The 144,179-nt window shown below is 38.6% G+C and overlaps 4 protein-coding genes across 4 annotated transcripts; 2 read left to right on the plus strand and 2 right to left on the minus strand.

The window, feature by feature from the left end:
* The first annotated feature begins 3,029 nt into the window (after nucleotides 1-3,029).
* Nucleotides 3,030-5,789, plus strand: LOC105441526 (calponin homology domain-containing protein DDB_G0272472-like). The gene is made up of 3 exons (XM_011672679.1): nucleotides 3,030-4,674; nucleotides 5,097-5,160; nucleotides 5,642-5,789. The coding sequence occupies exons 1-3, from the start codon at nucleotides 3,030-3,032 to the stop codon at nucleotides 5,787-5,789; spliced, it is 1,857 nt and encodes a 618-aa protein (XP_011670981.1).
* A 21,612-nt stretch (nucleotides 5,790-27,401) lies between these two features.
* LOC115929363 lies at nucleotides 27,402-30,143 on the minus strand. Its single transcript, XM_030998229.1, has 2 exons — nucleotides 29,678-30,143; nucleotides 27,402-29,021 (listed from the first exon to the last, which is right to left on the minus strand). The coding sequence occupies exons 1-2, from the start codon at nucleotides 29,861-29,863 to the stop codon at nucleotides 28,473-28,475; spliced, it is 735 nt and encodes a 244-aa protein (XP_030854089.1). The 5' UTR covers nucleotides 29,864-30,143; the 3' UTR covers nucleotides 27,402-28,472.
* Nucleotides 30,144-30,200: 57 nt separating this feature from the next.
* Nucleotides 30,201-37,329, minus strand: LOC105443013. Its single transcript, XM_030997297.1, has 3 exons — nucleotides 37,075-37,329; nucleotides 30,428-30,814; nucleotides 30,201-30,212 (listed from the first exon to the last, which is right to left on the minus strand). The coding sequence occupies exons 1-3, from the start codon at nucleotides 37,219-37,221 to the stop codon at nucleotides 30,201-30,203; spliced, it is 546 nt and encodes a 181-aa protein (XP_030853157.1). The 5' UTR covers nucleotides 37,222-37,329.
* Nucleotides 37,330-55,541: 18,212 nt separating this feature from the next.
* Nucleotides 55,542-106,360, plus strand: LOC105446374 (protein lava lamp-like). Its single transcript, XM_030997298.1, has 12 exons — nucleotides 55,542-56,532; nucleotides 56,896-56,959; nucleotides 57,429-57,718; nucleotides 58,162-58,626; nucleotides 77,819-78,823; nucleotides 79,256-79,319; nucleotides 79,812-80,101; nucleotides 80,702-81,193; nucleotides 102,800-104,212; nucleotides 104,651-104,714; nucleotides 105,044-105,333; nucleotides 105,750-106,360. Exons 1-12 carry the CDS (start codon nucleotides 55,542-55,544, stop codon nucleotides 106,358-106,360), a joined length of 6,039 nt encoding a protein of 2,012 aa, XP_030853158.1.
* The last annotated feature ends 37,819 nt before the right edge of the window (nucleotides 106,361-144,179 follow it).

The following is a 144,179-nucleotide window of genomic DNA, read 5'->3' on the forward strand; positions in this document are numbered from 1 at the left end:
AATAATGTTACTGGCCAGAATTCTATAACGCATGAATCATTATGTAGGTTGTTTAACTATGTTTACGTATCTGGTGTTGTGTGTTATTAGCACTGTTATCAAATGTGTAGGTATCTAACAATAATGACCCCTGCTACACAATAATGTTCCATCAGTAATGAATGGAACATGAAAGAAAACAACTATTACTCAATTTATATCAGAATCAAATTTATACAAGCAATTTCTTTTTGTTAATCATTATTCACATATTTAAAAAAACAGGGTAGCTCATTCACAATCGTGTTCAACCATAAAGCCCTGTACATAAACAGAGAGAAAGAAAGAAATTAAGGATATACATAAAAAACATGGCCTATCCACATATACACAAAGAAGTCAAATTTAAGAAAGTTGGGACATATATACAATAAATGAAGTATCTAGTATCAAGTGTCAAGTTTATTTGTCTTCCAGAAAACACATGTGACAAAATATAATAGAGTATAATCATATTACAGTACAATGTAGAATAAAGAAAGACGAGGAGACCTTGGTTGAAGCACAGCTTTTTAAGTTAAGGCCCCCTCATATGGTGTGACAAAGATAACTGATTCATGAACACAACAACAAATATGGAATATATACTATTCACAAAATACTCTTAGAAAACAACTACCCAATGATGCATCGACCACAGCATGGATGACCACAACAAGTAAACCCGAATATGCGCACACCCCCATCACACCGGGAGAGCTAACTCACCGAATTCACAAAGGAGGTTTGTCAACAAACCTAGGTTTATGTACGTTATATAATACGTTTGGACGCGTTTTTTTTACAAGCCAGGGGGTTAACCTAAGTTAACTCTAAGTTGGACTTAAATATTATGGAAAGCCATTTCTAGCCTTAAAATGAAATATATTCAAAAGCAAAAAATCAAGTAATTTAGACTTTTGATAAATTCAACATCAAGAACATGAAATCTCCTTGATAATATAAAATATGAACGATTTTAATTAACATTTCATGCCTTTTAAAATAACCTTTACAAAATATTTTCATAGATGCTAACGGCTTTTCCATAATGTCAAACTTAGAGATAAGTTCAACTTAGGATCTTTGTGAAACACCCCCTGGTTTCTAAAAACGCGTCGAAACGCGTCATATGACGCACGAAAACCTAGGTTCGTCGACAAACCTCCTTTGTGAATTCGGGACACCGTGTGTGTTAAAATATATGTCATATGAGCACGAACAACCCATCCAGTGGAGGGCGATCTAATATGGACAAACCCAAGCTGACACCAAATCGAGACATCAATGAGTTAATGCTCTCTGAGTGCAGAGGTTAAGAAGGAATATATAGTATATGTACAGATGGGAAATAAGAAGAAAAAGAAGAGGGATCAAGGGGATTATGTCAAAGTCAAGAAATAACGAAAAATAGATCGAGAGTAGAGTTAAATAATTATGCTACAGTACATGATTTGACTTTGAAATCAAGTATTTATCTAAGTTTTCTATATTATCCATATTAATTACACACCATCAATTCTGATCACGTTGATATCGTGGACTCTTACAACCCCCTTTTTCGTTCATTTTGTAAATTATATACTTTTTCCTTTCTTCGTAAATTGCATGTTAATACTTTCCTCTGCTTGTGTAGGCCTCTGTTAATATGTATGATAGGCCGATGTAATAACACTATTTCCCCATTAACTTGATTATCATACTGTCCATTGAAATGCTTGAACAAGATTTTTTTTTCTATTAGATTTAATATGCATGCACATATCATCTCATATCCTCGTTTGGTAACCAATCGAATAATCACGGTAATTTTACAAGATTTGGGGTTTTGAGACCATTCTGTTAATTCATTTGAAACAGGCATGGTGTGTACTATGTACCATTCCCCCAACATCTACCCGCTCCCGTGTTGACATGGTTGACCTTAATCATCTGAACATGGATCTACGTGAGACATACGGCCATGGTCTGACGACCCACAGTCAACAATTTAAACATAAATAATATATCTGAAACGACTTTGACATTATATTTGGATGAAACATAAATTAAGCATAAAATAGAAATATACCTTCCACTTAGTATCTGCTTGTATACTATATCATGCAATTTGGTGCTTAATATCCATTTTCCTTGTACTGGATACAGGTTTCTAACTTTGAGCCGAGGCATGGGGGTGATTAAAGTTAAATATAATTATGGTAATGCTTACACCAATACCGATATTATTTGAATCGAGTCCAACTTGGTCTTGATTTCATTCATTTATTTATCAATTAATTTTCACTAACTACCGATCTTTAAATTTCCCAATCATGTTTCAACCTTTTTTTATCATAAACAACATCATCAGTCTATCATAACATGATTGTCCCGACAAATTTTCCTACCACAACTATATTACATTTCAGTTACATCATCATAGTTTTAAATGTATTTCTATCTCATTACTCACTTCATTTACTTCTTATACCGGCTCCTCCTCAGTCTCCTTCCTTTATCCCCCTTATTTCTCTCTCCTCCTCCCTACGTTTCTCACTCGATTTTGCCCATTTTTTTAAAATTTAAATATGGCAGGAAATGATATGCCACTGAGAATACTGATAAAAATGATGATGATGATTCACAGCATTTGTATGGCGCCATTTATCTGTTTCAAAAACATTCAAAGGCGCGAGCTCCTCCAATAAAGTTAGCATTTAAATCTCTGAAGAAAGATGTGAGTTTTGAGTGAAGCATATCAGATTTTTAAATTTTCTCCATTCGTTTGTGTCACACCCCCCCCCCCTCGAAGAAAAAAAATATTATGTGACGTAGGTGTGGTACGTAGATGTCATAACAATATCGTGAGATTGGACGTTATGTCGAGTTTAACCCGTTGAATATGTTTCGATTGGATAGGCCGCGTCCCTCTATGTGCTATATTTCCTCGCAGAGACATCCCCGAAGTGAGGAATAAATTAAAGCATCTCGGGATCACTGGTATGCACGAAATACCTTACTATAATTACATGCCCTCAGATAAGGATCAGTTGCAGTGGCTTGACCTCCTACGTGGATGCCTTAACGAAGGTAAAAGAACGTTCGCAACGATATGCACGAATCTAGGATGTACATGTAGGATGCTCTATGAGAAAGCCAAGAAAGACGCAAAAGAGGCGAAAGAAGCAAATCAGAAGATCGTCACAGAGGTCGAAGAGCGAAAACAGGAATTAAAGAAAAGAAGAGAGGAAGACAGAGCAAGTTCTGAAAAAGAGAAGCACTTATTAGCAGCAGATGTGACGAAGAAACTTGAGTCTAAGCAACAGCATGTAGACACTTTGATGGCAACCGTACGGGAGAAAGAACGAAATGAGACGACTCTGACACAACAAGTTGAGGAGCTAAAGAAAGTAGGAGAAGAAAACAGAGCAAGAGCTGAAAAGGAGAAGCGCTCATTGGCAGCAGATGTGACGAAGAAACTTGAGTCTAAGCAACAGCATGTAGACACTTTGATGGCAACCGTACGGGAGAAAGAACGAAATGAGACGACTCTGACACAACAAGTTGAGGAGCTAAAGAAAGTAGGAGAAGAAAACAGAGCAAGAGCTGAAAAGGAGAAGCGCTCATTGGCAGCAGATGTGACGAAGAAACTTGAGTCTAAGCAACAGCATGTAGACACTTTGATGGCAACCGTACGGGAGAAAGAACGAAATGAGACGACTCTGACACAACAAGTTGAGGAGCTAAAGAAAGTAGGAGAAGAAAACAGAGCAAGAGCTAAAAAGGAGAAGCGCTCATTGGCAGCAGATGTGACGAAAAAACTTGAGTCTAAGCAACAGCATGTAGACACTTTGATGGCAACCGTAAGTGAGAAAGAGCGAAATGAGACGACTCAAACACAACACGTTGAGAAGCTAAAGCAAGTAGAAGAAGAAAACAGAGCAAGAGCTGAAAAGGAGAAGCGCTCATTGGCAGAAGATATGACGAAGAAACGTGAGTCTAAGCAACAGCATGTAGACACTTTGATGGCAACCGTAAGGGTGAAAGAGCGAAATGAGACGACTCTAACACAACAAGTTGAGAAGCTAAAGCAAGTAGAAGAAGAAAACAGAGCAAGAGCTGAAAAGGAGAAGCGCTCGTTGGCAGAAGATATGACGAATAAACTTGAGTCTAGGCAACAGCATGTAGACACTTTGATGGCAACCGTAAGTGAGAAAGAGCGAAATGAGACGACTCTAACACAACACGTTGAGAAGCTAAAGCAAGTAGAAGAAGAAAACAGAGCAAGAGCTGAAAAGGAGAAGCGCTCATTGGCAGAAGATATGACGAAGAAACTTGAGTCTAAGCAACAGCATGTAGACGCTTTGACGGAAACCGTAAGGGAGAAAGAGCGAAATGAGACGACTCTGACACAACAAGTTGAAGAGCTAAGGACAGGAAGAGACAGAGACAGAGGTCGATTTGAGAAGGACAAACGGTCAATAGAATTAAGCTGGAAGAAGGAGCATGACTATAAGGAACAGCTTTTGGAGCAACTTGAGCGTGAGACCTGGAAGCTGAGAACTAAAATTCAACTTGAAAGTGAGATACGATCAGCAGAGCAGAAGAAGAAAGCAGAGACACATCAATGGAGTTTCATTCCTTGGGTGACTTCTGGAAAACAAGCTCAGGGTGGTAAGACTTTATTTTTATTTCCCTTTCAACTCCTTTTTTTTTATTAACTCATATTCCATTTTTTGCCACTTTTTGAAATATTTGTAATGTAAAGCTTATCAAGATTATATAGTCTTTAGTATAGCTCCCTATTCCATTTTTGCTACTTTGAAAATGCTCAGAATATCGAGCTTATCACAGTCTATAATAGTACTAAACCTAAATGTTTATGTTTCTCGTTTGTTTTTGTTGTCACTATGCCAAAAGTAACGTCATTCGATTACATTATGCAATGAAACTAGAGTTATGTATTGCTTGTGCATTATTAACACTTTAGAATTAAAACAAAACACATAGAGATACAGTGAACGATAAAGATCATTTGAACTATTTTTCTTATTTATTGTTTACTTATTCAAACTGACTTCATTCCGTCATGACAGGCCCATCATCACCTGAGGATAATTCAACTGGAGGACTTGGAACGAGTGATTCAATACAAGCAGGGTGAGATGAATTTAATCACTCTTTACATGACAAAGAACGCATTATTTATCTCATAGTGATAAAGCTACCATGGAAAGTACTTTTGGTTGTAAAATGAGAGGTGCTAGACTGTCAATAACGGTTCTAAAAGTATGACAGGACATGTTTTATGAATCCAAAATGATGTTTAGAAATAATAATGACCACCTGTGATTATGTAGAAGCAGAAGTGAATAAAAGATAACAAATTCATTAACAAAATAATGAAAATCTTAGCTGCATTCCAGTTCATGGTGATTAAAGTTAAAAGTTAAATCCTTCAATGATATTATCTGAATAATTTGAGAATGTTCAGTATGGTCTCATCACCGGAAAAAGTATTTATTCCGGTATTTTTCTTTACCTTAGTAACAATTTTAATTACTTTTTAAGTTCATACGTCATACCTACGTTCTGTGACCGGCCACGTTTGTCTGTTTTGTATTACTGTCTACCATTCTAGAGAGGAGCCCCCAGATGATGAGTTTGCAGGCATATTACAGCAGATAGCTGACGATCTTTACGATGAAGCCAAGATCGACAGTCTTGGTGGTCAGCTGGGAATCCTACAGGGTGATATACAGAGAGCGCTCATGACCAATATGAGGTGATATACAGAGAGCGCTCATGACCAATATGAGGTTCAACAATGTTACCAGTGATGGAACTCGCCGTATGCTGAAACAATGGAGAAGAGGTGTGTCCAGGAAAGATGAACGGATTGTGTTAACGAAGGCACTAAAAGCTGCCAGGTTGGTCGACCTTGCAGATCTGTATCTCAGCGAAGGTAACGTATATTTTCATTAAGAACAATTGTAGTTTCGTAATAAAGATCCCATCCAAAACTTCAGCAACATGCTGTCATGTGTGGTATACAATACGGTCCATGTGTTCAAAGTCAGATTGATATTGTCTAAAAACAAGTTAATTTCCCACATTTACACTGTTGATATAAATACTAAGGTGACGTATTGCAGAGAACATAAAGAAAAGAGAACTTAGGTACTAATTTCAGTTAGAATTTTCCTCGTTATAGCTGTGCACACGAAAAAGCCAAACAGATGCTAACTAATTACGTCAAGTTCTCTTTCAGTACTTGGTAAACATGAATTGTTACATTACATTGTAAAGTGATTATAATTATGTTTATAAACAGAATATTGATGTACATGAAGTACAATGAAGTTTAATAAATACAATACAAAAATACATGAAAATAAAAGAAATTTGAAATGCGATATGTCTTCTGATGTCATGCATGTTGAGTTTTAAACAATCATGATGATTCCGATTCGATATAAATTGAGAAGAAAAACAAAACAATTTTTTTTTTCTTTCTTGCTACCGGTCAGGTGTAGCAGAAAAACAGATGGATTTGGAGTATGCCAACGAAGACGTCAATGATCAGCAGTTCTCTAATAGAGATGAGACCTCTCTAGAACAGGACAGGACCAAAGGACATACTGACATCCAGGTACTTCAGGAAGCTACAACAAGCAATGACCACACTCCTATAGATGGGCATACAGGAGACATGGCTTCCCAAACCCAGGAGGACTTGACAGATCGAATTAGGAGTCAACATCTTGACCAATCACCGGAACTCAGTACAGAGGACTTGGATGAATCTGAAGTGACTTCTGAAGAAGTTCATTCAGGTGATGATATGAACAACGTAAGTAGCTTTCAACCTACTGAACAATCGCCCAGCCATGAAATGCAAGTCCTACCTGAAGACATGTCTGAGATAGCCCCTTTGCTATCTTATAATGGGAAACCCAACGAGGAATCCACCACCTTGGGTAAAAAACATTTTGGCGGAATCATAAGTAACGAAGAAGATCTGATTTCTCAACTCGTTCTTATTGATACATCCCCTGAGAAAATATTGCTCATTTTCCTCGTAAAGATAATAATGGATGTTTCCCAAAAAGCATTCAGTTTATAAGGAATCACCAGAGAACTTTCATCAAGTCAAGTTTAGTTACAATATTTTAGCTAGCGACGTTTACGATCCACTCCGGGACCCTTCATCAGGATGACTGGTCTTTAGCACCAAATGATTGTTGACCCATGAACACGGTGACGTGGCCGAGGAGCGTCGGTATGGTCGGCCTGATGAAGCGGACGTCCAATGTCGTAAGCGAAAAAAATAATCTAGTTGACTTTTTTTTTTAATATATATTATCTAATGCCTGGATGGTTGAAAAGAGTAATATACATAACCTTTATGATCATTAAGTAAACCATATTGCATCCAAACACTGCATATATAATTTCAACAATGTGAATTGTTGAAATATCACAAGTATAGAATGCAGAGCGTGATGTTTTTTTAATGTAGATATGATTTTTCTTTTCGGCAAGATAACTGGATATAGCAATTAAATCAATTCTAGTTTAGTAGTTATACAAGAGTCTGTTATTAAAACCGGAGCAATTTTAATTTATTCTTGTATTTTAATCTGTCAAAAAATATTAGGTTTGATCAATCTTATAATATTAATCTTTTAAATTTCATTGTATATTTTAAAGGAAATCTGTATATGAATCAGAAGATTCGAACCATTTCCATTAAAAAAGCTGCAACGCTCGTTGTTATTTATGTATCTACGGCAATTTTCAATATATAAGTAAATAGACGAATACATGAAACAATAACGAGGTCAATGAATGAATAATGAATATAAAAAAATAAATAACTTAAATAAAGAGTATAAACATTGATTGTATAATACACAACACTCTGTACATAAGCAAATCTATCACAGTTTCTTTACGGTTTTGTTTGTCTCTGTTTTTAAATATTTTTCCACGTACGTGTATATCTAGACGTACTGAACGTATATGTATATTAAGGCTGGTTTGTTATCATTCGGGCCATTTACCATTTGTCCAACCTTGTCTATGCATATTTAACCGGTTTCTGTTCTTGTATTCGGTCTCATACAATCTTGGTCTCTGATGCGCCTGGTATGCTTATCATTTTCCTGATGTCTTTAATAGAAATATTATTGATTTGTTCTACATTTGTCCGTGGCCATATACACAATTTATTGTCCGCTATGTATAAAATAGTTTTTGTCTAATGTAACGACCATGTGGTACGTAATAAATACGTTAATCTGAATTTTGTAGTCGATGGCATTTAAACTACGTGGGAATTTGACGACTAGACCACATGGACAGTCTTTTATGGAACGGAATATAGGCCAATAGATGTTTCAAAATAAGGATATGGAAGATTAGACGGAGACAAATAGGGAATAGACGACCTATCTACTAAATGAAACGCCTAAAATCGACTTAATGAGAGTTTTCAGTTGCGATAAAGGTGAAAATAATTTGGTAGCTTCCTTTAATATTTTGTTTCCGAAAATTCGTTATTCTGAAAACGTGAAGCGACGCGAAGACCAGATGGAACAGCGAGAATAGTATATCACAAAGAAAAAAAATGCATATTTCAATTTAAAATTGGAATTTAAATTGGAAATATGACATGATATAGCTACAGAACTTGGACCAAAATGCCATGCCACATGTGCTTGCGTGTTCGTGTGTGTAAGTGATTCCATATACCCATGTGGGTTGAGTATGTAACATTCAGCAAGCCTGATTGAGTCGATTTTCTCTCATGCTGGTGATGCTGTAAAACTAAAGTATACAAACGCTGTTTATAATCATGAATCACAATCAGCTCTCGATTCTTTTCTTCAGACAGTCGCTTGACCAGATCTCAAATATATCTGTACTTGTTTCTAATGTTTTGAATGCATGTAAAACTAAAAGAAAAGAAAAAACGGAAAAGAAAAGAGAGAGCAAAAAAAGTTGTTATATCATGAATTTATTTTAAGAACATCGCAAACCATGTATGACGTGATGGAAGCATACGAGGTACCCTACCAAAGTGACATTGCATTGCTGTATATTATATGCTACATGTTTCCTATGATACGTTAGGTGTTGAAGCTAATAATGTTCTTTGTAATGTTTGTGATTATAATTCTGATTTTATCCATGTTATATTTTCATATGTCATATTTCATTTTATGTCGTTTTTCATAGTACCGTTATGGATATTCCGACCTTATACGTATTTCATCTGATCTACATGTATTAGTTTTCAGTTCCTAAAATTATATTTTCAAAATATTTAGGTTAAACAAAAAATTACATAGATTACAGTAAGCCAATACGGTAGAACATTATAACCAGATGGCTTATTACTATAATATTAACAGAAACTCATTTGGCTGTACATAGATGTGGTCACACACAGGGAATGCAAATATTAACTCTGAAAGGAACTTCCGTAAATTCTTGATATGTTAATAACAAAAACACTGAATAGATGTATTACATGTATTACTTTGCACTTGTTGCTTGCACCTATCGTTCGTACTCTGTATATACAGAAATGCGCTTAGCATTGAACGTAAAATAAATAGACGTAAATAAACAATAATCGCATGAACAGTATACAGGCCTATCTGCGTGCAAAATATCATAAGGGTTTAGCTGGCATCCCAAATCGAGCAACTCTTGATTTCTATGTATCCTCGAATCGCAAATGTATGTTTTGCTGTATAGCGCTTGGCAAATTTAGTTGAACCTAGAAATGAATTTTTATATTTTAAGTCATATACAATTGTCATCATGTATATCACAATGGCGGGGAAACTTTATGTAGATGATACTCTAAAAATTAGGTAAGAAATAAAGTGACAAGACTTTTTTCTTCTTGCGAATAATTATGTAAGCTACTTATACCATTTCTTTGTCTTTCTCAACAAATTACTTATGTGTGTTTCTCTACCAGATCGTTCATCAGCTTAATATAATTTTACTTGCAAGAGAATCAAATAGTTTGCAACAAAATGTTTAATAAATTATTGGAATAAACGTCTGGCATTGATATCTCTCTCATGTGTAAAGTGTTTTCGAAAGTTAATCAAGGTGCGGGGAGGGTATAATTATTATACAGTCAAAATGTAACACATTGTCATCAACGGGTACAGGCAAGTATTTAACATCAGAGGGACGGGAGATAAATTTCACCCTCGCCTTGAACATTGGTTAGTGTAGATTATGCAGGTTAGAAGGGGGAGAGGGGATTACACTTCCATGATGATACATAAACAGAGAGGAGCATTTGCGAGAGAGAGTTTTTGTGTGTATTGAAGAGAGAAGTATTTACAAAGAGGGAGAGGGAACTGGAGAGAGAAATGTAGAGAGAGATCTAAAGAGGGGGGGGGGGGGGGGGGAGAGAGTACGGAAGAAAGAACTAAAGAGGGGAGAGAAAGGGAAAGATATTTAGGGAACATGAATGCGGTCCCTCCGTTCCCGGAGTAGGTGAGGGGGCAGTGCTTTAATAATCATAAACAGTGGCCAAGCTACGTGGGAGCACAGGGCACGTGCCCAGAAATGGTGATTAGTGCATGGTCAAAATGAAGAGAAGTAAACGGAGAATAAGAACGGGAGAAGGAAAATCGGTAACGTGAACTGGTGAAATACGATGATACAACCCTTTCCACAGGCGCTATTTACTGTATAATTCCTGTACTGAGTGGAAGGGAACGGGATATTAGAGAAAGAGAGGATAAGGAGGGGGCAGACAGCGACACAAAGAGAAGGGGGCATGGTAATAAAGAGAGAGAAAAAAAGAAACAATAAGGTAAAGACCAGTTTTGGAAACGCCTCCTTCTCACAAAAATGAAATGGAAGCTCGTATTACCAATCATGTGAAAGAATATGTTTTGACTAATACGTGATCATACACATTTTGCCGGGAAACCGCCTACTTATTATTTGGTATATTATTATATATATCTGGACTGGATAGATATAGGGTAGTCCCATATACATGTTTCTGTGGACAGTGCTTGTAACTTTACCAAGACTGGGCCAAATTTCTTATCATTTTGATGATTCCAGAACCTTGCAGTACACACCAATACTTATATGCTAGATGGAGGAGCATTATTTTACTGTTTTACACCTGTCCCCCTCCCCCTATATGATACAAGTGCCCCCCCTCCCAATGCATGGACCCACCATACCCCAGTGTTTACGAATGTGCCGACCCATTGAATACACTGGTAAAAGAACTTACCCCTTTGGGCTCATCCTCACCAACACATACATTATGACATTTTATTCGCTCTACGTTCTGCACCTCAACGTGCCGACATGTAGAATCTTCGGAAAAAACGATCGCAATTATTTTCGAAAAGTCAACACATCAACTCAAGGTCAATTTTAGTACTCTATTGTATGCCCGATCGAAATCATGTCCTGATTACGTAATACCTTATTGTTATGTTCACACATTTCAATAGGTGACGCACAAGGCTAATTTAAATTGCTTGAAGTTGATTCTCCGAAAATAGTTGCTACCGTGCTTGAATTATATGTATATTTTATTTGTTTAACTGTAAACGTGCCGACATAGAATCCTCAGAAAGCACGCTCGTAACTATTTTTGAAAAGTCAACAAATTAAGTCAAGGGCAATTTCGGTACTCTATTGTATGCCCGCTAGAAATCATGTTCTGATTACGTAATACCTCATTGTTATATTCATACATTTCAAAAGGTGACGCACAAAGCTAAATTTAAATAGCTTTAGGTTGATTTTCCGAAAATGATTCTAGGACACCTACCCCCTTGACATCCACACTGGACATCCGAGGGGGTAGTTTTTCGAGGGGTAGTTGTCTGGAGGTAGTTGTTCGAGTTGTAGTTGTCTGGGGGTAGTTGTCGTAGGGGGTAGTTTTCCGGGGGTAGTTGTCCTAGGGGGTAGTTTACTGGGGGTAGTTGTCCGGGTGTAGTTGTCCCAGAAGGTAGTCATCCTAGAGGGTGGTTGCCCTAGGGGGTAGTTGTCCAAGGGGGTAGTTGACTGGGGGTGGTTTTACGGGGTTGGATGTTCAGGGGGGTAGGTGTCCGGATACGTCCGAAAAAAGTAGCTATCGTGTTGGATTTTTTCCAGTCTATTTCAACAGTTGGTGGCGAAGAAAATGATGATGATGACGAATAGTAAAACTGCGACAGCGACGACGATGATGGTTATCATGACAACACTAGTAATAATACACTGTAATTGAAATTATGACGTTGATGATGAAATTGATGATAATAATATTGACAATAATAATCTAAATTTGGATTTAAATGAGGATGATGACGAAGATGATGACAACATTGATGTTGATAATAAGAAAATGATGATGACGAGGATGGGGATGTAGGAGGAGCAGGAGTAGGATTTAATCATACTTCAAAAGAGAAATAAACACAACATTGAAATCACTGCGCGTCTCTCCTAGCATTCGACATGATTTGCAACATTTAAAATCCAAACGAATACAAATCAATTCAGCTTTTAGGCGGACTTTTCAGCCAGGCGGGCCCACGATCTTAGACGACGCCTAGAGCATCCGATGGTATCGGCATACCCGTCCATTAAGGCGTAGGTAGCATAACAGCTACTGACAACATAGGATCGCTGAAATCTGCAGCTGTTTTCTACAAAACGGAGAGGAAAAGTCAAGATTCGGAAGAGGAAAATGTTTGATAAGGGTACAAAACAAAACAGGTGATCAGGAAATACAAATATATCGAGAATTATAATGAGGGGAGGACGAGAGTTGTGGAAAGAGAGAGGGGGCAGAGAGGTAGAGAAGGGGGTACGATGGATTAAAAGAAAGAGAGAGGGAAGATGAGAGAGGGGAAGGGAGAAAGAGAGAGACAAAGAGAGAGGGAGGGAGAGATGGAGGCAGGGAGGTAGGAAGGGAGGGAGGGAGAGAGAGAGAGAGAGAGAGAGAGAGAGGAATACGGGGAAATGAGGTAGAGAAAAACAGATGGAGAGAGGGGAATGGAGGAAGGGAGGGAGAGAGGGAGAGAGGGAGGGTGGGACAGTGCTCGTTGGGATGAGAGAGAGAGAGAGAGAGAGAGAGCGAAAGAGAGACAGAGAAGGTAGATGATGAAGACAGTGGAAATGGGAGCTAGAGGGGTAACTGAGGGATAGATAAATAGGAGAAGAGCATAGCATATCAAGTTCACCTGTACCTTGAAATGCACTATATCTAATATCTTTGAAATGAAAGTTAACTGTGCAAATCAGTTGCGAAATAGTTGCTTTAAAGTATCAGAATGTTTTTATAGGCAGTTTTAGACTGTAAGAAATTATAAGGAAAACATTAAAACATTTGGTGGTCTCATGTCGGATGTGGATATCCTTTAACAATGAAACAGGAGAAGCTGTTGCCGCAACACGCCATCTGAAACGTTCCGTCCTTCCTGTCATGGACCTTCTACATCTTCTACATCTTCTTATTGAGCTATTCAGATAGAAGGCTGTTAGCTTGTCACGCAACAACTGAACTATATCCGTCCCCACACCGCGAGTTAACCAAGCGGGCGTTCCTCCGCAGTTTATCGAGGTAATCCCAGGTGAGAGTGGGAGTCGTCCTTCTGGCTCAAGAAAGAGGGGGAGAAGGAGGGAGGATGAAGAGGAGTGAGAGTGAGAGAGCGAGAGAGATAGAGATAGAGATAGAGAGAGCGAGAGAGAGAGAGAGAGAGAGAGAGAGAGAAGAGAGAGATAGTGTGTGTGTGTGTGTTTGTGTGTGTGTGTGTGTGTATATATATATATATATATATATATATATATATATATATATATATATATATATATATATATATATGTATATAGGCATGGTACAAGGGTCTATCAAATTCAGTCAGGGGTAAAAAGAGATAGGTGTGAAAGCTTTAAGATTAGAAGAAAAGTTAACATGGAACATACATGGAACATACATGGAACATAGACCCTTACTCCTCCTCTCTTTCGCCCTCTCTCTCTCTTTCTCTTTCTCTCTATCTCCTTATCAATTTGTTGTCCAATATCTCTCTATCTCTTACTCTCTTCCGCCTTCCTTTCCTAATCACCTCCTCTCATCATTTCCCTTTCTTTCTCTCTCCTCATTCAGCTTCTTAAATAAAAAATAACTCACTGTCTACGAACAGCTAGGCTAGATAAAATCGGGGTGAATATGTTACCATATTATTTCTCTAACATGGATTGTGCACAGGGTGAGGGCAGAATACAAAGTATATCATTGCTTCCCTGTAGTAAATCACTCATTTGCTGGTGTGTCGCGATCTATACCATTAAGCCATGTTTCCCCGCTTAAACGCCCCACGTGTTCTTCCTATATACTTGATTATTTGTAAAGAACATTGATGAGGCTGGGTGATCCTAGGTAGATGTTAACATGTCAATCACTGTCTTGTTGTCACGTAGAGCTAAATCTGTTAAACCCCTTTGTTTCCAAAAGAACGCTACCTGTTCTCTCCTTTCTTACCGCCCATCCCTTTCTCTTTCTCTCTCTCCCTCCCTCTCTCTCTCTCTCTCTCTCTCTATCACCCCCTCCCCCCCCCCCCCCCTCTCTCTCTCTCTCCTTTCTCTCTCTCCCTACTCTGACTGATAGACTGATAGAGAACGAGAATGTGAAGAATAGATTTAAAAAAGCGGGAAAGCGAGAGAAAGAGAGAGGGGTGGGCAGATGGAAGAGGGTTGGAGGAGAGAGAAGAGGAGAGTGAAGATAGAAAACGAACAAGGGAGAAGGGGCAGAGAGAGAGAGAAAGAGAGGGGAGAGATAGAGGTGGAGGTAGGAGTGACAAGTAACACACTTTCTTTTACAATACTCAACGATATTTTTAGAACACCCTAGCAATCAACGGCTCCAATCAACAATGTAGAATTACTTCTTCCCCTTGAAGCCTTCGGTTATGACCATCACACTCACCCGTTGCCGTAACTTCGTACGAACCATAATTCATCCAGAAAAGTGATCATCCTACAAAATAAAGAATAAATCCGTAATAGACCGCCGGGTGAACCCTCAAAAGTGCCTTAGTTTTTGTTTTTTGTGACCCATCCTCGGCATCTACTTGAAAATGACCTCTAATGTGTAGAAAAATATACTGAAGATGATGGTGCAACTCGTCAGTGGAAAAAATTGCACACAAATTAATAATGTCCAGATTAATTTTTAATAAATATGACAAACGCCCTCTTGGGTCCAGTCTGAGACAGCTGTGTATTATGCTATGGGGAAATGACTTGTATTGATATCGTGCAAAGCTGCAGTGCACTCAAAATATTCTCCTTTCCCTCTTTCCTCATTCCTTCCCTTTCTCTCTCTTTCCTAATCCCCCTCTTTCTCTTCTTATCCCCTCTCATTCCCCCACCCATTTTTCCTCATTCTCCCTCTCTCTCTTCGTCTCTTTCTTCCTCTTTCCTCACCCCCCTCTCTCTCTCTCTCTCTCTCTTCATCCCATTCCCTCCCTTTCTCTTGTTTCCTTAACCACTCTCTCTTTCCCATTCCCTCTCCCCCCTCACTCTTTCCCACCTCTCTATCTCTTTCTATGTCACACCCTACAATATATATTTCAGGGAATGGCATATATTTAAATAAAATAAATCACAATTTAAAACAAAGTTTGTAAGGCATGTTTGACCAATTATAATCTGGTTTCACATTAAATATATGACATATTACTATCTCATATTCTCAAAATACATGGTCAATAAAATTGTAAGCCTGCTTGACTACATGGATACTGCTCTTTAGGTTGATATAGAGAAATGATTCATCATCAGTTATACAGCACATTGTCAATTCACATTAAAATATTTTCAATAAAAAACATTCTTTCAAGCGATCACATGTATGTATGTTTTAGCAAAAATACACATAAAATATACATTATAGATATTTTTTTTTTTATATATTCATGGATGGCAGGGTCGCAGCCTCTGCTATTCTTCTTCAGTCTAATATATATATATATATATGACTCTCTTATACGTCCATGTCTAGAATATTGTTGTATTGCATGGGACCCCTATAGAGTTTCACATATAAATATTATTGAACGTGTCCAAAAACGATATTTAAGAATGATGTTTAGAGACTGGGAAACAAGTTACCATAAACTATTAGAAAAATCAAGTTTTGCAAAATTAGAAGAAAGACGCAAGTACCACAGATTAGTCATGTTTTATAAAATAATAAATAATATGGTAAATGTTGGTCCGATTGAAAAAATTATACGTGCTCACAGAATTGGGCGTAATGATCATAATATGAAAATGTACGTACCATTTGCAAAAACAGATTATTTCAAAAACTCTTTTTTATATAAGAACTGCCAATGAGTGGAACATGCTCCCAAGTAATGTTATTAATAGTCCATCTCTTTCAACTTTCAAAATATCATTAAAAAGTTGCTTACATATTTAACTTTTTAAACTCCGCAATAACAATTTGTTTTTACATTTTTATACAATTACATCCAAATTCGCGCAATATCAACTATATTTTAATTTTTACCTTAGATCATGCTGCAAATTTTTTTATATAGCATTTTGATCCCTGAAATACCCAATCATTTGTATATTCAATAATGCTGTTTTGCAATCAATAATATTTTATGTATTTATTTTCGCTCTAAACTACATTGTGTATATAATTATTTGATGTATTATCGTGTTTGATATCATTTTTTTGTTGTAACTATGTTATGCAATAATAATATTTGTGAACTTTGCTTTTTATCAGGGATGCAGACTTGTACGGGTTTTTCAAACCCTTTTCTGCATCCCTAGACATGCTTGTCTGAATAAATACAATACAATACAATATATATCTAAATCATGTTCTTTAACATTTCCAGCGGGTAATTTTATACATTTGTCCAAATACTATTTGATAAAAGTTATCTGCTTTATCGAATCTGGCGGAAATTGGCATAAAAGAGCATCACAAGAAAGGTCTTTACATTGAATTTCCTAAAAAAGCTTTACATTTTTACAAGTAATGTGACATACAATGAGTTAAATATTGTTCCTTCTTTGCCTTGATCTCATCTATGCTCACTTGTTTGTTGTCATGTTGCAGAAGTGCCTGTAGCTGCCCACATGGTATCCTGGTTGGACATACCTTTATTGAAAATAAATAAAAGCAAGGATCATTTAATATCATGTATTAAAAAAGAATAGGTCTATAGTTCTACGAGACAGACATACTGAAGTATTCATCACTACAAAACCTACAGTATGAGTCGAATCTAGCATATAACTATCATCGAAATACAAATCAAAAAAAATATCTGTGCTGACTGGTTAATGTCTCCAACTGGAAGTGAACAGACTGGACATCAGTGACACTAACAGTGGAAATTATTCAGAACTGCTTATTAGAAAACGTAAGGAGGTGTCTCATATTTTTATGAAGTGTTTTTTTGTGTGTAGAGCATGGAGGGCATACGGTACTGTAATACATTTTTCATCATGAATAAAAAGATCACCAGGGCAAGGGCAAGGCTCATTCTCCATCACAAGTGGCGTATTAATTTAAATGTGTCAAATATTGACGGGGACTGTGGGCCTCACCATGCAGAATTTTTCAAACATGCAAAAAAAGAAAGAAAAAAACCACTTTGATTGTGGAAATTTAGGGGGACAGTGGTCCTCCCCCCCCCCCCCCCCCCCCCCCGAAAAAACCCACCAGTACGCTATTCTCAGACGATACCGTAATCAATATGTGGACAATAAATAACCACATTAATTATGAAGAACCGATCTGTACTAATGTAGTATAGAATCAAGCCTGACCAGTATCCAATTCACATGATCAACCACTTTGATCAAGTCAGCTAGGCCTGAATTTCGAGAGGCTGAGCATAGCATTTTTTTAGAAAGTAGAAATTACCCGGTAGATATTCTAATCTAGACTTTTTCTTGGTTCTAGTTGTAACGTTTAGGGCCGAGAAATAGACATATCACATCTAGACAAAGATCCCGGGTTCGACTCCCACCCAGGCGGATGACCGAGGCCTGTGTTGTGTTAACGTGCCCCTTCCCTTGTTAGACGCAGGTTATGTCAAGTGGAAAACACTCCGTCCCTCCGATAGGACGTTAAATGGAGGCACGTTAAGAACCCATTACCCATTGCACTATTTGTATAGGCCTAAGACTGTAGGCCTAGCTAGGCCTAGGGGGAAACCCCGGTGTAGACTAATATTAATAAGTGCAAGAATCTTCACTTCAGTATTATTTGAAGGAGGCAGATTATCTCGAAGAAGAAGAAGAAGAAGAAGGAGAAGAAGAAGAAGAAGGAGAAGGAGAAGAAGAAGAAGAAGAATAGGATCAGAGTTATTCTGAACATGCTGAAATAGTTAATACAATCATTTCTTCGGAATGACATAGATCGATCTAGGCCTAGAATCTACCTCTTGTTTGTTGAACTTGTTGCAGTTCGAACACCTCCCTGGTACACTCCTCCGCCCGAGGCGCCGGGCGAGTACTGCTCTGTCTGCAGCTAGAACGAGTCGAAGTCGAAGTTGACCGCAATCGCAGCAATTTTGTTTTCTAGTTCAAACCCAAATCTGACGTCCTTCCAAAGATCTGCACACTCCTTGAATTTTCTGTAACTCTTCCCACTGAAAGATATCACCTTACTGTGAGTCGAAATTGTATGCATACAGCAAAAACCTGTGTTTTCCTCTGAAATATTCAGTTGTTGACGACAGATTACTACACCTGAAGCTCAAAATAGCGCGCGCCAGTGGTACGTGCACAACACTGCCTGTGATTGGCTAAAAAGCTTGAAGCGCTGTAACCTTTACTTGATACATGCACAGTGATTGGACAACCTCCGTGAAGAAAAAAAATGATTTTAGGCACCTTTTTTTCCATGAGTGAGCTTATATGCATTGTTTTCGATTGACGAGTTGTGACTATAATATCAAAATATATTCTTTAATAATATCCACTATTAAGAAAATAGATGCCGAGCCGAGGTCACGAAACTGACGAATTTTGGGGCTCACCCGGCGGTCTACAAGGAGGATGAAAACTATTGATCGAACACTAATCATTAGATCTATCTTGTTTATCGGAGACATTAGAAGCTGACAAAAAAAGAATCAGAGATGGAGGTAGTAGATAACCTGACTAGTTTATAAACATGAAAAGGGTCACACTCTTGCTTTGAATATGATGCAAGTATACTCTTTTACTGTTGGTGTTGTTGTTGTTATTGTTGTTTTGTTTTAGCTTTTGAAAATAATACATCCATGTATATAATGAGGAGACAGACCTGAGTACATCGTTGCTGCTTACATGATGATGGAATAGGTTTCACGAACATTATTGTATCGTATTCTTTATTCAGTGAATTTGGCGATTTAAAAACAAAACATAATCCTTACTGGCTGATGGGCAAGCTGACGCAATATGCCCGGTGCTTACGATCGAGTCGTTATTTCGATTGCGTTATTAATACCTGCGTTAATCAAATCTATGATTGCATTAAACATGCCCTTAAAACTCATTTGTTCAAACCAGCTTTTCAGTAGATTTAGTTTTATTTTCACATTGTCGTTGTTCATTTTTGTGTGTATTTTTTTTGTGTACTTATATCTTTTCTTCTCCATGCGCCTCGAACACATTATTCATGTGGAGTTGGCGCATTACAAATACTCTGTATTATTATTATTATTTATAAAGCTGAAGACGGGTGCATGCGCTTTGTGTTTTGCACTGTTCATTCTGCATTCACTTTTAGTACGATGACAGTCTCACACGTCACGTCAAAGACTACGCCACTCGCTGACGCAGTTTTACGCCAGAACATGACGCTGATTAAACAAAAAGTGTGTCTTTAAAAATCAGTGCAACAGCCTGGATTAACAATGTTTAGAGGATTATGTTAATGTTTTTTCCCGCCTGCGTAGTGGAGTTTAAAGCTAAAGACCAGTTATGGTCATGCGATTGCATTGCGAAAGAAACGTTGTGAAATCGATCAGAAAAGGTTGATCATCTAGCATAGATGTACTGCAAGGTTCTGGAATCATCAAAATGATAAGAAATTTGGCCAAGTCTTCATAAAGTTAGAATCACTGTACACAGAAAGATGTATATGGGACTACACACACGTGCGCGACACGTGCATTTGTATCTCTCAACAGGCATGAGATACACTAATTTACCAAATATATCAATTAGTAGGCGGTTTCCCGTCAACATTTTTATCATCAAGTATTATTCAAAACATTTTCTTTCACATGATTGGTAATAAGAGCTTCCATTCCATTTTTTGAAATTGGGGCGTTTCCAAACTAAAGTTAACATTACACTGCCTTCAATGGCCAAGAATTTGTCTGGTTTTGTAGTTGTTTTGGCTTTGTGGCTGAGGTCCTATCGCACGTATTTTCGATGTGACTGAGGTATTAGCAGTTTTATGACTGATGTGAGCACTCGGAAAATCGTGATCGCTGTGATGAGATTTTCCCGTCATGACATGAATGGTCCTTTCGTCATAACGAAACATTTATGGTGACTGTTCTCACGGATTTTTTCTTCACATTTTCCCCATGATATCCTGGTTTGTCCACACCCCTAACCTCGATAAAAGGAAAAATGGGAAAGGAGAATTCAAAGATCGAATCACATAAAATGTGATATTGTTTCCGCCTGAACATGTGGTAACCAAGTATTCATGAGATGTAATGTTAACTTTTCATAATATTACGCGGATAACAGCATATGCCTATAATTGTTTTTGGTTGTATTTTTTGGCGTTCCGTCAAATTTTACCATTTACGCCTGCATGGTCTGGTTCTTTAATAGTTGAATCAATCAAGGTAGTCGTGTCGAAAGAGTACCTAGCTTGGAATCTCTCTGTGTCTGTTCTTCGCTGGTCGACTGCTGGTCGTCCGGCCAACCTTGGAGAATCTGGTCGGTTCTTATATTTTATCTCTTTAATATTCCCTACACTTGCTGCAAGCCGCCGAAGGTGGCGTTATCCACGAACGCGTTTGCCCAGCTTTGATAATCTACGGGGTTTGTTCTTATATTTTCCTACACTTGCTGCTTGCCGCCGAAGATGGCGTTATCAACGAACATGTATACACCCAGCTTAATCTTGCTGGTTCCGTCGGCAAGTGTTTTTTGTACTGAATTCTCTTTCCAATCCTCTCAGTTTTCAACTCTTGCCAATTAAATACAAATTAGATTTTACAAGTCAATTAATCAAGAAGACTAAAATTAGAGTACATGTATATTTTGTACCACAAACAGTTCGAAGGTCGGAAAGAATACAAAGTCAATAACTATAGAAGTTAATATAAATTAACCGGTGTAAAAGCTTAAGGGCCGACTGAGATTATTTGTTATAGTTGTGGGAGGGGGGGGGGGCGAGCTTAACTACACTCTAAAAACTGAAATGTTAAATCACCATTTTAAAGCTATAGATGCTCTTTCAAAATGGTAGACACTTTGAACATGCTGGATCCAACATTATAAAGGCTGAATCTAGCATGTTCAAAGTATCAATCTGACACTTTGAAAGAGTGGTCACCCCTCGACCCTTTCAAATCGAGATTTAACAGTTTTTAGAGTGTATGTGAGTCCGGCAAGTATTTTTTCTTCTTCATGAAACATCTATCTAACTCCGAACTGTTTTTTTAAACTAAAGCTAATCCTCTCTCTGCCCCAACGCCTGCTAAGAACTTTGACAAAAAACTCCGTTTTAAACTGTTCCGCAAACTATCCGGGTATGCCTGAAAAGTGAAAAATTATTTTCCGTATTTGAAAGTCATCTAGCCACTCCAAATTGCCTACAAGCTTCTAATAGTAACGACCATGGCCAATCACACTTTCAGTGCGCGAAACTGACTGAAGTACAGTACAGAGTCAAACATTGGGCTCAAAGTCAGAAATCGACCCTCATTGCATTGAGCTGTCTGTGGGTGGTAAAATGCAAACCTCGGCCTCAAAGTTAGAACTTGACCCTCATGGCACTGAGCTGTCTGTAGGGTGGTAGAAAGCGAATATCTGGCCTCACAGTCAGAACTTGACCCTCATGGCACTGAGCTGTATGTAGGGTGGTAGAAAGCGAACCTCTGGCCTCAAAGTCAAAACTTGACCCTCATGGCACTGAGCTGTATGTAGGGTGGTAGAAAGCGAACCTCTGGCATCAAAGTCAGAACTTGACCCTCATGGCACTGAGTTGTCTGAAGGGTGGTAGAAAGCGAACCTCTGGCCTCAAAGTCAGAATTGACCCTCATTGCACTGAGCTGTCTGTAGGGTGGTAGAAAGCGAACCTCTGGCCTCAAAGTCAGCGCGGTACTCTCAACGGAGGATTAGAAAAAGTTACAACTTTGACTTCGTGCAGATGTCAAATTTAGGCGAGAAGTACACTGTTAGAACGGTGTTTAAAATATCACTGTTTAAAAGAATGTTGTTTAAAAAAAAGTAAACAACGTTGTTCAAAATCGAAAAATCAGTGCTCGATTGACTTAAACAGCTATGTATTAAAAGACAAAAATATTTAATTAAACAGAGTTGTTTAAAAAGTCCCAGGGGCGTCGTTGATATTTTCTCGATACGCGATTGCTATTTGCGCACACACATGCGATATGCACAAAGTACGTACATAATACATGCATGCAAGCATGCAGTGCTAGTGTGTGCAGTGCAAGTGCTAGTGCAGTGCAGTGCAGACGAAAATGGCGGAACAAGGGCAAGGCGATGACTTGGTTCTTCTCGGCTTCGCCGATGGGGTTTAGGTGAAGTTATAGAGACAAATAATAATGTTGTCTGTCACTGCCATGAATATGATGAACAAATGTTGAAGTAAATTGGCAACAAGCTCTGCATGTTGCAGTGTATAAATCGTTGTGATTATTGCAGGAGTGGTTCCAGTAGGTCATTTCACAAATCCAAACAACCAGATAATAACCATTAAAACAGTTCTGTTTAAAATTTAAGCAACTCCTTTTAAACAACCCAGTTGTGCAGTAATACTGAATAAACAACAGTTGCTTAGTAATTTAAACATTATTGTTTAAAATTTAAACAACTTGCTTTAAACAACCGAGTTGTGCAATTTTATTACTAAACAACTGTTGTTTAAAAGGTTTCCTAATTTTTAAACAACTAAGTGTTCAAAATGTAAACAACCTTAATTTGTTTAATTTTTAAACAACGTTGAGCGATTCACCGGTTAACTCGGGGTTGTTTAAAATTTTAAACAACTTGTTTAATTTTTTTCTAACAGTGTACTACGACCAATTCAAATGGTATATATATCGATACCTGAATGCGAAACTAATCAACAATTTGGTGATACATGAATTATACAGACCCCCCCCCCTATTCTCTCTCTCTCTCTCTCTCTCTCTCGCTTATTCTTTAGCCTATCAACTTGAAAGTATTATATTTGAGTGGTTGCTTGTCACACGGACGCTTTAACATATTAAACAATGGATGTGGGGGGGGGGGGGGGGCTTGGAAAGGACAGCTCAGTGATCACGAGTCAAATCAATGCAAATACATGGAACCGTAATAGGGAGAAAAAAAGAAAGGCTGTATCAGTACGTATCGTAAACTCATGAAGAATATTACTATAATATTTACATGGCCTTCAGTACACATGTAGCAATACTTAAAGCAACACTGCAAATACAAAGTGCATGGCCTATTGACCCTATATTAACTAACAAGATGGCTCGCTCCAATTAATACAAATACAACTGCATTACTATTTATAATGTAATCTAGTTTTATAGATTAATAACTAATTGATGTCCTTTGGAACCAGTTATCACTGGAGTTTATAAAAGCCACGTCTTGAACGGTAAACATTTGATTTGCGAGAATAAACTGATTGAATTAACTTCATTAGATTGTACTTATTCATACGTAGGCAGGTATTCATTCAAAATGGCTTCTCCAAACGCGGATTTAGAGACGAGGATCGCTACATTAAGACATGAAATCTTGTCGTATAAACCAGGCAAGGCTGTATCTTTCGATGATGAACGAGTGGTGTTTCCTGATAAGCTTGTCGTATATATTATCGATCTGTACACGTATGCGACCGACACAGTCCCTGCTCTGAAACGCGCTCTTCATGGAGACGTCAAGCCGAGCAAGCATGCTGATAAACGACAAACATCTACCAAGGATCAGGAGGAACATCTGACCGATTCTATATCTGTCATCACGAAAGCATGCTATAGTGGTTTGTATATTGAAAGAAAATCAAATGTTGATTTATTGGTGTTTGTTTGTTGGAAAGAAAATATAATGAAACTAATAAGCCTCGAAAATAAAAATGTAACTACGGTATTTTTTTTTCCTTATCCTATAATTATAAAGTCGGAGGTATGTTTCTCGAAAAATTATGAATCTTATGATCAAATGCTGTCTTTGGTATTAATAAATCAACGCAATGCTCGTTGTACCTCATTAAAATAGCATTGTGTAGAAATTCAAAACATTCTACATATGCCGGATAAAACAATAATTTATCTTTTTTCCTATTTCGTTCTTCCTTCATTTGCTTTCTGAACATGCGCCTAAAATAAGGGAAATCAGACGCAGCTACCGTGTTTGTAAATTGATTAAAATTACATTCACTTTGGTAGATTACACTAACTTATCACAATCATATGTTATCTAAAAATATAATAAATATACTCAGTCGCTTTAAATGTTAAACTTTGTTTGCTAAATTACAGTTGTCTTTAGCCATGTAATTGTTTGGACATTGAAGGTATAAACCAGGACATACGCCTGAGTAACCCGTGAGCCATCAACTAAAATCTATCATCTGAAAGGGAGAATTGTGTTAACACTTGCGTTCTCTTATAAAGTCATTGGTTTAACAGTAAAAAATGGAACTCTTAGAACTCTTATTACATGGCACAAATCAAACAAAACGATATAGTTTTTCATGTATATATATATATATATATATATATATATATATATATATATATATATATTACGTATTTGTACAATGTGTGACCAAAACAAATGTCCATGTATTCTTTTGAATTTGGATGAATAAAAAGAATTGATTTGACATTGAATTGAAACACCTGGAGCGCAGTATATGATTTTTGTTTTATAAAGAATAAAATAAAAACAAACGTATATGTGTAAGCCGATGATCAATTTAACATGTGAGCTACATGAAACAACTATTAGTTTATAGATAATGTGTATGTTTCACTGTGACCATATACCTGACCTGCCTGATGTAATTAGTTTGGAGACTACCAGGAGGGTATTATGCATGGGCATACACGTGTGCATGTAAATTGTGGAAACAGGTTTTGGAACATTGTCACTCGTAAGATAACCACATTGGGATCGTATCAGGACAATTACCCCCTGGGCAATCACCCCCCGGAAAATTACCCCCCGGAAAACTACCCCCCAAGGACAATTACCCCCTGGAAAATTACCCCCCGGAGAATTACCCCCCGAGGAGAATTACCCCCCATGGACAATTACCCCCCGGAAAATTACCCCCCGGAGAATTACCCCCCGAGGACAATTACCCCCAAGGACAATTACCCCCCGGAAATTTACCCCCCGGAAAACTACCCCCCGAGGAAAACTACCCCCGAGGACAATTACCCCCCGAGGACAACTACCCCCCGGAAAACTACCCCCCGAGGACAACTACCCCCCAGGACAATTACCCCCGAGGACAACTACCCCCCGGAAAACTACCCCCCGAGGACAACTACCCCCCGGAAAACTACCCCCCGAGGACAACTACCCCCCGAGGACAATTACCCCCCCCCCCCCCCCTCGAAACACCATTACCTCCGAGGACAATCACACCCAGGGAATTTGCAACACTGTGACGTATAATGCGAGCTCCGCTTCAAATTGCTATTTAGAGAAAATGTCATGAACTTTCATTTTCTTAGTTATTTATGACGGCATAGATTTGTTTCGTACAGGGGTTGTGTATAAACATATTTGCAATAATTATATTTAATTATATTTTGGGTGAATGTATGTGGAAAATTTGTTAAGGAAGAATACAGATTTTTTTTTAAAGTTTTCTAGCACAGGGCAAATAGGCGGGGAGCTCACAAGACACGTCACGGAGTTGCATATTTGTGTTTGCACCTTCAACAAATCATAATTTTCTAATTTTTAATTTGTGAAACTTTTTCAAACTCTAGGCCATATGAAAGATAGAAACATCCACTACCTCCATCTCAGAAAAGGTTAAAGCAGGCATTTTTACTTTATTTTCCCCCTGAAACGTGGTCATGGTAATTCTATGAACCGTATGAAATTGAAAAGCTTTTGTTCTTAACGAGTTTAACAGAGATTAAAAATCGAAGGGACGCTTAAGCATTAGTGACGATGTTCGCTTCTCGCCAGCTTTGTTTGACGTTATTCAGTGTGGCCTCCAAGTCTCCTAAAACTTTGACTTTTCATGAATTCTGGAAGCAAAGGAATATGTCTACTTAGACTGTGCTTAAAATTTATTTTTTGTTTAGCTGTTTATGGTTCTCTAGTGTACGAGTTATTGTGGTGAAAATCCTATTCTTGTTTTGTCTTCATTCTTTATATAAAAGAAAAGGTATTGAACTTAAAATGTTGCGGAGGTAAATTGACATACAAGATGCAATATTTTAACTATTTACATTCTCTATCACAAGTGAATAACTTTAATAGCATTTCAAACAGTGTTTCAATTTTCAGTTTTATTTTCACTTCCAACAGAACTATCAATATAAACAATTATGACAAGAAATCAATTACATAAATCATTTTGAAAATAATTAATTAAATTACAAAAGAATGTATACATGTGCTGTAAGTGATGTTTCGTTTGTTTAAAAGTAAAAAACTGTGAAAATGGAGGGATCTACTGAGAAGCGGGATTTGTAGAATGTGGATCCCTCAAAAGACGGTAGTAATAAACATATGGAATAAATACATATACATTTGGAGACAAAACAGATTAATCTGAAATTGTGAAATGAGAACTTATGAATTATAAATTCATAATTTAAAAATGTATAACAACATGCTTTTCCTACGTCTGGGTGAACATGATCCAACAGAGACATAGGACGAAGACTGACATTATATGAAAGGTCACAAACGCAAGCTGTGGGGGGGGGGGGAGTAAAACACGAGTTGACTACGCGAAGATTTAATATGTTTTATAAGATTGTAAAAGAAACGAGTTCGCTTTTCGCTTAAAAGAATGGAGTGATGGGGCAAGTTTAGTACAAATACGTGAAAAGTTCCAAAATTTGAGACCGGCATAGATAAATGTATTTAGAAGAGGTAAATGAAAGTCACCACAATGTAATTTTTTTGTAGGGGGGTGGGGGGAGGAACACATCATGAATAAAATTGAGAGCATGTCATTACTGTTAGTTTACAAAAACTGGCCTAACTGGAAGAGATAGAGGTCATTAATTATTAACATGCTATTTTCAAAGAATATAGGATTTGTAAGGGAACGCGACTGAGAGTTGCGATTAATACGAAGAGCTTTTTCTGCAACGATAAAACTTCTGTCCAGCAAATTTTGGCGCGTATTGCCCAAAACCATATTTGAAGAGGATAAACATGATAAATATTAATGATACATTAACACAAATAAAACACCTTCCTGCTGTCTTGAAGGAAGCCAAAGGAGGAGACTTATCAAAGTCATGTACTAAAAACAGAGTTCTGACATCCCAAAGTAAAACTCAGAGGCAAAGATCATCACAATCATGCTTATCATATAAACATGAAACAGTAAAAAAAGAGAATTAAAAAAAAACTAGAAACTTTTATCCTGAAAACAATCAAATGCATAAAAAAGAAGATATCAAATGATATCATTCTGTATTCAACAATGTATATACGTAACACATCTCTTAATGTAAAACAAAAAATCCCATATAATGTAATGCCAAGTAAATGGGAGGTCCTGCATGTTAAAACAATTCACCTGGAATGATCAAAAACTGTACAATAGCATAGGTGACTGATCGTTAGTGAAGATTATGAGACACGCCCCTCAAAAAATCTACAATGTCTCTCCCATGGTAATTAGTAACGAGCCTGATGAGCCGGAGATTGGTATCTTGGTACACTCTCCTACGTGCGGGAGGCGCCATTCCAGCTTGCGCTTGCCCGATGCTAATCATGCTTATCATATAAACATGAAACAGTAAAAAAGAGAATTAAAAAAAATAGAAACTTTTATCCTGAAAACGATCAAATGCATACAAAAAGAAGATATCAAATGATATCATTCTGTATTCAACAATGTATATACGCATCTCTTAATGTAAAACAAAACATCCCATATAATGTAATGCCAAGTAAATGGGAGGTCCTGCATGTTAAAACAATTCACCTGGACTGATCAAAAACTGTACAATAGCATAGGTGACTGATCGTTAGTGAAGATTATGGGACACGCCCCTCAAAAAATCTACAATGTCTCTCCCATGGTAATTAGTAACGAGCCTGATGAGCCGGAGATTGGTATCTTGGTACACTCTCCTACTTGCGGGAGGCGCCATTCCAGCTTGCGCTTGTCCGATCGTTACTTCGTTCATGGCATGTTCCCGTTTTAGGCAGGTCAAAAACTGCCAAAACGAGGGGTGGTCGGCACCGACGCCGATCTGGAACCTTCGGTGCCAGCCCTCCACATGATTGTTCGTGCGAAATTCCCCCTGCAGTGTCGCATTGAACATGTTCCACATTATGGGCGGGAACCTCGCTGCCTGGCGACCATGTCCCGCGGCTCTTTGAGGTCGACCCACATAAGTATCCTCAAAATAATTGAGGACAGGTTGCAGCTCTGCCCTTGCAATGCCTGCCAAGGCTTCAAACGCCTCCACGGTGTCTTCCACTGGCACAAATGCAATCGCTCCTATCATTCTCGCCTGTGTCCGGATCTCCTCATCCTCGTTGTAGAGCACCTGCAGCCCTTCTTGCTTGATCTAAAAATAATAATATAAAACTCATAACAGTACATGTACCAGCCCTTTCACACTTCAGAAATATTGTTTGTTGTCTACCCATTGAGCAAAATGCATAGATATTGGTAACTGTTCATTTAGTGTGGGGGAGGGGGGAGGAACAAACCGCTGTCCCCTATTTTTTCGCCCGAATCCGCCAGGGCTGCCCGAAATTTTCTCCCTTGCCTGACTATACGCAATGAGCGTTTCCTATAGGAGAAAATTACATGCTTGTATCCTACTCAGCTTCCTTGTGGCCTACCAATTTTCAGTATAACTATCGATTATATTCCCCCTCCCCCTCCCCTGGCGATTAGAGGTCCGTGTTTTTTCCAGGTCAGTTTTAGGCACAATCGAAAAGAGATATAGCCCCTACCCTCTAATCATCATATAAAGTTTTTGTTACTGGGCTTGAAAGGATGATTAAAAGAAAAAATATTTATTAGAATCCTCCCCCCCCCTCTCTCCTCAGCATTAATCATGGCTTGCAAGTCCACTTACTCAAATTTCAAACTCTACCTAATATTTGTATCACTATTTTTTTTTTTTTTTAGCCATGAGCCTTGAATGTACTATTTGATCAATAAATGGCGGGTAAAAAAAAGGGATCAACTGTCAATATATAAATATCACCATACCCGTTCATGTATCCTCTGACAGAGATGAAAAAGACATCCTTGAACGTGAGCATTTGGAAATGCCTGGGAAAATGCGTTCTTCGCTGCAAATTCGTAGTCGATCATGATTCTGGTTGGGTAGAAAGCCCTTCCCTCCTGTAGTGCTGCTAGTACCCTTGCATATGACGCCTGGTCCTTATTTAGCATGAGGCAATAAACCAAAGGCACCACATGTCCCTCATATGTGGCGTGGATTGTCCACAACTGGAAGAAGATGGTCGGCACTACCTTGAACGTGCCATCAGCGAACCAACTTTCAGACGTTGACAGCAACTAGTAGCAAAACAGAATGAATACATTTGCATCGAATATTATATATTTCAAACAAACAAACTGTTTCACTTGCAAAATTGTATGTATTATTTCCAAGCTATTTTATTTACTTACTTACTGTTTTTTAATTATCATAGCATGATAATTAAAAAACATAATCGAAATAGGAGATCATCTCGTATCAGAACAATACCCCCTCAGGGGAATTGTTCTAGAACCGATCCTGTACTTTGTCGAGAATAATAACCAATTTTAATTTAATTTCAATTTCAATTTTATAGGAAGTATTTGGATATCTTTATGATGACCTTACAATTTCAATTCATTCTAATGAATCCTGAAATCTTTTTTACTCAATACGTATGCTTTTGCAGCACTTCCTAAAATTGCGGAACCGTAGAAGGCCAAATGGCAATGAACCCCAACACTTGTTCTTACCTGAAGGTTCCTTGCCGTAGTAAACACTAAAATCCGGCGAGGGTCGTTTCTTCCAGAGTCGTGATAAAGGAAAAGCTCTCCACCCAGCGTCAATCGTTGATCTACAGGGATTTCCAGATCTTCCACAGTCATGGGAATGGGGAGGGCGTTTGGGTTCTCTTGGCGCTGTCTCCGGATATTCCTCCTCATGTTGTTTAGTGATGGTAGCGCTGCCCGCCCTTCCTCTGTTACCTCGCATAGTGTCGCCATAAGCACCTGTTGTGGTCTTTCATTGGACTCAGTGGCCCTTCTCTTCGTTGCTGCTTTAACCTTCGTAGCATTGCTTCTACCATGGTTAGGCGGATGGTTATGCTCCGTTCTATCGCGGAATTGGTTATCACCCATGACCTATTAGAGAAAAAGAAAGAGAGAGAGAGAGAGGAAGTGTGGGGAGAGAGAGAGAGAGAGAGAGAGAGAGAGATTGAGAGAGATAAAACATTATTCCCATATATATAGGCTATTAATCATCCACTAATTATTAGGCATTATGGATGGTAGACGAAATGGGCATTTAGAAAACTAGGAATCAGACAAAATGAATAATAGACCAAATGGTAATAGATTAATTGGGGATTAGACCGAATGACTGTCGTCCTAGATGGCCGCTAGATCTAACGATAAGTAGACGAAACTATTATGGGACCAAGTGGATAGTAGACTGGCTGGTTGTTAACCAAACGGCAATTCACCCTAAATAGCTACATGTACGTTGATCTCAACACAACGAATTAAGTTTCCTAAAAAGCAACTCCTTGTGATTTTTTTGTTAACGGGGAGTCCAACATTGATATTAACTTCTCAAGACTAAACCTGAAAAATTAGTGAAGCGTATTGAACAAAGTTTGAATTTTTGAAAGTTAGAATCACTTTCATCCCGTAGATACAAACTTAATTGTTTATTTGATTGTTTTGTGTTTGTTTTGGGTTTTTTCCCCTTTGTCACTATGATTTGATTTTGTAGTTAAATTTCTGTAAATATGTTCATTTATTATAACTTTCATATTTGTTTGTGAATTATATTTTCATTGTTTTATATTTTATTCGAATTTTATGTAATCACGGCCTCGCTGAAAAAACAGCTTTTGCTGAATGCGGGCACAAGTTGTATTTGTTTTTAACCATGAATAAATAAAAATATAAAAACAAATATAGGTAGGGCTCTTCGAATTAGCCGAATCGGTATTTTCTGTATAAAGTAGCGGCAGACAACTTTATAATATAATAATATAATAAATTTAATTTATATAGCGCTAAATACAAATGTCTCTAAGCGCTTTACAAATATATTATTACCCCGGTCATTGGATTCATTGCTTACCCGCACACAATGTGTGCACAATCTCCACTCCCTGGGGAGCATTCCAGCCAGGCGTTACATGACGCTCAAAAACTGTTTGACCAACAATGACGGTCGCATCCTACCGGGTACCCATTTAACACCTGGGTGGAGAGTAGCAAGTGCAGGTTAATATCTTGCCAAAGGATATTAGTGCCGTGTCGGGATTCGAACCCTCGACCTTCGCATCTCCAAGTCAAGCGCCTTAAACCACTCGACCACGACACTCCCTTTCCCGTTTGTTCCTACACACAAAAAATTATTTCTAGAGAACCTGTAATAATATACTCTCCATATTATATTTTAAGTAGTGCCCCAAGGATGAAGGCGCTTGGGAGAAAAAAAAAATCTTCATATTTGTGTACAAGACAAACGAAGGGTTATTTGTCACTACGGCACAATCCAATGAGAGAATTGCCAATTTGAGATTTGCATGGATGTATATAGTGATCTCATATATCAAACATTCATTATTTTCTTATCATTGGTCCGATTTATTCCAAACTTTTGCCATTCTGTTTCTCTGATGTATCTGCTTTCATTCCTTAAAAGCAATGGAATTGTTACAAGGGTTGGATTTCCTTTGAACCGTAAAGATAGTCCCTTTTGCAGCAAACATCTAATGCTGTCGAACTTTGTAGGAATTATGAATATGTCATGTATGTCCTATCTGTGAAATATAAACGTTAGCAGTGTCCTAATATTCAAACTATGCAAGGAAACCCGTTTACTTGCTAGACTTCACCGTCAGACACTATTGAGTGACTGACTGGCCTTTTTTCTTCTTTGGTAATAACATATATAAAATGAGTTGTAAAGGGTACATAAGCATTTGCCTACATCAATAACCCACTTCTTGTAATGGCCAAATTAAACTGATTGAATCACTGCGCAGCTTAAAACGTACGACCATTCGGTACAATGGTCTGAAAATCAGACTGTTACTTACTGGCTCTATAGCTCTTAAGTCGATTCGACAACTAATATTGGTTATTTTCCCACTTAAAGACATTTTCAAACCCCCGTTTTTTAGGAGAGTTCTAAATTAGTATTATCTTTCAAATGCCGTTGGAATTTAACCTTTTCATTTTTTGGCCTGCAAATGGGAATAGTACCTTTAACAGGATTGTATCTGTGCTTTTACAGAAATATTTGTGTGGAAACCAGAAGTAGCCAGTCATACTTAATCAAGCAGGTAAATGAGAGGAATGGGTCGGTGAAAGTTTAAATGAATTCCGATTAAAGATAAGATTTTATTTTGTTTAAGTTGCAAACTCCCCTCCCTTCTACTCTGTACTAAAAATCAGAAATCTTTATTTTCCTTAGACAAAATTTTCAGTTATACATGCACCCTAAATATACTATTTCAAATGTGTTTTCCTATCCAATCCTTGTATGGAAGAAATCTATTCCGTCATCAACAACGAAGAGAATTAAGTTGATTACATTTTCTGAGCAAATTGGAGAGGAGTGCGGATACGCCACAATGTTATCGATAATGTAATGTCATTATTATTACTGAAAATATTATTAATGACAATTTTAATATTTTCCTTCTTAAAGCGTCTGGTAGACGCCGTAATAGAAAATGAGGAAAATAAAAGAAAATAATTGATTACATTTTTGTTTCCTACTTCATAACTGGAAGGGGTTGAGCTCTAAATCTTTCAGAGTATTGTTCAAAAATTGTATTGCATATCACAAGCCATCTGCAGAAAAAATCTCATCGAGATTTTGAGGGCTTGCAAATGTGTGATACTATCTTTAAAGACAAAATTTGGAAAATTAGCTACATTAATGCCTTTGCTTAATTGTAGTGAGACTGTCAAATTGATGATTTGTCAGCTCTGAATGCGAACACCATGCACACCCATCGATGACCTCCTGTTACCCTGCTTAACATCCGTTAGTTCATGGATGACTGATCACAAGTTAAAGAACAAAATAATCACAATTCTAACTTCAGGTCAGCGAGAATGAACAAAAAATAACATTAACAACAAAAACAAATCTTAATATCTCTATTTCATTTAATATTGACAGAAATTAAACTTGGTATATCTTGTCAGTTACTTTTATCATATTGGACCTATATGTCATGTTTGACTGTGCACAAATTAAAGACAAAATAACCATGTTTATTCCTAAAATGTATGTCATTGCTTCCTTTATTGTAGAACAATGTTTTTCAGAAGGTCGTTGACCTCCATCCATTACTTCATAATAATATTAATAATGGTGGCTTCTTATATAGCGCACATGTCTGTCACGTTGTGACGCTCCTGGCGCTGCCCCGATTATTACCCTTGCTTTAGCGAGGCGGCCACTGCGGCGCTCTAGCATTTCAACGAATTAATTCCTACCAGGTACTCATTTACATCACCTTTGAAATGTGGCTATTCCTCTCTTGTTTGTGTGTTTGTGTGATTGTATGTTTTTCCCTTAATAAACATGCTGGCTCGGAGTGTAACCTCACTAGTCATAAGGACCGCGATTTATTACGTGGAACTTCCGATACGTGAAGAACCGCTATTCATAAAACGGAAAGAGGGCCACTATTCACAAAAGCGTGAGGACTGTTATTCTTGAGGACCGCTATTCATAAAGTGAGATAAGGGTCGCTATTCATAATTCACATCTAGGGGTCATTACTCTTAAGGACCGCTATTCATAATACGAAATCGGGGTCGCTATTCATAAACAAATTGATGTCCTTTATTGTTTAATATGACATTGCATTTTTTGTATTCTATCTTTAATTTGTGCTCACTCAAGCATAACCTAATAAATACGATGTGGGGGAAGGTAACTGACTAGCTTGCCGTCTTTAGTTTCTTTCAACAACAAGAAGTAAAGAAATACCTTTATGACTTAATAATTTTTTTCCTCTGTTTGCGCTCAGTCAACCATGAAATGATGGAAACATCGTCACTGAAAAGTGGGGTGGCAACGCATATTACGGAAAATGTTTGCGTTTTAGGCCGGTCTCCAAATTTTAAGTAATATTTTAATGTGGTTATTTGTTTAATCTTGTGCTCAGCTATAACCGTTAAGTAATTGATTACGATCTCAGTAGATCATTAATAAGCTTACGGTTCCTCTATGAACTGAAGCAACGACACTAATTTCATGAAGTTTAAACTGTGATTCTTATTTTATCCCCTTTACCTTGTGCTTATGGTAGGCAATGCCAGCCCACCCCCTCCCCTCCTCTGAAAATACCACTGCAAGGAGGTCCTCTCCGAGTGTGATGTTTGCATATAGTGCGGAAAATCATCAATTTGGCTGTCCTTAGCTACAGCAATGACATTGATCTTGCGAATCATTTATTTTTCGGTCTTTAAAGGGACTTGGTAACATTGTTTATAATTATGAGAGAAAATGGTGCTAAGGCAGTGACTTCATTGCTAGATGTACAATTAAAGATAATCTGAAAGTTTGAGTGAAAACGGACCATTATTAATGATAACCATTGGGAAAAACTGATCTCACTGATCGATTCCTTAATTCTCCCAACTATATTATCACAATTTAATTACATTTCAGGTGAAAGTACATCGTCTTGTGACGATTGCAACAAACTGGCTCTTCATAACATTCCAGACATTTTAGTGTTGAAAGATTTTAAAAAGCCTGTCTTATGTCTTATTTTCATGGAAAAACGGTTTGGAAAATTCAAAAATGGTTGGGAGAATTTACTGTTAATCACTGTTAAAGGGTGTTACTCAGTGTCCGCTTCAAAGAAAACCGTGCATTTATTTGTGGTTTAAGAATTTTCTCAGGATTTTTTGCCTGTAAGTACAGTAAAAGGAATATAATAAGTAACATTTCATACAAAAATTACACCGTTTTTTAATCAACCTTCAACAATGTTACCGAATCACTTTTTGAGTTCTTAATACGGCCGGGGGGGGGGGGGTGATTATGCCCCCTTAAGATCGCTGCCGTGAAACGGCCGATCTCCGCGAAAATTTGCACGCATGTCAAGTGAAGTGTATTATACAATACTATGATAATTTCAATTTTTTGAAACATTCACTTATTTGCATATTTATGGTAATTTATGCAAATAAGGTCATAAATCACATTTTACCCATAAATCATATATTATTCATATTTAAGCATCCGATTTTCAAAAACATTCTTTTAAAGATGCGCAAGACTCGAAAGAAAAAGGTCAGCGAGCGTCGGGGCGCCATCCATATGCGTTCCCGAACAATTAGAAAATCGTGGAGGGGGGGGGGGCATAATGCCCAGGGGCGGATCCAGGAATTTCTTCCCGGGAGGTATATGGGGGGCACACGGGGGGGGGGGGTAATAGAACATATAAATATTTTTGTTTTAGTCCCCCAAAACGCAACGACTCAGCCAGCCGCTGAATAAACGGGGGGAGGGGGGGGGGGGGGGTAAGCGGAGATAACTTTTTTTGGGTCCCATAAAAATTGCTGAATAAGCGGGGGGGGGGGGTGGTAAGCGGACCCCACTTTTTTTTTGGTCCCATAAAAATCGCAGAAAAAGCGGGGGGGGGGGGGGGGTTTGGTAAGCGGACACTTTTTTTTTTGGTCACGAAAATTGTAAATTTGACATTTTGTTTCGTTGGGGTCAACTTTTTAGGTCAGGCATTTGTATATATATATATATATATATATATATATTTTTTTTTTTAATTTATATTTTTTTTTATTACAAACAATTATTGAATTTTGGGGCCCGTGGGGCACGTCCCTGTTTTTCAGTATTTGGCGAATTTAGGGCTGATTTTAACATATTTTTGAGCGGCCGGGGGGGGGGGGGACGTGCCCCCTCTGCCCCCCCCCCGGCCTTATTAGGGTTAAGGTGTGTTGAGTCAATTATGACTCAATGGCGACCTCTGATTTTTATGGAAACGTTACGTAAGAAAAACGGACACAGTTGTGTCTAGGTGAATTCGTTTAAAAGTTTGCAGTTAAGAATTTATAAGGAGCTGTTTAGGGGAACAACCCTTTTGAGCCGACTGTCCATTAATTATATTGACCAAAGAGATCACTGGTCCTAGGAAGCCGTGCGTCTAAAGTTTTAACTTAAATTTATGCTATGCTAGTGTCCATTTAAAAAAAATTGAAATTATTATATGAATTGTTAGGCTCTGTTCAACCTTAATCATTTTCATATTGGTAATATATTAGACAATGGGCTGTGGCGTAGAACCAATAGGCTCTGGGACTTATGTATTGTAATAAACGGTTGGTACAAGTCATTCACTCCACAATATGTTGGTACGTTTGATGCTTACCTTAATTTTTGCTCTGCATTGTCGTGTGTTCCTTCGTAGCTCACATTCAAAGCCCTCGTACCCATCTGCCAAATCTTTTTGCTTGACGTACATGTATCCTCCCAGGAGGAGCTTTCGCCCACCCCTCTCGCTCTGTATCCATTCCATCTTTGTGAAGTTTGACTTAATATGCCACGAGTATTGAATCAAATTCAATTGCCAGAAGACGCATGTATCAAATCGAATTCAATTGCCAGAAGACGCATGTATCAAATCGAATTCAATTGCCAGAAGACGCATGTATCAAATCAAAGTACGGAATTTACATTTCTTAGAAATTTAACAATACATTGCGCGCAGATGAGTACGCGTTACAGCTAGTCTCCCCCAAAATGGCCCAACAAAGAAATTAGGATGTAAGATTTCATTATTTATGCATCCTCTGTAACTTTTCTAATCAGCTGATAGTATATTTGTCTTTGTATGCATAATAGGCCCTCATCCACGATCTATTCCAAACTAAAGGTTCTCTTCATGTTTATAAATGTAATGTAATATATATATTTATATATATATATATATTTCTGTTGTCATGGTGAACTCAAATATGTTTTCTTGTACTGTAATTTATTTTGAAATAAAAATTGCCTTCAAGTTAAATATATGGTATGTACGGTGCCATATTAAAAGAAAATAAGTATGTCTTGTCCTTTTTTTTCTTGCTCGTTCATAAAATCAAGAAACAAATGTGCCCATACGTGTGTACATAGCTCTTGACGAATGCCAGAGTGATGCAAAATAAATAGTTTGTGAAGAATTTAAGATTGGGCGAAAGTTTTCATTTCTTAAGAGGGCACTGTGTCTAACAAAAATTTGAAATAACGCTGCTCAAGAGAAATCCTTCGTAGAAGACAGCAACCACAGTGGTGTTGCATACATTATAGTTAAAGAAAAATGTGTAGTTATGAGAGGAACATCACGCGCAAGTATTTGAACGAATGTGGGTTCATGCACGGGATTTTATGGGCTCGTAGCCTTCACAACATCTCTCAATGTGTCAAATCGTCTTTTGCTATTGAATCCTGATTGTCTTCGGGGAGGGGGGGGGGGGTAATTGTCCTCAGGCGTAGTTATCCATGGGGGCGGGTAATTGTCCTCGGGGGGTAATTCCTCAGGGGGTAGTTTTCCGGGGGGTAATTGTCCTCGGGGGGTAATTATCCTCGGGGGGTAATTGTCCTCGGGGGGTAATTGTCCTCGGGGGTAGTTGTCCTCGGGGGGTAGTTTTCCGGGGGGTAATTGTCCTCGGGGGGTAATTATCCTCGGGGGGTAATTGTCCTCGGGGGGTAATTGTCCTCGGGGGTAGTTGTCCTCGGGGGGTAGTTTTCCGGGGGGTAAATTTCCGGGGGGTAATTGTCCTTGGGGGGTAATTGTCCTGGGGGGGTAATTCTCCGGGGGGTAAATTTCCGGGGGGTAATTGTCCTTAGGGGTTTATTGTCCTCGGGGGGTAATTCTCCGGGGGGTAATTTTCCGGGGGGTAATTGTCCTTGGGGGGTAGTTTTCCGGGGGGTAATTTTCCGGGGGGTGATTGCCCAGGGGGTAATTGTCCTAGAACCCATTGGGATCATTAAAAAGGGACTGCGAATAATTATATAACTAAGCTTTTTCACTCTCAAAACCATATGGGGATACAAATAAGGGGCCCTAAAAAGCTTTTCTCAAATACATTTTCAATATCATAAAGCTCAAACAGTGTTGATATATAGATGCAAAAATTTCATTAAAGAGAGTGATGTCTTGGGCTTTTCAAACATCCTCATTGTGTTGATGTCGTTTATGGGTGTTTCTATTTCTGGTTTTGGAATTGTACCATCACTGACCTCTGCAATTCATACAAAATGATTCTCAAGTGACATTATACTTAAAGGCGTACATAGACTCATAGATTCATAGATTCATCATAGTTTTGGCTCCCCCTTATTAGTATTATTCCAGGACTTTCAACCCCATGTAAGATTCTCTTCATGAAACGCATTTTGTTCACTGTTTTTGTTATCACATAATATAATTTAGTGTGGTTCCTTAAAAGTTAGTGCACAACGAATTCATACATTTGTGTTATTCTGGCATATTGCATGCAATTTATAGAACTACACAAGCTTTTCTACCTTGTTCTCTCTCTACTTCTGCATGTTGGCTAAATGTCATTTTCATAGTATTCAAAAGGTTCATCATGCACAATGTATCAAACACGTTCTCTCTTCATCTTACCAGGTTCATTTAAACAAGATGTAGAAGACCTTGCTGGGAAAGTTGGATGTATAGTGCTGGTAGTTCGGTGAGTATTACTTTTTTTCGCTCTCCTTATTCACATGGACCGTATATATTCTGACTGAAACCAAATCATATAATTCTTCATCGCAAATCTGAAGAACAAAATAATTCACAAAAATAGAAGACACATGTTTAAGCGCTTTGATCAAAATTCCATAAATGCGCATATTAATAATAAAAAAACAATTATTAAGAATGAATCAATTAATCAATTATGACTGAAACAAGGATTGTGATATTTATAATTAAAATAAAACTCAGTCACTAGGTCCTCTTATTTCGTCATACACAAAACGATATCAAACAATAACTTCAAGAACAAGTTTATTGCTAGTTATTTTTATCGGGTGGGTTGCTTCTCTGAATTGTTCTTTTTTCATACCACCTTGCAAAAAAAGCGCGATTTAGCAAACCTTATTCAGCAAAAAGGCGCGAAAAACTAGCAAATCCATGCGCAAAAACACTAAGGGCATCGTCAAGCATGTCGGCAAAGCTTTCAAATACACGCCTTTATCGCAAAATATAGTGATGTGCCAGTGTCACAAATAAGATTCAAAATATGCTCATCTGACCGTAATTAAATGCCTAAAATGCCTGAGTTTCCAGGGGCTCCGCCTCTTAGACCCAACGCCAATTCACGCTTAGTCTACTTCTGGACCTTTTTTACTGGTTGTTTTATTCGCCGACTATGCGCATTAAGCCGAATGATGGCGTGATCCCGAGAACCGGTCCGGAAAGGCAAGTAATTTTCGGGAATAATCTCGAAGATAATTTGTTTACGGACGAAGAAGTTACTTAAAGTTTCACAACATGTGGCATTCAAAAGGAAAGAAAAAAGAACAAAAGGAAATGAACTTAATTTTGTTTGAATCATGTATCGACAATGGCGTAGGCCTATGTACGGAGGAGGCAAAGAATTACAAAGGTAAGAAAGAGAAGAAGAAGAACTGTAGAATAGACCCCAAAATACAAAACAAACGGTGCACTGGAAAAGGACTTGTTGAAGTTTTAAAGCACGATCATTTTCAAAATCATGGTCGTTTTAATCTATCGTATAATTATGCTGATTCGGGATCGTGTAGTTCTGCGCCCCAACATAGCATAGACCATACGAAGGGGTCAACATTAATTATAATAGCTTTGCTCTAATTGAAGTGTGTTTATTAAATTAGGCTCTTGTCAAATTTTGCACAGGAGTGTACACAAATAAGGTTAACTATTTAAAAGGAATTTCAACTTTCGTGTATCCAAATTTCCCGTCTATATTTACCGCGAGGGTTCGTTATCTTTGCACCTATTTGAGGAAGAAGAAGACAGAGTATTGCTTATCAACATTCAAAACTTGAAAGTCTACTGTTTGATTGCAGGGTTGGACGTTCCATTATTCGGGCAATCGTTAACTTATCATTATTCGGGCAGCAAGGTGCCCGTTTTTTTATAATAACGAAATAGCACGAAATTGGAAGTTCAATTTTTTATCAGTCACTCTCTCGCGAAATGTATACACGGGATGGTCCCCCCCCCCCCCCCCTTATGACAATACTAGTACGCCTATGACATCATAAGGTGGTGCCTTGGGATATTTCTATGGGTTAAATGCATAAGAAATTGTTTTTTTGTTGTTCAGGGTCACAATTAAAATCATATTATACCGCTCAATCTCTTTGCTCACTCGCTTGTATAGTAACTCTTTGGGGGATTATATATTATCTATATACCCAACTTGTTATCAGCTTCGTCTTTTAAAACATGATTTTTACAAAGAAATTAATTATTAGTCAATTAATTTTCATTAGCCTCAGTAGTTTCTGGATGACTCGAGCTGGTCGAATGTCACATGACCTCATAAAAACTTTTTAATTTCAAGATCTTGGTCCCCGTAAATAAAATGCTGATATATGGCCTCAAAACTACGCGAGTTGTTAGATTTCTATCAAGTTTTAATTGAGACGCTTTTTATTTAGTTATATAACCTTCGATGAATGAATTACAAAGACGGAAGTCAACATCAAGCACCTGTCCAACAAATTCTTGGAACTGTTAAAGCTGACACTGTGGCAGTTTAGACCACATTACAAACTATAAGATAATTAATATATGAATAACTAGAATGATGATACTATAATAAACATGGAATTAAAGGGCCCTTTTCCGATTACTCTATTCGAAATTTGTTAAAGCGTGTTTGCCTATCGAAATATTTGAAAGTGCAAGAGAACGAGCAGAATAGGCGTATGACACAATAGTACTCAGGTTGTGCAAAAATGCTAATAAAACAACAAAAATCCCCTATAAAAAAAGGAAAGTATAATGGGACCGAAATAAAAAAAATCAAAAGATAAGTGAATATTTACAAAGAAGAACAATAGTGAGAAACAAAAATGTTAGCCACTGAACAGAAATGAATTTTGAAAATAAGTTTGTAATTTACTTCTAAAAAACATGAATAAGTTGTAGTCGTACATGATTTTTCTTATTCCAAAATATTACGATCTTCGATATATTGACCATTTCTTAAGACTTTTTTTCGATGTTCGTGTGCTTCATTCTACTACGTAACTAAGACTACTCGGAACGAACATGCTGATGTATGATATTATCCCCATTACAAAGTTGATAGGAGGCGATAAAGAGAGCAAGAGAGAGCGAGGGGGAGAGGGAGAGTGGGGAGTGAGAGAGAGGGGTAAGTGGGCGATAGAGAGAGCAAGATAGAGCGAGGGGGAGAGGGAGAGTGGGGGGTGAGAGAGAGGGGTAAGTGGGCGATAGAGAGAGCAAGATAGAGCGAGGGGGAGAGGGAGAGTGGGGAGTGAGAGAGAGGGGTAAGTGGGCGATAGAGAGAGCAAGAGAGAGCGAGGGGGAGAGGGAGAGTGGGGGAGTGAGAGAGAGAGGGGTAAGTGGGTGGTAATGAGAAGGAAGTTCTTAAATGCCCATTAAGAATAATTACAGCTTCTACGCTCTTTTTATATATTATGTTCAGGCACGATGAAACCTTTCCACCTTTTTTTGGAGGGATGTGGAGGAGGTGGGGTAGACACTGTGAGAGGACCCACCTCCAAATCGATTTTTAACATGTTTTTAAACTCGGAAATGAAGCTACGCTTACTAACTGCATATATCCCAAAACCCGCCGAAACAAGGAAAGCTAATATTCGCTTGCCTAAATAATAATATTTCCAAAGAGCAATGTTTGTATATGTTCGTTAAAAGAAAGATACGTTGCCGTCCTATATGTACATCTTTATCCATTGTTGTGTTCATCACTTATTACTAGTCATTAGGCATGATATGGTAGAAAGGAAGGGTAAAGGTGGAATATAGAAAAGGAACACTGTCAAGAATAGCATCCACAGGCCCAGGGGGGTAATTGTCCTCGGGGGGTAATTCTCCGGGGGGTAATTTTCCGGGGGGTAATTGTCCTTGGGGGGTAATTGTCCTCGGGGGGTAATTCTCCGGGGGGTAAATTTCCAGGGGGTAATTGTCCTTGGGGGTAGTTTTCCGGGGGGTAATTTTCCGGGGGTGATTGCCCAGTGGGTAATTGTCCTGATACGGGTATAAATAGGTTCGTTGCCAATTGATCTGCAACCAATTCGTCTACTACACAATAAGTTTAATCCCATATGGTCTACATCCAGCCCGTCTACTATCCTTATGGTCTTATAATCGTTTCGCCTACTAATGATCATTTTAGGCTAAAAGCCATTTGGTCTATTGTTCATTTATTCGACTAACCAGTTAGTCTAATTCCCAGTTTGTATAATGCCCATTACATCCACTATCTATAATGTCTAATAATTATTTGACGATTATCATTATTTATGATTAAACGATTATTAGACTATATAGATTGTAGACGAAATGGGCATAAGACAAGCTTTGAATGAGACCCACTTGAAATTAGAATAAATATGAAATAGCCTTTTTGTATTCATTGTGATATGTCACGAATATCTATCCATTTCCTAAACTGAATGTAGGGCAGAGTCATAAAGGAATGCAGTCGCATTTGTTTTTTGTTATTATTGTGTCTGTACCTATTTGTTATGATTGTTTATATTTTGTATTTTGTATTTTTTCTAAACGCAATTCGGCCTTTAGCCCCGATGAAATGTTATTAATAAACGATTTTAATTAAATTCAATATTCATTCATATAATCAGTAAGTATGTTTCAGCCTATCACCTTAAACGTGTTATGTGTGTGTGGTTTTCACTGTGATGCTTTAACCCTTACTGTACTGGGCTATTTCGAGCACTCTCTGACTGTGGGGGGGGGGGGGGGGGGCCTGGGAGGCCCCCCTCCCCTATGATCTCGGTCGTCGAATGTCCGATGAACGCGAAAATGTGCATGTTTGTAGATATTTACGTAAGGAACAAGATGGTATAATTAGTTTTTTCCTAATATGCAAATTTTTGTCGTTATAGCCTAATTAATTATGCACAATGCTAATTTATGCATTTTACAGAAAACTCTACATATTTGTCAGTAGACTTGTGAAGAATCTTGAAAATGTATTGAATAAATGTTTGCTTCATCTCAAATTCATGAGGTTTCATTATTTTTATGATATTTGAAAATGCATAGGTTAATTTGCATAAGTTATGAATATGCAAATTACGCATTCATGAATATCTAATCTGGAAATATACAGGGAACTAGAATCATTACAAAAATTGTCAGACTCCACTTTTGTAATGTTGAAACTCATTATTCATATGAAACTTCTTTTCTAACACAAAATAGTTATTTGATGTAATTAATAATGATAATTTATGCAAATTTGATGCGATTTTCAACTTTTTATTTTCTTATGTATTTCATTGTTTTTTATTTGTTATTATATATATTGTTTTATTTCTAATGTATTCTTTTGTTCTGAAATACATCAAGTTACTTTGAGAAACATATAAAAGCAATTTGATATCAATTCATATCTTCACATTTCTGCTTGTACATGAATATATGCAATTATAGCACTTTTTTGATGACATGCGCATACTAATTGTTATGTAACACCTTACAGGTATATCCGATTTCGACGAAAATGGTATCAAAATGTGCGTAAGACTTGAGGGAAAAAAGTCATGAAACGACAATTCGAAATTCTGAGCGGTTGCGGCGCGATCTCCGAAAATGTCGAGGGGGGCCTCCCAGCCCCCCTCCCCCCCCCCCCAGTACAGTAAGGGTTAACACATTACACAATGATGTGGGGGGGGGGGCTTGGGAAAGAGCAGCTCTGTGATCACGAGTCAAATTAAGCACATACATGTCACTGTAATAGGAAAATAAAGAAAAGGATGCATCAGGTTCAAAGGCCACCAGAACGAATCGTAAACTGACATAAAATATTAGATTATAATATTTATAGGGTTTTTAATGCACATGAAGCAATAATTTCTCCAACTCATGAAAGCACAAAGTGCATTGCCTATTTACCCTATAAAACCCTATAAAAGTCTATAAAAAGCCATATTGTGAACAGTAAACATTTGCTTTGCGAGGACATACTGATTGAATTAACTGCTTTAGGTTGTACTTATTCATACGTAGGCAGGTAGTCATTCAAAATGGCTTCTTCAAACGCGGATTTGAAGACGAGGATCGCTACATTACGACATGAAATATTGTCGTACAAACCAGGCAAGGCTGTATCTTGTGATGATGGACAAGCGGTGTTTCCTGATAAGCTTGTCGTTGGTATGATTGATACGTACGGGATTGCGCCCGCCATAGTCCCTGCTCTGAGACGCGCTCTTCATGGAGACGTAAAGCCGAGCGAGCATGCTCAAAAACGACAAACATCTACCGAGGATCAGGAGGAATATCTGACGGATTCTATATCTATCATCACGAAAATATGCAAATATGGTTTGTATAGTGAAAGAATTGAAATAATTATTTATTCATGTTTGTTTGTTGACAAAAATTTGAATGAAACTACACCTCGAATATGAAAACTGTAACTATGGTAGTTTTTGTTTCTCTATCTTATAATCATAAAGTCAGAGGTATGTTTTTGGTAAAACGATGAATCTTATCACCAAATTCTGTCTTTGGTACTACTAAAACAACGCAATGCTCTTTGTACCTCATTAAACCAGCATTGTGTAGAAATTCTAAACATTGTAGATATGCCGGATTAAACAAATTATTTATTTAATTTCCGATTTGGTTTTTCCATCATTCGCTTTCTGAACATGCGCTTATGCCCAATTGCTAAAATAAGGAAAATCAGACACAACTTGCGTATTTGTAGATTTGCCAAAAAATATGTAAAAAATGGCTGTTAGGTAAAATTGCGAGACTGCTTACAATTACATTCACTTTGGTAGATTAAAGTAACTTATCACAGTCATACGTTATGTAACAATGTACTCATTCGCTTTAAATGTGAAATTATGTTTGCTAAATTGCAGCTGTCTGGAGCATTTTAATTGTTTATATATTGAAGGTATAAACCAGGACAAACGCCTGGGTAACCCATGAACTATTGTCATCATCCAACATTTATCATGTGAACACTTCCGTTCTCTTATAAAGTCATTGACAGTAACAACAAGAAAAAACTCTTAGAAATCTTATTACATGGCACGCATCAAACACCTGGAGCGCAGTATATCATTTGATTTATTATAAAGAATAAAATAAAAACAAAGGAATGTGTGTAAGCCGTTGATCGATTTAATATGTAAGATATATGAAACAACTATTAGTTAGATAATGTGTATGTTTCACTGTGACTATATACCTGACCTGTCTGATGTAGTTAGTATGGAGACTACCGGGAGGGTAGTATGCTTACACGTGTGTATGTTAATTGTGGAAACAGGTTTTTCGAACATTGTCAATCGTCAGATCACCACATTGGGATTATTAAAAAGGAACTGCGAATAATTATATGGCTAAACCTTTTTTCTCTCAAAAGCATATGGGGATACAAATACGGGGCCCTAACAAGCATTTCTCAAATATATTTTCAATGTCATGAAGCTTAAGCAGTGTTAACATATAGATGCACAAATTTCATTAAAGAGAGTGATGTCTTGGGCTTTTCAAACATCCTCATTTTGTTGATGTCGTTATGGGTGTTTCTATTTCTGGCTTTGGAATGGTACTATTACTGACCACTGCAATTATTACAAACTTATCACATAACATTATACATGTTCTTGGCGTACATTGGTTCGTAGATTTATCATAATTGTGTCTCCCTCTTCTTAGTATGATTCCACGTCTTCCAAACCCATGTAAGATTCTCTTCATGAAACGCATTATGTTCACTGTTATTGTTATCACATAATATTATTTTGTGTGGTTTCCTTAAATGTTATTGCACAAAGAATTCATTCATTTGTGTTATTCTGGCATATTGCACAAGTTTTTCTACCTTGTTCTCTCTCTACTTCTTCATGTAGGCTAAATGTTATGTTCATAGTATTAACAATGTTCATCATGCACAACGTATAAACACGTTCTCTCTAGTTATCTTCCCAGGTTCATTCGAAAGAGATGTACGAGACCTTGCTGGGAAAGTTGGATGTATGGTGCTGTTAGTTGAGTGAGTATTATTTTTTTTTCGCTCTTCATATTCACATGGACAGTATATATTTTGACTGAAACCAAATCATATAACTCTTCATCGCAAATCTGAAGAACATTACCATTTACAAAAATAGAAGACACATGTTTTAGCACTTTGATCAAAATTCCATAAACGCGCATATTAATAATAAGAAACAATAATTAAAAATGAATCAATTAATCAATTAGGACTAAAACAAGGATTGTGATATTAATAATTAGCAGAAAACTCAGTCACTAGGTCCTCTTATTTCTTCATACACAAAACGATATCAAACAAAAACTTCATGAACAAGTTTATTGCTAGTTATTTTTATTGGGTGAATTGTTCTTTTTTCATAGCACCTTGCAAATAAAGCGCGATTTAGCAAACCTAATTCAGCAACAACAAAAAACACGAAAGAATAGCAAATGCGAGAAGTACAAACACGAAGGGCATCGTCAAGCATGTTGGCAAAGCTTCCAAATTCGGTAGTTTTCGGATTCATGAAATCAGTTCCGTAAAAGCCTAATTAGTAATTGGTACAGAAAATTACATACCTTTTCGTAGAATATAGTGATCTGTCAGTGTCACACGCACAAAAAAAAATCAAAATATGCTCATCTGACGGTAATCAAATGCCTAAAATCCCTGTGCTTCCAGGAGCTCCGCCTTTTGGACCACACGCCAATTCACGCTTAAGCCCCAGTCCCATATAAAGCCGGACCAGCACGGACGAGCACGGACCACTACGGACCATCCCGGACCATGGTCTGGGGTGATCCGGGATGGTCCGGGATGTTTTGTTCAAAAAAGTGTGATGCTTTTAAGCTACAGTCCCATATACGTCCCGGACCGTCCCGGACCATCCCGGACTCCATCCGGGGTGATCCGGGATTCGGTCCGTGTTGACACCGTGTTGGCACCGGGGTGGTCCTGGATGGTCCTGGATGGTCCTGGGCGGTCAATAACTCACTCCCGGACTGCCACGGATCAACACGGACCGCCCCGGCGCCACTCCGGATGACCCCGGACCCAGCACGGTGGCTACACGGATCACCCCGGATCAAACTATTGTCCCGGACCGTCCCGGACCACCCCGGCAGTTTTTGACCGTCAAAAACATCCGGGGTCGACTCCCGGACCGCCCAGGACCATCCAGGACCATCCAGGACCATCCAGGACCATCCAGGACCACCCCGGTGCCAACACGGTGTCAACACGGACCGAATCCCGGATCACCCCGGATGGGGTCCGGGATGGTCCGGGACGGTCCGGGACGTATATGGGACTGTAGCTTTAAGCCCCAGTCCCATATAAAGCCGGACCAGCACGGACGAGCACGGACCACTCCGGACCATCCCGGACCATGGTCTGGGGTGATCCGGGATGGTCCGGGATGTTTTGTTCAAAAAAGTGTGATGCTTTAAGCTACAGTCCCATATACGTCCCGGACCGTCCCGGACCATCCCGGACCCCATCCGGGGTGATCCGGGATTCGGTCCGTGTTGACACCGTGTTGGCACCGGGGTGGTCCTGGATGGTCCTGGATGGTTCTGGGCGGTCAATAACTCACTCCCGGACTGCCACGGATCAACACGGACCGCCCCAGCGCCACTACGGATGACCCCGGACCCAGCACGGTGGCTACACGGATCACCCCGGATCAAACTATTGTCCCGGACCGTCCCGGACCACCCCGGCAGTTTTTGACCGTCAAAAACATCCGGGGTCGACTCCCGGACCGCCCAGGACCATCCAGGACCATCCAGGACCATCCAGGACCATCCAGGACCACCCCGGTGCCAACACGGTGTCAACACGGACCGAATCCCGGATCACCCCGGATGGGGTCCGGGATGGTCCGGGACGGTCCGGGACGTATATGGGACTGTAGCTTTAGTCTAGTTCTGGACCCCTTTCTATTGATTGTTTTATTCGCCGACTATACGCATTAAGCTGGGTGATGGCGCTATCACGAGAACCGGTCCAGAAAAGCAGGTAATTTTCGGGAATCTCGAAGATAATTTTTTTCCGAACGACGAAGTTATTTAAAGTTTCACAACATGTGGCATTCTGAAGGAAAGAAAAAAGAAAGAAAGGAAATGAACTCACTTTTGTTTTAATCATTATCAACAATGGTGTATATACGGGAGAGGCAAAAGATGCAGGGAGGTATAAAGGTAAGAAAGAGAAGAAGAAGAAAAGTAGAAAAAAAGATTGTCCTGAATAAGAATAGGCACCAAAGTACAAAGCAAACAGTGCACTGGAAAAAGACTTGTTGAAGTTTTAAAACAAATTAGTTTTCAAAATCATGGTCGCTTTTATCTATTGTATAATCATGCCGATTCGGGATTCTACGCCCCAACATAGCATAGTCCATACGAAGGGGTCCACATTAATTCTAATCGCTTTAAGGCCCGGTCACACAGAGGGGACGCATGCGGGACGCACGGCCGGCGCATGGAAAATTACCAATTTTGGCCAGTGCGTTGTCGTTTGCTAGGCGTGCGTCATCACTCGTTACTCGTTCGTCGAGCGCGCTGGACCAGCGCTATGCATTCGTCGTCATTCGCTGTGTGCGTCGGGATTTTTTGAGCATGCTCAAAAGTGTGCGTAGAGCTCGACGCATGAATGTACACGCCAAAGGCACGCCAGACGTGCGTTGAGCGCGCTAGACCAGCGCCAGACATACGCGGGGCACACGCCCTGTATACGCACAGCGCGCTAGCTACACGCTGTGCATTTTGTGTCAGCTCGCTAGCTTTTCCAAAATCATGACAAAAGTTAGGCACACGGCCTTTTCCGATTTCCAATGCGCTGGCCGTGCGTCGTAGAACGCGGTGCATGCGTGGACCATTCGTCCAGCGCGCTAGCAACACGCTGTGCATTCGTGGAAGTTGTTATCATGTGCGCTCTGGGTACGGTCTGTATGCGTACTGTATGCGCCCTGTATGCGCTCAGCGCGCTAGCAACACGCTATGCATTTGGTGTCAAAAGTTGGGCGCACGACAACGCACTGGCCAAAATTGCAAATTTCCAATGCGCTGGCCGTGCGTTCCCCATGCGTCCTCCCTGTGTGACCGGGCCTTAACTCTAATTGAAAATGTGTTTAATTAGGCTCTTTTTTAAATTAGGCGCAGGAGTGTACACAAATAAGGTTAACAATTTAAAAGGGATTTCAAAATTCTAGCATTTTACCTAATTTCTTGCCTATATTTATCGCGAGGGTTAGTGGTGGAGTCTTAATATGCAATTTACGTAGGTTCGAGGAACAAGAATTACATTTAGGAGAGAGAGCTTAGAACTTATCGATATGCTGCAATTTTTTAATGAATTACATGTATAACAATGTTGATACACGTGCCGTGCGACAAACATGAGTTAACCTTTATACCGAGGGCTTTGGCATAAAGTGTGTAGGTTTTGGAAATATTTCTTTCTATGAGTATGCTCGAGAACGTCGCGCCCAAGTTCAGAAACGGAAATCGGATTTTGAATCATGAAAGTGTGTATTTCCAACTTTTTTTTTTGGGGGGGGGGGATGGGGGGGGGGGGCAAAATAGTGAATGTAATTGTCCTGTCTTGAAGTTTTTGAAGTTTTATTTATTCCACATTTTACCTAAAACAACAGTTAATATATATAAATATTTTTTGGTGTACAAGCGTATATTATATAAGAGTAGATTCCACACAAGAAAAAAAAGGGTACGAGAAAAACAAGTTCCTAACTCGTTTTGTAAAGATTAGCACTTGCCCCGAATTTTGACTTCGGGGAATGTTGAGACAGGGTTTATAATGTACACGCAGTACTGTATAACTTGGTTTGCGAGGGAGTGTAGTGACCGAATATTTAGAATGTTAATATTTTACATTTTAGAGCCAAAAAAGGCATTAGTGTTATATACATCAACGTCATTTTACGTCATTTAACAACATTTCTTTCTGTCTTGAGAAGGTGCTCATTGAGGGGTCGAAATCGATTATTTGTACTTGAAACAAATAAACAAACAAACAAAAAGTCAGATAAGTGCATGTTGAAGCTTTGTATTTTCACAGTAATAAAAGATATTCGGTATACTGCAAGGGGGAAGAAACGATTTAGCCGTTCCCTTAATCATGTTACTGAAGGGCAACATAATGGCCCTCGCATTCAACGCCTCTGAAAGACAGGGTATATATGCAACATACGCCTATCATTTCTGTTGTTGTTGTTGTTGTGCGTGTGTAATGTAAAGGATCGTAGCATCCATTTAAGTACAATACGGAAAGAAGCGTGGAACTGCATTTCAGACCTGTTATAACTGAAAGCTTTACTAAACATTACTTATTGTCATTTAGGTGCAAGAAGTATTTCTCCATTCATTGATAAATGGAAGCACCTGCCCACTCTTCCAATGCCTATTCTACACAGAATATTTACGGTGCTGAGAAACATTGCATCTTCAAACATTCGATGGAGCGTACCCACGGAGCGAGAACAATTTCATTGTGATATGCTTAAGGTTTGCGTATAGGGTTAACGTGTTAGAACACAATGAACAATTATTATAAGTGTAGGGTATAACAAATACATACACGTTATCTTCTTTGAGGTGGCCTTTGGTGGGGGTGGGTTGCAGAATCATGCAAATATCATTAACCCTTCAATCATCACCACGTGAATAATAACGATTCTGAATCGGTGGATTTTCTTATTTTTATTTTCAGTCCGCGTTATATTGAATATTACCAACATGGAATCGACATAGTAAAGAGGAGTACAGGTGAGTTTGCCACTAATCCTTAATGGTAGGTAGGATCATAAAGTGAAGACATGTGAAGTTTTATCTTTTAACAATTTTGAATTAATACAATTTGCACTGTTGATACACACAGTATACACCACAAGGCGTTGATATACACCACCGTATTAGTTAAAATAATGATTAATTAAATAAATAATGTTACTAGCCAGAATTCTTTAACGCATGAATCATTATGTAGGTTGTTTAACTTTGGTTACGTATCTGGTGTTTGTGTTATATGCACTGTTATTAAATGTATAGGTATCTAACAATAATGACCCCTGCTACACAATAATGTTTCATCAGTAATGAATGGAACATGAAAGAAAACAACTATTACTCAATTTATATCAGAATGAAATTTCTACAAGCAATTTCTTTTTGTTCATCATTATTCACATATTTAAAAAACAGGGTAGCTCATTCACAATCGTGTTCAACCATGAAGCCCTGTACATAAACAGAGAGAAAGAAAGAAATTAAGGATATACATCAAAAACATGGCCTATCCACATATACACAATGAAGTAAAATTTTAAAAAGTTGGGACATATATACAATAAATCAAGTATCTAGTATCAAGTATCAAGTTTATTTGTCTTTCAGAAAACACATGTGACAAAATATAATAGAGTATAATCATATTACAGTACAATGTAGAATAAAGAAAGACGAGGAGACCTTGGTTGAAGCACAGCTTCTTAAGTTAAGGCCCCCTCATATGGTGTGACAAAGATAACTGATTCATGAATACAACAACAAATATGAAATATATACTATTCACAAAATACTCTCAGAAAACAACTACCCAACGATGCATCGACCACAGCATGGATGACCACAACAAGTATACCCGAATATGCGCACATCCCCATCACACCAGTCGAGCTAACAAACTCACCGGCCCGAATTCACAAAGGAGGTTTGTCGACAAACCTAGGTTTATGTACATCATATAACGCGTTTGGACGCGTTTTTTTACAAGCCAGGGTTTAACCTAAGTTAACTCTAAGTTGGACTTAAATATTATGGAAAGCCATTTGTAGCCTTAAAATGAAATATATTCAAAAGCAAAAATTCAAGTAATTTAGACTTTTTATAAATTCCACATCAAGAACATGAAATCTCCTTGATAATAGAAAATATGAACGATTTTAATTAACATTTCATGCCTTTTAAAATAACCTTTACAAAATATTTTCATAGATGCTAACGGCTTTCCATAATGTCCAACTTAGAGATTAGTTCAACTTGGGATCTTTGTGAAACACCCCCCTGGTTTCTAAAAACGCGTCGAAACGCGTCATATGACGCACGACAACCTAGGTTTGTCGAAAAAACCTCCATTGTGAATTCGGGCCACCGTGTGTGTTAAAATATATGTCATATGAGCACGAACAATCCATCCATGGGAGGGCGATCTAATATGGACAAACCCAAGCTGACACCAAATCGAGACATCAATGAGTTAATGCTCTCTGAGTGTAGAGGTTAAGTAGGAATGTATGGTATATGTACAGATGGGAAATAAGAAGAAAAAGAAGAGGGATCAAGGGGATTATGTCAAAGTCAAGAAATAACGAAAAATAGATCGAGAGTAGAGTTAAATAATTATGCTACAGTACATGATTTAACCTTGAAATCAAGTATTTATCTAAGTTTTCTATAATATCCATATTAATTACACACTCTTAATTCTGATCACGTTGATATCGTGGACTCTTACAAGCCCCTTTTTCGTTCATTTTTTAAATTATATACTTTTTCCTTTCTTCGTAAATTGCATGTTAATACTTACCTCTGCTTGTGTAGGCCTGTGGACGATGTATTTCCCCATTAATTTGATTATCATACCATCCATTGAAATGCTTGAACAAGATTCTTTTTTTTCTATTAGATTTAATATGCATGCACATATCATAATCATGTCCCCAGTTGGTAACCAACCGTATAATCACGGTGATTTTACCAGATTTTGGGGTTTGAGGCCGTCGTGTTGAATCAAGTGAAACATGGATGGTGTGTATTATGTACCATTCCCCCCAAAACATCTACCCGCTCCCGTGTTGAAATGGTTTCTTTAATCATCTGATCATGGATCTACGTGTGAGACATAAGGCCATGATCTGACAATCAACAGTGAACAATTTAAACATAACAAATATGAAACAATTATGACATTATATTTAGATGAAACATTTATTATGCATAATATAGAAATGTTCCCTCCATTTATCTGCTTGTATACTTATAACATTTGGGGCTTAATGACCATTTTCCTTGTACTGGATACAGCTTTCTAATTTTGAGCCGAGGCATGGGGGTGATTAAAGTTAGATATAATTATGGCAATGCTTAAAACAAATACCGGCATTAGGCCCTATATTAGTCAAACCCCACGTGGTCTTGACTTCATTCATTTATTTATTGAGTAATTTTCACTAACTACCCGATCTTTAGATTTCCCAATCATATTTCAAACTTTTTTTCAGTCGAAGTTGTAGGAGTTAAACAATATCATAACAATATCATCAGTTTATTCTATCATGATTGTCCCGACTACATTTTCTACCATAATATTACATTTCATTTGCATTATCATAGTTTTTATTGTATTACTATCTCATTAGTCACTTCATTTACTCTTTATACCGGCTCATCTTCAGTCTCCTTCCTCTATCACCCCTCCCTACTTTGCTCACTCGATTTTGCCCATTCTACGTGTGAGACATAAGGCCATGATCCGACAATACACAGTCAACAATTTGAACAATAAAAATATGAATCAATTATGAAATTATATTTAGATGAGACATAAATTAAGCATAACTTAGAAATATATCCTCCACTTATCTGCTTTTATACTTTAACATGTAATTTGGTGCTTAATAGCCATCTCCGTGTAGCTTTCTAATTTTGAGCCGATCGAGGCATTGGAGTGATTAAAGTTGAATATAATTATGGCAATGCTTGCACCAAATACCGGTATTATATCAATCGAACCCAACGTGGTCTTGATTTCATTCATTTTTGTATTAATCAATTTACTCTAACTACTGATCTTAAGAATTCCGAAATCGTGTTTCTTCTTGTTTCCGTTGAAGTTGTTGTGGTTAAACAATATCATAAACAATAAAATCAGTCTATTCTATCATGATTTTCCCGACTAAATTTTCTACCATGAATATTACATTTCATTTGCATTATCATAGTTGTGAATGTATTACTATCTCATTACTCACTTCATTTACTCTTTATATACCGGCTCATCTTCAGTCTCCTTCCTTTATCATCTCTCTCTCTCTCTCTCTCTCTCTCCGCTCCCTACTTTTCTCAATCGATTTTTGCCCATTCATTCTTTTTACAACTTAAATATGGCAGGAAATGCTATGCTACTGAGAATACTGATAAAAATACACATAGATGAAGAAGCATTTCAGATTTTCTCATTCCTTCGTGTCAACTCCCCCCCCCCCCAACCCCCGAAAAAATAAAATATGATGTTACTTATGTGTGGTATGTAGTTGTCATAAAAATATCATGACTTTGGACGTTATTTCAATTAAACTCATTGAATATGTTTCGATTAAATAGGCCTCGTCCCTCTATGTGCTATAAATGCTTACGGAGACATCCAAACCGCGATATACGAATTGAAGCAGCTCGGGGTCACTCAAATGTACAAAATACCTTCCCCTCGTGTCATTCGCTCAGATGAGGGTGACTTGCAGTGGCTTGACCTTCTACGTGGATTCCTTTATGAAGGTGACAGAACAATATCTAACAAAGCGAGGCGCTCATTGGTAGCAGAAATGACGAGAAAACTTGAGTCTAAGCAACAACGCGTAGACACTTTGACCGAAATCGTAGGAGAAAAAGAGCGGATTGAGGCGACTCTAAAACTACAAGTTCAGGAGCTAAAGAAAGGAAGAGAGGAAGACGGAGCAAGGTCTGAGAAAGAGAGGCGCTCATTGGAAGAAGATATGACGAAGAAAGTCGAGTCTAAGCAACAGCATGTAGACACTTTGACGGAAACCGTTAGGGAGACAGAGCGAAATGAGACGACTCTAACACAACAAGTTGAGGAGTTAAAGAAAGGAAGAGAGGAAGACAGAGCAAGATCTGAGAAAGAGAAGCGCTCATTGGCAGCAGATATGACGAAGAAACTTGAGTCTCAGCTACAACATGTAGACACTTTGACAGAAATCGTAGGGGAGAAAGAGCGTAATGAGACGACTCTAACACAACAAGTTGAGGAGCTAAAGAGAGGAAGAGAGGAAGACAGAGTAAAAGCTGAAAAAGACAGAGGAAGATCTGAGGAAGCAAAGCGCTCATTGGCAGAAGAAATGAGGAAGAAACTCGATTCTAAGCAACAGCATGTAAACACTTTGACAGAAACCGTAGGGAACAAAGAGCGAAATGAGACGACGCTGATACAACAAGTTAAAGAGTTAGAGAAAGGAAGAAAGCAAGACAGAGCAAGATCTGAGAAAGAGAAGCGCTCATTGGCAGCAGATATGACGAAGAAACTCGACTCTCAGCAACAGCGCGTAGACACTTTGATAGAAACCGTAAGGGAGAAAGAACGAAATGAGACGACTCTAAGACAGCAAGTTGAAGAGCTAAAGAAGGAGCATGACTATAAGGAACAGCTTTTGGAGCAACTTGAGCGTGAGACCTGGAAGCTGAGAACCAAAATTCAACTAGAAAGTGAGATGCGATCAGCAGAGCAGAAGAAGAAAGCAGAGACACATCAATGGAGTTTCATTCCTTGGGTGACCTCTGGGAAACAAGCTCAGGGTGGTAAGACTTAATTTTCCAATCTCATTTTCCCTTTCCAACTCCTATTTTGATATCTACAATATGCTACATTACTCCTATTCCATTTATGGTTACTTGTTAAGATATTGATAATGTGAAGCTTATCAAGTCTAACATGGTCCTCAATCTAAATTGATATATGTCTTGTTTGTTTTAGTTGTCATTATGCCAAAAATAACAACATTCAATTATATTATCCAAGGACACTAGAGCTTACATGCTTGTGCATTATTTATACTTTACAAGTTAAAATAACACATAGAGATACATTGAACGATAAAGATCAGTAAAAATATTTCTCTTTTTTTTGTCTTCATTCAAACTTACTTCATTCCGTCATGACAGGCACATCATCTTTTGAGGATAATTCAACCGGAGGACTGGGAAGGAGTCATATATTACAAGCAGGGTGAGATGAAATATATATATTCTTTACATGACAATGAACGCATTATTGATCTTATAGTGACAAAACTTATATGGAATGTACTTTTGTGAGTAAAATGAGTGAAGCTAGACTGTCAATAACGGTTTTAAAAGTACGACAGCACTTATGTTCTATGAATAAAAAATCATGACCACCTGTGATTATGTAGAAGCAGAAGTGAATACAAGATTACAACTCATTAACAAAAAATAATTATCTTAGCTGCATTCTTGTCTATGGTGATTAGAGTTAAAAGTAAAATCCTTTTATGAATTGATATCAATAATTTGAGCATGTTGAGTATGGTCTCATCACTGGAAGAACGTATTTTCCCCTTTCTATCTTCACCTAAGTAAAGATTTTACTTTACTTTTTAAGTGTATACGTCATACAAACGTTCTCTGACCACCCCAAGTTTTTTTGTTTTTTTGTTTACCGTGTACCATTCTAGAGAGGAGCCCCCAGATGATGAGTTTGCAGGTATATTACAGCAGATAGCTGACGATCTTTACGATGAAGCCAAGATCGACAGCCTTGCTGGTCAGCTGGGAATCCTACATGGTGATATACAGAGAGCGCTCATGACCAATATGAGGTTCGGCCGTGTTACTAGTGATGGAACTCGCCATATGCTGAAACAATGGAGAAGAGGTGTATCTAGGGAAGATGAACGGATTGAGCTAAAGAAGGCACTGGAAGCTGCCAAGTTGGTCAACCTTGCAGACCTGTATCTCAGCGAAGGTAACGTATTTTTTTTCATTAAGAACAATTGTAATTTCGTAATAAGGACCCCATTCGACACTTTAGCAACATGCTGTTATATTTGGTGTACAATACAGCCCATGTGTTTAAAGTCAGATTGGTAGTATTTTTTGAAGCAAGTTAATTTCCCACATTTATACTGATGATATATTAATACTAAGGTGACGTAAGGCAGAGAAAATAAAGTAAAAGAGAGCCTAGATTTTACTTTCAGTTAGCATGTTCCTCACCATAGCTGTACACACGATAAAGCCAAACAGATGCTGACTAGGAACGTCAAAATCGTTTCTACAGCCTGGTTATCATAACAATAGACGGAATTTGAAATTCTCTGCTATAAGTTCTACACAATCATGACAATTCCGATTCGATGTGTTTTGAGAAGAAGAACAAAAATTGTTTTCTTTCTTGCTGCCGGTCAGGTGTAGAAGAAAAACATATCGATTTGGAGTATGCCAGCGAAGACGTCAATGATCAGCAGCCCTCTAATAGAGATGAAACCTCTCTAGAACAGGACCGGACCAAAGGACACACTGACATCCAGGTACTCCAGGAAGCTACAGCGAGCAGTAACCATACTCCTCGAGATGGGCATTCCGGAGACACGGCTACCAAAACCCAGGAAGACTTGACAGATGGAAGTAGGAGTCAACATCTTGAACAATCACCGGAGCGCAGTACAGAGGACTTGGATGAATCTAAAGTGACTTCTGAAGAAGTGTCCTCAGAAGAGGTTCATCCTGGAGATGATATGAACAACGTTAGTAGCATTCAACCTTCCGAACAATCGCACAGCCAGGAGATGCAAGTCCTACCTGAATACATGTCTGAGGTAGCCCCTCTTGTATCTTATGGTGGGAAACCCAACGAGGAATCCGCCACCTTGGGTAAAAACCATTTTGGCGGAATCATAAGTAACGAAGAAGATCTGATTTCTCAACTCGTTCTTACTGATACATCCCCAGAGAAAATATTGCTAATTTTCCTGGTAAAGATAGTAATGGATGCTTCCCAGAAAGCATTCAGTTTATAAGGAATCACCAGATAATCTTCGTCATGTCAGGTTTACTTACATTATTTTAGCTTAGGATGTTTTAGGTCCACTCCGGGACCCTTCATCAGGATGACTGGTCTTTAGCACCAAATAATTGTTGACCCATGAACACGGTGACGTGGTCGAGGAACGTCATCATGGTCGGCCTGATGAAGCGTCTGTGGACATGAGACGTCGCAGGCGAGAAAAAATAAATCCAGTTGACTTTTTTTTGTATACACTATCTACTGCCGGGGTGGTTAAAAAGAGTAATATACATAACCTTTATGACCATTAAGTACACCATATTGCATCCAAACACCGCATAAATAATTTCAAAAATGTGAATTGTTGAAATATTACAAGTATAGCATGCAGAGCGTGATGTTTTTAATGTAGATTTTAATTTTCTTTTTGGCAAGATAACTGGATATAGAAGTTAAATCAAATCTAGTAGTTATACAAGAGTCTATTATTAAAACCGGAGCAATTTTAATTTATTCTTGTATTTTAATCTGTCAACAAATATTAGGTTTGATCAATCCTATAATATTAGTCTTTTAAATTTCATTGTATATTTTAAAGGAAATCTGTATATGTATCAGAAGAATCGAACCATTTCCATTAAAAAAGCTGCAACGCTCGTTGTTATTTATGTATCTACCGCCATTTTGAAATAGATCAGTAAATATACGAATACATGAAACAATAACGAAGTCAATGAATGAATAATGAATATGAAATAATAAATAACTTAAATAAAGAGTATAAACATTGATTGTATAATACACAACACTATGTACATAAGTATATCCATCACAGTTTCTTTAGAGTTTTGTTTGTCTCCGTTTGCATTTATTTGTCCACGTGCGTGTATAGCTAGACGTACTAAACATATCTGTTTATTAAGGCTGGTTAGTTGTCATTCGGGCCATTTTCAGTTTGTCCAACCTTGTCTATGCATATATAACCTGTTTCTGTTCCTGTATTCGGTCTCATCTAATCTTGGTCTTTGATGCGCCTGGTATACTTGTCAGTTTACAGGTGTCTGTTAGAAATATTATTGATTTGTTCTACATTTGTTTGTGGCCACATACACAATTTATTGTCCGCAAAGTATAACATATAGTTTTTTTCTAATGTAACAACTTGGGATGGTAAGCAGTAAATAGCGTTATTCTAAATTACGTAGTCGATGGCATTTAAACTACATGGAAATTTGACGACTAGACCACATGGACAGTCTTTTATGGAACGAATTATAGGCCAATAGATGTTACACAATAAAGATATGAAAGATTAGACGAATCGATCAACAAAGGAAATAGATGACCTACATTCATTTAAAATGAATAGGCGTTGCACCTAAAATTGCATATAACAAAGAACAAAAATGCATATTTAAATTCTTCGAATTGGAAATATGACAAGATATAGTTTAATAATTCGGACCGAACTGTCTTGCCATGTGTGCTTGCGTGTATGTGCGTGCGCGTGTGCGTGTGTGTGTATGCGTGTGAGTGCGTCCGTGTTAGCTGAGCATGTGACTTTCAGTAAGACTGAGTGACTCGATTTCCTCTCATGTTGGTGATGCCGTAAAACTAATGTATACAACACTGTTTATATGAAACACAGATCTCGATTTTTGTTTAGATTGTTGCTTAACCAGATCTAAAACCAAAAAAAATGACCTGTTACTGTTTTTTAAATGTTTTGAATGCATGTAAAACTAAAAGAAAATAAGAAAAAAAGAGAGAGAGAGAGAGATTTTTTGTAATTATATCATTATATCAAGAGCATCTCTTCTAAAACCTATTATACCGTGGTGGAAGCATACTACGTACCTACCATTATGACATTGTATTGCTGTATATTATTTGCTATATGTTTTCCTATGATATATAATAGTGTTCTTTGTAATTGTTGGGATTATAATTCTGATTTCATCCATTTCATCTTTTCAAATGTTATATGTTTAATTTTATGTCGTTGTCCATAGTACCGTGTTTGATATTCCGACCTTACTGTTCCTAAAAATAATATTGTTTAAATGTTTAGTTTAAACGGAAAAATACACAGATTACATAAGAAGACTTACTTAGACATGGTGTAAATGTAAGCCAATATGGGGAAAACATATTACCAGTTGGCTTATTACCAGCAGAACCTCATTTGGCTGTACATAGATGTAGTCATACACTGCAAATATTCACAATGAAAAGAACTTCCGTAAGTTCTTGATATGTTAAAAAAAAATAGATGAACATATATTTCTATGCGCTTGTTACATCAATCGTTAGTACTGTGTATAAACAGAAATGCTCTTCGCATTGAATGTAACTAAACAATAATCGTATGTACAGTATGCAGACCTATCTGTGGGAAAATATTATATGAGCTTTAAGCTGGCATCCTATTCAAATCAAGCAACTCTTGTGTTTTGTGTATCCTCAAAATTGCAAATTTATGTTTTTTTCTGTATAGCACTTGGCAAATTTAGTTGAACCTAGAAATGATAATTTTATATTTTAAGTCATATACACTTGTCATCATGTATATTACAATGGCGGGGAAAATGTATGTAGATGATACTCTGAAAATTATGCAAGAAATAAAGTGACAAAACTTTTTTTCTTCTTGCGAATATGTAAGCTACTTATACCATTTTTTTGTCTTCCTCAACAGATTACTAATGTGTGTTTCTCTACCAGATCGTTCATCAGCTTAATATAATTTTACTTGCAAGAGAATCAAAGAGTTTGCAACAAAATGTTTAATAAATTATTGGAATATACGTCTGGCATTGATATCTCTCTCATGTGTAAAGTGTTTTCGAAAGTTAATCAAGGTGGGGGGAGGGTATAATTATTATACAGTCAAAATGTAACACATTGTCATAAACGGGTACAGGCAAGTATTTAACACCAGAGGGACGGGACATAGATTTCACCCTCGCCTTTAACATTGGTTAGTGTAGATTATGCAGGTTAGAAGGGGGAGAGGGGATTACACTTCCATGATGATACATGTAACAGAGAGGAGCATTTGCGAGAGAGAGTTTTTGTGTGTATTGAAGAGAGAAGTATTTACAAAGAGGGAGAGGGAACTGGAGAGAGAAATGTAGAGAGATGTAAGAGGGGGAGAGAGAGTACGGAAGAAAGAACTAAAGAGGGGAGAGAAAGGGAAAGATATTTAGGGAACATGAATGCGGTCCCTCCGTTCCCGGAGTAGGTGAGGGGGCAGTGCTTGAATAATTATAAACAGTGGCCAAGCTACGTGGGAGCACAGAACACGTGCCCAGAAATGGTGATTAGTGCATGGTCAAAATGAAGAGAAGTAAACGGAGAATAAAAATGGGAGATAGAAAATTGGTAACGTGAACTGGTGAAATATGATGATACAACCCTTTCCACAGGCGATATTTACTGTATAATTCCTGTACTGAGTGGAAGAGAACGGAATATTAGAGTAAAGGAGGATAATGAGGGTGAGGGGGCAGACAGCGACACAGAGACAAGGAGGCATGGTAAGAAAGAGAGAGAAGAAAGAAACAATTAAAGGTAAAGACCAGTTTTGGAAACGCCTCCTTCTCAAAAAAATGAAATGGAAGCTCGTATTACCAATCATGTGAAAGAATATGTTTTGACTAATACGTGATGATACAAATTTTGCCGGAAAACCGCCTACTAATTGATATATTTTGTAAATTATTATATCTATCTGGACTGGATAGATATAGGGTAGTCCCATATACATGTTTCTGTGGACAGTGCTTGTAACTTTACCAAGACTGGGCCAAATTTCTTATCATTTTGATGATTCCAGAACCTTGCAGTACACACCAATACTTATATGCTAGATGGAGGAGCATTAGTTTACTGTTCTACACCTGTTCCCCCTTCCCCTATGATACCAGTGCCCTCCCCCTACCAATGCACGGATCCACCATACCCCACTGTTTACGAGTGTGCTGACCTATTGAACACACTGATGAAAGAACATACCCCCCTCGGGCTCATCCTCACCAACACATACATTATGACATTTATTCGCTCTACGTTCTGCACTTCAACATGCCGACATGTAGAATCTTCGGAAAAAACGATCGCAATTATTTTCGAAAAGTCAACAGATCAACTCAAGAGCAGTTTTAGTACTCTATTGAATGCCCGATCGAAATCATATTCCAACTACATGTACGTAATACCTCATTGTTATGTTCACACATTTAAATTGCTTTAGGTTGAATTTCCGAAAATAGTTGGTACCATGTTTGAATTATATGTTATTTGTTTAACAGTGAACGTGCCGACATAGAATCTTCAGAAAGCACGCACGTACCTATTTTCGAAAAGTCAAGAGCAATTTCGGTACTCTATTGTATGCCCGATAGAAATCATGTTCTGATTACGTAATACCTCATTGTTATGTTCACACATTTCAATAGGTGATGAACAAGGCTAATTTAAATTTCGTTAAATTGATTTTACGAAAATAGTTGCTACCGTGTTTCAATTACATGTATATGTTATTTGTTTAACAGTGAACGTGCCGACATAGAATCCTCAGAAAGCACGCTCGTAACTATTTTCGAAAAGTCAACTGATCAAGGAAAGGGCAATTTAGTACTGTATTGTATGCCCGCTAGAAATCATGTTCTGATTACGTTTTTAATACCTCATTGTTATGTTCGTACATTCAAAAAGGTGACGCACAAAGCTAATCTAAATTATTCTAGGTTGATTTTCCACACATCCACACTGGACATCCGAGGGGGTAGTTTTTCGAGGGGTAGTTGTCTGGGGTAGTTGTTCGAGTTGTAGTTGCCCGGGGATAGTTGTCGTAGGGGGTAGTTTTCCGGGGGTAGTTGTCCTAGGGGGTAGTTTACTGGGGGTAGTTGTCCGGGTGTAGTTGTCCCAGGGGGTAGTCATCCTAGAGGGTGGTTGCTCTAGGGGGTAGTTGTCCAAAGGGTTGTTGACTGGGGGTGGTTTTACGGGGTTGGATGTTCAGGGGGTAGGTGTCCGGATACGTCCGGAAAATAGTAGCTATCGTGTTGGATTTATTTCAGTCGATATCAACAGTTGGTGGCGAAGGATGATGATAACGACGAATAGTAAAACTGCGACAACGACGGAAATGATGGTTATCACGACACAAATAATAATACACTGTAATTGAATTTATGACGTTGATGATGAAATTGATGATAATAATATTGACAATAATAATCTAAATTTGGATTTAAATTAGGATGATGACGAAGATGATGACAACAATAAGAAAATGATGATGGCCTTGCTGATGACGAGGATGGGGATGTAGGAGGAGCAGGAGTAGGATTTAATCATTATCCAAATGAGAAACAGACACAACATTTAAAATCACTGCGCGTCTCTCCTAGCATTCACCATGATTTGTAACATTTAAAATGCAAACGAATACAAATCAATTCAGCTTTTAGGAAGACTTTTCAGCCAGGCGGGCCCACAATCTTAGACGACGCCTAAAGCATCCGATGGTATCGGCATACCCGTCCATTAAGGCGTAGGTAGCATAACAGCTACTGACAACATAGGATCGCTGAAATCTGCAGCTGTTTTCTACAAAACGGAGAGGAAAAGTCAAGTTTCGGAAGAGGAAAATGTTTGATGAGGGTACAAAACGAAACAGGTGATCAGGAAATACAAATATATCGAGAATTATAATGAGGGGGAGGACGAGAGTTGTGGAAAGAGAGAGGGGGCAGAGAGGTAGAGAAGGGGGGCGATGGATTAAAAGAGAGATAGAGAGAGAAGGAGAGAGGGGAAGGGAGAAATAGAGAGACAAAGAGAGAGGGATGGAGGGATGGAAGCAGGGAGGTAGGAAGGGAGGGAGGGAGAGAGAGAGAGGGAGAGAGGAATACGGGGAAGTGAGGTAGAGAACAACAGATGGAGAAAGGGGGATGGAGGAAGGGAGAGAGGGGGGAGGGTGGGGTAGTCCTAGTCGGGATGAGAGAAAGAGAGAGCAAGAAAGTGAGGGAGGGAGGAAAGTGTGAAGACAATCAATGAGTAAGGTAGAGGATAAAGACAGTGGACATGGGAGCTAGAGGGGTACCTGAGGGATAGATAAATAGAAGAAGAGCGTAGCATAGCAAGTTCACCTGTACCTTGAAATGCACTATCTATTATCTTTGAAGTGAACGTGAACTGTGCAAATCAGTTTTAAAATAGTTTCTTAAAAATATCAGAATGTTTTTTATAGGCAGTTGTAGATTGTAAGAAATTATAAGGAAAACATTTAAACATTTTGTGGTCTCACGGCACGTCGGATGTGGATATCCTTAAAAATTGAAAAAAAACACAACTAAAAGCTGTCGCCGCAACACGCCATCTGAAACTTTCCTCTTCTTATTGAGCTATCCAGATAGAAGGCTGTTAGCTTGTCACGCAACAACTGAACTACACTGTCGCTCATAAAGGTGGAATGTTTTAGTTTTACCCCAATTTATGGAATTATTTTAAAAAATTATTTAAAATTAATAGATCTAGATAATAGTATACATTCTCAGATTTTATTGAATAATAATTTGCCAATGTGTGTTTTGCAGGACTGCTGAAGCATGTGTATGCTACTATGCTTATCAAATAGGGGACCTACGCCCTCAAGTCATAAATGACAGTAATGAGGATTAATGCCCCACAAAAGGGCACTAATATAGCACATCGACACGGTTTTAATCCTGGGGCCTCACAGTTACAAGGCCATTGCTTTGTCACTGAACCATGACTGTACGCAGCGGTGGCTAGGGTAGGGGGCAGTTTCCATAAATAACCAAAAACACAGAAAATGCAATAAATTTTCAATAATTTATTGCATTTTACCCCGGTTCCCAACATAAAAAAATCTTCTGTGTGCCCATGCCTTGAGCCATAATGCATGGCTGTCCCGAGGATTTTTATTCAATACAATCTGAGAATGTATACTATTATCTAGATCTATCATTTTTTAATTATTTTTAAAATAATTCCATAAATTGTGGTAAAACTAGAATATTCCACCTTTATGAGCGACAGTGTATATCCGTCCACACACCGCGAGTTAACCAATCGGGCGTTCCTCCGCAGTTTATTGAGGTAATCCCAGGTGAGAGTGGGAGCTGTCTTTTTGGCTCAAATAGTGAGAAGGGGAGGAGGGAGGGAAGGGAGAGAAGGAGAAAGAGAGCGAGGAAAGGACAGAGGGATAGAGGCGGGACGGTGAAGGGGAGTGAGAGAGAGCGAGAGGTAGAGAGAGAGCGATGGAGAGAGAGATGGAGAGAGAGAGAGAGAGAGAGAGAGTATAGGAATGGTACAGGGGGATAGAGGCGGGACGGTAGAGAGAGGGAGGGAGTAAATGACAAGTAACAAACCTTCTTTTACAATACTCAACGATATTTTTAAAACATCCTAGCAATCAACGGCTCCAATCAACAATGTAGAATTACTTCTTCCCCTTGAAGCCTTCGGCTATGACCATCACACTCACCCGTTGCCGTAACATCATACGAACCATAATTCATCTAGAAAAGTGATCATCCTCAAAAATAAAGAATGAATCTGCAAGGAGGATGAAAACTATTGATCGAACACTAATCAGTAGATCTATCTTGTCTATCGGAGACATTTAGAAGCTGACGAAAAAGAATCAGAGATAGAGGTAGATAACCTGACTAGTTTATAAACATGAAAAGGGTCACACTCTGTGCATTTCAAAATAGTTGCTTTTAATATTATTCAAGTACTCTTGAACTGTTGATGTTGTTGTTGTTTTTGTTTTTTTGTTTTAGCTTTTGAAAATAATACATCAACGTATACTTTGTAGTGACATATCAAAATCGTTGCTGCATACATGATGATGGAATAGGTTTCATGAATATTATCGTACCGTATTCTTTATTCAGTGAATTTGGCAATTTTTTTTTTTTTTGGTTAATTTTTTTTCTACATAACCCTTACTGGCTGATGAGCAAACTGACGCAAACTGCGTTTGCAACAACATAATTATATGCCCGTTGCTTACTATGCGTCAGTTTGATTGCGTTATTACCTGCGTTAATCAAATATATGAAGCTGAAGACGGTTGCATGCGTTAACATTAGAGTCAACGCAGTGTTTGCACTGTTCATTCTACATTTACTTTTAGTGCGATGACAGTCCCACATGTCACGTCAAAGACCGCGCCACTCGCTGATGCAGTTTTACGTCAGAGCATGACGCTTAATGCTCATGCACACAAAAAAAATGTGCCTTTAAAAATCAGTGCAACAGCCAGGATTAAAAATGTTTAAATGATTATGTAAATGTGTATCCCGCCTGCGTGGTGAAACTAAAGGTCACCAAACCCACAAACCAAAGTTATCATTACACTGCCTTCAATGGCCAAGAACTTGTCTGGTTTTGTAGTTGTTTAGGCTTTGTGGCTGAGGTCCTATCGCACGTATTTTCGATGTGACTGAGGTATTAGCGGTTTTATGACTGATGTGAGCACTCGGAAAATCGAGATCGCTGTGATGAGATTTTCCCGCCATGAAATGAATGGTCCTTCCGCAATCACGACAAATTTATGGTGAGTGTTCTCACGGATTGTGTCTTCACATTTTCCCCGTGATATCCTGGTTTGTCCACAACCCTCACCCTCGATACAAAATAGAAAAGGGAAAGGAGAATTTAAAGATCGAATCACATAAAATGTGATATTTTTCCGCCTGAACATGTGGTAACCAAGTATTCATGAGATGTAATGTTAACTTTTCATAATATTACGCGGATAAGAGCACATGCCTATATATTTGTTGCACTTTTTGGCGTTCAGTCAAATTTTACTATTTACGCCTGCATAATCTGGTTCTTTAATAATTGAATCAATCAAGGTAGTCGAGTCGAAAGAGTACCTAGCTTGGAAACGCTGTGCGTCTGTTCTCCGCTGGTCGACTGCTGGTTGTCCAGGCCAACATCTGGTCGAACATAATCTGGTCGGTTCTTATATTTTCACTCTATAATATTCCCTACACTCGCTGCAAGCCGCCGAAGATGGCGTTATCAACAAACTCGTTTGCCCAGCTTTATATTATTAGGTTCTTATAATATTTTAGCTCTATATATTCCCTACACTTGCTGCATAACGCCGAAGATGACGTTATCAACGAACTCGTATGCCCAGCTTTAATCTGGCCAGGGGGTGTTTCATAAAGCTGTTCGTAATGTTACGTATGACTTTACGAACGACTTCTACATGATGTGCCAGATAGGATGCCCAAAGTTTTTTCTGATATTTTCAATAACCTCAATTAAATTATGGCAAAAAATATACTTTGCATTAAAAATGTTTGTTATCATAAGAATATTAATCTACATCTGCACAGTTCAACTTTAGTTGATGTATTTAATAAAGATTGAGCATCCCATTTGGCTTTTCATATACAAGTCGTTCGTGAAGTCATGCATAACTTTAGGAACAGCTTTATGAAACACCCCCGCTATTATTATTCCCTCCATCACCGAACTCATACGCCCACACATTCATGCACTCGACCTTTAGGACCCGATATTGAAATTAAGTAAATATCCATTTTATGTTCTAAAGTCCCTGCTGGTCTAGTAATAAGCATACTCACACGTTAGCTGACGCGCCATTATGAGCTGTATTGAAGTTTCAATTCGCTTGCTTATGACGTATCAAGTAGATTCACATTACGGTCCATGTCGCATACAACTAAATTATTCATATCCCTGGTGAATTAGATATTTCTGGGTTGTTTTTTGTAACTAAAAAGAATGAAAGGATAACTGGTTGAATTAGGGCCTTTTTTAAAAATGTAAGCCTTATGTCTCATTATCATGAAACATTAATTGGGACAAGTCATTTGTTCACACACTTAAAAATTACACAAAGTGGTAAGGGTACGAATAAATAAAATAAAAGCTACATGATTTTCGAGGAAATCCAACCTCAACATCCGATTTCTATGAAATTAAACTTAGTCAATATAAAGAGAGAAAATATTCTTCTAGAATGCCATGAAAAGAATGAAAAAGATCCCAATTCCCCAAAACCAGCCTTTTCTTTAAAGGACAAGGAGTTTTAAAGTCAATTATTTGTGTATAAAATTCAAAGGGAATGAAACCCAAACAATCAAAAGCTGGTACCAGTTGTAATCAAATTAAGAAATCTTAATATTATTAAAGCCTATTTGATTACTTAGCTGATAAATCAATCTCTTTCAATTTTTCGCATTTTCCTTGCTAGCCATTCTCCCATGGAAATTGTCATTTTGGGTTCACTTGAAGAATGGGCAATACCAACGTATACCGGCCTAGTTGCGTTGAAATTATATTATCAGTACATTTGATCAGCTTATGAAAAAAATAAATATAGTAGTCTGCATCTAGAATTACGGAAATCATACAAAGATGCAGGGAAACAGATGAATCTATTTATTCGTTAAACGAGAGCGGTACGTGAAATAGAGGGATATAGTGAGGAAGACAGAGGTGAATGGCGGTGGTAGCTCGTTGTGGTTCAGGAAAGATATGTCTATGTCATGTGAATATAATGCTGGAAACTCTGAAATAGCACCGACATACTACGACAAAATTCAAAAGGTATGCATCGATACCTGAAGGCGCAACTAATCAACAATTTTGTAACGCATAAAGTATACGTCTCGTCTACTTATCATTCGATCCATAGCCCTCAATCGGAAAATGGGGGGGGGGGGGTAAACGCATTTTCGCCCCCCCCCCCCAACAAAAAAGGTATGCATCGATACCTTAAGGATAGACCCCAATCGGAAAATTGTGTGTGTGTGTGTGTGTGCGCGCGTGTGTGTGTGTGTGTGGTGGGGTGGGGGGGCAAAAAGCATTTTCGCCTCCAAACGTTTTTTGCTCTTTATGCCACTGCCTCTGAAATGTTCCCCCCCCCCCCCATCCCAAACTGTTTCCGGCGCGTCTGATTCGGTCTAATGACCATTTAGACCAAATTAGTATTAATCATACTTTTACTGACATCAGAGGTGATAGCTTTGCTATTGCGATATCTCAAGAACCACAAGAGATAAGCATTTTGTTTCATCCTGATATGTCACGAACATCCAACCATTTCCTTAACTGAATTTAGGGCGGAGGCATATAGGAGACGCAGTCGCATTTGTCCTATTGGAATATTGTTTCTGTAACTATTTGTTATGATTGTATATTTTGTTTAATTTTTAGATTGTTACCGATTAAATTAAATTGGATATTCATTCATATGATCCGTAATATGTTTTACCCTATCACCTTGAGATTATTATGTTTGCGTGGTTGTTACACTGATGGTTTAACACATTAAACAATGCATGTAGGTGGGGACTGCTTGGGAAAGGGCAGCTCATTTTCACGAGTCAATGCACATACATTTAATTGTTATATGACCAAAAAAAATGAAAGGATGCATCAATTTAAAAGGCCACCATATCGACTCGTAAAATCATACAAAATATAAGTTTATACGATTTATAGGTTTTTTAATGCACATTTAGCAATACTTTCGACAACACTGAAAATACAAAGGGTGTGGCCTATTGACCCTTTATTTACTGAAAAGATGGCTTGCTCCGATTTATACAAACACAACTGCATTACTAATTATAATGTAATCTAATCTCAAAGATTAATTACTAGTTGTTGTCCTTTGAAACCAGTTATCACTTGAGTCTATAAAAGCCACATCTTCAACAGTAAACATTTGCCTTGCGAGAATATACTGATTGAATTAACTGCATTAGGTTGTACTTATTCATACGTAGGCAGGTAGTTATTCAAAATGGCTTCTCCAAACGCGGATTTGAAGACGAGGATCGCTACATTACGACATGAAATCTTGTCGTACAAACCAGGCAAGACTGTATCTTGTGATGATGAACGAGTGGTGTTTCCTGATAAGCTTGTCGTTGGTATGATTGATACGTATGGGTATTCGACCGACATAGTCCCTGCTCTGAGACGCGCTCTTCATGTAGACGTATAGCCGAGCAAGCATGCTGATAAACGAGAAACATCTACTGAGGATCAGAAGGAATATCTGACCGATTATATATCTGTCATCATGAAAATATGGAAATATGGTTTGTATAGTGAAAGAATTGAAATAATTATTTATTCATGTTTGTTTGTTGACAAAAATTCGAATGAAACTACACCTCGAATATAAAAACTGTAACTATTGTAGTTTTGGTTTCTCTATCTTATAATCATAAAGTCGGAGGTATGTGTTTGGTAAAATGATGAATCTCATGACCAAATTCCCCTCTTTGGTATTACTAAACCAACACAATGCTCTTTGTATCTCATTAAACCAGTATGGTGTTGAACAAAATAAAAATCTTGAAATTATTTTTGTATGGTACACATCAAACACCTGGAGCGCAGTATCTCATTTTTTTTTTTAAAATAAACATTGGAATAAAAACCAACCAATAATTGTAAGCCGGTGATCCATTTAACATGTCAGCTATATGATACAATTATTAGTAAGATGATGTGTATGTTTCACTGTGACTATATACCTGACCTGCCTGATGTAATTAGTTTGGAGACTACCAGGAGGGTATTATGCATGAGCATACACGTGTGTATGTTAATTGTGGAAACAGGTTTTCGAACATTGTCAATCGTCAGATCACCACATTGGGATTATTAACAAGGAACTGCGAATAATTATATAACTAAGCCTTTTCTCTCTCAAAATCGTATGGAGTACAAAAAAGGGGGCATAAAAAGCAATTACTCAAATACATTTCAATATCATATAGCTCAAACAGTGTTTATATATAGATGCCCAAATTTCATTAAAGAAAGTGATGTCTTGGGCTTTTCAAACATCGTCATTTTGTTGATGACGTTATGGGTGTTTCTATTTCTGGTTTTGGAATTGTACCATTACTGACCACTGCAATTCTTACAAAAATCTTGCATGGCATTATAGGCCTACATAATTTTATACACATATATTTATCACAATTTTGGTTCCCCCTTCTTAGTATGATTTCACGACAAACCCATGTAAGATTCTCTACATTAAAAATATCATGTTTCACTTTTTTTGCTATCACATAATATTATTCTGTGTGGTTTCCTCAGGGCATGTGAATTGTATTGCACAAACAATTCATCCATGTGTGTTTATTCAGTTTATTCTGAAATATTGGATGCAACTTATGGAACTACACAAACTTGTTAACTTTGTTCTCTCTCTTCTTCTGCATTTAGCCTACATGTCATGTTCATAGTATCCAAAATGTTCATCATGCACAATGTATCAAACACGTTTTCTCTTGTCATCTTACCAGATATAGTTAAAAAAGAGGTACAAGACCTTGCTGGGAAAGTTGGATGTATGGTGGTGTTAGTTCAGTGAGTATTATTTTTTTTCGCTCTCCATATTCACATGAGCCGTATATATTTTTACTGAAACAAAGTCACATAATATGTCATTGGAAATCTGAAGAAAATAAACATTCACGAAAATAGAAGACACACGTTTTAGCGCTTTGATCAAAATTCCATAAACGCGCATATTAATAGTAAGAAACGATGATTATTAAGGATTAATCAATTAGGACTGAAACAAGGATTGTGGTTATAAAAATTAACAGAAAACTCAGTCACTAGGTCCTGTTATTTCTTCATACAAAAAAAGATATTAAACAATAACTTCAAGAACATCTTTATTGCTAGTTATTTGTATTGGGTGGGTTGTTCTTTTTCATAGCACCTTGCAAATAAAGCGCGATTTAGCAAACATAATTAAGCAAAAAAAGCAAAAGAATAGCAAATGCGAGAAGTACAAACACGAAGGGCATCGTCAAGCATGTTGGCAAAGCTTCCAAATTCGGGAGTTGTCGGATTCATGAAATCAGTTCCGTAAAAGCCTAATTGGTACAGGAAATTAAACACCTTCATCGTAGAATATAGTGACCTGTCAGGTTCACAAAAAAGATATCAAAATATGTTCATCTGACCGTTATTAAATGCCTAAAATTCCTGAGCTTCCAGGGGCTCCGCCTATTAGACCACACGCCAATTTACACTGAGTGTAGTTCTGGACCCTTTATATTGATTGTTTTATTCGCCGACTATACGCATTAAGCCGAGTGACGGCGCTATCATGAGAACCGGTTCGGAAAAGCAAGTAATTTTCGGGAATAATCTCGAGATGATTTGTTTTCGGACGAAGAAGTTATTTAAAGTTTCACATGTGGCATTCAAAAGGAAAGAAAAAGAACGAAAGAAAGTGAACTCACTTTTGTTTTAATCATGTATCGACAATGGCGTATGCCTATATATATGGAGGCAGAGAATTATAAAGGTAAGACAGAGAAGAAGAAGAACTGTAGAAAAAAAAAAATTTCCCCGAATGAGAATAGACCCCAAGTTACAAAACAAACGGTGCACTGGAAAAGGATTTGTTGAAGTTTTTAAAACACGATTATTTTCAAAATCATGGTCGTTTTGATCTATTGTATAATAATGCTGATTCGGGATCGTGTAGTTCTTCACCTCAACATAGCATATTCCATACGAAGGGGTCCACATTTATTATAATCGCTTTGCTCTAATTGAAATGTGTTTAATTAGGCTCTTGTCAAATTTTGCGCTGGAGTGTACACAAATATGGTTAACAATTTAGAAGGAATTTCAACATTCTAGCATCTTACCTATTTTTTAGCCTATATTTATCTCGAGGGTTAGTGGTGAAGTGCAAAGGGTCGAGTCGCTGCCCGGCAAGCAGTAGATGCAGATTCTAGTCCCGCTGGGTTTTTTCTGACTTGTTTTTCAATTACAGATCGATCAACTTATTTACTGGGTGTAAGTCACAAATATGTTTAAATCATTACAATTTCTACAAGGAAGCATTACATTTATAAAAGTTATTGTCCTATGGCGGAGTAATGAATATTAACAAGTCAGAAAGAATCAGGAGAGCTTGGGTATTTGTTTCTAGTTCATCGTGACTGTGCCATGGACCAGTGTTGGCCTGGTGGTAGAGTCGCTACCCGGCAAGCAGTTAGATGCAGGTTCAAGTCCCGCTGGTTCCAAGATTTTTTTCTGACTTGTTTTTCAATTACAGGTCGATCAAACGATCTTATTTACTTATTAACATGTTTAAATAATGATTGTTATTATTCCTAATGATCTCCGATAAACTGAACATCTCTTATGCTTTCTTTTCTTGTTCTTGTTCTTCATATCGCTACGTAACTAAGACGACTCATAATGAACATGCTAATATGATATTATCCTCATTACAAAGTTGATAGAAGGGGATAAAGAGAGAGAGAGAGCGAGGGAAAGAGGGAGAGAGGGGGTAAGGGGGTGGCGACGGGGAGGCAGCAAAAGAGAGAAAGAGACAAGTGAGTGGGTTGAAGAAGAAATGGGATGAGATACTCAAAAGAAGATGCGCAAAGAAACTAAAATATGAATATTGATATACCTAACATGAACAAAATAACGAGGAAATTGAGAGAGAGAGAGATGGAGAGGGGAAGAAAGGGGGATGAAGAGAGAGGAAGAGAGAGAGAGAGAGGAAGAGAGGAAGAGAGGGAGGTGGGGGGGGGGGGGTAAGGAGAAGGAAGTTCTTAAATGCCCGTTACGAACGATTACAGTTCCTACGCACTTTGTATATATTATGTTCAGGCACGTCGAAACTTTTTAGCATTGTCTTTTGAGGGGGATGTTGAAAAGGAGGGGGTAAACATTGTGAGGGCATTCGATTTTTGACATGTTTATATACTCCGTAAAGAAACTAAGCTTACTACGTGGATATACCCCAAAACCCGCCGAAACAAGCAGTCCTATTTGTATATCAATATCGATTGATGTGTTCATCACTCATTAGGCATGATAACGTAGACGGGTAGGGTAAAGGGGGAATGTAGAAAAGGAGGACTGCCAAGAATAACATCCACAGGCCTAATGGGACTCAAAGGGTTTTGAATCACACTTTGCTTCAGAAATTTTTAAACGCACAAGCAAAGAAAAGAATATTCAGAATTTCCATTTTAATACATAAGACAGAGCATTCCTAACAAAACACTTTCTCTATAGTACTTAGGATCTTATCACTTTAAAGTAAGTTTATTACAAGGAGAGTGAGCGTAGCGACCGAGCCAAAAAAACACCCTCGCACGCGTCTACGGTACTGCAATTAATTTTAATCAAGACTACATTCACACACACAGACCAATTACAGCCTACTTCAAAATCATGAAAAAGATATTGAGCATTTGCCATTCTCAGCAGATATAGCTTTCAGCGAATTTAAGCTTACGGTTAAGAAATATTCCATGTATTAATATGCGATTTACGTAGGTGCGAGGAACAAGAATTAAATTTAGGAGAGAGCGCTTAGAACATTGTAGAACTTATCGATATGCCGCATTTGTTTAAATGAATTACATGTATAACAATGTTGATACGCGTGTCGTGCGACAAACATGAGTTTACCTTTACCCCTAATATACAGTAAGCCCCTACCTGCACACTTCCAGGGCTTTGGCATAAAGTGTGTAGGTTTTGGAAATATTTCTTTCTGTGGGTATACTCGAGAACCCCGCGGTCAAGTTAGAAAAACAAATCTGATTCTGAATCATGAAAGTTTGTATTTCCCACTGTTTTTTTTTTTTTTTTTTTTTTTTTTTGGGGGGGGGGGGCAAAATAATGAGTGTACAAAAAAGAAAGCAAACACTAATTTCTACCTCCTTTTGTAAAGATTAGTACTTGTCCCAAACCTCGATTTTGGGTCTGGAGAAGGTACCCATTGAGGGGGTCGAAATCTAGTATTATTACTTGAAACAAAGAAACAAACGTACAACAAGTCAGATAATTGCACGTTGAAGCGTCTTTACTGTGATAAGAGATATTCGTTATATGGAAGCACCTGCCCCCTCATCCGACGCCTATACTACACAGAATGCTGAGAAACATTGCATCTTATATTACATTCGATGGAGAGTACCGACTGAGCCAGAATATTTTCATTGTGATATGGATAAGGTTTGCGTGTTAGAACACTATGAACGATTATTATAATTGTAGTGTATAACAAATACATACAATTTATCTTTTTGAGGTGGCCTTCGGAAGGTGGTCGGTTGCAACATTAGGTTTATGCATGTTATTATCATTAACCCTTGAATCATCACCACGCGAATAATAACTATTCTGAATCTGTGCATTTTCCCATTTACATCTTCAGGCCGTCTTATAATTATTATTACACAGAATGGATCAAGACAATAAAGAAGATAACAGGTGAGTTTGCCACTAATTCTTTATGGTAGGTATGATAATAAAATATGTTAAAACAATTTTGAACAAATAAGATATTGCACTGCTGATACACACCGTATACACCACAAGACATTGATATATTACACCTACGTATTAATTTCAAGAATGAATAAGTGAAGAGATGAATAATTATATTATATCACTAGCCAGATTACTATAACGCATGAATCATTTTTATATGCAGGTTGTTAAACTTTGTTTACGTATATGATGTTAAGTGTTATTTGCACTGTTATTAAATGTGTAGGTATCTAACAATAATGACACTTGCTAAACAATAATGTTTTATCAGTAATGAATAGGACATGAAAGAAACGAGGAACAACCATTATTTGATTTATGTTAGATGCAAATTTCTACTAGCAATATGACCATCACATCAAGTACTTATCAAAGGTTTCTATATTATCCATATTAATTACACACCATTACTTCTGATCACGTTGGTATCGTGGACTCTTACAAGCCCTCCTTCCGTTCATTTTGTAAATTAAATACCGTTTCCTTTCTTCGTAAATTGCACGTTGATACTTACCTTTTCTTAAGCTTACGGTGCAATATCTGTATTAGTATGTATAATAGGCCTACGTAATAACAATATTTCCCCATTAATTTGATAATCATACCATCCGTTGTAGTGCTTGGACAAGTTTCATTTTGTTCTATTACATTTTATGTGCATGCACATATCATATAATGTCCTCGGTTGGTAACCAACCGAATAATCACGGTGATTTTACCAGATTTAGGGTTTTGAGACCGTCCTGTTAGTTCATTTGAAACAGGCATGGTGTGTACTATGTACCATTCCCCCCCCCCCCCCCCCCCAAAAAAAAAAAAAAAAAATTAAATCTATCCGCCCCCGTGTTGACATGGTTGACTTTAATCAGCTGACCATGGAAATACGTGTGAGATATAAGTCCATAAGTCCAATTTGAACATAACAAAATGTGAAACGATTATGATATTATATTTGGATGAAACATAACTTAAGCATAAAATATAAATATACCTTCCACTTATCTACTTGTATACTATCACATGGAATTTGGTACTTAATATCCATTTTCCTTGTACTGGATACAGCTTTCTAATTTTGAGCTGAGGCATGCATGGGGTGATAAATGTTAAAGTTTAAGTTAAAACGTGGTCTTAATCTCATTCATTAATAAATTTTCACTAAGTACCGATCTTTAGATTTCCCAATAATGTTCATCCTTTTTTTTCCTTGAAGATGTAATAGTTAAACAATATAATGAAAAAAATATGTCGAGTCTATTCTATCATGATTGTCGGGATTAAATTTCCTACCATGAATATTACATTTCATTTGCATTATTATACTTGTTAATGTCTTACTATCTCATTACTCACTTCATTTACTCCTTATACCGGCTCATCTTCAGTCTCCTTCCTGTACACTCTTCTCTCTATCTCTATCTCTCCCTCCCTACTTTTCTTACTCGCTTGTGCCCATTATTAAATTTTGTACAACGTGAATGAAGCAGAAAATTCGATGCCACTGAGAATACTGATAAAAACACACATAGATGAACACGCATTTCAGATTTTCTCTATTCCTTTGTGTCAACCCCCCCCCCCCGGAAACAAAGATATTATGTGACGTATGTGTAGTATGTAGATGTCATGATTTCGGACGGAATTTCGAGTAAACTCATTGAATATGTTTCGATTGAATAGGCTGCATCCCTCTATGTGCTATTCTTTCTGACGGAGACATCCCCAAAGCGATAAACGAGTTGAAGCATCTCGGGGTCACTGCTATGTACGAAATACCTTTCACTGATGAAGTTCACTCAGATGAGGATAAGTTGCAGTTGCTTGACCTTCTACGTGGGTGCCTTAACGAAGGTGATAGAACGTTAGCAACTAATGATCTGAAGAAGATATGCACGAATCCAAGATGTAGGTTGCTCAATGGGAAAACCAAGAAAGAGGCTAAAGAAGCTAATCAGAAGATGGTCACAGAGGTCCAAGAGCGAAAACAGGAATTAAAGAAAGGTAGAGAGGAAGACAGAGAAAGATCTGAGAAAGAGAAGCGCTCATTGGCAGCAGAAATGACGAAGAAACTCGAGTCTAAGCAACAGCATGTAGATACTTTGATGGCAACCGTACGGGAGAAAGAGCGAAATGAGACGACTCTAAGGCAGCAATTTGAAGAGCTAAAGAAAGGAAGAGAGGAAGACAGTGCAAGAGCTGAGAAAGAGAAGCGCTCATTGGCAGAAGATATGACGAAGAAACTTGAGTCTAAGCAACAATGCGTAGACACTTTGACAGAAACCGTAGAGGGAAAAGAGCGAAATGAGACGAATTTAAGACATCGAGTTGAGGAGCTAAATAAAGGAAGAGAGGGAGACAGTGCAACGGCTGAGGAAAAGCGGCTCTCATTGGCTGCAAATATGACAAAGAAACTCGAGTCTAAGCAACAAAGCGTAGACTATTTGACAGAGATCGTAGGGGAAAAGGAGCGAAATGAGACGACTTTAAGACAGCAATTGGAAGAGCTAAAGAAGAAGTATGGCTATAAGGAACATCTTTTGGAGCAACTGGAGCTTGAGACCTGGAAGCTGAGAACCAAAATTCAACTAGAAAGTGAGATACGATCAGCAGAGCAGAAGAAGAAAGCAGAGACACATCGATGGAGTTTCATTCCTTGGGTGACTTCTGGAAAGCAAACTCAGGGTGGTAAGACTTTATTTTCATTCTCCCTTTCAACTCCTTTTTACTTTATTATACATAATACTATATATAACTCATATTCCACTTGTGCCACTTTTTAAAAATGTATAATGTGAAGCTTATCAAGTCCAATAATGGTCTTTAGAGCTCCCTCTCCTATTTTTGCTACTTTGAAAATACTTTAAATATCGAGCTTATCACAGTCCATAATGCTCCTAAACCCAAACGTATATGTTTCTTCTTTTTTGGGGGTTATTATGTCAAAAATAACCCCCTCCGGTTACATTATCCAAGGAAAATAGAGCTATGTGATTGCGCATTATTTACACTTTAGAAGTTAAAAAGACACATATAGATACAGTGAACGATAAAAGTCATTCAAAAGATTTCTCTTATATTTTTGTTCTCATTCAAACTCACGCCATTCCTTCATGAAAGGCACATCATCATGTGAGGATAATTCAACCGGAGGACTGGGAATGAGTGATACATTACAAGCAGGGTGAGATGAAATATAATTACTCTTTACTTGACAATGAACGCATTATTTATCTTATAGTGACAAAACTACTATGGAATGCACTTTTGTGTATAAAATGAGTGATGCTAGACTGTCAATAACAGTTATAAAAGTACGGCAGCACTTATTTTCTATGAATCCAAAATCATGTTTAGAAATGTCATAACCACCTGTGATTGTGTTAAAGCAGAAGTTAATAAAAATAAAGAAAATCATTAGCAAAAACAATGGAAATCTTGGCTGCATTCTAGTCTATGGTGATTCAAGATAAAAAGTGAAATCCTTTAATGAATTGATATCAATGATTTGAGCATTTTGAGTATGGTCTCATCACCGGAAAAACGCATTTTTCCCGTTATTTTTTCTTCACCGAAGTAAAGATTTAAATTACTTTTTTTAAGTTGATACGTCAAACCTACTTTTTATGACCGCCCCCATGTTTTTCTTTTTTTGTATTACTGTGTACGATTCTAGAGAGGAGCCCCCAGATGATGAGTTTGCAGGTATATTACAGCAGATAGCTGACGATCTTTACGATGAAGCCAAGATCGACAGCCTTGCTGGTCAGCTGGGAATCCTACATGGTGATATACAAAGAGCGCTCATGACCAATGTGAAGTTCAACCGTGTTACCAGTGATGGATCTCGCCATATGCTGAAACAATGGAGAAGAGGTGTGTCCAGGAAAGATGAACGGATTGTGCTAACGAAGGCACTAAAAGCTGCCAAGTTGGTCGACCTTGCAGACCTGTATTTCAGCGAAGGTAATGTATATTTTCATTAAGAACAATTGTAGTTTCGTAATAAAGACCCCATGCAACACTTCAGCAACATGATGTTATATTTGGTGTATAAAACGGCCCATGTGTTAAGAGTCATATTGATAGTATTTTCTGTAGCAAGTTCATTTCCCACATTTACACTACTGATATAAATACCAAGGTGACGTAATGCAGAGAAAATTAAGAAAAAGAGAGCTTAGGGACTACTTTCAGTTAGCATTTTCCCTATTATGGCTGTACACACGAAAAAGCCAAACAGACGCTGACTTGTAACTTCAAGTTCTCTTCTACTACCCAGGCGCGTAGCCAGGGGGGGGGGGGGGGGGGCACGTGCCCCCAACCCCCCAAAATTTCCAAGATCGGTTGAACTTTTTTAGACCCCCTTTTTTTTGTTACCTCGATCGATTACATGTATGTGCCCCCCCCCCCCCCAAACATCAAACTCTGGCTACGTGCCTGCTACTACCATCAAAATAAAAGAAATTTGAAATTCATTGCGATAAGTTCTACACAATCATGATAATTCCGATTCTATGTATGTTGAGGGGAAAAATATTTGTTTTCTTTCTTGCTTCCGATCAGGTGTAGCAGAAGAACAGATCAATGCCGAATATGCCAACGAAGATGTCAATGATCAGCAGCTCTTTAATAGAGATGATACCTCTATAGAAGTGGACCGGACCAAAGGACACACTGACATCCAGGTACTTCAGGATGCTACAGCAAGCAGTAACCACACTCTTCGAGATGGGCATACAGAAAACATAGCTTCCAAAACCCAGGAGGACTTGACAGATGGAAGTAGGAGTCAACATCTTGACCAAGCATCGGAGCGCAGTACAGAGGACTTGGATGAATATGAAGTGACTTCTGAAGAAGTGTCATCTGAAGAAGTTCATCCTGGTGATGATATGAACAACGTTAGTAGCATTCAACCTTCTGAACTATCGCCCAGCCATGAAATGCAAGACCTACCTGAAGACATGTCTGAGATAGCCCCTCTGGTATCTTATGATGGGAAACCCAACGAGGATTCCACCACCTTGGATACAAGCCATGTAGGCGGAATCATAAGTAACGAAGAAGATCTGATTTCCCAACTCTTTCTTATTGATACATCCCCAGAGAAAATATTGCTCATTTTCCTGGTAAAGATAGTAATGGATATTTCCCAGAAAGCACTAAGTTTATAAGGAATCACCAGAGAACTTTCATGAAGTCACGTTTACTAACATTATTTTAGCTTGCGACGTTTCAGGTCCACTCCGGGACCCTTCATCAGGATGACTGGTCTTTAGCGCCAAATGATTGTTTGTCCATGAACACGGTGACGTGGTCGAGGAACGTCTGCATGGTCCATGAACACCTTCATAATCATTAACCGAACCGAATTGTATCCAAACACCGCACACACAATTTCAACGATGTGAATCTTTTAAAATATTGCAAGAATGGCATGCAGAGCTTGATGTTTCTTAATGTACACTGTTGGTCATAATGGTGGAATAGTTATTTTTACCCCAATTTATGGAATGATTTTGACAATGATTTATTCCTAATAGATCTAGATAATTGTATTCATTCTCAGATTTTATTGAATAATAATTTTTGAGTGTTTGTTTTGCGTGCCTGCTAAAGCATGTGTGTGCTACTATGCTAATCATCTAGGGGACCTACGTCCTTAAGTCATAACTGATAGAAATGAGGATTAATGCCTCACAAAAGGGCACTAATATAGCACATCGACACGTTTTTTTATTCTGGGGGCTCACAGCAACGAGGCCATTGCTTAGCCAATGAATCATGACTGTACGCAGCGGGGACTATAGGGTACGTCGCCGCCCCTCAAATACAAAAAAAAAATGCAATAAATGATCAATAATTCATTGCATTTTGCCCCGACCCCCAACATTAAAAAATCCTCTATGTGGGCATGCCTTGAACCATAATGCATGGCCCTACAGAGTGATTTGTCCTGTTGGGGCCGGGGGGGGGGATGCAAAGACCAGATCTCAAAAATATCTGTAACTGCTTTTAATGTTTTGAATGCATTAAAACTAAAAAAAGAAAAAAAGAGGAAAAAATGAGAGAGAGAGAAAAAAAAGTCATTATATCATGAAATTTGTTAAAGAACATCTCTTCTAAAACCTTTTTATACCGTGGTGGAAGCATACCATGCATCCTACCATTGTGACATTACATTGCTGTATATTATTTGCTACATGTTTTTTTCCTATGATACCTTTGGTGTTGAAGCTAAAATTGTTCGTTGTAATGTTTGCAATTATAATTCTGATTTTATCCATAGTATCTTTCAATATGTCTTATATCTAAATTTATGTCGTTTTCCATAGTACCGTTATTAATATTGCGACCTTAAACATATTTTAACTGATCTATTGTTCATTTCCTGAATAATTTAGGTTAAACGCAGATTATGAAAGAAGACTTAGATGTAGACATGGTAGGTGTAGGCCAATACAGTAGAACATATAGCCAGTTAGCTTATTTAATAACAGAAACTCATTTGGCTGTACGTAGATGTGGTCATACACCGGGAATACAAATATTAACTATGAAAGGTACTTTCGTAATTTCTTGATATGTTAATACAACATAATGAATAGATGAACATGTATTATTTTGCGCTTGTTACATCAATCGTTATAGTACTCTGTATATACATAAATGCTCTTCGAATTGAACGTAAATAAGCAATAATCGCATGTACAGTATGCAGGCGTATCTGCGGGCAAAATCTCATATGGGCTTAGCTGGCATACCAAATCAAGCAACTCTTGATTTCTGTGTATCCTCGAATTGCAAATGTATGTATTGCTCTCAGTATAACACTTGACAAATGTTAGTTGATCGTAGAAATGATATTTGATATTTTAAATTATATGCAATTGTCACCCTGTATATTACAATGGCGGGGGAAATTTATGTAGATCATACTCTGAAATATTATGTAAGATGTAAAGTGACTTGACTTGTTATTACATTTTGAATATGCAATCTACTAATACCTTATCTTTGTCTTTCTCAATATATCATTAATGTCTATTTCTCTAACAGATCGTTAATCGGCTTAATATAATCTTACTTGCAAGATAATCATAGAGTTTGCAATAAAATGCTTAAATAAATCATTGGAATATACGTCTGGCATTGATTCCTCTCTCATGCGTAAAGTGTTTTCGAAAGTTAATCAAGGTGCATGGAGGGTATAATTATTATACAGTCATGTTTTAACCCATTGTCATCAACGGGTACAGGCATGAATTTAACACCAGAGGGACGGGACATAGATTTGTAGTGGCATATAATGCAGGTTTGAAGGGGGAGGGGGAGGGGGGGGGGGTTACAAATACATGATAATACATGTAACGGAGAGGAGCATTTGCGAGAGAGATATTTTTGTGTATTGAAGAGGAATGTATTCAAAAAGAGGGAGGGGGGAATGGTGAGAGAAATAGAAAGAAAGAGAGAGTAATGAAGAGAGAACTAAAGAGGGAGAGAGAGAGAAAGAGAGAGTACGGAAGAGAGAACTAAATAGGGTGGAGAGAGGGAGGGAGAGTGAAGGGGGAAGGGGTGGGAGCATGCATGCGCATATTGCAACTTACATTGTTTAAATCAAGGCATTGTTAAGAGTTAAATGGGAAAGGCTCTCCGAAGGGCAAACAACATAATGATCATCTTCAAAGCCCAATTGTGAAGTTGACAGAATTATAAATTACATGTTCACTTTTACTGTTTGATTTACTTATAACATAAACAAAGTGCCATTCTAAATTGTTCTTCAACATAGGAAATGCACAAAGCATGGTTTGACGACTTGTGAATGTAGTTGTATTTCATGCCAATCGAGTGCAAAAATTTACTTGACGCGATATCAAAAGAAGATCATTAAGTTCAATGACCATGTTCCCTTAAATCGGTGTTTACTCCTTTCAGAGTTTAAAAGTTTGACTTGCATTGAAGCATTACAAGAAACACATACTCCATTCTCGCACAAACTTTGCAAATGCTTTACGAAGTTTGTAATGGCTTAGTAGACAATACATTAATTTTGCTTTCGTTTTTTTTTTTCCTCACGCCTCTGCCTACATTTTCGAGATAACAGCAATATGCCCATGGATAATGATGTTGTTGGTTATACTTTTTGGCGTTCCGTAAAATATTACCATTTTTCGCATGCATAAAGTTGATATATTTTGTTTTTACCCCAATTTATGGAAATATTTTGACAATGATTTGTTCCTAATAGATCTAGATAATAGTATACATTCTCAGATTGTATTGAATAATAATTTGCCAGTGTTTGTTTTGCGTGACTGCTAATGCATGTGTATGCTACTATGCTTATCAACTAGGGGACCTACGCCCTTAAGTCATAAATGACAGTAATGACGATTAATACCCCACAAAAGGGCACTAATATAGCACATCGACACGGTTTTGATCCTGGGGCCTCACAGTTATGAGGCCATTGCTTTGTCACTGAACCATGACTGTACGCAGCGGGGGCTAGGGTAGGAGGCAGTTCCCACAAATAAAAAAGAAGAAAATGCAATAAATTATCAATAATTCATTGAATCCCCCCCCCCCCGGTCCCCAACAGCAAAATCTTCTGTGTGCCTATGCCTTGAGCCATAATGCATGGCCGTACAGAGGATTTTTTTTAATGTTGGGGACAGGGGTAAAATGCAATGAGTTATTGATAATTTATCAACGAACTCGTACGCTCAGCTTAATCTTGCCGGTTATTCCTTACACTTGCTGCAAGCCGCCGAAGATGGCGTTATCAACGAACTTGCATACCCAGCTTAATCTGGCCGAAATATTCCTTACACTTGCTGCAAGCCGCCGAAGATGGCGTTATCAACGAACTCGTACACCCAGCATTATAAATCTTGCCGGTTCTTATGATGCATCTCTATTAATAGTCCCTACACTTGCTGCAAGACTCCGAAGATGGCGTTTTCAACAAACTCGTACGCGTAGCTTAATCTGGCCGATTCTTATAATATTGTATCTCTGTAATAGTCCCTACACTTGCTGCACGCCGCCGAAGATGGCGTTATCAACGAACTCGTACACCCAGCATTAATCTTGCCGGTTCTTAAAATGTATCTCTATTAATATAACACTTGCTGCAAGACGCCGAAGATGGCGTTATCAACGAACTCGTACACCCATCTTTAATCTTGCCGGTTTTTATAATTTGTCTCTATTAATATTCCCTCCATCACCGAACTCATACGCCCACACACTTCATGTACTCGACCTTTAGTATCCGAGATTGAAATTGAGTAAATATCAATGATCTGTTTCAAAGTCCTAGCTGATCCAATATTAGTAAGCATACTCACACGTTAGGTGACGTGCAAAGTTTCACTTCACATGATTATGACGTATCAAGTTGATTAGTCACATTACGGTCCATGTCGCATACAGTGAACATGAACTTAATTATTCATACCCCTGGTAAATCTGATATTTCTGGGTTGTTTATTGTAACTCAAGAATGAAAGGTTATTACTTGTTGAATTGGGGCCCTTTTTCATAGTGTAAGCCTTAATATGTCACATTATCATGAAACGTTAGTTGGGACAAGTCAAACTTTGAAATTACAAAACTTGGTATGGGTAAATACGAATGATATTTTCGTTGTGTTGATGTGGACATAAATAAAAATGACATAATTTTCGGGAAAATCCGACGTCACCATCCGATTTTCATTTTTTTTTTAAATAGTAAAAAACGAACATTATGGTATAGTTATCATTTTGTCTATTTATCATTTGGTCTAATGTCCATTTAAGTTTAAATCCGTTTGGTCTAATGTCCATTTAGACTTATCGTCAAAAGTCTACTACCCATTTGGTATATTGTTCCTTTATCTTACTAACCAGTTAGTCTAATTTCCAGTTTGTGTAATGCCCATTTCGTCTACTATCCATAAGGTCTAATAATAATTTGACAAATATCATTATTTATGATTAAATTATTATTAGACTTTATGAATTGTAGACGAAATGGGAATTAGACCGGCTGGAAATAAGAATAAATATTCAATATGCAATATCTAAAGAATATAGTTATTCATCTCATGAGAAACAAGAAAAATAAAATATAACGCAGACCAGATTTAACAAAATCATAACAACGCAGTAAGCAAATGTGGAGAAGATTAAAAGGCCTTATGCCTAAGTCGTTACCTATTTCTCCCAATACCATAAACGTTGATGGAGCAAATGCGTCAGACAATGCAAATATTGCTGAAGCCTTTAATGACTTTTTCATTTCTAATGGTACTAAGACTACAAAGGACCTGCGGAGGAATACGTCTCTACTGAGAGTAGACGAGGACAATGATTTTGGTCCAACTCATTCGCAATTTAATTTAAATTTGATTACTAAGGATTTTGTTTTGAAACAGATTGATAATCCGAGAATAGATAAAGCAACTGGTGAAGATCCCATCAACTGTACACTTTTAAAGACTACGAAGAATATTATCGCAAAGTCTCTTAGTGGTATCATTAACAAATCCCTGTCTACAGGTCTGTAGTTGTTCCACGTGAATGGAACAAAGCTCGGGTAGTACCAATATTCAAATCTGGAGATATTTCTTTCTTGAATAATTACCGTCCCATCTCAATTTTACCCATCGTGAGTAAAATTATTTTTAAAAAGGGCCGTCCATCAACAACTCAGTGATTTCTTGGACGAGAATCAATTATTACACCCTAATCAGTCTGGTTTGAGACCTAAACCTTTAACAGCTACTGCCCTTGTAATAATTGTAAATCAATGGTCGTTGAATATTGATAACAGAGACATTGTTGGAGTTGCCTTCATAGATCTTCGGAGGGCTTTTGATAGTGTTGACCATGAACTACTTTTATATAAACTAGCTTGTATATGTTGTAGTAATAGGACTATTTATTGGTTCAAATCATATTTAGGTAATAGACAACAAGTGACCCAATTCAAAGGAGCCAAGTCGCATCCATCAACCATCAAATTAGGTGTGCCACAATGTTCAGTCTACCTGAATGTACTCCTGAAGGTATCATAGATATTATGTATGCTGACGATACGACACTTAAGCTATGGTCACAAATCAGAGCGGCGACCGACCGATTAGTTGCATGCTCGGTCGCCGCTGGAAATTTTGGCATCGCCCAGCGATTTTTTTTTTTTGGAGAAGTCGAGCAGGCTGTAGAGCCCTAGCGGTGCCTGGGCGGTGCCCTGTCGATTTCCCGTCGGTCGCCGGTCGATTTTAGGTCAAAACTGGGCGAATTCGCGGAGCTTTTCCGCGCGGTGTCCCAGCAGTGACCGACCGGTGACCCTCCGATTCCCGAGCAATCTCCCACCGGCCGCCGGCTGATTTTAAAGATATTGCACGGCGGCCAGCCAGTGATCGGCGGGGCTCCAAAATACGCTCGGTGCCCGGCCGGTCGCCGACCGGACACCGAACTAATCGAGCGTTCGCCGCCGAGCGATTTAGGTCAAAAATCGAAGCCGCTAGGTCAAAGGCTGCCGACCGGTTTTGGACTCGCCGCCCAGTGACCGACTGATCTCCCAGCGGCGACCGGGCGGCGACTGCTCGACAGCCTTTGACCTAGCGGCTTCGATTTTTGACCTAAATCGCTAGACGGTGAACGCTCGATTAGGTCGGCGTCCGGGCGGTGACCGCCCGGCCACCGAGCGTAGGCTGGGCGGCGAGTGAAAGTGAGCAGGCGCCGCCCGAATCTATAATGGAGCTCTCACACTCTGCCGTGTAGGCCTACCGTCCACCTGCCGGGCTATTAAAAAAACAACAGAGTCCAGAACGTTGGGTTTTTAGCGAACTTGTCCCCGGCCGCAAAAAAAAATCATAAAATTAATCTTTTCACCGTTTCGTTGCCATCTTCTGACCGTTCTCACCGGGCGCATACCGGGTGTTGAACGTGCTTCTACCGTCTTCACCGCCCAGATTGACTTTTGTTGAAAATTTTGGCCGTTTCCATACCGGGCCCATACCGGGTCTCGAACGTGTGCACCGGGTTTGTAGCAGCCACCTACCAGTCACTTAGCGTCCCCTCACCCCTCGGAGCGTCCTGTGAGCGAGTCCCCGGACTGCTGACGTTCATGACACGTTCACAACCCGCTTACAACCCGTTGCAGACGGTGGATTTTTTTTTTGCCCGTTCATCACCGTTCTGTAACGGGTTATGAGCGTGTTGTGAACGTGTTCATACAGTGTGACCGTGTGACCGGGTCCCACCGGGTGCAAATAAGCGCCAACGCCCTATTAACGTGTTGCCCGCTTTGATAACGAACCACCGTGTGCCCTCGCCGTTCTCCACCGTCCGCAGACATTTTCGCGCACGGTGGCACACGGTAGGCCTACACGGCAGAGTGTGAGCGGCCGCCGCTCGGTGGCCGCGCAAAAATGGTTAAAAACTCGCCGCTCGGCCGCCGAGCAGGCTAATTTTGGGTAATGTGACCATAGCATTACCGTCAGTGCTAATGATGCAACTGTTGTGGAAGAAATTAACTGTTCATTAAACAAAGTCATGGTATGGATTAATGGTATTACAAAGTTTTGGAAATTTTGAAAAATGGGTGGATAGTGATTCTTTACAATTTTGATATATTTGGATGCCCCTGTGGATGAATTAAAAGCACTAGAAATATTAGCCCCTAAAACACTTCTGCTTTCGAGAAAATTGAATATAAAGATTTACCGGTGCTCCCGGTAAATTTTGATGAATTTCAAATAGCTCCTACGGCCGTACAATGGTAGCTGCGACCATGAAAATCTCAGAATATGTAGTTGTGGTATATAATTTCCTAACGGGAATAGGTAATCGGCCGAGAAACAGTCAAGAAACATTGTTTTACAGCTTAATTAATATCTTGACCTTGAGAGGGAGCTATACAACATGAAGTGTTTGTTATTTAATGCCTCCTTAAAAGCCTCCTTTGAGAAGGGTGAATTGTCCACCACACAGAAACAGGGTGTAATAACGGTAATAAAAAAAGAAGGTAAAAACCCTTTATATATTCGCAATTACAGACCAATTACCCTCCTTAATGTGGATTATAAACTTTTGTCTAAAGGAAAAAATAAAGAATGTATTGGAAGAGGTGATACATGTAGATCAAGTTGGTTTCTTGCCTGGTAGGAATATAGGAGAAGCGGTGAGAATTATTGACGATGTCATATTTTACACACAGGTATACAAGGTACAGGGTTTTCTAGTAACAGTTGATTTCGAGAAAGCTTTTGACACTGTCTCACACTCATATATGAATTTCTTACTGAAAAAATATGGTTTCGGCCCATATTTTTGTAGATGGATAGAAGTATTGTATAAAAATGTAGTTAGTTGTGTCATGAATGGGGATTTTCCACAGGCTATTTTGAAATAGGCAGGGGAGTAAGACAAGGAGATCCCTCAAGTCCATATTTATTCTTGTCAGGGGCGTACGCAGGGGGGGGGGGGGGGTTTGGGGGTTCAACCCCCCCTTTGGTATTTTTATGTATGTAAACCCCCCTAAAAAAAACGTAAAACCCCCCCCCCCCCCTTTGGTTTTTTTTTGGTTTTTTATTTTATTTTTTTTTTAATATTTAAACAAAAAAAAAAAAAAAATTATACCCACGGCTAACCTGGTGACCTTACCCCCCCCCCCCCCCCAACGACAAAAATGTCAAATTTTGAAATTTCGAGACCAAAAAAAAAAAAAAATGGGTCCGCTTACCCCCCCCCCCCCCCCCCCCCCCCCCCCCCCCCCCCCCCCCCACTGAGCGACTTTTCGGCTGACTGAGTACTTGCAATTTTTTTGACCTCCAAAAAAAAAAAAAAAAGTGACTGCTTACCCCCCCCCCCCCCCCCCCCCCCCCCCCCCCCCCCCCCCCCCCCCCCACTGAGCGACTTTTCGGCCGGCGCGATTTTCAAATTTTCGGGAGCAAAATATTTTAAAACCCCCCCTTGGAAAATCCTGCGTACGCCCCTGATTCTTGTTAATCATAGAAAAATTAGCAGTGGTTATTCGCAATGAACAAAAATTAAAAGGTATTTTGATAGGCAATATACAGACGAAGATAGTAATGTATGCGGACGACTGTTCAATTTTTTTGAAAGACACAGAAAATATGAAAATCTTAGAAAAAATATTAGATTCCTTCTCTCACGTATCTGGATTAAAAATTAATAGGGACAAAACACAAATTATGAAGCTTGGTTCTTCTAGTCACAGTAATGAAAATTTGACCGGTATAACATTGGGTAAGATGGTTTCTCTGGTAAAAGTTCTTGGAATATACTTCTCTTTGGATATTAATGTTAAAGAAGAAATGAATTATAAGGAAATACTGAGCAAAATAAAAAGATTGTTAGGGTGGTGGAAGCAACGGGATTTAACACTTTTTGGGAAAATTCAATTGGTTAAAGTTTTTGCAATCTCTAAATTACTATATGTGTCTTCTATAATGTCGGTACCACCAAGTGTTTTCAAAGAAGTTGAAAAGATATGTTTCAATTTTATATGGAATGGACATGATAAGATAAAAAGGAATATTTTATATTTGAATTATGATAAAGGGGGTTTGAAAATGTTGAATTTCAAGTACATGATCTATGCACAGCGTGTAGTGTGGATTAAGAAACTGCTTGGTGGCAATAATGACATGAAATGGAAATAATTTTTCGAATATATATTCAGAACGGTAGGAGGAAAGTTAATATTTGTTTGCAATTATAATCCCAAAACAATCAATATTAAGGCACCCAATCTATACTTGGATTTTTTTGAACATCTGGAATTATCTAAAGGAGAAGGAATATTTTGTAAAAGAAACACATAATGAAAATCAAATTATCTTTAACAATACTTTTATTGAAGGTAGGATAATTCCTTTTAATGCAAAATTATTTCATGTGAACATTTTTCAAGTTAAACATTTGACGGACGCAGAAGGTGATATGAGATCAGGGGACTATTTCATAAGGAAAGGTCTTAATGTAGACGATCTGTTTTTGCTTAATGATCTATACACCAAATTGCCAGCTGCCTGGAAGATTAAGAGAATTTGCAGAGGGAGAGATGATACTCTAAATGACACTGTTGATCTTTCCAACATTAACTTTATCATTAACAAAACAGTATATTCTTTTGAGTCTGTCTCTTCCAAAATGCTCTATAACATTTTTATTGCTATAATACAAGATGCATTTGCTTTTAAACATCCAGAGGTAATTGCTTTAAATCTAGATAAGTCGGAAACTACAACATGTTTCTCAATCCCCAGATTTTCCACTCTAGATGGGAAGTTAAGGGAATTTCAGTATAAACTTTTACATAACATCATATTTTGTAATGATAAATTGTATCTTTTGGGATTAACACAGTCAAATTTATGTTCCTTTTGTAGAAAAGTAGTAGAAACCTATCGTCATATCTTCTTTGAATGTTCTGAAGGGACCAGAATATGGAATGAGATGGGAAACAGTTTAAAGATGTTTCAGTTTCTTAATATGCAATGGATTGATGTGTTGCTTGGTTTCAGAAAAAATATGAAAGATAATATATTGTTAAATCATGTATTGATTATGGTCAAATATATGATTTACAGTAATCGTAAAAATGGAAAGTTCCCAACTAGTAAAGAAATATGTAAGGCTGTAGAGAACTCAAAACAAGTTGAACATGAAAAAGCAAAATTAAAGGACAAACTGCCAATACATTATCAAAAATGGGAAAATTTTACCCCTTAAGGCAGAGGAACTGATTGTATATATATTGTAATTCCTGTTTCCTGTTCACTCACTCACTTTCCCATCGATCCGGACATTTATCTGCTATCGTGTTTGCTTGTTTTTTTATATTTCATATTTATATATTTGTTAAATAACGGTATAGTTACAGACCTCCACTGATACAAGACCCTTATATAGTTATAATGAAAAATGCACCGTATTATTATATGTAAATATAACAAATTTTGTCATCATGGGTTATGAAGCAGCACCTTCACCTTATACTTTTTGTTTATAAAAGAAAATCTTTGTTCAGATTGCTTAATTTATATTGAATTAATTAATTTGCATATTATGTTGTACAAATTGTTCCTTTTTATAATGTTGTATTCAAGTATTACCGTCACCTTTTCCTTTTTTAAAGGAATTGGAGCACATTCTGTACACTTGTTTGAATGTGTACTATATTAGTTTGGATACTTATGGAAAATATTTTTTAAATATGTCTGTGTTTATAATGTATGAGACAATGTACTACATGTATGTTTATACTGTAAGAACAGTTGTGTTCCTAATCATAATTTTGTATAATTATGAAGATCTGAATAAAGGCAAAAAAGCTTTACAAAAAAAAAAAAAATACAATTTCATAACTTTAGAGTCGATTTCGACCACGACAACGATCAGTGAATATTGTAGGATCGCATATGCTTCCAATATGTTCATTTGAACCAAATTCACGACCCCATACCAAAACTTTGTATTACCTTTAAGGAAGATCGTCTCGTTCTTAACACTTAAAAAAAACTTGTGTCATGATAAAATGCTCTAGTGCTAATCTCAGGAAAATTGCATTTGATCAAAAGAGTTCAATTCACCAAATGCTTAGGACTTTTGTTAGATGAAGAATTGAAATGGTCTAAACAATTCGAAAACTTAAGTGAAGTTACCCAGAAAACATTAGCATGATAAAGAGAGCAAAGAGTTTTTTTGCCTAAACAATCCTCAAGTTACTTTATAACAGTCTAGTATTGGGTGCGTACCTGTCCGCCATAGTCCCTGCTCTGAGACGCGCTCTTCATGGAGACGTAAAGCCGAGCAAGCATGCTGATAAACGACAAACATCTACTGAGGATCAGGAGGAATATCTGACCGATTACATATCTGTCATCATGAAACAATGCAAATATGGTTTGTATAATGAAATGATTGAAATAATTATTTATTCATGTTTGTTTGTTGACAAAATTCGAATGAAACTACACCTCGAAGATGCAAACTATGATTATGGTATGTTTGTTTTCATTATTCCATAATCATACAGTCAGAGGTATGTTTTTAGTAAAACGATGAATCTTATCACCAAATTCTGTCTTTGGTACTACTAAAACAACGCAATGCTCTCTGTACCTCATTAAACCAGCATTGTGTAGAAATTCAAAATACTATAGATATGCCGGATTAAACAAATTATTTATTTAATTTCCGATTTGGTTCTTCCATCATTCGCTTTCTGAACATGCGCTTATGCCCAATTGCTAAATTAAGGGAAATCAGACACAACTTGCGTATTTGTAGATTTGCAAAAAAATATGTAAAAAATGGCTGTTAGGTAAAATTGCGAGACTGCTTACAATTACATTCACTTTGGTAGATTTAAGTAACTTATCACAATCATACGTTATGTAACAATGTAATTAGTATACTCAGTCGCTTTGAATGTGAAATTATGTTTGCTAAATTGCAGCTGTCTGGAGCATTTTAATTGTTTGTATATTGAAGGTATAAACCAGGACAAACGCCTGGGTAACCCATGAACTATTGCCATCATCCAACATTTATCATGTGAACACTTGCGTTCTCTTATAAAGTCATTGGTTTAACAGTAACAACAAGAAAAACTCTTAGAATTCTTATTACATGGCACGCATCAAACACCTGGAGCGCAGTATATCATTTTATTTATTATAAAGAATAAAATAAAAACAAAGGAATATGTGTAAGCCGTTGATCAATTTAACATGTCAGCTATATGAAACAATTATGATGTGTATGTTTCGCTGTGACTATAGTCCTGACCTGCCTGTGATGGAGACTACCAGGAGGGTATACACGTGTGAACGTAAATTGTGGAAACAGGTTTTCGAACATTGTCAATCCTCAGATCACCATATTGGGATTATTAACAAGGAACTGCGAATAATTATATAACTAAGCCTTTTCTCTCTCAAAAGCGTATGGAGTACAAATAAGGGGGCATAAAAAGCAATTACTCAAATACATTTTCAATATCATATAGCTCACACAGTGTTGATATATAGATGCCCAAATTTCATTAAAGAAAGTGATGGCTTGGGCTTTTCAAACATCGTCATTTTGTTGATGACGTTATGGGTGTTTCTATTTCTGGTTTTGGAATTGTACCATTACTGACCACTGCAATTCTTACAAAATTCTTGCATGGCATTATACTTATAGACCTACATATACCCATATATTTATCACAATTTTGGTTCTCCTTCTTAGTATCATTTTACGACAAACCCAGGTAAGATTCTCTGCATTAAAAATATCATGTTCAGTTTTTTTGCTATCACATAATATTATATTGTGTGGTTTCCTTAAATTTTATTGCACAAACAATTCATCCATGTGTGTTTATTCAGTTTATTCTGAAATATTGGATGCAACTTACGGAACTACACAAACTTGTTAACTTTGTTCTCTCTCTTCTTCTGCATGTAGCCTACATAGACGCCGGAAGTGGGGGGGGGGGGGGGGGGGGGGGGGGGCAGGGGGGGGGGGGCAGTTGCCCCCCCAATCAAAAAAGTGGGGGGGCAAAACGCATTTTTGCCCCCCCCAAAAAAAAAAACCAAAAAACGCCCCCCCCCCCTCCAAAAAAAAAAAAAAAAAAGCAGTAAAGGAGTAAACATGGTTTGTATTTTAATCCAAAAGAACGTAACAATAATAAAAACCTGAATTAAATCACATATACAATTCCATTCAAAGAAAAAGGAAAGTTCACAGGAATTAAATTTCATAAACATTGCGCATGCCACCTATACGGTATTAATCAATGGAGGTCTCTATAATAGCGATACGCGCATATCGTGGACATATTGTGCGAGAATGGGAAAGCGTGTCCGTTGTTTTGTTATAGGGGTGAGAAGACGTGAGCCCCTGAACGCTGGCGTACTGGTGGGGGAGGGGGGTGGTGTATTTCTTATTCGAACCAATTGATTTACAAATTTTGATGTTGTGACATGATTTTCCGGCATTTTTTCTCCAATTTTTTTGTAAGTCATCCCTTTTTATGCATTTGTTGGAAAATAAGAAATTCCCAAATTACAGTCAGGCGAAAATACGCTTATTTATAAGCCTTAATGTCATGGTCTGCAAGTGGCTGGGCTCGAGCTCCCCCCCCCCCCCTCCTTTTTGAAAAAGTAAATTAAAGAGAAAAAGAAAGAAAGACGGAGAAAAAAATAAGTGACCTGCCAATGTTACAAATAAGGTATACAAAATGCTCATCTGACCGTAATTAAATGCTTAACCCCAGAGCTTACGGGGGCTCCGCCCCCGGACCCCACCAAGGGACCTAAGGCGGCCCCTGGATGCTCATCTGACCGTAATAAAATACCTAAAACCCCCGAGCTTACAGGGGCTCTGCCCCCTGGACCCCACCAAGGGCTCTAAGGCGGGCCCCTAGATGCTCATCTGACCGTAATTAAATACCTAAAACCCCTGAGCTTCCGGAAGCTCTGCCCCCTGGAACCCCACCAAGGGCCCTAAGGCGGGCCCTGGATGCTCATCTGACCGTTATTAAATACCTCAAACCCCTGAGCTTCCGGGGCTCTGCCCCCTGGACCCCACCAAGGGCCCTAAGGCGGCCCCCTGGATGCTCATCTGACCTTAATTAAATACCTAAAATCCCTGAGCTTCCTGGGGCTCTGCCCCCTGGACCCCACCAAGGGCCCTAAGGCGGGCCCCTGGATGCTCATCTGACCGTAATTAAATACCTAAAACCCCTCAGCCCCTTGACCCCCTGCCGAGGCTCATGCCCTGGACCCCACGCCAATTTACGCTCTACCTGATCGATAATACTCCACTTTGAAAAACGTGGGACCTGCATGTAACGTGTAAGACTGGTGGTGATGCATATTTTTCGTCTGCCCCCCCCCCCTTTCCGAACTTTTTTTTCTCATTACGTCACTGCCCCTGGAAGGTTTGCCCCCCCCCCCCCCCTAATCCCAAACTGCTTCCGGCGCGCCTGGCCTACATGTCATGCTCGTAGTATCTCAAATGTTCATCATGCACAATGGATCAAACACGTTCTTTCTTGTCATCTTACCAGGTGCAGTTGAAAAAGGGGTACAAGACATTGCTGGGAAAGTTGGATGTATGGTGCTATTAGTTCAGTGAGTATTATTTGTTTTCGCTCTCCATATTCACATGAGCCGTATATATTTTGACTGAAACAAAATCACATAATATGTCATTGGAAATCTGAAGAAAAAAAAACATTCACGAAAATAGAAGACACATGTTTTAGCGCTTTGATCAAAATTCCATAAACGCGCATATTAATAATAAGATACGATAATTATTAAGGATTAATCAATTAGGACTGAAACAAGGATTGTGGTAATAAAAATTAACAGAAAACTCAGTCACTAGGTCCTCTTATTTTTTCATACACAAAACGATATTAAACAATAACTTCAAGAACATCTTTATTGCTAGTTATTTGTATTGGGTGGGTTGCTGAATTGATCTTTTTCATAGCACCTTGCAAATAAAGCGCGATTTAGCAAACATAATTCAGCAAAAAAAAGCGAAAGAATAGCAAATGCGAGAAGTACAAACACGAAGGGCATCGTCAAGCATGTTGGCAAAGCTTCCAAATTCGGGAGTTTTCGGATTCATGAAATCAGTTCCGTAAAAGCCTAATTGGTACAGGAAATTAGACACCTTCATCGTAGAATATATAGTGACCTGTCAGTGTCACAAAAAAGATATCAAAATATGCGCATCTGACCGTGATTAAATGCCTAAAATCCCTGAGCTTCCAGGGGCTCCGCCTCTTAGACCCAACGCCAATTTACGCTTAGTCTAGTTCTGGACCCTTTCCATTGATTGTTTTATTCGCCGACTATACGCATTAAGCCGAGTGATGGCGTGATCCCGAGAACCGGTCCGGAAAAGCAAGTAATTTTCGGGAATAATCTCGAAGATAATTTTTTTTCGGACGAAGAAGTTATTTAAAGTTTCACAACATGTGGCATTCAAAAGGAAAGAAAAAAGAACGAAAGGAAATGAACTCACTTTTATTTTAATCATTTATGAACAATGGTGTATATACGGGAGAGGCAGAAGATGCAGGGAGGTACACAGGTAAGAAAGAGAAGAGGAAGAATAGTAGAAACAAAGATTTCCCGGAATAATAATAGGCACCAAAGTACAAAGCAAACGGTGCACTGGATTAAGACTTGTTGAAGTTTTAAAACAACTTAATTTTCAAAATCATGGTCGCTTTGATTTATCGTATAATTATGCTGATTCGGGATCGTGTAGTTTTTCAACCAACATAGCATAGTCCATACGAAGGGGTCCGCATTAATTCTAATCGCTTTGCTCTAATTGAAATGTGTTTCATTAGGCTCTTGTCAAATTAGGCGCTGGAGTGTACACAAATAAGGTTAACAATTTAAAAGGAATTTCAACATTCTAGCATCTTACCTAATTTTTCGCCTATATCTGATTTGATTTATTCGTCCACAATGTGGAAATTTTATTTATCGCGAGGGTTGGTGGTGGAGTCCAGAGGGTAGAGTCGCTGCCAGGCTAGCAGTAGATGCAGGTTCAAGTCCTGCTGGTTTTTCTGACTTGTTTTTCAAGTACAGATCGATCAATCGATCTTATCTACTGGGTGTGAGCCACAAATATGTTTAAATAATTGCAATTTTTACCTGGAAGCATTACATTTATAAAGGTTATTGTCCTATGTCGGACTAATGAATATTAATAAGTCAGAATAAATCATGAGAGCTTGGGTATTTGTTTCTAGTCCATCGTGACTGTGCCATGGACCAGTGATGGCCTGGTGGTAGAGTCGCTGCCCGGCAAGCAATTAGATGCAGGTTCAAGTCCCGCTGGTTCCAAGATTTTTTCTGACTTGTTTTTCAATTACAGGTCGATCAAACGATCTTATTTACTTATTAACATGTTTAAATAATGATTGTTATTATTGTTATTATTCCTAATGATCTCCGATAAATTGAACATCTCTTATCATTTCTTTTCTTGTTCTTGTTCTTCATACCACTACGCAACTAAGACGACTCATAATGAACATGCTAATTATGATATTATCCCCATTACAAAGTTGATAAAGGGGGATAAAGAGAGAGAGAGCGAGAGAGGGGGGTGTAATGGGGTGGCGACGGGGAGGCAGCAAAAGAGAGAAAGAGACAAGTGAGTGGGTTGAAGAAGGAATGGGTTGAGATACTGAAAAGAAGATGCGCAAAGAAACTGAAATATGAATATTGATGTACCAAACATGAAATAATAACGAGGAAATTGAGAGAGAGAGAGAGAGAGAGAGAGGGAGGGAGGGAGAGAGGGAGAGAGAGAGAGAGAGAGAGGGAGGAGGGGGGGGGGGGGTAAGGAGAAGGAAGTTCTTAAATGCCCGTTACGAACGATTACAGCTCCTACGCACTTTATATATACACTGTTGGTCATAATGGTGGAATAATTATTTTTACCCCAATTTATTGAATGATTTTGACAATGATTTATTCCTAATAGATCTAGATAATAGTAAACATTCTCAGATTTTATTGAATGACAATTGGGGAGTGTTTGTTTTGCGTGACTGCTAAAGCATATGTGTGCTACTATGCTAATCAACTAGGGGACCTACGTCCTTAAGTCATAACTGACAGTAATGGGGATTAATGCCTCATAAAAGGGTAATGATATAGCACATTCACACGGTTTTGATCCTGGGGGCTCACAGTAACGAGGCCATTACTTAGCCAATGAATCATAACTGTACGCAGCGGGCGCTAGGGTACGTCGACGCCCCCACAAAAAAAAAAAAAACAAGGAAAATTCAATAATTTTTCAATAATTCATTGCATTTCCCCCCAGTCCCCAACAGGAAAAATTCCTCTGTAGGGCCATGCATTATGGTTCAAGGTTCCGAAAAGAACCTAATCGTAATACCTCCTGCATATACATCAAAACCCGCCGAAACAAGCCGTCCTTTTTGTATATATTTATCGATTGATGTGTTCACCACTCATTAGGCATGATAAGATACAAGGGTATGGTGAAGGTGGAATGTAGAAAAGGAGCACTGTCAAGAATAGCATCCACAGGCCTAATGGGAATCAATGGGTTTTGAATCACACTTTTCTTGAGCAATTTTTAAACGCACTTGTAAGCAAATAAAAGAATATTCAGAATCTCCATTTTAATTCATAAGGAAGAGCATTCCTAATAAAACACTTTCTCTATAGTACTTAGGATCTTATCACTTTAAAGTAAGTTTATTACGAGGAGAGTGAGCGGAGCGACCGAGTAAAAAAACACCCTCGCACGCTTCTACGGTACTGCAATTAATTTTAATCAAGACTACATTCACACACATAGACAAATTACAGACTACTTCAAAATCATGAAAAAGAGATTGAGCATATGCCATTCTCAGCAGATAGAGCTTTCAGCGAAATTAAGCTTACGGGTAAGAAATATTCCATGTATTAATATGCGATTTACGGAGGTGCGAGGAACAAGAATTAAATTTAGGAGAGAGCGCTTAGAACTTATCGATATGCTGCAATTTGTAATGAATTACATGTATGCATAACAATGTTGATACGCGTGCCGTGCGACAAACATGAGTTTACCTTTACCCATAATATACGGTGAGCCCCTACCTGCACACTTCAAGGGCTTTGGCATAAAGTGTGTAGGTTTTGGAAATATTTCTTTCTATGAGTATGCTCGAGAACCCGGCGCCTAAGTTAGAAGAGAAAAAAAATGATTCTGAATCATGAAAGTTTGTATTTCCCACTGTTTTTTTGAATTTTGTATTTTGTATTTTGTATTTTGTATCTTGTATTTTTTTTATTTTATTTTATATATATATATATATATATATTTTTTTTTGGGGGGGGGGGGACAAAATAATGAGTGTACAAAAAAAAATCAAACACTAATTTCTACCTGTTTTTGTAAAGATTAGCACTTGCCCCAAAGAAGGTACCCATTGAGGGGGTCAAAATTTATTATTATTACTTGAAACAAACATACAACAAGTCAGATAATTGCATGTTGAAGCGTTGTATTTTCACTGTGATAAGAGATGTAAGTTATACTGCTAGGAGCAGAAACGATTTAGCCGTCCCCTTAATCATGTTAATTGAGGGCAACATAATGGCCCTCTCATTTAACTCCTCTGGAAGACATGGTATATGCAACATACGCCTATTATTTATTTATGTATGTGTTGTTGTTTTGCGTATATAATGTACAGGATCGTAGGATCCATTTTAAGTACAATACGGAAGGAAGGGTAAAACTGCATTTCAGACCTCTTATAACTGAAAGCTTTACTGAAATTTATTTATCGTTATTTAGGCGCAAGAAGTATTTCCCCATCCATTGATAAATGGAAGCACCTGCCCCCTCATCCGATGCATATTCTACACAAAATGTTTACGGTGCTAAGAAACATTGCATCTTCTAACATTCGAAAGAGCGTACCGACTGACCGAGAACATTTGCATTCTGATATGCAAAAGGTTTGCGTGTTAGAATACTATGAACGATTATTATTATTGTGGTGTATAACAAATACACGCAATTTATTTTCTTTAAAGTTGCTTTCGGTAGGGGGTGAGTTGCAAAATCAAATTGTATGCATTTTCTTATCATGAACCCTTTATTCATCACCACGTATAATAACGATTCTGAATCGGTGCATTTTCTCATTTACATCTTCAGCCCGTCTCAATGTCTATGTTACCCAGAATGGATCAAGACAATAAAGAAGATAACAGGTGAGTTTGCCACTAATCCTTTATGGTAGGTAGGGTAATACAAATTATCTTTAAAAAATAGAAAATTAACTAGATATTGCACCGCTGATATACACCGTATACACTACAAGACATTGAAATACTACACCTACGTATTAATTTAAAGAATGAATAAATGAAGAGATGAATAACTAAATATTGTTACTAGCCAGATTACTATAATGCATGAATAATTTTGTATATATGCAGGTTGTTAATTTTTGTTTACGTATATGGTGTTTTTGCGTTATTTTCACTGTTATTAAATGTATAGGTATCTAACAATTATGACGCCTGCTACACAATAATGTTTCATCAGTAATGACTAGGACATGAAAGAAACGAGGAACATCTATTATTCAATTTATATTATATGCAAATTTCTACAAGTAATATGACCTTGAAATCAAGTACTTATCTAAATTTCTACATTATCCATATTAATTACACACCCTTAACATCTATCATGTTGAAATCGTGGACTCTTACAAGCCCTTCTTTGGTTCATTTTTGTAAATTTAATACCGTTTCCTTTCTTTCTGTGAATTGCATGTTAATCCTTACCTCTTCTTGGGTAGGCCTGTATTATTATGTATAATAGGCATATGTGATAACAATATTCCCCCATTAATTTAAGTATCATACCGTCCATTGAAATGCTTGAACAAGTTTCGCTTCTATTAGATTTTATGAGCATGCACACATCATATCATGTCCTGGGTCGGTAACCAACCGAATAATCACGGTGATTTTTAATACAAGATTTTGGGTTTTGAGACTATGTACCATTCCCCCAAAGACATTTACACGCCCCCGTATTGACAAGGTTGAATTTAATCATCTGACCATGGATGTACGTGTGAGACATAAGGCCATGAATTGACAATCCACAGTCAACAATTTGAACATAAAAAATATGAAACAATAATGACATTAAATTTGGATGAAACATAAATTAAGCATGAAATAGAAATATACCTTCCCCTTATCTGCTAGTATACTATGACATGTAATTTGGTGATTAATATCCATTTTCCTTGTACTGAATACAGCTTTCTTATTGTGAGCTGAGGCATGGGGGTGATTCAAGTTAAATATAATTATGGCAATGCTTACATCAAATACCGATATTATATCAATCGAACCAAACGTGGTCTTGATTTCATTCATTAATTTATTTATTAATTGTCACTAACTACAGATCTTTAGATTTCCTAATCTTGTTTCATCTTCTCTTTTACATCGAAGTTGTAGTAGTTAAACAATATCATAAACAATACCATCGGTCTATTTTATTCCTACCATGAATACTATATTTCATTTGCTTTATTATAGTTGCAAATGTATTTAGCAATCATGTTTCATCTTTTTGATTGTCGAAGTTGCTGTATATTTAAACAATATCATAAACAATATAATCAGCTTATTCTGTCATGATTGTCCTGACTAGATTTCCTACCATGAATATTACATTTTTATTTACATACCATAGTTGTAAATGTATTACTATCTCATTACTCACTCCATTTACTCCTTATACCGGCTCCTCTTCGGTCTCCTTCCTTTATCACCCTTCTCTTCTCTCTCCCTACTTTTCTCACTCGATTTTGCTCATTATTTTTACAATATATGGCGACAATTTCGATGCCAGTGAGAATACAAAAAAAAACCCACATAGATGAAGAAGCATTTAAGATTTTCTCCATTCCTTTGTGTCAACCACCCCCCCCCCCCGAAAAAAAGACATTTTGGACATATGTGTGGTATGTAGATGTCATAAACATATCGTGACTTTGGACGTAATTTCGAGTAAACTCATTGAATATATTTCGATTGAATAGGCCGCGTCCCTCTATGTGGTATATATGCCTACGGAGACATCCCAGCAGCGAGAAATGAATTGAAGCATCTCGGGATCACTGATATGTACGAAATACCTGATCCTGGTGGCTCTCTCTCAGATGAGGATCAGTTGCAGTGGCTTGACCTTCTACGTGGATGCCTTTATGAAGGCGACAGAACGTTAGCAGCTAATGATCTGAAGAATATATGCACGAATCCAAGATGTAAGTTGCTCAATGAGAAAACCAAGAAAGAGGCGAAAGAAGCAAATCAGAAGATGTTCGCAGAGGTCAAAGAGCGAGAACAGGAATTAAAGAAAGGAGGAGAGGAAGACAGAGCAAGAGCTGAGAAAGAGAAGCGCTCATTGGCAGCAGAAATGACGAAGAAACTCGAGTCTAAGCAACAGCATGTAGACACTTTGACACAAACCGTTGGGGAGAAAGAGCGAAATGAGACGACTTTAAGACAGCAACTTGAAGAGCTAAATAAAGGAAGAGAGGAAGACAGAGCAAGAGCTGAAAAAGAGAAGCGCTCATTGGCAGCAGATATGATAACAAAACTTGAGTCTAAGCAACAGCATGTAGACAATTTGACGGAAACCGTAAGGGAGAAAGAGCGAGATAAAACGACTTTAAGACAGCAACTTGAAGAGCTAAATAAAGGAAGAGAGGAAGACAGAGCAAGAGCTGAAAAAGAGAAGCGCTCATTGGCAGCAGATATGATAACAAAACTTGAGTCTAAGCAACAGCATGTAGACAATTTGACGGAATCCGTAGGGGAGAAAGAGAGAAATGAGACGACTCTAAGACAGCAAGTTAAAGAGCTAAAGAAAGGAAGAGAGGAAGACAGAGCAAGAGCCGAAAAAGACAAGCGCTCATTGGCAGCAGAAATGACAAAGCAACTCGAGTCTAAGCAACAACATGTAGACACTTTGACACAAATCGTAGGGGAGAAAGAGCGAAATGAGACGACTCTAAGACAACGAGTTGAAGAGTTAAAGAAAGAGAGAGAGGATGACAGAGCAAGAGCTGAAAAAGACAAGCACTCAATGGCAGCAGAAATGACGAAGAAACTCAAGTCTAAGCAACAGAATGTAGACACTTTGACACAAACCGTAGGGAAGAAAGAGCGAAATGAGACGACGCTAAGCCAGCAAGCTGAGGAACTTAAGAAAGGAAGAGAGGAATACAGAGCAAGAGCTGAGAAAGACAAACGGTCAATAGAATTAAGCTGGAAGAAAAAGCATGACTATAAGGAACAGCTTTTGGAGCAACTTAAGCGTGAGACCTGGAAGCTGAGAACCAAAATTCAACTAGATAGTGAGATACGATCAGCAGAGCAGAAGAAGAAAGCAGAGACACATCAATGGAGTTTGATTCCGTGGGTGACTTCTGGAAAACAAGCTCAGGGTGGTAAGACTTTATTTTCATTTCCCTTTCAACTCCTTTTTTTTTAATTATACATAATACTATATAAATCATATTCCATTTGTAGTCACTTTTTGAAATATTTATAATGTGAAGCTTATCAAGATTATATGGTCTTTATTATAGCTCCCTACCCCATTTTTGCTACTTTGAAAATACTCAGAATATCGAGCTTATCACAGTCCATAATAGTACTAAACCTAAATGTTTATGTTTCTCGTTTTATTTGTTGTCATTATGCCAAAAGTAACGTCATTCGATTACATTATCCAATGAAACTAGAGTTATGTATTGCTTGTGCATTAATAACACTTTAGAATTAAAACAAAACTCTTATAGATACAGTGAACAATAAATATCATTTGAACCATTTCTCTTATTTATTGTTTACTTATTCAAACTGACTTCATTCCGTCGTGACAGGCACATCATCATTTGAGAATAATTCAACAGGAGGACTGGGAAGGAGTGATACATTACAAGCAGGGTGAGATGAAATATATTTACTCTTTACATGACAATGAACGTATTATTTATCTTATAGTGAAAAAACTACTATGGAATGCACTTTTGTGTGTAAAATGAGTAATGCTAGACTGTCAATAACAGTTATAAAAGTACGGCAGCACTTATGTTCTATGAATCCAAAATTATGTTTGGAATTTCATGAATACCTGTGATTGTGTAGAAGCAGAAGTCAATAAATGATTAAAAATCATTAACAAAAACAAAGACAAATAATAAGTTTATACGTCATACTTACGTTCTCTGGCCGCCCCACTGTTTTTTTAAAATTATTATTGTCTACCATTCTAGAGAGGAGCCCCCAGATGATGAGTTTGCTGGCATATTACAGCAGATAGCTGACGATCTTTACGATGAAGCCAAGATCGACAGCCTTGCTGGTCAGCTGGGAATCCTACATGGTGATATACAGAGAGCGCTCATGACCAATGTGAAGTTCAACCGTGTTACCAGTGATGGAACTCGTCATATGCTGAAACAATGGAGAAGAGGTGTGTACAGGGAAGATGAACGGATTGAGCTAACGAAGGCACTAAAAGCTGCCAAGTTGGTCAACCTTGCAGACCTGTACCTCGGCGAAGGTAACGTGTATTATCATTATAAACAATTTCAGTTTCGTAATACGGACCCCATTCAACTATTTAGCAACATGCTGTTATATTTGGAGTATAATACGGCCCATGTGTTTAGAGTCAGGTTGATAGTTTTTTTTTTTAACAAGTTCATTTCCCACATTTACACTGCTGATCCAATTACTAAGGTGACGTAATGCAGAGAAAACAAAGGAAAAGAAAATTTAGGTACTACTTGAAGTTAGCACTTTCCTCATTATAGCTGTGCACACGAACAAGTCAAACAGATGCGTCAAGTTCGCTTCTACTACCTGGTAAACATAAAAGTAAAAGAAATTTGAAATTCACTGCGATAAGTTGTACGCAATCATGTGTTTTGAGTAATGTTTTATTTTTCTTTTTTTTTCTTTCTTGCTGCCGGTCAGGTGTAACAGAAGAACAGATCCATTCTGAATATGCCAACGAAGACGTCAATAATCAACAGCTCTTTAATAGAGATGATACCTCTCTAGAACGGGACCGGACCAAAGGATACACTGACATCCAGGCACTTCAAGAAGCTACAACAAGCAGTAACCAAACTCCTCGAGATGGACATAAAGGAAACATGGCTTCCAAAACCCAGGAGGACTTGACAGATGGAAGTAGGAATCAACATCTTGACCAATCACCGGAGCGCAGTACAGAGGACTTCGATGAATCTGAGGTGACTTCTGAAGAAGTGTCCTCTGAAGAATTTCATCCTGGTGATGATATGAACAACGTAAGTAGCATTCACCTTTCTGAACAATCGCCCAGCCATGGGATGCAAGTCCTACCTGACGACATGTCTGAGATTGCCCCGCTGGTATCTTATGGTGGGAATCCCAACGAGGAATCCACCATCTTGGATACAAGCCACGTAGGCGGAATCATAAGTAACGAAGAAGATCTGATTTCTCAACTTGTTCTTACTGATACATCTCCGGAGAAAATATTGCTCATTTTCCTCGTAAAGATAATAATGGATGTTTCCCAGAAAGCATTCAGTGTATAAGGAATCACCAGAGAACCTTCATCAAGTCAAGTTTACTAACATTATTTTAGCTTACGATGTTTTAGGTCCACTCCGGGACCCTTCATCAGGGCGAATGGTCTTTAGCGCCAAATGATTGTTGACCCATGAACACGGTGACGTGGTCAAGGAACGTCGGCATGGTCGGCCTGATGAAGCGTCTGTGGACGGAAGACGTCGAAAGCGAAAAGAAGTAAATCCAGTTGACTTTTTTGTTTACACACTATCTACTGCTGAGATGGTTGAAAAGAGTAATAGACATACAACTTCATAATCATTCACTGAACCATATTGTATACAAACACCGTATATGTAATTTCAACAAATATACAAGAATGGCATGCAGAGCGTGATGTTTTTTTAATGTACATTTGAATTTTCTTTTTGGCAAGATAAAGAAGATATCTGGATATAGAAATTCAATTAATTCTAGTAGTTATTACAAGAGTCACTTATTATAACCGGAGCAATTCAATTGTTTGTGTTTCTACTGCCACTTTGAAATAGATAAGTAAATAGACGAATATATGAAAGAATAACGAAATCAATGAATGAATATGAAATAATGAATAACTTAAATAAGAGTATAAACATTGATGGTATAATACACAACTACACTCTGTACATAAGTTTATCTATCACACTACAGTTTCTTTACGGTTTTGTTTATCTCTGTTTTTAAATATTTTTACACGTACGTGTATACATCGACGTACTGAACGTATATGTATACAAAGGCGTGTTAGTTGTTATTCGGGCCATGTCCAATATGTCCAAACTTGTCTACGCATATTTAAACGGTTTCTTTTACTTGTTTTCGGTCTCATATATTCTTGGTCTTTGATACGCCTGGTAAACTCGTCATTTACCTGGTGTCTGTTAGAAGTATTATTGATTTGTTCTAAATTTTTCGTTGCCATATTCACAATTTATTGTCCGCTAAGTATAGCAGTAAATAGTGTTATTCTAAATTATGTAGTCGATGAAATTTAAACTACGTGGAATGTTGACGATTAGTCTTTTATGGAACGGAAAATATATGCTAATCGATATTACACAATAAGGATGCGGTAAATTAGACGGAGACACATAGGGAATATACGACCTATCTACGCGAAGACCCGATGGAACAGCGCAAAAAGCATATCACAAAGAAAAGAAAATGTATATTTAAATTCTTCAAATTGGAAATATGACAAGATACGATAATCAGAACGTTACTTCTATAGCGCATATCACCAACACAAAAAAGTCCCTATGCGCTTAGGAAAGAAGGAAATAGAGATAGGGAAGAATAAAATGAAAATTTATGCCTGATATATGAAAACTAAAGAATTTGGACCAAACTGCCAAGCCATGTGTGCGTGCGTATGTGTGTGTATTTTATGTGCGTGAGCATGTGCTTTGCAGCAAGACTGCGTCAAGAATGTGTCAATTTCCTCTCATGTTGGTGATGCCGTAATAATAAGGTATACAACAGTGTTTATATAAAACACAATCAGCTGTCGATTTTTTTTCTTCAGACAGTTGCTTGACCAGATCTCAAAAATATCTGTAACCGCTTTTAATGTTTTGAATGCATGTAAAACTAAAAGAAAAGAAAAGGGGAAAACAATGAGAGAGAGAAAAAAAGTCATTACATCATGAATTTTGTTAAAAAACATCTCTTCTAAAACCTGTCATACCGTGGTTGAAGCATACCATGCATCCTACCATTATGACATTGCATTGCTGTATATTAACTGCTACATGTTTTTTTCCTATGATACTTTTGGTGTTGAAGCTAAAATTGTTCGTTGTAATGTTTGCAATTATAATTCTGATTTTATCCATAGTATCTTTCAATATGTCTTATATCTAAATTTATGTCGTTTTCCATAGTACCGTTATTGATATTGCGACCTTAAACATATTTCAACTGATCTATTGTTCATTTCCTAAAATATTTAGGTTAAACGCAGATTTTAAAAGAAGACTTAGATGTAGACATGGTAGATGTAGGCCTAAACGGTAGAACATTATAACCGGTTGGCTTAATACTATAATATTAGCTAAAAACTCATTTGGCTGTACATAGATGTGGTCATACACTGGGAATGCAAATATTAACTATGAAAGGAACTTCTGTAATTTATAGATATGTCAATAATAAGTACAAAATAGATGAGCATGTACTACTTTGCACTTGTTACATCAATCGTTAGTACTCTGTATACAGAAATGCTCCTCGCATTGAACGTAAATAAACACTAATCGTATGTACAGTATGCAGGCGTATCGGCGTGAAATATCTTATGGGCTTAGTGGGCATACCAAATCAAGCAACTCTTGATTTCTGTGTTTCCTCGAATTGCAAATGTATGTTTTGCTGTTTAGCACTTGGCAAATGTTAGTTGATCATAAAAATTATATTTTATATTTTAATTAATATGCAATTCTCATTACAATGGCGGGGGAGTTTTATGTTGATGATAGTCTGAAAATTATGTAAGAAATAAAGTGACTTGACTTTTGATTTCATTTCGAATGTGTAAGCTTCTAATACAATTTCTTTGTCTTCCTCAATTTATCACTCATGTCTATTTCTCTACCATATCGTTTATCAGCTTAATATAATTTTACTTGCAAAAGAATCATAGAGTTTGCAAATAAATGTTTAATAAATCATTAGAATATACGTCTGGCATTGATATCCCTCTCATAAGTGTTTTTGAAAGTTAATCAAGGTGCGGGGAGGGTATAATTATAATACAGTCATAATTTAACCCATTGTCATCAACGGGTACAGGCATGTATTTAACACCAGAGGGACGGTACATAGATTTCACCCTCGGCTTAAACATTGGTAAGTGGCAGATTATGCAGGTTTGAAGGGGGAGGGCGGGTACACTGGGGAGGGGGTACAAATACATGATAATACATGTAACAGAGAGGAGCATATGCGAGATAGTGTTTTGTGTGTTGGAGAGAAAAGTATTTAAAAAGAGGGAGGGGAACTGGAGAGAGAAATAAATACAAGATAAAAGATACAAGATATTTTATTTGGTCGTTGAAAACAAGTTACATAGAAAATTGTTTTCCACTGGCGTTACAGTCATATTCAACAAAATACATAAGTGCAAGAAATAAATTCATCACGTTTATAGAATGAAATAAGGAACAAATACATGCAAAAGATAATGAAGCGAAAAAAATGGTCATTGGTACATGACAGTGGCGGATCCAGGGGGGGGGGGGGGGGGGGGGGGGGGGGGCCCGGGGGCCCGGGCCCCCCCCCCCTTGAGAAAAAAATCATGTAAAATCACGCGATTTTTACCTTTTACCCCCCCCCCCCCCCTGGCGCTCAAGGGGGGGGGGGTGCAAATTTTAAAATTTTCGAGGACCAAAAAAAAATGTGCTCACTACCCCCCCCCCCCCCCACTGAGCGACTTTTCAGCTGGTTGAGTCGTTGCGATTTTTTTTGGACTCCCCCCCCCCAAAAAAAAGTGCCGCTTACCCCCCCCCCCCCCCCCCCCCCCCCCCCCCCCGAAGTCGGATACCAGAACGATTAAATGAATAAAATAAATTAAGTGGATGTAGTGCAGCGGCTTAGCAAGAAAATTGTGCACTTTTTGATAAAAGCATGAAACTTCTAGCATAGTTAGTTTAGACCATAAGATTTATTTTCAGATGTGGAGGGAAGTCAGATTTGACCTCTGCTGACCCTGAGAGGTCAAATCCAAAATGGCCGCCAGTCCGTATGGTCTAATGTACAAACACGCTTAACTTTTGAACCAAATAGTCCAGAAAAACGTTTAAGGTGTCATTTCCAACTAACTTGGGGATGCCAATTCATTTGGTAATACTTTTGAGATCGCCTGAACTCAGGGTTTTGCATTTAGGTCAAGGTCAAGGTCAAAATTGACTTAAAATAGCAAATTTTGAATGGTTACAAATGAGATTTGTCATTTGTTCTCAAATTTCTTTAGGAATGGTTCCCCTGCATAGTCCTCCACCTTAATCCTTTTCAGGTAGTTTATTTCAATTTTTTTTTTGACCTCTGATGACCCTGAAAGGTCAAATCCAAAATGGCCGCCAGTCCGCATGGTCCAATGTACAAACGCGGTAACTTTTGAACCAAATAGTCCAGAAAAACGTTTAAGGTGTCATTTCCAACTAAATTGGGGATGCAAATTCATTTGGTAATACTTTTTAGATCGCCAGAACTCAGGGTGTTGCATTAAGGTTAAGGTCAAGGTCAAAATTGACCAAATATAGCAAGTTTTGAATGGCAGTTACTGAAGGTTAAATCCCCATTTTGTTCTCCCCTATGTTCTCAAATTTATTAAGAAATGGTTCCCCTGCAGAGTCCCCTACCTTAACCCTTTTCAGTTAGTTTATTTCATAGTTTGATGTGACCTCCGATGACCATGAGAGGTCAAATCCAAAATGGCCGCCAGTCCGCATGGCCAATGTACAAACGTGGTAACTTTTGAACCAAATAGTCTAGAAAAACGTTTAAGGTGTCATTTCCAACTAACTTGGGGATGCCAATTCATTACGCAATACTTTGAGATCGCCAAAGCTCAGGGATTTGCAATAAGGTCAAGTTCAAGGTCATATTAGGCCAACAAAAGTGATGTTTTCTTTTTTAAAATAAACTTTGCCTCTATTTTGACACTTAAGTGGTCATTATTTTATTTTTTAATTAAAAGACCCGTGTACCACCACTTTGACTATACAGAGCCATATTTTATAGAGCTGCTTATCGGCTGGTTCTGTGCTTACGTATGAGTTTCTACTTCATAGCACTGCTAACCGTAAGCACACGAAAATGCATTAACCTTACGCTGCTTATACTGGACGAAAATTAATTTTGTAACAATGCAAATCCATTGTGAACACACAAGGTGGACGCCTTGTTTTCTTGCTAACCAAATTTGTCTGCTACAGTTATAGCACGAAAATTTGATTACCGGTAAGCAGCTTTAAGAAATTGGGTCCAGAAGACCAAAAAAGCTATTCCAAATACGACCTAAAACCTGTTCATTACCCCATGAATTTAGCACTATCCACAACTTATGACTTATCCTAATGGTAACGATCAAAATCTAACAGTCTCCAGGACAAGAGCACAGCTCAGTGCATCCTTTCTTGCAGCGACAGTGGATTATTCATGGCACAATTTTGATGCTTCCGGGAGAGTGATCCAAAGAGGCTGCCACCCAGTTGTTTCGTTTGTCCCGCCCAAGTCAGATGGCTCTGGCATCTCTGGATTCTCGGCCAATATCTGGTTCCAACAATTGGCCTGGTAGCAAGTGCGCTTGATGTGCTGCTTGAGTGCTGTCTGGGTTGGAGGAAAGTTCTCCAGGTTTCTAGACTTCTGTGCGAAGAGCTGTTTCCTGGCATCATTCACTACCATGCTCTCACTGGTTCGGTCGTATCAGCACCACAAATCGCTCTGGCAGTAACATTGATCCTTCACTAACCTCCCTAGACATGCACAGGAGTTCACTGAAGGAATCATTCACTTCTGGGAAAGACTTCAGAAATGACTTCAGGATGCAGAAACAGTCTGACACCCGGTGAACGCATGAAAGATTGGGAGAGTCATACATTGTGTCGGACTCATGGTGGCAACCATCATGATTTTGTAAAAAGCTATGTACCGAAAGCTTGATCTGACACCAAAAACGATCCACATCATCAGGAGCTGTCTTGCTGAATGAAGCCACAGCCAGTTCAACCGCATCAGTACCACCAGTACGTATGGTTACCCTTTTACACCCATGGAGCAAGACCTGCCAAGTGTGACTCAGCAGGAGAGCAGAGTACTCCACTTTCATCTGTTGCATATTATACAGTTCCTTGCCCTGTGGTAGAGGAAGATGAACGACATGACATGAAATCAAACAATTCGGGTTTGTTCTCATTGACTCGAAAGAAGTCCTTCCAGCTTTCTGGCAGCACAGTAGAAAGAGCCACCCTTTTCCTGGTGCACTTTCCTGCCTTATTGAGGCTTTCAGGCTAGCAGGTAAGTATACACCATAGCCAAGGTCGATGCGGATGCTTTTCTCGAGTTGAGCAAAGATGTATGGGGCAAACACTCTTTCTCCACACTCTTGAAATGTTCTTGATGTTCCAGGATTGAGCATTTGAACCGCAGCTTCACCATCAATAATTATTGCTTGGGCCACAGGTGCACTATTGTTTTCGAGCAGATTTGATTCCAGGCAGCGAAGTAGATCTGCTTTAACTCCAAACCGCATTTTCCTCCAGTTAACAAAGCTGGCGGGGCTGCCTAGTTTTCATGAGAGAAGAAATTGTCCATATCTCCATCCCTTGTCTGACACGAGATGTACATCCTCAAAAAGAGACCACAGTCCCTCTTAAGTGCTGCAAGCTGTGCCTACTGTTTTAACATAACCTTCGCCGGCTGCCGACTGAAAAATGGCAACTTGTTCGTATGAAGTGTTTGTGTGACAGGTGTCGTACACTGCCAATGACTAGTAGGTCTTGACTTTGTTGACTAGAAATGGATTCCCCATCTCTTTCAGTACTGTCAGAAGTTCCCATCCCTCAAGAATGCTGCCTGCACTCCACGCTGCTGGTCATGGTGATGTTGTCTAGTGTTAGCAGAACCGTTATTTTGCCATATGGCCTGTTCCTCAAACTCTGTAGTGATCCTTTAAATTACTTAGCACCAAATAAAACACAAAGTAACTTAAAAAACATCTTACCAGTATTATTAATCCATTTTGGATTTGACCTTTCAGGGTCATCATAGGTCAAAACAAAATGTGAAATAAACTACCTGAAAAGGATTAAGGTGGAGGACTATGCAGGGGAACCATTCCTAACGAAATTTGAGAAGAAATGACAAACCTCATTTGTAACCATTCAAAATTTGCTATTTTAAGTAAATTTTGACCTTGACCTTGACCTAAATGCAAAACCCTGAGTTCAGGCGATCTCAAAAGTATTACCAAATGAATTGGCATCCCCAAGTTAGTTGGAAATGACACCTTAAACGTTTTTCTGGACTATTTGGTTCAAAAGTTAAGCCTGTTTGTACATTATTAGACCATACGGACTGGCGGCCATGTAGGATTTGACCTTTCAGGGTCATCAGAGGTCAAAACAAAATGTGAAATAAACTACCTGAAAACGATTAAGGTGGAGGACTTTGCAGGGGAACCATTCCTAAAGAAATTCGAGAACAAATGACAAATCTCATTTGTAACCATTCAAAATTTGCTATTTTAAGTCAATTTTGACCTTGACCTTGACCTAAATGCAAAACCCTGAGTTCAGGCGATCTCAAAAGTATTACCAAATGATTTGGCATCCCCAAGTTAGTTGGAAATGACACCTTAAACGTTTTTCTGGACTATTTAGTTCAAAAGTTAAGCGTGTTTGTACATTAGACCATACGGACTGGCGGCCATTTTGGATTTGACCTCTCAGGGTCAGCAGAGGTCAAATCTGACTTCCCTCCACATCTGAAAATAAATCTTATGGTCTAAACTAACTATGCTAGAAGTTTCATGCTTTTATCAAAAAGTGCACAATTTTCATTATATTGGGAGCTTATCCGCTGTACTAATGGGTATTGTCTTTCATGATTGCACAGACCTTATCAACAATTTGCTCAGTACAATGAGACTCGACAGAAGCTAATTCTACCCCAATTATGCGTTGTGCTATTTTACGTGGCCTTTCCAATTTCTTCTTGTCCTGTTTTGAGAGATTGCCAAATGAACATATAATATTGAAAAGCAGGACACTCTTTATTATTGAATTGTAGAACAGGGTCAGGAAAGTTGCATCTATATGGAAACTTTTCAACTTACGCATAAAAAACAGATACAGAGAGAAAGAGTAACGAAGATATAACTAAAGAGGGGAGAGAAATAGAGAGAGAGAGAGAGAGAAGGGGGAGGGGTGGGAGCAAACACACGTTACAACTTGCAATGTACAATTCAAGGCATTATGAAGAGTTAAATAGCAAATGCTCTCCGAAGGGCAAAAACATAACGATCAACTACTTCAAAACTTTAATGTGAAGGTGATAGAATTATACATTACATGTTCACTTCTTTTTTTTTTTAATTAAACCTATAACATGAACAAAGTGCCATCCTAAATTGTTCTTCAACATAGGAAATGCCAACCCAATAACAACCCTATCCATACCGCTATAATTATTTTAACAAAATAAAGATTTCAAAAGAAGATCTTCAAGTTCAATAATCATGTAACCTTATACCGGTGTTTACTCTCATCACAGTTTAGAAGTTTGACTTGCATTGAAGCGAAACGAGATGTAAAACTTTGCAAATGCTTTACAGAGTTTGTAGTGGCTTAGTAGACAAGACATTGATTTTGCTTCTTTACTTTTTTCGCGTCTCTGCCTAATCATTTAAGATAGCAGTATATTACGTTGTTGTTGTTGGTTCTACTTTTTGGCCTTCAGTTAAATTTTACCATTTACGCCTGCATGGTCTGGTTCTTCAATAGTTGAATTAATCAAGGTAGTCGAGTCGCAAGAGTACATAGCTTGGAAACACTGCGCGTCCGTCCTTCGCTGGTCGACTGCTGGTCGTCCGGCCAACCTTGAAGAATCTGGTCGGTTCTTATATTTTATCTCTATGTTAATTCCAACACTTGCTTCAAGACGCCGAAGATGGCGTTATCAACGAACTCGTACGCCCAGCTTAATCTTGCCGTTTTTTATATTTTATCTCAATAATATTCCCTACACTTGCTGCAAGCCGCCGAAGATGGCGTTCTCAACGAACTGGCCGGTTCTTATAATTTATCTCTATAATATTTCATACAAACGCTGCAAGCCGCCGAAGATGGCGTTATCAACAAACTCGTACACTGCAGCCTTATCTGGCCGATTTTATGATTTCTCTCCCTCCATCACCGAACTCATACGCCCAAACACTTCATGTAGTCGACCTTTAGTACCCGAGATTGAAATTGAGTAAATATCATTGGTCTGGTTCAAAGTCCTTACTTGTCTAGTATACTCACACGCTAGCTGATGTGCCAATTGTGAGCTGTATTGATGTTTCACTTCACATGCTTATGACGTACATGTTTTAAGTTGATTAGTCATATTACGGTCCATGTCGCATACAGAGAACAACTAAATTATTTATATCCCTGGTAAATTACATATTTCTGAGTTGTTTCTTGTAGCTCAAGAATGAAAGGTTAACTGGATGAATTGGGGCCTTTTTAATGTAAGCATTAATATGTCACATTATCAAAGAACATAAATTCGGACAATTCATTTGTTCACACACTTAAACATTACACAACTTGATAAGGAAACGAATGAAATGATTAAGCCGTTACTGTACATATGGATTTAAAATAAAAGCTGCATAATTTTCAAGGAAATCTAACCTCACAATTCGATTTTCATGAAAGTAAACATAGTCAAAATATCGTTCTAAAGTGCCATAAAAAGAATGAAAATTATCTCATTACCCAGAAACAAGCCTTCTCTTTAAAGGAAAAGGGTTTCAGAGTCAATTATTTGTGTCTAAAATTCAAAGGGAATGACACCCAACAAACAATAGCTGGTACTAGTCGTAATCAAATTAAGAAAATCTTGACATTTTGCCTCGTAGTGATGCTGTATCAAGAGTCACAGTATGGACCACGTAACCACGGTTACTCGACTGCCATTTCGTCTACTACCCATCAGGTCTAATAATCTTTCGATGATTATCATTCGTTATGATTCAATGATTATTAGGCTATATGGATTGTAGCATTGGACAAATTGGAATTAGACCCACTGTAAATTAGAACAAATATGCTATAGCCTTTTCATCGTGATAGGTCAAAATGTTTCCTAAACTGAATTTAGGTTTTAGATTTTGTGTGTGTGGTCGTCACACTGATGCTTTAACACATTAAACATTGGATGTGGGGGAGGGGTGGGGGGGGGGGGGCTTGTGAAAGGGCAGCTCAGTGATCACGAATCAATTTGATGCAAATACATGTAACTGCAATATGAATAAAAACGAAAGGATGCATCAGTGTAAAATGCCACCAGAACGAATCGTAAACTCATACAAATATTAAATTATAAGATTGATAGGGGTTTTAATGCATATGTAGCAACGAGCTCGGACACACTAAAAGTACAAAGTACACGGCCTATTGACTCTTTGAAAGCCATATTTTGAACAGTAAACATTTGCCTTACGAGAATATACTGATGGAACTAACTGCATAAGGTTGTACTTATTCATACGTAGGCAGGTATTCATTCAAAATGGCTTCTTCAAACGCGGATTTGAAGACGAGAATAGCTACATTACGACATGAAATCTTGTCGTACAAACCAGGCAAGGGTGTATCTTGTGATGATGAACGAGTGGTGTTTCCTGATAAGCTTGTCGTTGGTACGATTAATCTGTCCGGGTTTGCGGCGCACGACACAGTCGATGATCTGAGACGCGTTCTTCATGGAGACGTAAAGCCGAGCAAGTACTATGCTGATGCACGACAAACATCTACTAAGGATCAGAAGGAATATCTGACCGGTTCTATATCTGGCATCACGAAAATATACTATGCGGGTTTGTATATTAAAAGATAATATAATGTTGATTTAGTTGTGTTTGTATGTTGAAAAAAGTTCAAATTAAACTACACCTCGAAGATGAAACTGTAACTATGGTATGTTTTTTTTTTGTTCCTTATCCTTTAATCATAAAGTCGGAGGTATGTTTTAGGTAAAATGATGAATCTTATAACAAAATTCTGTCTTGTGTTACTAAACCAACGCAATGCTCTTTGTACCTCATTTAACCAGCATTGTGTAGAAATTTAAAACAGTCTACATATGCCGGATAAAACAATTAATTGATGTCATTTCCTATTTGGTTCTTTCATCATTCGCTTTCTGAACTTGCGCTTATGCCCAATTGCCTAACATAAGGGAGATCAGACGCAACTTCCGTGTTGGTAAATTTGATAAAATTTGTTTAAAAAATGGCTGTTAGGTAAAACTCCGCCGAGACTATTCACACTGTGCTTAAAATTACATTCACTTTGGTAGATTATAATAAATTATCACAATCATACATTATCTGTCAATGTAATTAATATACTCAGTCGCTTTGAATATTAAATTATGTTTGCTAAAATGAAATACGCCTGAGTAACCCATGAACTATTGACATCACCCAACATATACCATCTGAAAGGGGAATATATGTGAATACTTGCGTTCTCTTATAACGTCATTTGTTTAGCAGTAAGCAAAATAAAACTCTTATTTCTTATTACATGGCACACATCACATCAAACACATGTAGCGCCGTATATCATTTTTTTGGAAGAATGGAATAAAAACGAACGAATATGTATCAGCCGTTGATCAATTTAACATGTCAACTATAAAAAAAAAATATCAGTTACAGGATGTGTATGTTTCACTGTGACTATATACCTGACCTGCCTATATGCATGAGCATACACGTGTGTATGTAAATTGTGGAACAGGTTTTCGAACATTGTCTATCGTCAGATAACCACATTGGAATTATTAAAAAGGAACTGCAAATAATTATATAACTGAGCCTTTTCTCTCTCAAAAGCATATAAAGATACAAATACGGGGCCCTTAACAAGCATGATTTCGATATCATGAAGCATAAACAGTATTAACGTATACGTGCACAAATTTCATTAAAGAGAGTGATGTCTTGGGCTTTTCAAACTTCCTCATCGTGTTGATGTCGTTATGGGTGTTTCTATTTCTGGCTTTGGAATTGTACCATTACTGACCACTGCAATGCTTACAAAATTATCACATGACATTATACTTTAAAATAGCGTATTTAGACCCATAGATTTATCACAATTTTTGCTCCCCCTTCTTAGTATGATTCCCCGACTTCTAAACCCATTTAAGATTCTCTTCATTAAAAAAATATCATGTTCACCTCTTTTGCTATCACGTAATATCATTTCGTGTGGTTTCCTTAAGTGTTATTGCACAAAGAATTCATTCAAGAGTGTTATTCTGGCATATTGCATGCAATTTATGGAAATACGTATAAAGCTTGTCTACTTTGTTCTCTCTCCTTCTGCATGTAGGCTAGATATCATGTTTATAGTGTTCAAAATGTTCATCATGCACAATGTATCAAACACGTTTTCTCTTGTCATCTTACCAGATACATTTGAAAAAGATGTACAAGACCTTGCTGGGAAAGTTGGATGTATAGTGATCGTAGTTCAGTAAGTATTTTTTTTTAGTGAGTATTATTTGTTACGCTCTCCATATTCACATGGGCCGTATATATTTTGACTGAAACCAAATCATATAAGTTGTTATCGCAAATCAGATGAATTAAATCATTTCACAAAAATAGAAGACACAGCTAGGTTTTAGCGCTTTGATCAAAAACGCGCATATTAATAATAAGAAACAAGTTTTTCAATTAATTAGGACTTAAACCCTGATTATGATAATAATAAAAAAAAACAGAAAACTCACTTGGTCCCCTTACTCAAATTTCAAAAATAGGTTAGATCAATATTTCGTCATAGATAAAACGATGTCAAACAACAAGTGTTTTGCTAGCTATCTTTATCGAGTGGGTAGCAACGGGCCGAGACCAAATACATAAGAGGGCTATAATAGCGAACATCATTTAGCAAAAAAGCGCAAAAAATAGCAAATGGGAGTTGTAAAAACACGGAGGCTTCGTCAAGCAAGTCTGCAAAGCTTCCGATTTCGACAGTTTGTGGATTCATAAAATCAGTTTCGTTAAAAGCGATCGTAAAAGCCTAATTGTTTAGAAAATTACACAGTTTTTTGGCAAGAATCTGGCTAATAACAGTATATTCAGTTATACAAGTGCGCAGAAGACGTTACTGTTACACTATTTTAATAGATTGGATAGATGTAAATCATTGAAATTATAATCAGTATACGATGCGAAAATGATTCTTCTCCAGCTTTCGTAAACCAACCTGCTAATTTTAGTTGTGGGACGCAATAACTCACTGGTTTTGCAAAATGTGTGCGTTAGCTTTGTGTTTTGGTGTGTCCGCGGGACGCAAACACGTAACTTATGAAGCTTTCACATATACACTCCAGGGCCCGTACGGCGAGTAAAAACAGACATTTTGGGAATTTTCAGCCGGTGTCCGGCCGGTTGCCGTAAAGTTCCTACGGGCGCCGGGACAGTTTTTTAAGCCGTACGGGCGCCGTGGTGCTGAGTTGGCTGCCCCAATTCTACCGGCGTTTTTATCTGACCGTTAGGCCGTAGAAAGCCCGTAAAAGGCCCGTAGGGCACCTTACGGGTCCCGTGCGGGCTCCGGACGGTGCCCGGACAGGCCCCGCACGATTTTGGGGGTCAATTCTCATGAAAAATCTTTACGGGCGCCTTACGGTGCTCAAGGGTTCCGTACGTGTACCCTACGGCGCCCTCAAGGCCCCTCAAGAGCCCCGGGTGATATGCACAACAATAGGCGTCTGCCGTCCGGGAGCCATTTAAAATGGATATTGCCCGTGCGGGTCCCTCACGGTGGCATCTCGAAATGTACAACGCAGTTTTAAATACAGGAGATGCGGATACCAGAGGACACCTACAGAGTGAGTCAGAAAAAATGTCCCACTTTTTTAAAGTTGTATTGTTTGAAGTATGAATATTTGATCATAAGTTTCATGATATGTCTTGATAGGTTTATCCTCCCAGTACATTTAGGTACCATTTTCATTTGAATCTCTGCATGCATGACTGAACATCAGACAATCTTTATAATACTGCCAGACCTCACTTGCGCCAAGTTGCTAGGTGAGGAATAAAATAATGTTTTGAACAATGACAGCCATTTTTTTTCAATTATCCAATTAGCCAGACAGACAGAAACAGACAAACCCATGCACACGCACACGCACGCACACACACACACACATACGCACACTCACACACACACACACACACGCACACACTACACACACGGTGACAATAATTGTTTCATAAATACCCCTTTTCTGATTGAGCATTGATTTGTATCAAGATCGCTGAATGTTTAAGTGGCATAACCCTAAAATCTTTCCATTTTGTACACATTCACTATACCACCATCATCATCATCATTGTCATCATCTTAATCTTCATCATCATCATCATCATCATCATTATCATCATCATCATCATCATCATCATCCTTATCATAAAGCACAACATCCGCCAATACGCACCAAGAGGACAGCGACTACTCAACTTTTCGTACGATAACAAGAATTCCCGACAAAAAGTAACAGTTTGGGTGGGCCTTGTCGGGAATGGAATGCTCATTTGTGTGCGTGTGCATGTGCGTGTGTGTGTGTGTGTGTGTATGTGTATGTGTGTGTGTGGGTGTGTGAGCGTGTGCGCGTGTCTGACTGCCTTTGTTCAATGCACTGTTTTATTTCTCACCCAGTAACTTGGCGCAAGTGAGATCTGGCAGTCTTGTAAAGATTGTTTGATATTCAATTTCAATTCAATTTCAATTTAGTATTTATTGTCCATTTCTGGATATTTGATTCAGTGATGCATGCAGAGATTTAAATGAAAATGGTACCTTAATTTACCGGGAGGATAACTCTATCAAGATATATCATGAAACCCATGATTAAATATTCATACTTCAAACAATACAACTTTTAATAAGTGGGACAATTTTTCTGACTCGCTCTGTAGTTCAGTGCACCGCACGGCACCCGGTCGGGCGCCTTGAGGACCCCGGCCGGGCCCCGGCAGGGCACCTTCCGGGAGCCATCGGTACACCTGCTCATCGGACGGAGCCCGTAAGGTTACCGGTCGGCACTCGGCCGGCACCCTGCAGGCACCCTTACGGGTGCCTTGCATTTCACTCAACCAATTTTCTCCGGGCACCTTCCGGGCGCCGCAGAATATGTGACCACACATGCCGTAGAAATGAAAATCGGACGGTTCCCGTACGGTCTCTAAATCCACGGCAAGCCGCCGGGTAGGGAAAATCGTACGGGGCCCGGTTTATATGTGACCTAGGCATTAGCGTGACCTTTGCCTATATCATCATATATAATGCTCCACAAACAAATCTGCCACAAACTTTATAAATATGTGACAGCAAGTGATAAAAGGGTTGTCGCTTGTATTAAATTTAAAAAATTATTTTTCACCTAGTGTTTGTGTGTATTGGGTTTTTACAGACGTGTATCAATCAGATGATTATTTACGTCTGGGGACCGACCTTTAAACGTCACCATTCGAAAGACGTGACTCAGTTTCGAACCTGCGTCCTCGGCTGAATCAGTTTGTAACTTCCACTTTTAGCTGGATTACAGGCGCACGCCACAACGCCTAGTTAGTGTTACCTATAAAATGTACTCAAAAAATAAAGGGTCAGCGTTAAATTTTCTAATCTTAGCAAGTGTCTCATTTGAATTAAATAATGCTTCAAACCATGATTTATGTTATTCAACAAAAATATAATGACCTGCCAGTGTCACAAATAAGGTATCAAAATATGCTCATCTCACCGTAATTAAATGCCTAAAACCCCTGAACTGGACCCCCGCCGGGGCTTTGCTCCTGGACATCCACCCCCGGATAACCACCCGTTAGGACAACTACCCCATAAGACAACGACCCGTAGGGCGTGGTAGGGGTGGGGGTGGGGGGAGGGGGGGGAGCGTTGTGAGCACATTTTTTTTTGGCCCTCGAAAATTTGCACCCCCATTCCCCCCCCCCCCCTTGATCTTGAGCGCCAGGGGGGGGGGGGGGCCCATCTCCCCAAAAAGGTAAAATTAACGGGTTTTTACACGTTTTTTCCCCACCCTTCCCCCCCCCCCCCTGGATCCGCCACTGCTTACCCCCTTCATTACAATGAAACACGGATGAGAAATATTCCAATTATTAAAATGCCATTTACATAGGTCCGAGGAACAAGAAATAAATTTATAATAGAGAGCTTAAAACGACCTTTCCCCGTTATACTGTAAGCCCTTCCTGCACACTTCCAGGGCCTTGGCATAAAATGTGCAGTTTTGGGAAATATTTCTTTCTTTAAGTATGCTCGAGAACGTCGCGCCCAAGTTAGAAACGAAAATGGATTTTGAATCATGAAAGTTTGTGTTTCTAACTTTTGTTTAGGGGGGGGGGGGGAATAGTGAGTGGAATTGTCTTGTCTCGCGAGGGGTACGAGAAAAAACTAATTCCTACCTCTTTTTGTACAGATTAGCATTTGCGTCGAACCTTTTAGGAGAGGGTTTGTAATGTACACGAAGTGCTGCATCACTTGGTTTGCGAGAGAGTGTAGTGACCGAATATTTAGAATGTTAATATTTTACATAATAGAGCCCCAAAAAAAGGGCATTATCATTATATACATGAACGTCATTTCCCGTCTTTAACAAAATTTCTTTCTGTCTCGAGAAGGTGCTTATCAATTAAGGGGGTCGAAACCAATTACTAGTACCTGTAACAAACAAATAAACAATCAAAAAGTCAGATAATTGCATGTTGAAACGTTGTATGCTTTCACTGTGATAAGAGATGTTCGTCATACTGCAAGGGGGGCAGAAGCGATTAAGCCGTCCCCTGTAATAATCAATGCAATGGAGGGCAACATGGCCCTCGCATTCAACGCCTCTGGAAGACAGGGAATATGCAACATACGCCTATTATTTATGTTGTTGTTGTAGCATTCATTTAAGTACATTACGGGAAGAAGGGTGAAACTGCATTTCAGACCTTGTATAACTGAAAGCTTTACTGAAAATAATTTATTGTCATTTAGGCGCAAGATGTATTTCCCCATCCATTGATAAATGGAAGCACCTGCCCCCTCATCCAAAGCCTATTCTACACAGAATGTTTACGGTGCTGAGAAACATTGCATCTTCTATTAAACATTCGATGGAGCGTACCGACTGAGCGAGAACAATTTTGTTCGAGATATGCATAAGGTTTGCGTGTTAGAACACTATGAACGATTGTTATAATTGTAGTGAATAACAAACTCATACAAGTTATCTTCTTTGAGGTAGCCTTTGGTAGGGGTGGATTGCAGAATCGAAGTGTATGCATTCTTTTACAATTAACCCTTTATTCATCACCATGTAAATAATAACGATTCTGAATCGGTGCATTTTCTCATTTACATCTTCAGCCCGTCTGATAATGTATTTCACCAAGAATGGATCAAGAAAATAAAGAAGATAACAGGTAAGTTTGCCACTAATCCAAAATGGTAGGTAGGATAATAAAGTGATGATATATGAAGGTTTATCTTTAAACAATTTTGAGTTAATAAAAGTTGCACTGTTGATACACACCGTATACACCACAATGGATTTATATACAACAACTGATTAATTAAAAGAATGAATAAGTGAAGAGATGAATAATTAAATAATATCACTAGCCAGATTAGTATAACGCATGAATCATTTGTATATACAGGTTTTTAAACTTTGTTTACGTATATGGCGTTTCGTGTTATTTGCACTTTTATTAAATGTTTAGCTATCTAGCAATAATGACACCTGCTACACAATAATGTTTCTTCAGTAATGAATAGGACATGAAAGAAACGAGGAACAACTATTATTCTATTTATGTTATATGCACATTTCTACAAGCAACATGACCTTGAAATCAAGTATGTTGTCTATATATTATCCATATTAATAACACACCATTAATTCCGATCACGTTGATATCGTGGACTCTTACAAGCACTTCTTCAGTTCATTTTGTACATCAAATACCGTTTCCTTTCTTCGTAATTTGCATGTTGATACTTACCTCTTCTTGTGTGGGCCTGTGTTATTATGTATAATAGGCCTATGTAATAACAATATTTCCCCATTAATTTGATAATCATACAATCCATTGAAATGCTTGAACAAGTTTCATTTTTGATTTTACCAGATTTTGGGTTTTGAGACCGTCCTGTTAATTCATTTGAAACAGGCACGGTGTGTACTGTGTACCATTCCCTCCAAAACATCTACCCCGCCCCCGTGTTGACATGGTTGACTTTAATCATCCGACCATGGATCTACGTGTGAGACAAAGGGCTATGATCTGACAAGCCGCAGTCAGCAATGTGAACATACAAAAGATGAAACAATGATGACATTATATTTGGATGAAACATGAATTAAGCATAAAATATTAATATGCCTTCCACTTATCAGCTTGTACATAACATGTAATTTTGTGCTAAATATCAATTTTTCTTATACTGGATACAGCTTTCGAATTTTGAGCCGAGGCATGGGGGTGATTAAAGTTGAATATAATTGTGGCAGTGTTCACACCTAATACCGGTATTATATCAATCAAACCCAACGTGGTCTTGATTTCATTCATTTATGTATCAATTAATTTTCACTAACTACCGATTGTTAGATTTCCCAATCATGTTTCATCTTTTTGTCCGTCGAAGTTGTAGTAGTTAAACAATATCATAAACAACATCATCAGTCGATTATTATATCATGATTGTCCAGACTAAATTTCCTACCATGAATAATACATTTCATTTGAATTTGAATTTGAATTATCATTACTCACTTCATTTTTTCCCTTATACCGGCTCCTCTTCAGTCTCTTTCCTTTACCACCCTTCTCTCTCCACCCCCCCCCCCTGTTACAACTTGTTACAACTTGTAACAACTTGTAACAACTTGAATTTGGCAGGAAATTCTATGACACTGAGAATACTGATAAAAACACACAAAGATGAAAAAGCATTTCAAATGTTCCCCATTCCTTTGTCAACCCCCTCCCCGGAAAGAAAATATTATGTAACGTATGTGTGGTATGTAGATCATGACTTTGGACGTTATTTCGAGTAAACTCATTGAATATGTTTCGATTGAACAGGCCGCGCCCCTCTATGTGCTATACTTCGTTACGGAGACGTCCCCAAAGCGAGAAATGAATTGAAGCAGCTCGGGATCACTGATATCTACGAAGTAGATTGGCCTAATCGCGTTCCCTCTGAAGAGGATCAGTTCGAGTGGCTTGACCTTCTACGTGGATGCCTTCGTGAAGGTGACAAAACGTTAGCAGCTAATGATCTGAAGAAGATATGCACGAATCCACGATGTAAGTTGCTCTTTGAGAAAACCAAGAAAGAGGCGAAAGAAGCAAATCAGAAGATGTTCACAGAGGTCAATGAGCGAAAACACGAAACTAAGGAACTTGAACGGAAATTTGAAGAATCATTAGCTAGTCATGAGGGCCTTGTCAAAGTCAACGCGATACTTAAAAGCGAGATGGTACGCGAAAAAGAAAAGCTAAAGCAATTTGAAATGACTTTGAGTGAAAATGAGAAAATAGCAAAGCACGCTATGGAGATGTACAAGCAAAGAGAGCTAGAGCTGGAGAAGAAACTGAAATCAAAAGAGCTACACATAAAAACAGTCGGGGAAAACTTACAGGAGACAGAAAAGACGGCAAGACGTGAGGTTGAGCGACTACATACCGAAAAGGATGACGAAAAGGAAAGGGCTGAGAAAGAGAAGCACTCATTGGCAGCAGAAATGAGGAAGAAACTGGAGTCTAAGCAACAGCATGTAGACACTTTGACAGAAATCGTAGGGGAGAAAGAGCGAAATGAGACGACTCTAAGACAGCAAGTTGAAGAGCTAAAGAAGGAGCATGACTATAAGGAACAACTTTTTGAGCAACTTGAGCGTGAGACCTGGAAGCTGAGAACCAAAATTCAACTAGAAAGTGAGATACGATCAGCAGAGCAGAAGAAGAAAGCAGAGACACCGCAATGGAGTTTCATTCCTTGGGTGACTTCAGGAAAACAAGCTCAGGGTGGTAAGACTTTATTTTCATTCTCCCTTTTAACTCCTGTTTTTGTATTATACATAATACTATACAACTCATATTCCATTTTTGTGCCACTTTTGAAAAAAACTTAAAATATCGAGCTTATCACAGCTCGTAATGGTCCTTAACCTAGTCATATATGTTTCTTGTTTTTTTGTTGTTGTCATTTTGCCAAAAATAACGCCATTCAATTAAATAATCAAAGGAAACTATAGCAATGCAATGCTCGTGCATTATTTACACTTTAAAAGTTACAATAACACATAGAGCTACATTGAACGATAAAGATCATTCAACAAAATTATCTTACATATTTTGTTTCTTCATTGAAACTTACTTTATTCCTTCATGACAGGCACATCACCATTTGAGGATAATTCAACCGGAGGACTGGGAAGGAGTGATACATTACAAGCAGGGTGAGATGAAATATATGTTTACTCTTTACATGACAATGAATGCATTATTTATCTCATAGTGATAAAGCTATTATGGAAAGTAGTTTTGTGTGCCAAATGAGTGATGCTAGACTGTCAATAACAGTTGTATAAGTACGGCAGCACTTATATTCTATGAATCAAAAATCATGTTTAGAAATGTAATGACCACCTGTGATTATGTAGAAGCAGAATTGAATACAGGATTATATATCATTAACACGAAAAAAAAAGAATAGCTGCATACCTGTCTATGGTGGTTAGAGTTAAAAAGTGAAATACTTCAATAAATTTATAAAAATTATTTGAGCATGTTGACTATGGTTTCATCAGCGAAAGAAAATATTTTTTGCGGGTTATTTTTCTTGACCTTAGTAAAGATATTAATTACTTTTTAATTGATACGTCATACATACGTTCTCTGACCGCCCCGCGTTTGTCTTGTTTTATAACCATGTACCATTCTAGAGAGGAGCCCCCAGATGATGATTTTGCAGACATATTACAGCAGATAGCTGACGATCTTTACGATGAAGCCAAGATCGACAGCCTTGCTGGTCAGCTGGGAATCCTACATGGTGATATCCAGAGAGCGCTCATGACCAATGTGAAGTTCAACCGTGTTACCAGTGATGGAACTCGCCATATGCTGAAACAATGGAGAAGAGGTGTGTCCAGGGAAGATGAATGGATTGAGCTAACGAGGGCACTGCAAGCTGCCAAGTTAGTCAACCTTGCAGACCAGTATCTCAGCAAAGGTAATGTATATTTTCATTAAGAACAATGTACTTTCGTAATGATACGTTTACACTATGTTCCCGGCGGCCACGGCAGCCCTTTTTGCCCGAAACGTAGTGCGCCGTTGGATTTTGACCATTTGCTCCTCTGTATTTAAGTTTTGTTAGGCCTTGCCAAGTTTTCTCACGTTCTATCACGGTTTCAGAGACGGGCCGTGGGAGGGAAAGGGAATGCTGTCAAGGAGGCTTCAAGTTCCACTACGGTTCGGTCTGCGGTCTACCATGGATGTCAGTACGTCCCCTGTCGACCTGTCACATTCTGATAGGGTTCCTCACGTTTCTCACGTTCTGATCAAGGTCTGACGAGTTCTTCACGTTCTGCCAAGGCTTTCTACAAAATGAAACGTGGACGCCGGGCAGTTTTGGAGCACGTTTTTGCCCACGGTATAAAAAGATGGCCTCCTAAGCAATAGCAATCATTGTATCCTGAGATTTCGACGAGAAAACATCATGAATGCCCAAGATGAAGAAGATTTTGTGTTTGCATGTTTGCTGGGTCCATACATCCAGTCTTGGCGTCAGCAAGAAGAAGGCCAGCAGCAGTTGCAGAGAGGGAAGGCCAGAGTTCAGCAGGCAGTAAGAAGGCGAAGAAGCGGAATGAGAAAGCCAATATACTTATGGGTGCGCGAATGGCTATCGGAAGACAGAAAGCGGCAGGTGGGCCACTACTGAACATTTCTCAGCACCGAAGATGTCAACGCCTTCCAGAACTATCTGAGGATGCCTCCAGATCTCTTCGATGATATCCTGGAAAGAGTAACACCAGCCATCGAGAGACAAGACACGAAGTTCCAATCTGCCCTACCACGTGGACTGAAGCTGAGACATCTGGCCACTGGGGACAATTACTTTTCACTCTCCTTTGCATTCCGGTGTAGCAAAGCAGCCATCTGCCATATGATGCCAAAGTGTGCAAGGCCATCGAGAACGCCTATTAAAGTGTTCGCCGTTCCTGTAACGTCCGATGCGTGGAGAGCCCTCGCCATGGATTTAAAAGACAAGCGGAATGTGCCTCATGCGGTGGGAGCTCTGGACGGGAAGCATATTGCCATCAGCAAGCCGTTCTTGTAAGGCTCCTTGGATCAGAACTGCAAGGGTTTTTCAGTATCCCTCTCCTCGCCTTGGTAGATGCCCAGGTATCGTTTCATATGGATTGAATTTTGTGGAGTCGGACACATGTCTGATGCCCAAATCTCTAAATATCTATACCGCGCGCGCCATGTCAGAACATAGTAGAACGTAACGCGATGTAGCGCGCAGGGCCCACAACCGGTTACCATACACCCTAGCTGGCCATGAGAACCTTGGCAAAACGGGGAAAAACGGGGCAAAATGCGCAGCAACCGTGAAGCAAATGCGACGTAAAGCCCCCATCACACCAAACTAGTTCTCATTACGTTTTGGAACCGTCCCAGAAAAACGTAAAACGGGTTGTGGTCGGAGTAGAATTTGTAAGAAATGTCTATAATACGACCCTGAATCGTTCATAAACAGTCCCAAATACGTTCATCTCGTCTGTACCCCATCCTATCAGGTTCTGATCGGGTAAATTTGCCATTTCCAGGCAGTTCAAGTCAGTCCGTAGTCAGTTTATACCCGTTATTAACTAGTTCTACCTCGTTCACAATATGACCAAACCCATTCTAACAAGTTCAGAGACAGTTCAGCTCGTCCTAATCTCGTTCTTAGTGCGTTGGAACGCGCTCCTACAGCGCGTGGAATCACGTCCTGGCTCAAGGGTTATAAAATCAAGACATACAAGTGAAGTCCCCATCACACTAAACTAGTTCTCACTACGTTCTGTAAAATGTTGCCAAACGTGCTCTTACTGTGTGCGAACGGAGCGAACGTAGAAGCAACTGTTAACGATTTGTTAAAGAACTTTATCGACGGACTCGGACTGGTTTGGACGGGAAGGGTGCTCTAAAACTTTGAGCCTATTCAAAATTGTCCCCGTCCTGCAATTAGACGGACTGACAACGTACTTAAACGAGAAGGCTGAACTACGAACGGAATTGCCGTACTTCGGTCCTACTTGGACGTATTGGGAACGAGGTAGAACTAGTTAAGAACTGGTTTAAATTGATTACGGATGGGCTAGGACTGCTTCGAAATGGCAAATTTACCCGATCTGAACTTGATATAAACTGACTGTGGACGGGATATAAACGGGACGGACGTATTGAGGAGTGTTTATGAACGATCTAGGATCGTATTATAGATATAATTTAAACATTCTACCCCGACCATTACCCGTTTTTTAACGATTTTTTAGGACGGTTCCGGAACGTATTGAGAACTTGTTTGGTGTGATGGGGGCTTAGCTGCTGCTAATTGATGTTCGACCACAGCACGTTGTAACACGTTCCTAGAAGAATCGAAGTACGGCAATTCCGTTCATAGTACGGCAATCAGTCCGTTTGTAGTACGTCCCTCTCGTTTTAAGTACGTTGTCACTGCGGCTAATGGCAAGACGGGGGAAATTTTGAACTGGCTCAAAGTCCCAAACACTCTCCCGCACTAGCCAGTCCGAGCCCGTCTATGGAGTTCTTAAACAGATCGTAAGCAGTCGATACTACGTCCAACTCCGTTCGCACACAGTTTGAGCCCGTTTGGCAACATTTTCCAGAACGTAGTGAGGACTAGTTTGGTGTGATGGGAGCTTAACGTGCACTAAACGCGGCAGATTCCGACAAAACTTGAACGGATCATGAGATGCCGGGGAATACAAAGGCTTCCCGTCCCACAACCGCCTCCAAGTTTCCGGCCTATTACGTACTGTCATATTTTGTTGTGTTCACCCCGTTTTACTACGGCCCTCTAGGTTTAAATATGGCCCGGCATCCACGTCAATCACGTTTGGCAATTTTGTCCCCTGCGTTGTCTCACGTTCATTCCGTTCCGTCGACGGTGGCCTGAACGTGGTTGCCGTGGTCGCCGGGCCAGATTTTTAAACTGTCAACTGGCCACTGGGGACAATTACTCTTCACTCTCCTATGCATTCGGGTGCAGTAATGCAGCCATCTGCCATATGGTGCCAGAAGTGTGCAAGGCCATCGTGGAAGCCTACAAGGATGAAATGTCTGCCGTTCTTGCGACGCCCGATGAGTGGAGAACACTTGCCCAGGAGTTTGAAGACAGTGGAATGTGCCTCGCCGTAGTACGAAAAAAAAGACGCGAACGGGAAGCATATTGCCATCATCAAGCCACCTAACACAGGCTCCTTGTACCACTACTACAAGGGTTTTTTCAGTATCCCTGTCCTCGCCTTAGTGGATGCCAAGTATCGTTTTATATTATTGCAATGACGATATTCGTCATTGCCTTGTTTTGTTCACATTCTCCCCATTAATATTTGCAATGACGAAATCGTCATTGTCTTGTTTTCGTTCACATTCTGCCCCATTAATTGCAATGACGAACATCGTCATTGCCTTGTTTTCGTTCACATTCTGCCCCATTAATATTCTCCTTTTCCTTGTTTTCCTTATCGTCAGGAAATCGCATTCGTTTTGCACATAGTCCTTGTCATTCCTAGTTATGTACTTTCCTCGAGGCCTTTTCCTTTCAAATTTCATAGGCATAGTCTCTAGCTTCCCATCGAGGTCACTACATTCTTTGATTTTCAAAATCACTCATGCATAACTGTCCAGGCGCCATTTTGTCCGTTCCTGGTCCATTTTAAGGCCTTGCTTTCTTCCTTCCTATCTCCACTATCCTAGATCCTACAAACTTCTAACAAATTCCTCTAGATAGTCTAAGAGATGTTCTTTCATCGGCGACTCATAACCTGAACTTCAAAAAGCCACCTTCGTACTCGAAATTTAAATCCGAAACCGACTCCGTCAAAAATTTGAAATGTTTTGAAAAATGGACCCCTACAAATCTAAAACTGCCATAACTTTCTCATATAAATTTCGTTTTGTATTCAAATCTTACAGTATCTTTATCTTGTAATTGCACATAGCCATGCCAAATTTCACGTTCCAATGTCTATGCAAACATAATTAGCGCCCTCTAAAGTTCTGGGAATTGGCTTTCTTTCTGTGGCCGTATCTCCATTGTGTCTTGGCAAACCCGTACCCTTTTTTGGATTTAGATACTTGAAGATAAGCCCTTTCCAGTCATATACAAAATTATATACCCTAACACTGACCAAATTTGAGAAAATTGCCATCCAAATTAGCCATTTTCAAGAAAATTCCGAAATAACTTCAACTTGCTCTAAAATTGTGATCTTAATACCTACATCTATGAAACTTGGTAGACATATGTATCCATATACATGACAACTGTCTGCCAAGATTGGTAAAATTCGATTGTGTCAGCGCAAAGTTATCGCCAAAATTGATGAATTTACTGTGCATTACGTAATAGCGCGTTTAATGCGTGCAATACATTGCGCGCAGATGACAATGGTGTCAAACTGACTGCAACGAAGTGCCCTTTCGAATGATACCAAGTATAGTATATGTTCACACAGAAAAATTGTGAGTACATCGCATTTGAACAAAGGTCACTATACGAATTCCGCCGAGTTTCCGGCCGATTATAACACGTTTCGGCTACGACGTCATTTCTTTAGACTGCTTTTCGCCCCCTAAACGTCCTTTTTTATCCTTGAAAATTTGCAGAGACATTCCGAGTTGCAATACTCAGGGCACCTTGAAGACGGATTTTGATTAATTAGTCAGGGGGCCATTTAAAACGCCATTTTGTCCTATAAATCTATTTTACATCACGTGTTTCGATAGGATTATCATAGTTTACAATAACAACCATGAAATTCTCTTTCCAATGATACTAAATACGTCTCATAAAGAGACATAAAAACACAGAAAACAAAACTTTAAGTCCGGTCATAATACAGATCCTGTACTTTTCCGCCCATGCATTACACGCATTGTCTATGGGGCAAATCGGGTTCACGCTTTTGGCCCCCAGAACGATCTTTATTTTTCTATAAATGGTTTTCATAATTTGTCAAGGGGGCATTTTAGACACCATATTATACCGTTTATGATCATGTTGTTATAGACGACCGTTAGTGCCACATGGCCCGTCATTGCACGCATATCGTTGTGCCACGATTGCAGGTGTAGTCTTCTTCTTCATGTTTTACGTCAGGAAATCTCATTGGTTTTGCACATAGTGCTTGTTATTCCTAGTTAGGTGCTTTCCTCATATCAATTCCCTTTCAAATTTCGTAGGCATAGTCTCTAGCATCTCTTCAAGGCCACTACATTCTTTGATTTTCGAAATCATTCATGCATAACCGTCCAGGCACCAGTTTGTCCGTTTCTGGTCCATTTTAGGCCTTTCTTTCTTCCTTCCTATCTCCCCTTGCCTAGATCCTACAAACTTCTAACAAATTCCTCTAGATAGTCTAAGAGATGTTCTTTTATCTGCGACGCATAACCTGATCTTCATAGTCACGATTCAAATCTGAAACCAACTCCGTAAAAAAATCTTTAAAATTCCTTAAAAATGGACCCCTAAAAATCTAAAATTGCAATAACTTTCTTATGGTGGCCCTGAAGGGACATCGCGAATTATTCACGACAACATTGGCGACGAAATTCACGATATCGTCGATTTCGTCGTGAATAATTGGCGATAAAATTCACGACGTCGCCAATATACGACATCGCGAATTATTCACGACGAAATTGGCGACGAAATTCACGATATCGTCAATTTCGTCGTGAATAATTGGCGATAAAATTCATGACGATTCACGCCTGGCTGGTTTCGTCGCCAATTACGTCGTCAATTTTTGTTGTCCTTGCTTACGCGGTCTGCCTGGTCTAACGTTAAACAATCCATCCCCTTGATGACGATTATAACGAGACGTTTTACCATGATTTCTGGGCGCTAGTGTACTTCCGTATCCACTTTTTTTAGTAGTTTAATATCCATTCTTAACCCTAATAAGGCCGGGGGGGGGGGGCCCATTATGCCCCCCCCCCCTCCACGATTTTTCCGATTGCTCGGGAACGCATATGGGTGGCGCCCCGCCGCTCGTTGACTTTTTTCTTTCGAGTCTTGCGCAACTTTTAAAAGATTTTTTTTTTTAAATCGGAGCTACGGTTACAAGGTCACGTGACCTTTTGTCTTTGCATGTCAGCCCGAAAATTGCTCATTTTCGTGATTTGTGTACAAAACATATGGAAAAGTCATTTTTCCTAAAAACAGATCAAACATGGGTTATTTGGTCTTGTTAAAGTTTAGGTGGTTGTTTTGGGAGTCAAAATAGTTGAATTGTAGTTAGAAATGAAATAAAACAACAAAAACAATGAAATACATAAGTTAAAAAAACATTGAAATACATAAGAAATTATCAAAACAAGGGATAACATAAGGAATAAGCTGGCTCTTCCAAATTTTTTTGTCGTATTATTATTCAGAATGGTCTAATATATGTAGTGAAAAGGAATGCTTAAATATGAATAATATAAGATATATGAGTAAAAATGTGATTTGTATGACTTTATTTGCATAAATTAACATAAATATGCAAATGAGTACACTTTTCGAAAAATTGAAATTATCATATTATTCTATACACTTCACTTGACATGCGTGCAAATTTTCACGGCCGAGATCTTAGGGGGCCATAATGCCCCCCCCCCCCCCCGGCCGTACTAAGACCTCAAATAGCCCGGCCTTTTTAGGGTTAATAAGCGAATTTTAGCCCAATTGTTTACTAATTTTAATCATAATCATATATTGCATTTTCCACCTGAATTTGGATCACATCCGATCCGACATCGGGAAGGGCTGCGATCCCTAAATTTCCAGTCAGGAAAAAACATGCTTATTCAGAAGGCTTGCCCCCCCCCCCCACCCCCCCCCCCCCCCACCCGCAAAAGAGAGAGAGAGAGAGAATGAAAAGAAGGGAATGGAAAGAGGAGAGAAAGGGAAAAAAAGAAGAAAAGAAGGGTATCGGGGGAAGGCCGAAAGGCCCTTGCCTCCCCCTGCAAACCTCAAAGAGAGAGAAGGAAGGGAAAGGGAAGGGAAAGGGCAAGACAAAAAGGGGGAAAGAAGGAGATCGGGGGCCGAGCGGGCCTTGCTTCCCCCCCCCCCCCCGCAAAAAAAGAGAGAGAGAGAGAGAGGGTTTTGGCATTAAATTACGGTCAGATGAGCATATTTTAATACCTCATTATTTTGTGACACTGGTAGGTCACTCATTCTTTCTTTCTTTCTTTCTATTTCTCTTAAATGTGTTTTTCAAAAAAGTTTGGAGGGGTTTGGGGGGAGAGCCCGCAGACCCTGAAATGTAGGCCTCTGAATAACCATATTTATTACCTCATTGTAAATCAAGGGGCAACTGCCCCCCCCCCCCGCTCCAATCTCCACCTTGCGGGGAAAATCGCAACTGATCTCCCCTATACCTTTTTTCTTTCTCTTTTTTCCCCCTTTTCTTTCTCTCCTGTTTCCCTTCCCCTTCCCTACGTTCTCTCTCTCTTTTAGGTTTGCAGGGGGAGGCAAGGGCCTTTCGGCCTTCCCCCGATCTCCTTCCCCCTTTTCTGTTCTTCTTCCTCTTCTTTCTTTCCCATTCTCTCCTCTTTCCATTTCCCTTCTCTCTCTTTTTTTGCGGGGGGGGGGGGGGGGGGGGGCCCGCTTGCTCCCCCCCCCCCCGCCCCCAGATCTCCTTCTTCCCCACCTTTTCTTTTCTTTCCCTTTCCCTTCCCTTTCCCTTCCTTCTCTCTCTTTTAGGCTTGCGGGGGGCGGGGGGGGGGGGGGGGGGGCTTTTCGGCCTCCCCCAATCTCCGTCTTTTCCACCTTTTCTTTTCTTTCCCTTTCCCTTCTTTTTCCCTTCCTTCTCTCTATTTTAGGTTTGCAGGGCGGCAAGGGCTTTTCGGCCTCCCCCGATCTTCTTCTTTTCCTTTTCCTCTTCTTTTCTCTTTCCATTTCCCTTCTTTTCCTTCTCCCTTTCTTTTTGCGGGGGCGGGGAGGGGGGGGGGGTGGGAGAGGCAAGGCCCTCTTGCCCCAATCTCCTTCTTTTTCCATTTCTTTTCTTCTTCCTCTTCTTTCTTTCCCTTTCTCTCCTTTGTCCATGTCCCTTCTTTTCCTTCTCTTACTCTCTCTTTTCCGCTGTACACTTACCCTTAGTGATTAGCCCTTATCTTGTCAAAGATAAAATATAATTAGAGCATTATGTGAAGTTAGACCCTTTCCAGCCATATACATAACTATATACCCTAACACTGACCAAATTTGAGAAAATTGCCCTCCAAACTCACCGTTTACAAGAAAATTCCGAAATAACTTCAACTTGCTTTAAAACAACTGTCTGCCAAGTTTAGTATGGATTACATAACAGCTCGTTAAACGCGCGATGTACATTGCGCGCAGATAACAATCATGTGGAACTGACCACAATGAAGTGTTCTTTCGAACGATACCAAATACGTTATATGCTATCACAGAAATATTTGAGTAAATTGCGTTTCAAGAAGGGTCACTATACGAATTCTGCTGAGTTTCCGCCAAGTTATAACAAGTCTCGGGCATGACGTCATTTTTTCAGACTGCTTTTCGCCCCCCTACCGTCCCTTTTCCGCTTGCAATTTTGTAAGCGTATTTTGGTTGGGCAAAGGCAGGGCCTTTGAAGCCGGATTTTTAAAATTCGTCAAGGGAGCCATGTTAGCTAGACGCAATTTTATAGTCTGCATGATTGTGTTAGTATGGGCGGCCGTTTGTGCCAAAGCACGCGTCGCCACATGTTCATCATGCACCAAATCCCATTCGTTTTTGCACGCAGTGCTTGCGAGCCCTTTCCATGTCCCTTTCTCTAATCCAATTCCCTTCAAAATTCGTAGGTGTAGTCTCTAGCATTCCTTCAACGTCATATATCTTGTCCGTTTCGGGCCGTTTTGGTGACCTTTCTTTCGCCCCACCTATCTCCACTATCACATAAGCTACAGACTTCTTACACATTGCTCTGGATAGTCCGAGAGAAGCTCCTTCGTTTAACACGTATAAACATTGCGTCATTATACGAATATCGTTGTGACACGATTGCATTTCTAGTTATTATTATTATTATTATTGTTATTATTATTATTATTATTATTATTATGAAAACGTACATTGTACATTGTAAAGCGCTTTGAGAAGGCCTTCGGTCCTATAAACTATTATAATTATTATTATATGGATTGAAGTTTGTGGAGTGGGACACATGTCTGATGCCCAAATCTATAATGACTCAGAGCTCAGTGAACTTCTCGAAGAAGGCCGGATAGGGTTGCCACCACAATGCCCTCTGCCTGAACAATGACCAGAACCAGGACATCTCTTACTTCATCCTGGGAGACGACGCGTTTGCCTTAATAAGCTACCTGATGAAGCCGTATGGGAGAAGAGCGATGCCGAGAGAAAAACTCATCTTCAATTACCGGATCTCCCGTGGAAGACGTGTGGTGGAGAATGCGTTCGGGATCCTGGCCAAGCGATTCAGATGATTCCTTGGAACTTAGGAACAAGCACCAGACACAGGTAAGTCTCATTATGTTGTTGCACCACTGTTTTCATAATTAATTGCAATAATATTTTTGTACATTGTTATGTAAATAAATAGTTTGTTGATTTTTATTTGTAATGTACTGAATACAGATATTTTCTGCAATGTATGATAAATAAACTTCAAATTAATGCCAGTGCGAGACATCTTTGAGGCTGCTGTCGTGCTCCACAACCTCTTGCGGAAAAGGGTTCCAGTTATGCCAGTGAATGAGGTGGACCATGAGGATGAGGAACACAATCTGGTCCAAGGCAACTGGAGAGATAAGGTCCAATGGCAGGAAGTATCGTATGTTAGATGCAGTAATGTGTCGTCGATTGCTCAGACTCGAATAAAGCTCCTGCGGCTCCCGTCTTTTATATACTTCCTCCCGACCGCGTGCGCCGTGTCAGAACGTAACGCGCCGCGCTTGTAAACCGTCAGACGCCGGGATGCGCCGTGATTAAACGCGACAAAACGGCTACCATACATCCTGGCCTGCCGTGAGAACCGTGGCAAACCGTGGTGAAACGTGGCAAAACGGGACAAAATGCGCAGCAACCGTGAAGCAGCCGTGACAAAACGTGCACTAAACGTGGCAGAACGTGACAAAACTTGAAAAGACCGTAAGATGCCGAGGAATGTGCGGCCTCACCAGAGACCTCCGTACCGAAGATACCAACGCCTTCCAGAACTATCTGAGGATTCCTCCAGAGCTCTTCGATGAGATCCTGGAAAGAGTAACACCAGCCATCGAGAGACAAGACACTAAGTTCCGCTCTGCCCTACCACGTGGACTAAAGATGTCAGTGACTCTGAGACATCTGACCACTGAAGACAATTACTCGTCACTCTCCTATGCGCTCCGGTGCAGTAAAGCAGCTATCTGCCATATGGTGCTAGAAGTGTGCAAGGTCATCGTGGAAGCCTACAAGGACGAATTGTTCGCCGTTCCTGTGACGCCCAATGAGTGGAGAGCCCTTGCCCAAGAGTTTAAAGACAAGTGGAATGTGCCTCATGCGGTGGGAGTTCTGGACAGGAAGCATATTGCCATCAGCAACCCACCCAACACAGGCTCCTTGTACCACAACTCCAAGGGCTTTTTTCAGTATCCCTCTCCTCACCTTGGTAGATGCCCAGTATAGTTTTATATGAATTGAAGTTTGTGGAGTGGGACACATGTCTGATGCCCAATCTATAATGAATCAGAGCTCAGTGAACTTCTCGAAGATGATCGGATAGGGTTGCCACCACCATGCCCTCTGCCTAACGATTACCAGAACCAGGACATACCTTACATCCTGGGAGACGACCATCAGACGCCGGGATGCGCCGTGATTAAACGCGACAAAACGGCTACCATACACCCTGGCCTACCGTGAGAACCGTGGAAAACCGTGGCAAAACGTGGCAAAACGTGGCAAAACGTGGCAAAACAGGACAAAGTGCGCAGCAACCGTGACAAATTGTGCACTAAACGTGGCAGAACGTGAACAAACTTGAAAAGACCGAAAGATGCCGGGGACTACGGACCACCTCAAAGTTTTGTTACGACCTCTTACGGACTGTCACGTTTAGTTACGTTCACCCCGTTTTACTAATCTGCACCGTGACTGCTGTGGAAAATTTGTTGACAGTTTAATAATCTGACACGGTATCCACGGCAATCACGGCCTGTCACGTTCGCCCATACGGTCCCCGCGTTGTGTCACGTCAATTGCGTTTCGTCCACGGTGGACGGATACGGGGTTGCCGTGGCCGCCGGGAATATAGTGTAAACTTAGCATAACAAAACTTGAATCCAGAGATAAAATTGGCCTAAATCCGACGGCTTACTACATTTCGGGCAAAAGGGGCTGCCGTGGCCGCCAGGAACATAGTGTAAACGTAGCATAATAAGGACCCCATTCAACACTTCAGCAACTTGCTGTTATATTTGGAGTATAGGCTAAAATACGACCCATGTGTTTAAAGTCAGATTGATAGTATTTTTTGAAGCAATGTCATTTGCCATATTTACACTGCTGATATAAATACTAAGGTGACCTAATGCAGAGAAAATAAAGAAAGAAGGAGCTTAGGTACTACTTTCAGTTAGCATTTTCCTTACTATAGCTGTGCACACGAAAAAGCCAAACAGATGCTGACTAGTAACGTCACGTTCTCTTCTACTACCTGGCAAACATAAACATAACTGAAATTTGAAGTTCACTGCGATAATTTCTACACAATCATGATACCTCTGATTCGATGTGTTTTTAAAAAGAAAAAACAAAATTAGTTGTTTTCTTTCTTGCTGCCGGTCAGGTGTAGCAAAAGACACGATCGATGCTGAATATGCCATCGAAGACCGGCCCAAACGACACACTGGCACCCAGGTACTTCAGGAAGATACAACAAGCAGTGAACACACTCCTCGAGATGGGCATACAGGAAACTTGGCTTCCAAAACACAGGAGGACTTGACGGATGGAAGTAGGATCATACGTAACGAAGAAGATCTGATTTCTCAACTCGTTCTTATTGATACATCCCCGGAGAAAATATTGATCATTTTTTTCGTAAAGATAATAATGGATGTTTCCCAGAAAGCACTCAGTTTATAAGGAATCACGAGAGAACCTTCATCAAGTCTGGTTTACTTACATTATTTAGCTTGCGACGTTTCAGGTCTACACCGGGACCCTTCATCAGGGCGACTGGTATTTAGCACCAGATGATTGTTGATCCATGAACACGGTGACGTGGTCGAGGAACGTCGGTATGGTCGGTCTGATGAAGCCTCTGTGGACGTAAGACGTCGCACGCGAAAAAAAGTAAATCCAGTTGACTTTTTTTGTACATCATCTACTGCCTAGATGGTTGAAAAGAGTCATAGACAAACCTTCATAATTATTAACCGAACCATATTGCATTTTTTGTAATGTGAACCTTGTATCCTACACCGCACATATAATTTCAACAATGTAAATGTTTAAAATATTACAAGAATGTCATGCAGAGCGTGAAGTTTTTTATGTAGATTTGAATTTTCTTTTTGGCAATATATCTGGATATAGATAATCAATCAATTCTAGTAGTTATTACCAGAGTCACTTATTATAACCGGAACGATTTTAATTTATTCTTATAATTTAATCTGTCCAAAAAAAAATTGTTTGATCCATCCTATAATAATAATTTTTTACATTTTACTGTACTTTTTTTAAATAAACAAATACATGAAAGAATAACGAAATAAAAGAATGAATAATGGATATTGAAATAACGAATAACTTAAATAAAGATTATAAACATTGATTGTAGAATATGCAACACTCTGTACATAAGCATATCTATCATAGTTTCTTAAATAGTTTTGATTGTCTCTGTTTTTGATATATTTTTGCACGTTCGTTTATATCTAGACGTACGTACTGAACGTATATGGTTAGTTATCATTCAGGCCATTTCCAAACCTTGTTTATGCATATTTAACCGGTTTCTGTACTTGTATTCGGTCTCATATAATCTTGGTCTTTGGTGTCTGTACGAAATATTATCGATTTGTTCTACATTTTTTTCGTGGCCATATACACAATTCATTGTCCGCTGAGTAGAATGTTACACAATAAGGATAAGGAAGATTAGACGGAGACACAAAGGAAATAGACAACATATCTAGTAAAGGAACGTGCGTTGCACCTGAAATCGACTCTGAATGAGAGTTTTTAGATGTGACAAAGGTTAAAATAATGTGATAGCTTCCTCGTTTTTACCATCTATTTCTCTACCAGATCGTTCATCAGCTTAATATAATTTTACTCGCAAGAGAATCATAAAGTTCTACAGAATTTGAGGTTGGCTGCAAAAGAGACATAGTATCTTTAAAAGTGTAACTCTATTTTGCGGCCTGTATAACTTACTTATTTAGTATATTTTTCTTGAGTTGGGAATGTTAGCAGACATCCACTGAGTGAGTAGTGTGTGTGTGGGGAGGTGTGGGTGGGTGGGTGGGTGGTGTGTTTGTTTGAGGGAGGGGGCGGGAAGGGGGCAGGGATGAGCAGGCATTGTTCCAGTAAAAATTACCTCCAGATTTGTTTAAGTTTAAGTTTTTTTATATAAGTGAATAACATTTACAATTGACATGTGTAGGTACCTATACGTTTACTTTGTTGCTAAGTTATATATACTGCAAATAAGTTTTTGTTTAATTATTTTTATGTAAAAGCAATCAATATTGAACTAGTTTATTTTATTCAATTGTATGTTATGGTTTGTATTATACATTTGGAAAAATAAAAATAAATTGCTTAACAAAAATTTTAAAAAGTACTCACATATACCCATGTGCGCTGAGCATGTGATTTTCAGCAAAAATGAGTGAGTCGATTTCCTCTCATGTTGGTGATGCCCTGAAACTAAGGTATACAACACTCATTGATGTGAAATACAATCAGCTTTCGATTTTTTTTCTTTCAAACAGTAAGTTGCTTGACCAGATCTCAAAAAAATATTAAACTGTTTTTAATGTTCTGAATGCATGTAAAACTAAAGAAGATAAAAACGGAAATAAAGGAGAAAGAAAAATAAGTTATTATATAATGAATTTTGTTAAAGAACATCTCTTCTAAAACCCTTTATACCGTGGTGGAAGCATACCATGCATCCTACCATTATGATATTGCATTGCTGTATATTAACTGCTACATGTTTTCCTATGATACATTTAGTGTTGAAGCTAATAATGTTCTTTCTAATGTTTGTGATTGTAATTCTGATTTTATCCATATTATCTTTTCATATGTCATATATTTTATCAAATGTCATTTTTCTTAGTACCGTTATTGCTATTCCGACCTTATACATATGTCAACTGATATACATGTATTAGTGTTCAGTTCCTAAAATTATATTTTCAAAATATTTAGGTTAAACAGAAAATTACACAGATTATAAAAGAAGACTTAGATGTAGACCTGATAGATGTAGGCCAGTACGGTAGAACATATAACCAGATGGCTTATTACTATAATATTAACAGAAACTCATTTGGCTGTACATAGATGTGGTCACACACATGGAATGCAAATATTAACTCTGAAAGGAACTTCCGTAAATTCTTGATATGTTAATACAAATACTGAATAGATGAACATGTATTACTTTGCGCATGTTATACAAATCGTTAGTATTCTGTATATTGAAACAGAAATGCTCTTCGCATTGAACGTAAATAAACAATAAATACATGTACAGTATGAAGACGTATTTGATTGATTTCTATGTATCCTCGAATTGCAAATGTATGTTTTGCTGTATATAGCACTTGGCAAATTTAGTTGAACCTAGAAATGATATTTTATATTTTAAGTCATATACACTTGTCATCATGTATATCACAATGGCGGGGAACATTTATGTAGATGATATTCCGAAAATATTATGTAAGAAATAAAGTGACTTGACTTGTTATTAATTTTTTTTTTTTTTTGTCTTTCTCAATATATCACTAAATGTCTATTTTTCTACCTGATCATCCATCAGCTTTATAATATAATTTTACTTGCAAGAGAATCATAGAGTTTGCAATAAAATGCTTAATAAATCATTGGAATATTCGTCTTGCATTGATATCTCTCTCATGCGTAAAGTGTTTTCGAAAGTTAATCAAGGTGCGGGGAGGGTATAATCATTATACAGTCATAATTTAACCCATTGTCATCAACGGGTATACAGGCATGTATTTAACACCAGAGGGACGGGACATAGATTTCACCCTCGCCTTGAACACTGGTTAGTGGCAGATTATGCGGGTTTGAAGGGGGAGGGGATTTACCCATAAATGACACTACATGTAACAGAGAGGAGCATTTGCGAGAGAATTCTTTTGTGTGTATTGAAGAGAGAAGTATTTTAAAAGAGGGAGGGGTATTGGAGATAGAAATAGAGAGAAAGAGAGAAAGAGAGAGAGAGAGAGAGAGAGAGGTGTAGAGAGATCTAAAGAGGAGGAGAGAGAGTACGGAAGAGAGAACTAAAGAGGGGAGAAAAAGGGAGCTTGGAGGGAAGGAGAGGCGGGTGGGAGCATGCACACGTTACAACCTGCATCGTTCAAATTAAGGCAGTACGAAGAGTTAAATGGTAAATGCTCTCCGAAAGGGCAAAAACATAACAATCAGCTTCAAAACTCTAATGTGAGGTTGACAGAAATATAAATTACATGTTCACTTCTATTGTTTTATTTACTTAAAACATGAACAAAGTGCCATCCTAAATTACTCTTCAACATAGGAAATGCACGATTTAATTTCCCAATACCAACCCTATCCCTAACGCTATAATTATTTTAACGAAATAAAGATTTCAAAAGAAGATGATCAAGTTCAATAATCATGTAGGCTTAACCTTATATCAGTGTTTACTCTCATCACAGTTCAGAAGTTTGAAATGCATTGAAGCAATACGAGATGCACATACTCCCTTGTCGCACAATTTTTGCAAATGCTTTACAGAATTTGTATTGGCGTAGTAGACAAGACATTAGTTTTCCTTTTTCCGCGTCTCTGCCTAATTATTAAAGATACCAGCTTATGCCTATGTTGTTGGTTGTACTTTTTGGCGTTCAGTCAAATTTTACCATTTTACGCCTGCATGCAGGGGTGGCGATTTCTTTTCATGACCGGGGGGGGGGGGGGGGGGGGGGGCGAAATGCGAGGGACGGGGGAGCAGTGGCGTATATTGAACAAAAACGTTGGGGGGGAATCCGCATCCCCACTCTAACATTGTACATTCAGGCCTCGCGGAACGTTTTTCATAGAGGGGGAGGCTAAAGCATTTTATTAGGTAGAGCAAAGCGAGCATAGCAAGTGGAGCGTAAATTGGCATGTGGTCCAGGGGCGTAGGCCCATGAAGCTCAGGGGTTTTAGGCATTTAATAACGGTCAAATGAGCATCCAGGGGCTCGTCTTAGAGCCCCTGGTGGGGTCCAGGGGGGCAGACCCCCGGAAGCTCAGGGTTTTACGCATTCAATCACGGTCAGATGAGCAAACAGGGGCCAGCCATAGGGCCCTTGGTGGGGTCCAGGGGGCAGAGCCCCCAGAAGCTCAAGGGAAAAACCATGCCATTTCAGCAACATTTGTAAATCACTGGTATCGAGTTAGAAATAAAGTTTGAATTTTATTAGGGGGAAACTGCCCCCAAGCCCCCCCCCCCCTCATCATTACGCCAAGGT

Source organism: Strongylocentrotus purpuratus, unplaced genomic scaffold, assembly GCF_000002235.5.
Source record: "Strongylocentrotus purpuratus isolate Spur 01 unplaced genomic scaffold, Spur_5.0 spur5_scaffold_4, whole genome shotgun sequence".
NCBI classification, from domain to species: Eukaryota; Metazoa; Echinodermata; class Echinoidea; order Camarodonta; family Strongylocentrotidae; genus Strongylocentrotus; species Strongylocentrotus purpuratus.

Coding starts and splice junctions, on each gene's coding strand:
- LOC105446374 (XM_030997298.1), top strand. CDS start 55,542: ATGACGAGAAAACTTGAGTCTAAGCAACAACGCGTAGACACTTTGACC. Junction 57,719..58,161: donor AGACCTGTATCTCAGCGAAG/GTAACGTATTTT, acceptor GCTGCCGGTCAG/GTGTAGAAGAAAAACATATC. Junction 105,334..105,749: donor AGACCTGTACCTCGGCGAAG/GTAACGTGTATT, acceptor GCTGCCGGTCAG/GTGTAACAGAAGAACAGATC.
- LOC105443013 (XM_030997297.1), bottom strand. CDS start 37,221: ATGGAATGGATACAGAGCGAGAGGGGTGGGCGAAAGCTCCTCCTGGGA. Junction 30,815..37,074: donor AATGCAGAGCAAAAATTAAG/GTAAGCATCAAA, acceptor TTTCTCTAATAG/GTCATGGGTGATAACCAATT.
- LOC115929363 (XM_030998229.1), bottom strand. CDS start 29,863: ATGCTAAATAAGGACCAGGCGTCATATGCAAGGGTACTAGCAGCACTA. Junction 29,022..29,677: donor GTCAGAGGATACATGAACGG/GTATGGTGATAT, acceptor TATTATTTTTAG/ATCAAGCAAGAAGGGCTGCA.
- LOC105441526 (XM_011672679.1), top strand. CDS start 3,030: ATGCCCTCAGATAAGGATCAGTTGCAGTGGCTTGACCTCCTACGTGGA. Junction 4,675..5,096: donor TGGAAAACAAGCTCAGGGTG/GTAAGACTTTAT, acceptor CCGTCATGACAG/GCCCATCATCACCTGAGGAT. Junction 5,161..5,641: donor AGTGATTCAATACAAGCAGG/GTGAGATGAATT, acceptor CTACCATTCTAG/AGAGGAGCCCCCAGATGATG.